The 131,086-nt window shown below is 41.5% G+C and overlaps 6 protein-coding genes across 9 annotated transcripts; 2 read left to right on the forward strand and 4 right to left on the reverse strand.

Annotated features, from left to right (window-relative positions):
- The first annotated feature begins 5,901 nt into the window (after positions 1 to 5,901).
- Positions 5,902 to 7,619, forward strand: LOC130210148 (uncharacterized). The gene is made up of 2 exons (XM_056440138.1): positions 5,902 to 7,393; positions 7,602 to 7,619. Exons 1-2 carry the CDS (start codon positions 5,930 to 5,932, stop codon positions 7,617 to 7,619), a joined length of 1,482 nt encoding a protein of 493 aa, XP_056296113.1. The 5' UTR covers positions 5,902 to 5,929.
- A 16,418-nt stretch (positions 7,620 to 24,037) lies between these two features.
- On the forward strand, positions 24,038 to 28,290 carry fgf16 (fibroblast growth factor 16). Its single transcript, XM_056439752.1, has 3 exons — positions 24,038 to 24,341; positions 25,849 to 25,952; positions 28,045 to 28,290. The coding sequence occupies exons 1-3, from the start codon at positions 24,038 to 24,040 to the stop codon at positions 28,288 to 28,290; spliced, it is 654 nt and encodes a 217-aa protein (XP_056295727.1).
- A 2,737-nt stretch (positions 28,291 to 31,027) lies between these two features.
- atrx (ATRX chromatin remodeler) lies at positions 31,028 to 68,670 on the reverse strand. 2 transcript variants are annotated; one of them, XM_056438712.1, is made up of 34 exons: positions 68,533 to 68,670; positions 67,050 to 67,111; positions 66,859 to 66,905; positions 66,623 to 66,744; positions 66,457 to 66,537; positions 66,156 to 66,262; positions 65,973 to 66,040; positions 62,796 to 65,086; positions 61,839 to 61,911; positions 61,274 to 61,431; positions 61,021 to 61,182; positions 60,793 to 60,913; positions 60,583 to 60,694; positions 60,153 to 60,323; positions 59,462 to 59,609; positions 58,985 to 59,094; positions 57,304 to 57,450; positions 57,013 to 57,190; positions 55,586 to 55,723; positions 55,319 to 55,494; positions 55,108 to 55,225; positions 53,322 to 53,452; positions 53,007 to 53,101; positions 52,735 to 52,874; positions 52,035 to 52,182; positions 51,775 to 51,878; positions 50,838 to 50,946; positions 50,548 to 50,725; positions 50,261 to 50,452; positions 41,032 to 41,181; positions 39,427 to 39,543; positions 34,600 to 34,695; positions 34,289 to 34,417; positions 31,028 to 32,646 (listed from the first exon to the last, which is right to left on the reverse strand). In XM_056438712.1, exons 2-34 carry the CDS (start codon positions 67,104 to 67,106, stop codon positions 32,422 to 32,424), a joined length of 6,399 nt encoding a protein of 2,132 aa, XP_056294687.1. In that variant the 5' UTR covers positions 67,107 to 67,111; positions 68,533 to 68,670; the 3' UTR covers positions 31,028 to 32,421. The 2 variants fall into 2 exon arrangements, with proteins under 2 accessions (XP_056294687.1, XP_056294686.1); XM_056438711.1 differs by having other exon boundaries at positions 66,156 to 66,265.
- Positions 68,671 to 72,569: 3,899 nt separating this feature from the next.
- On the reverse strand, positions 72,570 to 83,658 carry kif3a (kinesin family member 3A). The gene is made up of 17 exons (XM_056439833.1): positions 83,537 to 83,658; positions 82,750 to 83,032; positions 82,334 to 82,478; positions 81,782 to 81,866; positions 81,473 to 81,578; positions 80,924 to 81,063; positions 80,590 to 80,787; positions 80,239 to 80,413; positions 80,059 to 80,157; positions 76,603 to 76,759; positions 76,293 to 76,473; positions 75,549 to 75,659; positions 75,189 to 75,314; positions 74,619 to 74,672; positions 74,426 to 74,494; positions 74,182 to 74,312; positions 72,570 to 73,602 (listed from the first exon to the last, which is right to left on the reverse strand). Exons 1-17 carry the CDS (start codon positions 83,540 to 83,542, stop codon positions 73,554 to 73,556), a joined length of 2,115 nt encoding a protein of 704 aa, XP_056295808.1. The 5' UTR covers positions 83,543 to 83,658; the 3' UTR covers positions 72,570 to 73,553.
- Positions 83,659 to 84,833: 1,175 nt separating this feature from the next.
- sh3rf2 (SH3 domain containing ring finger 2) lies at positions 84,834 to 97,312 on the reverse strand. Of its 3 annotated transcripts, none has more exons than XM_056439637.1 (11): positions 96,990 to 97,312; positions 96,374 to 96,806; positions 94,426 to 94,719; positions 93,274 to 93,369; positions 91,829 to 92,233; positions 87,265 to 87,386; positions 86,921 to 87,091; positions 86,426 to 86,700; positions 86,050 to 86,330; positions 85,538 to 85,833; positions 84,834 to 85,403 (listed from the first exon to the last, which is right to left on the reverse strand). In XM_056439637.1, the coding sequence occupies exons 2-11, from the start codon at positions 96,803 to 96,805 to the stop codon at positions 85,223 to 85,225; spliced, it is 2,553 nt and encodes an 850-aa protein (XP_056295612.1). In that variant the 5' UTR covers position 96,806; positions 96,990 to 97,312; the 3' UTR covers positions 84,834 to 85,222. The 3 variants fall into 3 exon arrangements, with proteins under 3 accessions (XP_056295612.1, XP_056295611.1, XP_056295613.1); XM_056439636.1 differs by having other exon boundaries at positions 96,903 to 97,312; XM_056439638.1 differs by lacking the exons at positions 96,374 to 96,806; positions 96,990 to 97,312 and adding an exon at positions 96,017 to 96,036.
- A 20,127-nt stretch (positions 97,313 to 117,439) lies between these two features.
- On the reverse strand, positions 117,440 to 128,268 carry LOC130209798 (BTB/POZ domain-containing protein KCTD16-like). Its single transcript, XM_056439648.1, has 2 exons — positions 127,446 to 128,268; positions 117,440 to 118,583 (listed from the first exon to the last, which is right to left on the reverse strand). Exons 1-2 carry the CDS (start codon positions 128,263 to 128,265, stop codon positions 118,132 to 118,134), a joined length of 1,272 nt encoding a protein of 423 aa, XP_056295623.1. The 5' UTR covers positions 128,266 to 128,268; the 3' UTR covers positions 117,440 to 118,131.
- Between the last annotated feature and the right edge of the window lie 2,818 nt (positions 128,269 to 131,086).

Below are 131,086 nucleotides of genomic sequence, written 5' to 3' on the forward strand. Positions count from 1 at the left end.
TGTTCGTGTGCGTGTGTGGTCTCCATTACCCCTATACTGAATTTATCAGATACAAAAAATGTACTTATTACCAACAGGCCTATAATGTCTTCTCAGTTTTCCACAACATATTAAGGTCACCCACTATCAGTACTTCTCTTTATTGCTGCCCGTCTTTCCATTAATCTCCTCCCCCAAAAAGCGATTGTCAATCAAATCTTAGCAACTGTAGCTGGGCATGGCAGGGCTGTCAAGCTTTGGATTTCTCCACAATTGTTGGGGACAAGTCTGTAAAAAAAGCAATATCTGACATCTGAAGGCTAGTGTTCTTTTGTTAGTTTTTCAAAAAAACAAAAACACAAGAACAAAATGTTGCACATACAAGGAATTTGATGAGGTGGAAAGTGCATAACAATAAACATTTCTATAAATTGTAATACATTTTCGGGTGAATTGGAGTGTATTTGTCAATCGTTCTGCTTGCATTTGTAATTATTGAGACTAATCTGACCCCATATTCTTTCACCCTTCCACTATTCATGCTATCTATTTGGTTAGGGCACTGTTGCTGCATCCAAGGGCTTAGCGCCATTCCCAGAAGATTGTAATTCATGACACTTAATAATAATTTTTGGAGCCAGACTCTTTTCCAGAACTGACACAACACTATAAAGTTAGTTCTGGCTAAGCGAGACTAGCAAACCTACAGTAGCTTTGCCGAATGTTACTTCCAAGGCCAATGAGCACTTCCTTACTATGAACAACTATCAAAACTATGAACAAATTAAAAGTTAAAATGTTCCTGGATGCAGTGTTGCCAAAGCTTTTCCAGTGACTGTAGCTAGGTCAACATATGACGGCATACCATCTTTTGCATATTGGTGACATCATCGCACATCATTTGCATAAAGTTTAGAGCTAGAGTTAGGCTTGCAGTGCGGGAGAGTCTGCTTGTGCACGACACAAGAGGAGAGGGAAAGGCCCATCCTGCTGGCGGAAGAGCTTGGGAACTTGATTACTCTGAGTAGTATTCGTGGGAACAAATTCCAATATAATGCAGTTGTGTACATTTCTGTCTTTTTTACCTGATGGTCTGAATAAGTCGCTAGAGTTCTCGCTAGCCTCCTTTAAGAGATAAAGTCGTCTGAAAGTTGTTGAATCGAGCCAAGATGGCAACACCATGTGGATACTATCAGAATTTGAAATGATAAAATAATGAAAAAAAGTGATCTTAGTTTAATTACTGAGTGGTAAACCTGTCTTTGTTATCACTAAGTTTGACAGTAGTAGTGGTTATGGCATTAAATAGCACAGGGAAGTAACTGTTAGTGCCATTTTCCATATTGTAATTGAAATTGTAATTTAGACTCAGATTTAGATACTATATTATTTAGATTCATATTTAGATTTGTTCGTTATAGTGATTGCATAATTGTATGTTATAATTTGCATTGTTTAGAATAATCAGAGGTGAGTTGTGACGTATTGAGCTCGCGCATTGATATATCAACGGGCGGACTTGTTTCACGTGCTCCAAAATTCAGTAAAAGGAACGGAGCGAACTCACTGTTTTCTACCGTTGTTGAAACACATTACACGCGTAGACTCGTTCTTTCCGTCTAAGAGTGGTAAAACTAATGGAAATGTCAAGAAACATCTACTGATGACACGAAGGGAGTTTTAGCCGCTACATTAAGTAGAAAACAGTCGCCGAGGGCGAGAGAAGATCATCGTGTTGCCGACGAAGGAAGCTAACCAGCTAAAGGGCAGCTAGCGCCGATGACAAGGCGGTGCTGCGGACGACGGGAGCTAGCGAGCTGCGGCGGTGACAACGCCGTGCTGCTAACGAAGGAAGCTAACCAGCTACAGGATTAGCTATCGCCGTCTACAACGCTGTGCAGCAGACCGGATATGCGGTCGGCTTCTACGATGATGGATGAGTACACAAAGAACAACATTGAATGAACAAATAAGATGTGCTACGAGACATTGGCCACACAGGACATTTGAAAAAGTGCTATTGCTAGCTTGTCATACCTAGCCACGAAGAAGCTCGAGTTTATTCTGGAAATAAAGACAGCCCTGGAATCTTTTCTGGAAAGCATTCACATGTTTTGAGGTTAAAGGACTGTCGATCTGGATTTCAGAAGTTTGCAAGAGCTTGCTATAATAAGAGACTTGTCTAACAATAATAGCCAATTGAAATGTCTGATTTGGATGAAACCAGGATGGAAGGCAATGTCGAGCTAGACATTAAAAGAAGGATCAAGTTGACCACAAAGGCCCTAGAAAATGAACTTGATGAACAGATGAAGCTCAGGAAACGTGCATTAGCACGTCTGGTCTCCAAAGCGGAGGAAATAGAAATTCTCATGATAAATGATTCCAATGCTCTCATCGTGGAAAAGGATCATCTCAGTGATTACTCCAAATTTCTGAATCGATTTGCTGAAGTGAACAATGCAGTTAGTGAACTGTTATCTGACGATGAAAGGGAAGCTGACCAGCGGTATTGGAGTGAGCCAAACCTCATGAAGTATGAGAACTTTTTGACTAGTTTGGAGCAGTGGATAATAAAAGCAAGACGGCACGCCGGTGCCGATGGCGAACAGGCCGCTACTGAAAATGCGACCCCAAAGACTGGAGCGACGACACAGTAGGGTGAGTCCGACACTGAAGATGTAGATCCAGACGACAGTGCATCTGCTGTACAAGAAAATCATAGTTCAGTCACCGCACGAAGCATATGCAGCAGACACTCAAGGTCATCCAAAGCGTCATCTCACGCCGTCACTGCGTAGAAACGAGGAAGCTAACCGTGCAGCCCTACTCGCACGCGCAGCCGCACTTAAGAAGAAACAGGCATTGCAGTTGGAAGAGGCTCAAATGAACGCTGAGCAGATTCAGTTGGAGGCTCAAATGAAAGCTAAGCAGATTCAGTTGGAGGCTCAAAGGAAAGCTAAGCAGATTCAGTTGAAGGCTCAAATGGAGGAGCTAGATGTTGAGACTGCGATCGCAGAGTCCACAGCAAAGCTACAAGTGATGGAAGAGTATGATAACATGGACGACGATGGGATGAATTCCTACCTCATCAAGAACATGCCTACAGCAGCGACCATCGAACACTATGCTCCAGACGTCAGACCAAAGTTGACTAGCAGTCTTCGAGTTAGCCAACACAACAGTGCTTTTGACTGTCCACCTAGACACAAGTCTCATCATGTGCAAGTAAAGGATGAAAACAACAACACAAGTACAAATTCCAATGGAAGGCAGGCTGAACTCAGCGAAATGATATCGAACCAGAAGGATATCATAGATACGTTAGTCACACAACAAAGACTAGCTAACTTACCTCAACGAGAAGTCCCTATATTCAGTGGCGATCCTTTCGAGTTCCTGCCATTCCTGAAGGCTTTTGAGCACATCATCCACAGTCGTACAGACAACGATGAAGACCGCTTGTACTACCTAGAGCAATTCACCAGCAGTGAGCCAAAGGAACTTGTGAGAAGTTGCCAGCACATGAGCGCACAACAAGGCTACAATGAAGCAAGAAGGCTCTTGACCTATCACTATGGCAATGAGTATAAGATAGCTGTAGCCTATGTTGATAAGGCTCTCAAATGGCCTCAAGTCAAGCCAGAAGATGCAAAGTCACTTCACAGCTTCTCCATCTTTCTCACTGGATGTAACAATGTCATGAAGGACATGGAATATCTCGAGGAGATGAACAGCCCATGCAACCTGCGGATCGTCCTCTCAAAGTTGCCTTTCAGACTTCGTGAAAGATGGAGAGTCATAGCTTTCGACATACAAGAAAGGGAAGGAAGAAGAGCAAAGTTCTCTGATCTCACGACATACATCAACAGACAAGCTAGGATAGCTTCAGACCCACTCTTCGGTGATGTCAACGAGTACTCCGAAGCGAAAGAAAAAGGCAGGTCAAGCTTTAAATCTGCCCAGGGAGGCGGACCGAAAAGAACCACTGGCTGTGCTACGAGTGTCAAGCCAGACGAAGGGGGCGCCTCAGAACCAATAAAGAACAAGCAAACAAGCAACGCGTTTCAGGAGCCATGTCTGTACTGCAACAACAGACACACCCTGAGCGCATGTTACAAAATAAGAAGTCTGCCAAACAAAGAAAGAATTGAGTTCATTAAAGGAAAAGGACTTTGTTTCGGGTGTCTGACCCAAGGGCACATGGCAAAAGACTGTAAAAAGAGAGCCACTTGTGAAATCTGCAGCAAAAAACACCCAAGCCTGCTTCACAGCAAAAGGGACGAGAACACTGACCAAGAGTACAGCAAGCCTGAGAAAGGTCAAAGCTCTACCAGCGGACACTCAGCTCCACAAGAAGACGCGTCAGTCAAGAGGGAAGTCACGGCAGTCACCGGGGCCGGAGGAAATGACTGTGTCCTGTCTATCGTGGCCGTGCGCATCAAATCCAAGAGGAGCAACACGACAATAGAGACGTATGCGTTCATGGACTCGGGTAGTTCCGCTACGTTTTGCTCCGAAAGGCTGATGAGACAGCTCGGCGTCCATGGTAAGAAGACTCAAGTGCTACTCCGTACTATGGGCCAGGAGAAGCCTGTGTCCTGCTACGTGCTCTCAGATCTGGAAGTGTGCGGTCTGACAGAGAACAAGTACATAAGCCTGCCAGATGTCTACACCCACACAGACATACAGTACCTGTAATGAAGGACAATGTTCCTGTTGAGAAGGACTTGGAAAGATGGCCGTATCTGCGTAAAGAAGTACGGTTACCACAGATCGACGCAGATGTTGAGATACTGATTGGAATGAACGCTCACTCTGCGATGGAGCCGTGGAAGATAATCCACAGCCAAGGCGACGGGCCTTACGCAGTAAAGACGACTCTCGGGTGGGTCGTTAATGGCCCTCTCAAGAAACGTGACGATCACCACAAGTCAAGTCACTGCAGTCAAAGGGCTTCAGTCAACAGAATCTCAGTCAGTGGCGTGGACAGCATGCTGTTGCAGCAATACAACCACGACTTTCCGGAGCAAGCCTGCGAAGAGAAGTCAGAAATGTCACGAGAAGACGTTCAGTTCATGAAGTCTGTGACTGAGACAATCAAGAAAGTCAATGGGCACTACAGCATTGGGATGCCTCTCAGAAACAAATATGTGGTGATGCCAAACAACAGATGTGTTGCCGAGCAACGGGCATCAAACCTGAAAAGGAAACTCGCTAAGAACTCCAGCTTCCACGATGACTACAAGACCTTCATGTCAGACCTGCTGAACAAAGGCTACGCAGTGGAAGTTCCTGAAGACGAGCGCAATCGCAACGACGGCAGAGTGTGGTACGTTCCACATCACGGCATGATCCATCCACAAAAGGGAAAGCTGCGGGTTGTTTTCGATTGTGCCGCGTCGTTTCAGGGGAAGTCACTGAACGAGGAACTGTTACAGGGTCCGGACCTCACTAATGGTCTGGTTGGAGTCTTGACAAGGTTTCGACACGAACACGTCGCACTCATCGCCGACATTGAAGCGATGTATCATCAAGTAAGAGTTCGTGATGAGGACTCTGATCTTCTACGATTCCTTTGGTGGCCACAGGGGGATCTGAGCCAGCCTCCGCGTGAGTACAAGATGGTGGTCCACTTGTTCGGGGCCAAGTCGAGCCCGAGCTGCGCCAACTATGCCTTACGACGGACCGCAGAGGATGGAAAAGACAGGTCATCACCTGAAGCAGTAACTACAGTCTTAGAGCACTTCTACGTCGACGACTGCCTGGTCTCGACGTCCAACGAGAAGAAGGCCACCGCCTTGGCCAAGGACCTCATTGCACTGTGTGAGAGTGGAGGATTCCGCTTGACTAAGTGGTCAAGCAACAGCCGCGAAGTGCTGTCATCACTTCCGAACAAGAAAGAGCAAAGGAGATCAAGAATCTAGACCTGGACAAGGATGAACTACCTATGGAAAGGGCCCTTGGAGTGGACTGGTGCATAGAATCAGATTCCTTCAAGTTCCGGATCCATGTGAAGAACATGCCCATCACCAGACGGGGTATTCTCTCGGTCGTAAGCTCAATATACGACCCCCTTGGATTCCTGTCGCCGTTCATTCTTCTTGCGAAGACCATCGTTCAGGGTCTCTGTCGAATGAAACTTACCTGGGATGAAGAAATTCCAGAAGACATGGCAAACAGATGGCTCGCCTGGCTGTCCGATTTGAGCCAGTTCACCAGCTTTTCTGTCAGGAGGTGCATCAAGCCAGAGGGATTTGGTCCAGTGATGTCAGCACAGCTGCACCATTTCTCCGACGCTAGCGAGACGGGCTACGGCGTCGTCACGTACCTCCGCATCGAGAACAGCCACGGTCGAGTCCACTGCTCATTTCTTTTAGGGAAATCCAGAGTGACGCCGCTTAAACCTGTCACAATCCCACGCCTCGAGCTCACCGCGGCTACCATTGCAGTGAAAATGGATAAGCTCATGAAGGAAGAGCTTCGGATGGACCTCAAAGAGTCTGTGCTATGGACAGATAGCACCACCGTCCTCCGATACATCGACAACGACGACGCTCGTTTCAAAACATTCGTAGCAAATAGAGTATCGACAATCAGAGAGAACACAAGGCCAGCACAGTGGAAGTATGTCAACACGGCTTCTAACCCAGCTGACTACGCATCAAGAGGAATGAAGGCAGAGCACTTCATGAAGTGTCAGAGCTGGATTGAAGGTCCCGACTTCCTAAACAAGAGTGAGGCTCACTGGCCTGTCCTATCAGAGTTCTCAAGAGTGATAAGTGAAGAAGACGCTGAAGTGAAGCGTATGATCAGCGTGAACATCATCAAGACTGTAGATTCAAGCACAGACCCTCTCTTCAAGCTGATTCATCATTACTCTGACTGGCACAGCCTGAAGAAGGCTGTCGCCTGGATGTTGAGGCTGAAGGAACTGCTTCAAAGTCTGTGCGAAACAAGGAAGAAGTTTGGGTCTCAAGCCCAGTCTTCAGAAAGCCAAGACGCAAGAATTAAGACAGTTGAAAACCACATGCAGAAATGGAAATCTACCCTGAAAGGAACCCATTTGACTGTCAAGGACATCAGAAGGTCAGAAACTGCGATCATTCAGTTCCACCAAAGTCAAACCTTTCATGAGGAGCTTCACGCTCTGCAGAAAGGTGAAAAGATCAGGAGAAGCAGTTCTATCGTGAAGCTGGATCCCTTCCTTCAAGATGGGGTTCTCCGGGTTGGTGGAAGATTGCACCAGGCGGCCTTGCCAGAACACACAAAGCATCCAACTATCCTGGCCAAGGATCACCACATCACGACCCTGGTCATCAGGAACGCTCATAAGGAAATCGGACATGGAGGGAGAAACCATACCCTTGCTCGGCTGAGACAAAGGGTCTGGATATGCAAAGGAAATGCAGCGGTGAGAAATGTGCTTTCAAAGTGTGTGAAATGCCGCAAGAGTCAAGCTGCCGTGAGTGAACAGAAGATGGCGAATCTACCGCCTGATCGTCTATTGCTTGACCATCCACCATTCACTAACGTCGGTGTCGACTATTTCGGCCCCTTCGAAGCAAAGCGTGGACGCGTGCATGTAAAACGTTATGGAGTCCTGTTTACTTGCCTTACAGTCAGAGCAGTCCACATAGAAATCGCACACTCTCTCGACACCGACTCATGTATAAATGCATTGAGACGTTTCATAGCCAGAAGAGGACAAGTCGAGATTATGAGATCCGATAATGGAACGAACCTGGTAGCTACATAGAAATCGCACACTCTCTTGACACCGACTCATGTATAAATGCATTGAGACGTTTCATAGCCAGAAGAGGACAAGTCGAGATTATGAGATCCGATAATGGAACGAACCTGGTAGCTACAGAACACGAGATCCGCCGGGCGATGAAAGAATGGAACCAGTCCCAGATCTCTGAGACTCTACTGCAAAAAGGAGTCACTTGGATCTTCAACCCGCCTGCTGGGTCACACCACGGTGGTGTCTGGGAGCGACAGATAAGAACAGTCCGGAAGATACTCACCAACCTTCTGAAGCTACAGTCACTCGACGACGAATGTCTGCAAACTGTGATGTGTGAAGTTGAAGCAGTGATCAATAGCAGACCCCTAACTAAGTCATCTGATGACGTGGACGACCTTGAGCCACTAATGCCGAATCATCTTCTCCTTCTCAAGGGAAAACCAGCACTCCCTCCAGGTGTGTTTCAGAAGGAGGATCTATACACCAGACGACGATGGAGGCAAGTGCAGTACATCTCCGACATCTTCTGGAAGCGCTGGTCCAGAGAATACTTGCCCCTCCTACAAGAAAGGCAGAAGTGGCTGGAGAAGAAGAGGAATGTGAAAGAGGGAGACGTTGTACTCATCGTGGACCAGAGGGCTCCAAGAGGGTCCTGGTTGATGGGAAAGGTGGAGAAGACAATCCCCGACGCCAAAGGGTTCGTCCGTCAGGTCCTTGTCAAAACGAAGACCAACACCATAGTGAGACCCATAACTAAGTTGTGTCTCCTGCTCGAGATGGAAGAACCCCATGGACAATAAAGGACATTGTTATTTAGGACATTATTACTTCTACAGTTGTCATTTTTGTAGGCCTTAGAGAAATGTTTTAGAATATAGAAATGGATATGTTTAGTTAGGTAATTGTCATCCCCATGATGAGCAATTAGGGGCCGGAATGTTAGTGCCATTTTCCATATTGTAATTGTAATTGTAATTTAGACTCAGATTTAGATACTATATTATTTAGATTCATATTTAGATTTGTTCGTTATAGTGATTGCATAATTGTATGTTATAATTTGCATTGTTTAGAATAATCAGAGGTGAGTTGTGACGTATTGAGCTCGCGCATTGATATATCAACGGGCGGACTTGTTTCACGTGCTCCAAAATTCAGTAAAAGGAACGGAGCGAACTCACTGTTTTCTACCGTTGTTGAAACACATTACACGCGTAGACTCGTTCTTTCCGTCTAAGAGTGGTAAAACTAATGGAAATGTCAAGAAACATCTACTGATGACACAAAGGGAGTTTTAGCCGCTACAGTAACTAACTGCAGGACTATATTTGTCTTCCATTATTTAGATGGAACAGGAATTGTGGGAAGAAAGTGAAAATGGTGAACCAAAACTAACTGCAAGTCCTCGATGAAATGCAGCTGTTGCCTTTGCTCAAGCTCAGAGACTGTGAAAATGAATAACCTTGCTTGTGCCTCACACGCTTGCAAGCCGATAAGAGCATGTTTAAAGTCAAAATACAAACAATGTCACGACAAATAGTTCCATATTTCATCCATGAAGGAGAGAGGGCGAGTGCAATCACTGGCAGCGGCAACTCAGCGGCAACTTAGTGGCAAGTCAGTGGCAAGCGTCAGTTGTCGTCAGCTAGGAGCCTGTACAGCGACGACTCAGTGGCGTGTTTGCGACGAGTCGCCGGCAGCAACACTCAAGTGGCAGGACAGCAGCAAGCGAACGACACTCGCCGAGAGGCTGTGGATGGTACAACCATTGTTGTTACGACAGATCAGCTGCCGTTAAATCAGTTTTATGATCTCAGAATGGAGGAACTCCGTTTTCTTTTTATTTACACTTACACTTATTAACCATAATATGTATAATGTACCCGCCTTTTTAAAATAATAATTAAAACCATTTTTATTTTATTTTTTACCATGTCATGTCATAGGCCTACTGTTATACCGCCACTATGATACTCTACTCTGAGGAGATGCCACTGTTAGTCTACAGTTTATAAGTCTAATATATTACGAAGTGAAACGTAGTAGTAGCAAAACAATATTCAATATAGTACAGCAGTATTGTACAGCAATATCTTATTGCATATTGTAAGTAAGTCTACAAAAAGACTAATTATCTATCTATCCAACTGCAGTAGATCGCTAGAGATCCTGGCAAACTCAGCACTTTATTTTTCCCCTGTAGGCCTATATCGTATTAGTGTTTAGTTTTTAGTATTGTTATTGTGTTTTGTGTTTTATATTTATTTTCATTAATGCTCTGATGTGCACCGCTGCTGTGATTTTTGAAATGTCCCCACTGTGGGACAAATAATGAATATCAAATCAAATCTGTGTATCTATCTAGCTAGCGAGATAGCTAGCTATCTATTTTAGCTATCGATCTATCTAGCTAAACCGCAGCTCCTCCATTCTATGATCATAAAAGTGATTTATTCCGCTGTTAAGTGGAGCTTGCTACTGAGTCGTCGCAGACTCGTCACGTATGCGCAGACACGCCGCAGACGCGTCTGGCCCACGCCGACTACATGCCACAGACGTGCCTGGCCGACCCTCCGTCTGCTGACTAGCTGCGGCACCTGCTGGCGACTGCCACTGAGTGCCAGTGCCGCACGGGGGATTTCGCCCCGACTGCCATGAAGTTGCTCTTTTGGTCAGAGACAGCCAGCCGGAGTTTCCAATCTGGTGTGGCTGGCAGCAAGCTGGTGATAGGCTACTCAGATTTTGATTTGTTTTAACTTTGTAAAAACATCTCATGTGATCGATGAAATCAGACGATTGAAGAGGGATGCTGTCAGGATTTCTGCGCATAAAAAGGGCGAAGAGACAAAACCATTTGTGAATTGAAGTGTCCTTTTCAAGGTTGTAAAAACAAATATGCTGACCAAATCCCCAACATGCAAAAAGCAGAAAACATATTTGTGTAGTCTACCTCATCTCTTTGCCTTAAATTAGACTGGACTAGTTGTAAAAAGGAAATTCCTGCTGTCTTTGTCCACTTTTCCCACAATTTCGTACAAACAGCCAGCACCATAAGCAATCTGCGCAGCTGCACAAAAGCCCTTGCAGTGAAGAACCATTTAGCAACAACACTACTTGGTTAGAGTTAGGAAGAAAAGCATGGTTTAGTTGATAAGTCAACGTTGACTTCTGGTTTCACACAGGATATGAACTGCTAACTTCTGGGAGAAACTCTGATGCAGACTCAGTGGCTCTTCATACTACCTCACCTGTCAAGGTTACATGGATGACTTTCTGATTACAAGAGTTATATATGAATTGTGGTTGATTGTGTTTTTTACTATGAACAGTGTATGAAACCAGTTTGCAGAGTGAGGGTTTGATTCCAACTCTGCATTCATTGTAAAATAAACTAAAGATGGCACCAAAAGCCTTCAATCACAGGTGCTGTTTAAAACAGGCCCTTACTCCTCCTCTCTACCTCCATCTGCCTGATGGATCGTGGAGGTCTCCATCGTGGAATATGCCTACTATGAACTATTCATACACTCTGTCATATTCATTGAATGTATTTTAACTCTAAATCTGTCCTTCTGTACACATTACATCTATTGCACCTGTCCATCCTGGAGAGGGATCCTCCTCTGTTGCTCTCCTGAAGGTTTCTTCCCTTTTTTTCCCCTGAAGGGTTATTTGGGAGTTTTTCCTGGTCCGATGTGAGGTTTTGGGGCAGGGATGTCTATGTGTCCAGATTGTAAAGCACTCCGAGAAAAATTTGTAATTTGTGAAATTGGGCTATACAAATGAACTGAATTGAATTGAATTGAACTACTAACATAAATATTTGCGCAGTAGAATCACGCTTCTATGAGGTCAGTTTAATAATTTTAAATTTACAGAGACTAAAACAAAAATATATGATGAGTTTAGCTTAGCATAAAGACTAAAAACAGAGGCAAACAGCTCTCTCTCTCTGTCTAAAGGTAGCAAGTTCTGCTGGTTGCAAAATGTATTTACCATTTTCTGATCATAGAAATTATTCAGATGCAAAATCCCATCATCAGCAGAATATTAAACACTTAAATAAAGTATGTGTTCCTTCTGTACACATGACATCTATTGCTTCTGTGAATCTGGGGAGAGGGATCCTCCTCTATTGATCTCCTGAAGGTTTCTTCGCTTTTTTCCCCGTGAAAGGGTTTTTTGAGGTCCTGGGACAGGGATGTCGTATGTGTACAGATTGTAAAGCCCTCTGAGGCAAATTTTTAATTTGTGATGTTGGGCTGTATAAAATAAACTGAATTGAATTGAATAAAGAGCAGAGAAAGAGCTTTACATTATTCATGAATAAATGTTTTCAATTACATGCATTTGCATGATCTCAAAGTGATTTTCGATTGTCTTTGAAAATCAATTTAGGTTTTTTATTTATTTTATTTTATTTTACATTACATGCCATTTAGCAGACGCTTTTATCCGAAGTAACTTACAATAAATGCATTCAACCATGAGTACAAACTCAAAACAACAAGAATCAAGAAAGTTACATTTCTACAAGAAAGCCAAACTACAAAAACACCATAAATAAATACCATTTAAGTGCCACTGACGTGCTAATCTGTTTTTATTCAAGGTATAGTTGTAAAATATGGGTTTTATTTATATATTTTAATCTCATAATATCAGATGTTTTTTAATCAATTAATTTAGCCTATTAAGAGGGTGTTTATGTGTTGTTAGCTGTGCAAATATATAAACAAAATTAAACTTGTTCTCAGTTAAGCATGGCTTGATCCTGAATTCCCTGATAAATTGAACCTTCTTGAACTCTTAACTAAACCAATAGTGTAGCATAAAGACACTATTCAAAGCTAAATGGAAAACCAGAACAACTTGCAGGTAAATCAAAGAGCCTTTGTTCCACCACGGTGTGTCTAATAACTACTTTTGTCTTTGCCCAAATGTTTTCCCCCTTAATCCTCTGCACGTCGACTCAAACAAGGAAATAAAAAATCTCGTATTTGATTCCATAAATCCATTTGGCACATATACAAGGCCTTCTCTCAGTGTGTGATCCCAAAGGCAGCACCTCCTCAAATTACCACAGCTATTCATATGTGCCTCCCCTCTACAGGAAAGATTTAGGAGAACCCAATCCCATCTTTCCTCAACAATCTTCAGTCTCTCTTAATTGTCCACTGTTTCCCTACTGGATTAAATAGCATCAGTGGGAGTGAAATGAGGCTTTCAGGACGTAAACTAACTCATAAAAATGACTTCTCTTTGACAGACTTTAATCTTTTGTCTCAAACATTTTGTCTCTTTGTCTTCATACATTACCGTCCAATTCCCATAACTGTTGTTTTGCAGTTGTGCTGTATTAACTGGTTTACACCAGCCAGAGGGAGGCAAAATGTTTAATTATAGATTACTATCCAGGTTAGTGAGATAAATATTTGCGTATTGATACATATATGCAAAGTTTTTTTTTAAAGTTAAAAGATGCCACAAGCTGATGTCATTTTGTATTTAGTTTTAAACCAAACATTTTTAAATGTGGGTTAAATTTGTTGAACTTGCACATAAGATTGCATTAAAATGTCATCGTTGGCCTTCATGAGCTGGCAAAGCCTATTGCTGCTCCCCCTCGAGTAGAAACACACAATCACCAAATGTTGTCCACAGATAATCAATGAAATTACAGCACGTCATTTCTCATAACAAGTAAGAAGTAGCCATGAACCAAGCACCACGGTGTCTTTGCAATAGCAACAAGCAAACATCATCTCAGCTTGGCTTCGCTTGCTGACCACAAAATAAATTATCTGGAGTGTCACAAGGAAAAAATTCATCTCTGACAAATAGGGTGTCCATGCAGGTCCTTTCAGCATGAATCAAAATGCCGCCAATAGCTAAACATTTTTGAGGGGTTATCATTCTTCATTTTGACACGCTTGTTCAGGGTGGCCCATAGGGACGGAGCAGCCAGATAGTTTTGGAAGACTCCTTTTCTTTGGGAGTTGCACAAAGCTGCTGTGAGTTTGAGGACAGCTAGTGCATCCTGATGTTTGCTCAGAATATGTATTACCTTACCATGAGCGACCTTCAACTTAACACTGCATCGGTGTCTGATGTGTGCTGCATACCGATGGTGAATGGAAAATCACATCTTCTTCAAATAGTTTCACAATATTGTGAGGCCCGATGTTATATATTGTGTGTAATCAGTGCTTTGACATTGTTATCCAATCGCTGCAACTTGCCAAAAGCAAAACATGAGCATAAACAGTTTTTTAAAATCACATGAAACTTAACAAACTGGATGTAAGATGGCCACGTTTGTTTGGCTGCAAACACCTAGATTGATGAAGCCTTTGTATGAGAGCCGAACAACAGGTGTCTTTGTGCACACACGGCTGCAGCGGGCAGAGAGCAACCAGCGCTTAGGGTTTCACTCTTTGAAACTGATATGGGTGAGCTGCTTTTCTCAGGCCTAACCCCAAGTCTGCCGTTGATGGACAGACCACCCAACTCTCGGCTCTTATGGGCGCACAGTGGGGCCGCTCGCAGCAAAGGCAGCCCCCTGTCATTGTCCTTTGGGAAGGAAATGGATCAGCCGACTGTTTGTCAAGTACACTGTCAGGGTCTCCTTCGCAATCAAACAGCCAGATTTTCTAAACAACGGCATTACACTAATGGATACCTCTGGAATACATGCAGTGCTTTACAAACCTAAACCGTACATCAATCTTCAGACGGCCTAAAATGTGAAAGCAGCAGCACCAACAGAAAAAAAACAGTCAATGCCTCGGTCTTTGTTGAAACACAGAAAGGTATCTGGTAGGAAAAATAGGACAGTTTGATCAGTAAAAGTAGAATCCCAGGATGATAAATTACATTTTTATGGAGATCTGTCCCCATCGCCTCTCCAGTGAAGTCTCTGTTTCACTTTATTGTGGGACTTTATGGGAGGTTTCTGCCCTGTATTCTGATCAGAATAAAGATTCCCCCAGGACGTTGAAATGCCAGAGCCGAGGACGCCAGAGCCATTGGTCAGAGGCGGAGGCCAGGGGGTTAGCCTCACTAGGCTGCTCAACTGACAGAGCTTCGACGCCAAAAGATTCCCACCCATACTCTTCTCTCCAGAAGGATCCCTTCCTTCACTTCTGCCTGATCAGTCATGGGGTGAACAAAGCCACCAAGTACCCTTGCTTTTGGTTTTCTTTCCCTCAATGACAAGAAGAAAGACTCGAGAGCCGCCAAAGTTGAATCAAATCAGAAACGAGCTTCTCTACTTCTTGGCCTGGCACACCACACTATCTTCTTGGACACAAACCCTTCACCTATCTTTCTGCCAGATCTTTTCTCTGTCAGAAGACACGTTGCTACATACGTACTTGCATTGCGCGCCCAGTTTGTGAAAGCACACAAGTTGTGTTTGGCTGGTGAACGGGGCAACCCTGCTTGAGTCCAAATCCCAAACATACAGTATGTCGTCCCCCCCCCCCCCCCCACCCTGCTAGAGGAGATCTGAGATACTGATGATTACTTTCATGGGTTTTCTGGGGTGAGCTCTTGTGAAGGAACCCCATCCCAATTAAACTGGGGGCCCATGTGTCTTTCCAATCAATAAAATGGGAACTGGATCGAATATTTCAGTCAACAAACAACAATATGAAAGCCACACAAATTAAAAACCACCCTGGAAAGGGAAAAGACTTAATAACTGGCCTTATACTGGCTTTATTAATGCGTTATCAAAGTATATAATCCATGTGTTTATGAAAGCGTGAAAACAATTTTTTCAAATGGCTTGAATTGGTATATTTCCTATGGGCACTGTTCTGAAATAAATCAATCCATAATTCCATAAATCATACAGCATATTAAACAATGTGAGTTGAGAAGAAATTAAGCCCATGATTAATTTAGCTGCGGACATTTTTGTCAAAAAGCTTACTTCATCCTACACTTTGTTCATTACACATCTGGCTGACAGGTGTCTCGTCTGTTAAACGTTGAGTAATTTCATTCCAGCAAAGAGGAGCAAATGGAGAGGAGTGGAAGATAAGGTACTCTATATTCTATCTGTGATGACATCAGGGCTTTGAGAGCATGTTAGTGATGGAGAGTTAGAGCGGCGTTGCTCACTTTCTGCGGACGGTAATCCAGCCCACCGCTGTCAGTGCCCTTTCAAAGCACTGATTACTCCATTTCCAAGGGCCTAATCTCTGTAAACAATCTCTGTTTTCACTATCTTTTAAACTGATTAGCCCTATGAATATAACTTTCCAGCGCTGGACTCAGACAGAAAAAAAACCCTGCCATATTGATGCCAGCTGTAGCTGCATGACCTTACAAGAGAAATAAAGCCGTGATACAAACACAGATAGGGGAGTGGACAGGGGGAGGCATATTTGACTAGACATTGGATAAAAAAAGATTTCCTGAGGAAAAATCCTTAACCTGCTTGTGGTTTTGCACAATTTGCAGCTGGATATAGTCGAAACCTTGGAATAACAAAGTCTCACTCATTTTCTGTGAGACTAGCTTGACAGTTGTACAAGTGCATAAAGAGATTTTTGTGGTTGCTCTTATTGTATATAATATATTTCATTGCATTGCAAATAATAAGATACAATCTTGATTGATTTCCCTCTTATCACTCTCTTTCTCTGTATCTTGATGTCCTTCGTGCCATTGGAAATCGAAAATGGTTTTCCACCCATAATTTTCCTCTCCCCTCGTTCTGGACAACGTGAGGTAACGTTAGCCAGCACGCGTCTCCATCTGTTAACAAACACTTCCAATATGTTGAGAACAACATCTTGGCCCTCATTGTCAAGATGTGATGAACACCGTGCACCTGTCTCAGCATCCAGCCTGGTTTCTGGCAGCTGAGATACTGTCTCAAGCAAACAACTATACGCCCACATCACATCAGAGGAGAAGTTGAACTCTTCAGATGAAAACAGTTGGTTTCTGTGCTTTCTTTTCCATTTTAGCCTCCCAATACAAATCACAAGAATGAACTCCCTGCCCCCATTAGTTCTTTTGGGGTTTACTCATTTGCCAAAAATTACTTTAAGTCAATTAAAATGTTTCTGGTAGAGGACCTGTTCAATGTCAATGTGCACACGAAAGACATGCCTTCTGTTAATCCTATTTGGTAAACAAGTTTTAAGCATTCACATGCACAGGCCCACATCGTCACCCAAAACTGTAAATTACTCTAGACAGTAAATTACCTCCACTAATAAACCAGATCTGTGTGTTCACTTAAGTCAACTGAGGGGAGGATAACAGCAAAATTACGTCAGAAACTGAAGCGGCCTTGATTACAGAAACTGAGAAAGAATTCATCTAATCACGCCAAGAGAGTCAGCGAGTTGGACTCGGCCTTCATATCGTGACACGGAGGAATGTTTAGGAATGAATGCAACAAAAAATAAAAGAGTCAACCTGTGTCACCCTGCTCTGAACTCCCCACTGTAATTAACTAATACATCTCCATCTGTTATAGCGTGACATTGCATGATTCTGAGGCAATCTGAGATGTTGGCTGGGCTAAGGAGAAAACATCAGCACCCTCTACTGACGAGCCGGTCAGCTTCAGGGCCCCAGCGGACTTTCATTTCATTTCCTTGCTCACATGAAGGTCGTTTGTCGAATTATACTCTTATGATAATGCTTCCGCTGAGCTTCCTGCTAATGAGTACCACATCCATCCTCTGAGCTAGAAAGCTCAGTGCTGTTTTGCATAATTAAAATCAATGTTACTGTTATTAAACCCTAAGGATCAGGAAAATGACAATAAAGTCAACAAAAAGTGTCATAACCACACAACAACTACACATTTACGTGTTCTTAAGTCGGTGGATAAGTATAGTCTATTCACACTTCTTTCACTGTCTCAAACAACCACAATGTGGCTCCTGTTGTCGGGGGCTGTGTAAAATATTACAGTCAGGGATGGGGTCAGAACAAGGGGAGGTTAGTTTATATCATAATATATATAAAAGTGGATGTGGGAATATGATTCCTAATTCACATTTAGTAATCATTGATGAAAATAACCGTACCATTTTAGAACCGTTATATATTATTTTCAAGGGAGTTTGTTGTAATTGTTCCTCTTTCTCAAGAGAAAGGTCAAAAGAAAGATGTATAACAATGGGGACAGCCTTTGTTTTATATAAAGAGAAACATTCAGCCTTCACCCAGTCCGATCATTTCTTTACAGTTTCAATTCAATTCAGTTTATTTTGTATAGCCCAATATCACAAATTACAAATTTGCCTCAGAGGGCTTTACAATCTGTACACATACGACATCCCTGTCCCAGGACCTCACATCGGATCGGAAAAAAATCCCAAAAAATAGAAAAAAAACTTTCACAGGTAAAAAAAGGGAAGAAACCATGAAGTCCATGAAGTTCTCTGAACTTGATAGATGAGTGAAATAAAATTCAATAAATTACCTTTACAAATTACTTTCCTCCATCTATGCACACATCAAAGGCCTTTCTGGCTTTTATAGAAGTGCAAAGCATTTCATATCAACTCACAAGATTCGTGAGCAAGCACATATAAACTCCAGTTATGATTATAAATCCTTCCCTCCCACATCTGCTTGTACTAGAGGAGACAATAAGTCAGCATAGCAGGTAGACGTTTTTGGGATATATTTGGCTTTTCTATGAAAGGGAATGACTAAATATAAAGTGTGGGGTAAAGGTTTACGTCAGGTCCAAGATATTCTCAGGATCGAGACGCCTGGCCTTTTTCATCTCTGTGTAACTGAACCTGCATCAGTATGTCACTGTCTCCTCAGCTAAACAAATTAGTACATTTGATTGATCAAAGTTTACACGAGAGGGGGTATTTGATTTCAGAACAGTGAGGGGAGCAGAAAAGGGAAGAAAAGTGAGAGGGGGAATGTAAATGTAAAGACACAGGCAGAGTGAGAGGGCAAGGGAGGGGTGAAAGAAAGAGAGAGAAGACGAAAAGGAGACTGAGCAGCTGGATTGCCATGTAAATAGCTGTGCAGATAGGTAGGGTTGGGCTCCGTGCCAAAGACTCTACAAAGGGCTCCTAACATCTGTTTGAGGGTAGATTCCTGCTCTGTGTTGTTGTAAGAATAATAGTCTCGCTCTGAGGGCCTGTTCCCTCACCAGACAGGATCATGATCACACATATACACTCTCTGACTGCAGAGCTGAGAAACACAAGTCGGGCTGTTATTGATGTTATTACACCGCACCTCAGTCATCAGTGTGGATGGACAGGTGGAACATCGCTCAGACAATGAAGGCTCCCTTTAGCTGGTCGTTTATGAAGCAGGAGCAGACTAATGTGAGGCTGCAAATAATTAGACTCATTAGGCAGAACAATCTTCATGATGTAAAGGCATTTGACCTTTCGGTGTCTGTGACAATGATCCGAGGAATTAGCAATTCAGAAGTATTCAAACGTGACTTATCTCGTGGTTATGTTTACGTTTACACCATGAAATACTGCATTTAGTTTTCTAGCTTACATTTAGGTTAGCCGACAAATGAAAACAGCAAAACCACAAGTTTGAAGTATGGATAATAAACTGCTAAACCAAAATGTTGGAGACTAACTTAAAATATTCCAACCAATATTTTCCCATTGAGTAGAAAGAAAAAACATTTGTGGGACATCGCTGTTGGTGTGTCATGACGGGGATCCTTTTCCCTCTTCCAAGAACACATACAAGCAATTTGTACAACAAATCTTGGTTTTCGTGTTCCTTGCATACGAGTCGCTTCTCAAAACGTGCAGGGCTCCATTCGTTAGTGCTTGAAAGCAAAGCAAACAAATTAATTAGCACTATCCTCACATAGGGTGGCCAAGGAAAGCAAGCGCTGAAATGTTACACCATTACCTAAATTTGCATGCATCTGTCTGTGTCCACCCTCCTTTCTGCATACCCTCCCACCCCTGCCCCAGCGCACACAGCGCCCTTGAACAAGGCCGAAGGACCACCTGCGTGAAAGAGGAGACCCTCTCTGTTATGTCTCTGCGAGGGAATGAAATAACATGGAATCCAGCTCTGCAAATAACTCACAGTGAAGATCATTTTCCACATGCAGCTTGACAAAAGGTAAAATAAGAACAGATGATGTCCTCTCTTTCCTCCCGCTCGCTGCGCTGCAGCTACACTCAACGGTCCTCACACATTGTTATGCTGCTTTGCAGGGGTCTGACCCCTTTAGTCGCCTTGTTAACCGGGTGGTATGAGATACGAGGTCTCATTCCGAATAGCCGTTGACTTCACTTGGATGAGGTTAAGAGGGTTTGAGGAACCTGATCCCAGATCTGATGATTATGTGTGAGCAATCAGGTCAGGAGCAGCAGGAGGCCTTCTTAAACTGGGCATCCATCACAGGAGAGGGAGGCTGCAACTGTCTCCACCATAACCAGTATGAGATGAAGGGTCCCTCTGTTTCAAGACTTTCACATTCTTTATATGTCGAAGGTAACATGTTTTAGTATATGTTCTTGAGGAATTTGCATAAATAATATGCAACGACATCACTGGCGGACATTTTTGACATTTTGTGAAATACATGTATTTGCTTTCTTGCCAAATGTTAGACAAGTGGATTGATACCACTTTCATGAAGCTACAGCCAGCAGCAGGTCAACATAGCTTAGCTGGGAAAAGGGGGAAACAGCGAGCCCAGAAACAAAAAACACATCAACCAGCACCTCTGAAGATCGTCTGTACAAAAATGTAAAAGCACGTAGCAGAGGTATGACTTTCTAATCAGGGAGCTTTAGATGCTGGAGGATGTATTTTGTTACCTTTGGACTTAACCATGTGAGCCATCTCCAGTTTTTATGCAAAGGCTGCTGGCTGAAGCTTCATATTTGTATTGATCTTCTTATTAAACTCTCGGCATAAAAAACGGATTTTCCTCAAAACGACTCTGCCAAATACACATAAGCACCTCCAGCATGCTCCATAATCGAATTAAACACACCTCAGTCTATACAACGTACCGACCTTTGCTCAACCCTCTGAAGAGGACACATGAAGTTTATCTCATCCAAATAAACAGGTGAGGCACTTATTAGCCTCCAATTCCCACTGCAAGTGTAACTTCATTTTCAATTTTGACTCTGGCTGTGACTCGTGGGAGAGCAACTTCAAAGCTGCACTTGAGGTCATTATCTTTATTTCTATATCCTCTGCAGGTTCTCAGCATATGGGAACATTTTAACTCTGGATTTTTTTTGTCTGCAGCCATAAATCTGTCATGTCAACTATAAAATAAAGCTGACCAACAACAGATGTCGCTCTAATAGCTAGCAACAACAAAAAGAATCAAATCAAAATGTACCACTTCTAGATTGTATTTTTAACAATTAATAGCCTTTAAGATTGATTTCTGTTTTTAACACAAGAGATGGACAAGTGAGCAAAAATCCAAACATTCACATGAGCAGGGAAGAAAATGGGGGTTGGCTGTTTCATTTAAAATTTATATTACTCAAGTTCAATTCCTTTTCTCCGCTTCTCTCTTTTCTTTAATCCCTCTCCTTCCACTCTTTGTTGAGACGAATCCTCCTTTCATCCTCTTCTGCAACAAGGGTCCTGGTGTCTGTTCGCACAAAGCCTAACTGTCCCGGACTCCTCTTCAACCCCTTGCCCAATTCATCAAGCTGAGACGCATGAATTCATATCCCACAACAGCTAAAAGCCACTGTCCCTCCTCCAACTTCAATGCAGCCATGACACACCCGTAAGATTTATTCTGGCATAATTAGGAGCAGTGAAAAAGGGCCTGCATGCTTTGGAGGGTCAATAATACCGGATCTCAAAGAAAGTCACATCTGCTTCTAAATAGACCGACCATCACAAAAGTTGATGAATTAGCCAAAGATAAGACGCTGGGGAATTTATCAAAGCCTCACAGTGACATCAAAACAGTCATACAGACTTTGGGTAATGTTAACATACTATTTGTCACCATTGTTGGAAGAGAGACATCGTTAGAACTCCCATTGCTCGACAGGGAAGCTGCTGCTGCTTGTGATATGCGGAGAGAAGTCCCCCTCAAGATGGGGGTTTCTGAAACAGCTTGAAAGAGGTCTAAAATAACATGCCTAATAGTTAAGCAGTGTTGTTGATGTAATCATGCCCTCCCCTCCCACACGTCCTGCTGTCACTGATATCTCAAGAACAGTGAACTAATTAAAACACTCCTGGAGTTTGTTTTCATTTTGCTCTTCACACAGAAATAAAGTATTCAATAAACAGCTGCGTTTACTCAGGGAATGTGATGTATACGTTAGCCTACGGCTCAGGCTTCTTGTACTTTAAGAAACTATTACATGTTCATATTTAACATATTTATTAGTTAGTTTTTAAAAATTTTAGAGCATGGCTAATGCCTCTCATTGACTCTCAACATGGCTGACGCTGCTTACAGCGCTTCCAGGGCAAACAACAACAGCGCTGACAGCTAACAGTGTTTACCCGAGCAGGGACTGGAGGGGGGGCCACACTTCCTGCTATATGAGAGCAGTGTCTGAGGGCCAGTCACCTGCTCTGAGTACACTGAAGACGGCATCCTGGCAATTGAATTACGAATTCTGATCAGAGGAAGGAACAACCGATTGGCCAAAACGTGTTCCCTCGATTAATTGGATTGGTTAGGTTTAGGCATGTGGCGTGAGATTAGTTAGGGTCAGGGTAAGAATATCAGAGGATCAGAGCAGGGTTCACGCCTTTGCTGTCGTAGGATTCGCAATATCGCTGCCCGGCTATGTCAACAAAGTACAGGGAAACTCGAATTATTATAGGCAGAGGAAGAACAATGTTTTTCTCTACTCAAGCACTCCACTATATCTTTACATAACAAATAGTTGTTTGTTGTATTATGAGGCCTAATACTCTGAAAGTCCAGAGAGAAAGACATGTTTAAATTATCCGCATCAGAAACATGCTAGTAGCCGACGCATTAATCAGCTTGTTTGTATAATAAGGAGGCCCATTTTCTTCTACTTTAGTAAAATATCAAAAGCAGGACTTTAATTAGTATTCTTACAATGCACAATTGTTACTTTTACTCAAATAAAGGCTCTGAATATGTGCTCGACCACTTTTGCTAGTTCAGGGGGGGGGGGAACATGTGTTGCAGTAGTATTAAAGTAGTTATATATATATATACACACATGAATATATATATGTATACCGTGTATGGCGCTTTCTCTCCTGTGTGATCTAGTTAATTTTACCCAGTAGCATAACCTAAACAGCAGCTAATTTCTTGCTTTGCGTGCACCAAAGTAAGCAGGCTAGATCAACATTATGGAAGATAAATGTTTGTAAAATAATACATCTAAAATAACCTCAGGAGGTCTTTAAACGAAATGTCTCTGCAGCCGTCAGATTTAACACCACACGTCATCAACATTCGGATTTTCCTTTTTTCCCCCTTCCTTGCCAGTAGTACAAGTAGTTAAGCTGCTAGTTTGTTGGAGCACATTGCAAACGTTGTGCAGAGGGGCGAGGAAGCACCTGCTTCCAGCAAAGAGGTGGAGAAAATGCTCTCATGAAAACGTCCAGTGGTTGTCACTGTGCAGGAGGTTGGATTTGCTCTGAGAATATGCACAGGTTATTTTGATAATCGTGTGGGTTTAAACGTTAGTCTGACACTTTATGGGTTTCTTTTTCTTTTTTTTGCAGACCAAAAATCTGTCAGAGTAAATGATGTATTGCCTTTGTGGTGGGGTTGTAACAGATTACCAGACACGTAACATTTGTGTCAATCTTTCATTTGTGTAACATTTGCTTCTGCATCTGTGTCGCATTTTAATGCACCACAAACTGCTGCCAGAGTTCCCTGTGAGAGGATGGGCGATGTGGTTTTATCAGACAGCCTCGGAGCGCAGAAGCTATCCGAGAAGATACTGCTGGACGTGGATTTGCTATAGTCGGGAGATAGGTGCCGCTTTCTACGTGAGCGGCGACAAGATAGTCCAGACAGCCGCGTCATCAGTGGGAAAAGTTGGACTGAAAGTACACATTCAGTGAAGAAACTGAAGCGCGTAAGAAGGGATGCCAGCCAGGCGTGGCTTGTGTTTGAATATCCAATGTGAGAATGCGTGGGGAGTATGTATATAATAGAGTCTTTCCATCTGATAAACAGAGATATCAAACTGCTGATTATAGTAAAGGACGTCCAATAAACTGAAAGGACGTCTGCTTATTGTGGAGGAGCACGGCGCGCCGGGTACGCTTTGGACTTGTGTAGACTTTTCTCCCTGCTTGACTCACCGAACATTTTAAATGTTGTCGCTTAATGTGACAGCTGTGCACACAATGGCAGAGGTCGGGAATTTTCTGGGGACACTCAATTTGGATTTACAACGCTTTCCTGCGCTCGGGAATATCCCCCAACCGGAGGCTCCAGCGGGCTTGAATGAGCGGCTGGGGCAGATTGAAGGCAGGCTGCAGCGGGGGTCGCCGACGGATTTCGGGCACCTCAAAGGGATCCTGAGGCGACGGCAGCTCTACTGCAGGACCGGCTTCCAGCTGGAGATATTACCCAATGGGACTGTGCATGGGACTAGACAAGACCACAGCAGATTTGGTGAGGCTTAAGTATTTTACTTTCTAAATTCTAAGTATGGAAGATTGTCACATAATTGGACGGTCTCTGACATAATTTTTGTCATAAACTTACTATCAACGACTTAGTACACACAACTATTGTTAGAGCGCGGTATTGGCATCCCGTAATCTCGAGAAAACAATTATCAATTTACAAAATATGGCATTACACTTTGAAATACATCTTTAAGGCTAGAACACTTTGAGGGGGGGGGGGGGTAATTAAGAGGCTTTTTCCTGCCGTACATCCCCAGTGAATACGCATTCGTGCGTCACTGTCACCTGGCCCGCAGGAAAGCAGAGCCACACACCTTTTTTCTGACAATCCTCTTTGCGCGTGCAGGGGGCAGGTGTCTCTCCGAAGGCGCAAACGAGCAGCGCGTGCGTGTCTCGCGGTCACAGCAACAACTGGCAGCCCGCGCGCTCAGCTCTGAGGATTTGGAATTGGTATCATTAATGTAAATGGAGCGATGTGCAGCTCGCGAGAGAACGATAAACAAAACGAGGTCAGGGGGCAGATGCGCACATGTCTCGCGCCTCATATCCATGCAGTCATCTCGCAGGTGCAGGCCGGCTCGCTCGCTGCGGAAAGAGCCGAATAACCCTAAATTAAAGCATGACCATTGCGGAATTCAGGAAAGACTTAATGTTCAGACTTGAGCCAAAACAAGCCAGTGTACTGGGATGGGTGGTCTGCGTGTTTGTTTCTGGCTTCACTTAGTTTTCAAATGCAAGGTCTTTGTCAGAGCTGCAAGGAAGATATGGCTTTGATTAGAGGGATATGAAACACACTCTTCACCCCACAAATAAATTAGAGGGATCTTCTCTGTCATCTTCTGGCATCACATGAGGTCGTGGAGATGGGGACCAGGTGGCTGTAAACCGGTCTCTGCCAGCACAGCCAGCTGGATCCTCTGACTAACCTCTGCATCACAACAATCCAATAGCTTTTCATTTGACTGGTTGTTTCCCTGCCTTTGAAGTGCATGTTCACTTTGCTGTAACTTCCAGTGAGTCAGCAGCCCACTAAACAACTTACCCACATCTCCGCCACTGGGAAGTCCCATAGACAGGTTGCAGACATTTATAGGCACCACAACCAATGTTATGATTGCTTTATGTTCTGAAGACTAGACTTTAAAAAGCAAGCTAGAAAATCAAATAAATCTTTCTCTGATGCCTCCATCCAGTCCATGCTTGTGTCTTTTCTGCTGTAATTAATAACAACATAAGTTAGTGGTCTTAAAACAGCTATTTTCAATTGTAGAATGAAGATACAAGCGGTTCTTTTTTTACATTTAGGAATAAGAGCTCAAAAGCACATTGGAGTATATAATGTGACAAAGCAAAAATAAAGCTCCCAAAAGCAGTCAACTGATGCAGATGGTGACGGGTCTGCTTTCTCATAAATGGAGGCTACTTGTTGATGTGAAGAGGTGTCTGTTTGTGGGCTAACTGACTTTGGTATTGTGTGTGTTTGACCTCAGGTATCCTGGAGTTCATCAGTCTGGCAGTGGGTCTGGTCAGCATCAAAGGGGTGGACGTTGGACTTTACCTCGGGATGAATGAGAAAGGAGAGCTCTTTGGGTCGGTGAGTCAAAAGAACCTCCTCCTCTCATACAACCAACCCGCCCTCATCATGCAGCCCAGGGTCTCATTCACAACAAGTCTGGCACTCGACACATCAAAACTTTTTTTCTTACAATACACGTCAGTACTGAGCTATCAAAAATAAGTTTTCAGGAGCAATCTGAGAGTCTGTTTGTTATCAAGGTTCCCGTAGGAGGCAGATGGGGGAAACCGTGAGACAAAACAAGAATGTTTCTTTTATAGAGTCTCAGACTCTCCGTCACATACTTCCCTGTCCTGCGTTTTTTCTTCCCTACGAGGAAATTAATAAATAGAATCGATCCAATAAATAAGAACCAAAAACAACGGTTGGAAGAAGAAAAAAAGAAGAAATTTAATTCGCTTGTTTTTCATGCAAAGGGATTCAAGAAAATGTAGATTGTGCAGCTTTAGAGAGCAAACCAACCTCTTCATTTACTTTTGAGATATGCAGAAATATTTACATATTTCCCCAAAGTGGAGACAGGAATGTTTGGAGCCACTCTGGATGTGTGCGGTGGGGGAATCTAGTGGAGATTACCTCTCTGTGCACAGCTGGACTCAAGTTTGGACTACAGTGTTAAGTATAAAAGAATATCCTGTGCTTTTCCACAGAAAATGTATATCAGGAGAACATTGAGGTTCATGTCATCCTGGATGACTTTCTGTCACTCGTGGTTGGTATCTGGAGACGGGGAGAGAGGAAAGGGAAGAGATAAAGACAATAAAGGGGAAGTATGTGAGGGTTACCTGTATCAGGTGTCCCAGGGCAATACCTGAGGGCCTCTCAGGGCACAGACACCCCCTGGCTCTGAACATTTCAAACAGAGGCTACTTTAAAGCACGGCCATTATGTTGAAAGTGCAGATATTGTTACCGCGTGCTATCAGAGTCTGGCATCCTGGAGCTTTGACCCCGGGGGCAGGGGGGCCGGTTGATGGTGGGAGTCAGTGATTTGTGGGGGTGGGGGTAATTGCACACCTGACTGAGTCACCTGACAGACAGAGGGAGCTCCAGACACGTCTGTCTGGAGCTGAGAGGCCAGGAGGTGCAACAGGGAGGGGAACAGGTAGAAGGGTCTTCCGTCCCACAACCGCCAAGCTTTTGATCCAATGAGGATTGATTGTGTGTGTGTGTGTGTGAATATGAGGATGGAACTGGCCCAGTCATGTGCCCTCAGGGCTGTGTTTACAGACAACAGCTTCCCCACATAGCCGCAGCCAAGCAGAGCCTGACAGCTTCTCAACAAAATTGCTGCTGGAATAAAAAACGAGACTCTTGCACAAACACTCGAACTGAAACGTGTGCCATCAGAGGAGACTGATCATGAACATTATCTCGCGGTGTCGAGAAGCCACATCATGTTAACCAAAAGCATTTGTCCTCGTGTTGAGGAGGGAGCGAGTAAGATGGTGACACCCTTGAAAGGGGTTCACATGTGGCCTTCATTCCTGGGTGATACCCCTGACTCGACTGAGGTTCGACCCTCTTGCTGCATGACTGACTGGTCTTGGCAGGAGAGCAGCTCTAAGCACTGCTGTCTCTTATTGTTCTCACACACTCACTCAACCAGCACACTCTCAACTACTGAACCCACAGCCATAGCTCATGCAGCTCTGTCAGTGGAGACTGAGGCTTTGAAAGCTGCTGTGTGTGCCTGTGTGTGAGAGAGAGAAGGTTGTACGCCTGCTCACTGTTCTTGTTGCATCACGGGGAGGGGGAATCATTCTCCATGCACAATGAGAGGTTAACAGGTCTGAGGAATGAGTGTGGGGCGTAAAGTGGAAAGCAGCTCGTAATGACTTCCCCTCTTTTGTCCTAATCAGCACCTGCCTGAACGAGTTTCTACGGGTTCATTTCAGCTTTCAGGTGCAGTCCGCAACATGTAACGAAATGCACAAACAAGCTCATCAGGAAGAGCGGACTCTGCATGCACAGCAGCATCATCCAGTTCATTCTCAGCTGCATTTTGATGTCTAACAAAATCATGTGCAAATTGCCTTCTTTTCTCACTCTGTGGCATTGAGAGCAGGACTTCAGCAAATGACAGATTTGTTTTGTTTTCTCTCCCGCAGAAGAAGCTGTCAGCAGAATGCGTGTTCAGGGAGCAGTTTGAGGAGAACTGGTACAACACCTACGCTTCAACTCTGTACAAGCACACAGACACGGGACGCCTCTACTACCTGGCCCTAAACAAAGACGGCTCGCCCAGGGAGGGCAACAGGACTAAAAAACACCAGAAACTTACCCACTTCTTACCCAGGCCGGTGGAGATTGAAAAGATCCCTCTGGCGTACAGGGACCTATTCCAGGACAGGTGACCAGTGCCAACAGTTGGATAACTGGTTACATTCGGAGCAACAGACTTCTTTTTTTTTTAAAGGAGAGGGGGGTGGGGGGTGTTATGTATATTTTGGACGTGGTACCTAACTGTTTACCTTCAGCTCCCTGTGAGGTCACTCTGTTTGCGCCTCGGCTAACTGCCAAGCACTGACATAAACATTGTGCATGTTCCTGGATGTCGTGGGGGGGGGGGGGGGGAGATCTTGTAAAACCACTGCAAGGATGGAGGAGGCCCTGCCAATCAAAATCAGGTGCCATGTTTTCTAAATAACCACTTTTATGAGGTAAATGCGTAGATACTGAAGCGACATGCGATGACAAATGGGTTTGAGTAGCACTAAGCTGGTGGTGGTGGGGGGGGGGGGGGGGATAGCTGGCTGTGAGGACACAAAGAAGGACTTTTGAGACCAAAATGATAGGGGGGCGCTGCAGATTTCACATTGTGCATTTGTATGCACAGTACAGTTAATTGTAAGAAAGTGCACATTCCGCATACACAGATGGATAGAAGGGTCTATGTTTTACATGCATGTTAAATGGCAGGTCGGGACAGACCCGTACTGAAGAATAAGAATGTCTGAGTCAGAGAAAAACTCTTACAAGGCGACCTGGCGTTTTATTAAGTCGACTCCAAAATCAGGGATGAAAGTAGGGCATAACATCTCTAAGAAGAGTGTGTGAGAGATGAAGGGGCACTTACTGCTCATCTCCGGTCCCAGCTGTAGGCTCAGTTGGTCTCCCTTGTAATCATCAGAGTCCAACAATCTCATTAGTCACATTTAAATAAAAATATCAAGCGGCGTTGTGTAGAAATTGCAGAACAAGCGATTGAGCTCGGGACAAATGCACTTCTGAGTGTGGTTGTAAAGAAATGTGACCCGCTTTTAAAAAGGGTGGTGACTTGTAATGTTATCAGGAACATTACTAAAAATGCAAGCAGCTGAGGTGGACATATGGGCGATCCTATTTATGAGATGTACAATATATTTATTTTCTACGTATAAAGTATAAATATAAATCTATATTTATTTATTGCAAAGACTTTATTTTGTAATGAACTTGAAGTTATCTGGACTGTAGATTCTACTGAAATTAAACACACACAAATAAATGCAATGAACATGACAATAAAATTGTCCTGCTATTGAGAACTCATTGTGAGAGACTATTTTTGCTTGAATAAAAATCTGATGTACAAATTAAAACCAGACATTGAGTCTACGTGAATGTTGCACTTCTTTACTTTGATTTTCAGAATAGTTTGCGGGAGGGAGGACGATTTTGGCCAGTCGGGCTTTGGTCCCGACTAATATTTTAACAACGGTTGAATCAAATCAAATCATATACAGACCGCCCCCGGAGGACAAAGCTAAATGATAGTGGCGATCCTTTTACTTTTTCTCAAGCGTCATTTGTGGTTAACACCCAATAATGAAACCACCCAGTTTACTAGCTTTCCTTTGTCTGGACGAAAACTATTTAGGCGTTGCATTAGTGATACAATAAGTTGATGCAAGATGCTTTTAGTTATTAATATACCTCGAACATGTCTTAAAAAGCAATAACTGCATGGCATTTTGCCCTGCTGTCTGAAAGAAGGATGTAAAAAGTTACAGCAGATTTTTTTCTCCCCAGAGGAGAACACGATACAATCCCATGCCGATTTGCCCTCCCTCATAAACCCTTTAGCAAGTAGTGTGCACAGAACACGGCCCTCTCTGTCTCCACAAGGTCTCAGTCAGCCTACAGCCACCGTACAAAACCTGATTCCTTGTGCAACTGGACCCCGGCTCCTAATTGGCTTTACACATCAGCATGGATTTAGAGCAGTGATTGGTTGTGCATTGCAGGGGCCTCACACACTGCACCATAGTGACGTCCAGACTTTTCAATGGACAGAAACAGCTGCACAGAGAACCAGCAGTGATGTCCCGCAAACCTGGAGTGGTGGTAATCTGGGGCTGAGATCAACATTTCAACATCTGCAATAGTTGTAATGTTTCTCCACTGGCAGATATCTGTAAGCTGTGAGAGCAAGCTACCCTGGGGGGGTGGGGGGGGAGGGAATGGAAAAGTCAAAGACATGCAGGGGAAAACCCTGGCAGACTGAGAAATGAAAACAATACTAAGAGGGGGGGAAATAGAAAGCTTGACGGGAGAGTGGGACAAAAGGCACTTAGTGTTGTGGGAGGGTGTGAAATACAGGGACAATGCCTGCGGATGCATCAGCTATCTGCTTTCCAGCTATTAAAAAGGAAGAGCTCTACATTTTGAGGAATAGGCTTTGCTTTCTTGCAGGGAATTAGATGAAATAAATACTCATATCTGTGTACATATGAAGCTGGGGAGCCAGTCAGCTCAGACATTTCTATTTTACTGTCCAAACTTCCGACTCACAACACATCTTGGTCTCAATTTTAAAATGAAATTAATGGTAGCAAAATCAGAAACATGAATTGTGTGTCCATGTCTTGAGGGTTTAAAACTGACCGTAAACTACATCCCGGATAAAAATCTGGCTAGTTAACGTTGCACACCTTCATCCGTCAACAGTCTAATAAAAAGGCATAAAATGGAATCACACAGGTGTAATAAAACCGGTGTTGCTAACCAGAACAGCCAACATCCCCCGTAGCACAGTCAGTGTGAAGGATAGCACGGACAAACCTTGGTCAGTAGTTCTGTCCTTAAATACAAATAACACAGGAGTCGCTCATCGTTTTGGTCACTTTATTAAATGTTATATTAAATACATATCAAGATAATAGCAGATCAGATTCATGGCAAATCATGTTGGTGTATTTGCTGACACAAAAACATTCTTAGAGGGAAAAGAAGGTTTCTTTACATTTATGAAATACACCTTGTGCAAACACAGGAGCCAACTAGAGACAACATCTTTGTGAGAAATGTACATATTCCTCTCGATTAACCGCTACACCAGTTTAAGCATTTAGAAGCAAAAATGTGCCAAAATAGAATACAGATAGTCTGGGTGCATGCCTGCTGAGACTAGTGTCCAGAAGGCATTTCTCACAAAGCAAGACACAAATCAACCAGATATATTATAAGATTTCCTTCTTTACTCCATCAAATCCAGCCTGAAACTCATAAATCGGACTTTGACAGACAACGTAAAGGGAAAAGGTTTGGGCCCCGTGATATCTGGCTGAACTGGTTGTCCTTTGTGAGACCCAGTCACTCACCCAAACTTGGGATCAACACAAGTGGAACATAAACAATGAACAAGGACGCACAGTGCTATGCTAGACAACACGTGACAATGAGAATGATGTTACAAAAAGGTCATAGGAATCGGGCAGGCAGTTTTGAACAACACAAGCATTCCATTACCATGTTCAGTGACAACTAATGTAAACACTTAAAAGCAAAACAGAAAAGATTCTCAACAAATCTCAAATCTTTAGAGCATATTTTAGGAAATGATTATAAGGCCAGCTTTTTTTCTTCTGTTTTTGTTGACTTATCAATTTATTCTAAACCCTCAAAAGAGCAGGACTAAGCAGCACCATCAGCCGTCTGCTTTTTAGATATTTGTAAAGGAATCTACGGGGGCTAATAATCTCGTTGAGCTTTACATCAGAGAGTCCTGCCACCAACGACACTGGTCCCACTCGGGTTTACTTCGGCATTTAAAACAGTATAAAAAACTGAAGTTAAATCATAAGAACACCCTCTTTTAAGAGAAAAACAGTACAATGCTTACAAGCATTGGAGCTAAAATGTGTTCGTCTTTAAATACATGAACAATGAAGATATAGAACTTGAATAACATTGAGGCGGTATATACATTTTCTTCCTGTTGAAATGCCGAATTGACCCCTTTCACAGTCACGTATACACTATATTCCACCTTATCTCAGTGAACTACAGAATAAAGAACTGAGAATCTATCCCACTCAAGGCGCCAGTGGACAGCAGCCTAGTCTCAAAACTACTCTGCCCTCTGCGCAGTGCACCAGATTGCTTTGAGCAGTTTTGTCACAGTACGTTTGTCACAGAACTGGGCCTCTCTTGGACTGGCCCACCGGGAGGCAGCTAGCTGAGTGGGTGGGGTGGGGCTGTTGTTGAGGAAGAGTCCCTCTGACCTACAGGCCCTTGGAGGGCCCAGGATTCTTGCCCATGCCTTGATGAGAGCCCAGGCCGTGGAGCTGCTGGTAAAGCCCCACCAGATCCATCTGACTGAGCCCGCCACCTCCCATCATGCCGTTCTGCATTGCCAGCTGGTTCAGGTAGCTGGCTTGGTTAGCCATGGCCATCTGCTGCTCCTGCACCTTCCTGTTGGTGACCATCTTCTGGACGTACATCATAAGCTGGAAGACACAAAGTGGGACATTTAAAATTACTACGAACAGACAACTATAATTAAATGAATAGTGTGTGACCAATAAGCAGGGTTTTTCCTGCATGGAGAAAATTTGGGCGCGCGCCTAAGCCGTTTTCCCGAACGCCTATGACAAATCCCGAGCGCCTAAGGCAAAAAAAGTCCGCGATGGAAAAACAAAACAAAAAACCTGTGTTCATCACGTGCATGTCAGCGAATATGTTCTCAATAGTATGTTTCAAGTAGGCTACAGCCGAACCCTCGTTCTGTTTTGATTCATAGTAATCGAGGGGATCCTCACGCACCGAGCGGCGTCCCCGTCCCCCGAGTTGAATCTCTGGGTCAACTCAGCCGACACTTACATGTCTGCCCCCTATAGACTGATGTTGACGGTAAACGCATTCGATCGGGAGCGCGCGAGGGTTTTGATAAAGTTAGTGGAAGGATTTATGTGACAACATCCGGTTTTGCAAAGTTAGCGGAAAGAACCACGTGAAACATCCGTTTTTCAAAATAAGATGTCGACAAATCATACACTAACATATACAAGTAAACAATGAACTGATTTTGTATCTTTAGAGATCGTTTCTGAGATTTAGCTTAAAATATGCTAACATTAAAACATTTTTACTGTACCAAGGAAGAGTTTATAAAAATAAGTCAGACTTTTGTATGTTAAAAAAAGTCCTGTATATAGATTTCCCCAAGAGTTCCAGGAAATGAATAATGCAGACGTGTTCCATACATAACTGAAATCCCCTACAATAGCAATCAAACTATTTTAATGTATCAATTAGGACTTTTTCAAAGTAAAAGTCCTAAATGTTTAAAGAAATCAGTAATTTCTTTAATGTTTGAGGTGCTTTATATATGTATTTCCTCATATTCCTAGGCAATAATGCTACACAATAAATAGAATGCTTCAATCAACACCGTGATCGGTTTTATCGGATCGGCAGATACTGATTTCAGTGATCGGCACCAAAATACCTGATCGGTGCATCTCTAATTGTCAATCTATTAGCCTATCTATTTTAGCAAAATTATTTCCTCAAGCATTGCCTCCATTATTTATGGAAGAAAAGAAAAAACATACATGTCTGCTAATTATGGTGACATGGCAATATAGAGCGTGCGCGCGCCAACATTTTTTTGGGGGAGCACCGAAGACCCATTTTGACCCAGGAAAAACCCTGATAAGGATCTCTCAAATCCAAAGGACAAGCTTAGAGGCATGACCACAACTATATACACTAAAAGTTCCGCCAGATTTAGGTTTTAATATGCAAATACAATTGTTACCTTCTGGGTCCAACAGACTGCATTTAATTAAAGTTAAACAATGTTCTAAACTCTAAACTGTTCTTAAAGAGCAAATGAAGAAATGCTTCCATTGGCTTGGTCATGGTGTTCATGGAATTAACAATCATGTAATTACCTTTTCTAACATATACGCATCTCCTTTAAGCACCGTAAATTAAACATTGAATTAGAAAACATAAATACAAAACATAGCTAGTTCAACCTGCTGTCATTTAGTTTTCTTAACTAAATAAACTTTTTTTGCGAATGAAATGGTGACAACAGTCTTTTAGCCATCAGCTCCTACTCGGACACAGAGCAGGTCTTACCGTCTGCTGCCTGGTGAGAACGTCCCGGTACACGGATTCCCTGCGCTTGATCTCCGTCTCCAGAGTGACCTGATGAGCCAGAGCCATGGACTGGACCTGAGTCTCTGTGAGATCTGGGTTCTCCTTCCACTGTGGACACAGAGGAAAAGGTCACACATCTTAACCACCAACAGAACTATTAATCACCCCACTTGTCTCGTGTTGCAGAGCTGTGAGAAATGAGACTTCATTAAAAGCACTGTAAGGAAAAATAAAGATTACTCGACAGGTATGAAGTATATCTTCATTGACAGACTGATTTAGACACTCACCAGTCTGGCGATGGTATCTTCCAGTGACTCCCGTGCGACAGCCTTCAATGCATTTGTTGCTTCAATGACTTTCTGTCGTCCCTGGTTTATAAGGTCCTTTAGACAAATGAAGAAAAATTAAGGTCTCTCATTTTTAAAAACAATGCATACATAATTGTGGCTAATAAGAGACAATCATTTACTGGGGGTTGACAGATTATCAGCCAGGACAATTATCGGATTCAACATTTATTTAAAATAATCAGAATCAGTTTTTTCTTTTCAAATCCTATTGTGGTTCAAATTAATACATTTTCAAATGTGCCACTCTAGCTCTGGTGAAGCCACCACTCTGCTGTAGTCACCACTATGGTCCCACACAAATGTGAGATATCGGACGTTACAATAACCATCACAATCCTCCATGCTGAAGTTGCAGAAATAACCAGTGTTTACAGTTTAAAAAACATGTAATGCCACTTCAAACAATTACTTAATACCTGGCATTGCCGGGTACCAGTTTCAGGTAAGCAGCAGGGCTGAGTCATGAAAAATATGTCAGCCTAAATGAATCAACTCCTCCAAGTCATATCAATACTCAAATTCCTCGAGACAGCGGCCGAGGAGGTAGGGTAGCAGCCATTTTTGACTCAAGCCGTTTAATAAAATCGTAAACCTAAATTAAACTACAACTCATTTGAAAGCCTTGATCTTAGTCTTCACATCCAACCTGGAAAACATTACAGCCAATTCTATTTGCCATGGTGTAGCCAGCTCCGTATTCTGAGTGTAGTACTTGACACAGTTATTATTGTACAGAAACCCACTCACTGCTTTAAACACACCCTCAACCTTGTTTTTGCATATGGCATTAATATGTACCGTATTTTTTGCACTATAGGGCGCACTTAAAAGCCTTTAATTTTCTCAAAAAACGACAGTGCGCCTTATAATCCAAAGCGCCGTATATATGGATTAATTCTGGTTTTGCTTACTGACCTCTAAGCGATTTTGTGTGGTACAAGGCGCTCACGGCGCTAAGTTAAAATGGTTTAGTACGACTTTGGTAAACTACAAAGCCGCACCGCTTGCAGCATTACGGCTACCGTAGCCAGGAGCGTCGCGGAGTAATACAGTCTCTATTCGACTGAAGGCAACAGCGTTAGCACGGGACATGAATATCAATGACTTTCGAGGCGGTCCTTCTTGGTGCTTTCGTTTTATGAAAAGACGTAATCTCTCTATCCGCACACGAACTACCGTCTCGCAGCAACTGCCAAAAGATTACGAAGAAAAGTTGTTTTTTTCCGCTTAATGCGCCTTATAGTCCGGTGCGCTTTATATATGAAAAAAGATCGAAAATAGACCATTCATTGACAGTGCGCCTTATAATCTAGTGCGCCCTATAGTGCAAAAAATACGGTAATAGTCTTTCCACAGAACTCTCTTGTCAGACTATTACCTAATAACTTTTGAGTTCAGTCAAAAGTTTCTACACCAGATGTCTGACAGTGATGTATTTAAGTTTAAAGAAGCGATTCCTTCTGCATTTAATACCACGTCTCAATTTAACCGAGGACTTCTGTGCTAACTTGAGTCCGTCCCAGATTGATTATCTTGTGGATACTACTACAGGCTTACATTAGACTTGATAGTCCCTTTAAAAAGACGATAATAAAAAAAGGACTTTTGCTCTCTGGTATAATACTCAGACCCACAAATTAAAGAGAAAGAAAGAAATGTACACTTTTATTGATCCCCGTGGGGAAATTCTTCTCTGCATTTGACCCTTCCTTAGTTATTAAGGAGCAGTGGGCTGCAGTGAAGCGCCTGGGGAGAACTGGGAGTTCAGTGTCTTGTTAAAGGACACTTCGACATGCAACTATGGGGAGAGCGGGGATTGAACCGGGTACATTGTGGTTACGGGACGACATCATCCCCATGAGCTACAGCCGACCCCAAAAAACTAAGTAAACGTCACAAAAGCTTGAACGCATATGGCAGTCCACCAATGTACAAGATTCTCGGTTGGTTTGGCGAGAGTCTTAAAACATAAGCAAGCCCTCCGTAATGCCAGAGCAGCCTATTACTCACCAATAGAGAAAAATAAGAACAACCCCAGGTTTCTCTTGAGCACTGTGCCAGATCTGTGGAGCAGTCTATTCCTATAGATTCAGTAGTAATGACTTCATGACCTTTGTCAATGATGAGATTCTAACTATTCGAGGCAAGATTGATGATCTCCTGCCCTCAACCATTACTGATCTATCACCAAATAGAGTAGCATTAGACACAGCTGTACTTGATATATTTAGATGGTGTATCTCCTATTGACCATAAGCAATTAACTTCAACATCTAAACCTTCCATCTCTCTCTTCGACCCCATCCCGATGAGGCTACCTAAAGACGTTTTACCATTAATTAGCACCTCTTTACTAGACATGATCAATCTGTCTTTCCCAACAGGTCATACAATTCAATTTAGTTTATTTTGTATAGCCCAATATCACAAATTAGCCTCAGAGGGCTTTACAATCTGTACGCATACGACATCCATGTCCCAGGAACTCAATGTCATGTATTTCCAAGTAGCTGTAATTAAGAAGCCCACTCTAAAGATCGATCTCTAACCTTTCCTTCCTCTCCAAGATCCTTGAGAATGTCAGAAATCAGTTATTCGACTTTCTACATATAGTTTATTTGAGGACTGTCAAGATTTAGAAAACACCACAGGTGAAAATTACTAATGGCCTTCTAATAGCATCAAATAAAGGACTCATCTCTGTTCTTGTCTTGTTGGACCTTAGTGCTGCGTTCGACACCATTGACTATGACATCCTATTTGAGAGATTAAATAAGTCGATTGGCCTTTCAGGCAACAAACTAAGTTGGTTTGAATCCTATTTATCAGATTGATCTCAGTTTGTATTTGTAAACGATGACCACCAACATTAGTGATGGAGTTCCACAAGGTTCTGTGCTTGGACCAATTTTATTTACTTCTAATGCTTCCTTGAGGCAATATGATCAGAAAACACTCCAGAAACGTTTATTGTTATGCAGATGATACTCAACTATATCCATCGATCAAGCCAAACGAAACCAACCGGTTTGCTAAACTTCAAGCCGGTCTTGGAGACTTTCAAAAACTTTGATGACCCGCAACTTCCTGATGTTAAACTTCACAAAACTGAAGTTATTGTACCACTAGAGAGCGTATTAAATGTGGGGCTACTTGTGGTTCCTAGAGACATACAAAGTAGGATGGATGGGAGCCAGAGCCTTCAGTTATCAAGCTCCTGTTCTGCGGAACCAGCTTTCACTTTCAGTCTGGGGGGGGGCAGACAGTCGGCACATTTCAGACTTTCCTCTTTGATAGCACTTATAGCTTATGGCTGAGGTTTGCCCTGATCCATAGATATGCTCCTATAGTCCTAGACAGTTGGGGGACATCCTCCGATAGGCTGAGCTCCTCTATCCTGTTGTCAGAATTCATACCCCCTTAATGCACATCACTAACTCTACTTCTTCCCCAGTGTCTTTGTGCTTTCTTGCCCGACGGGTTTCCATGGATCGTGGTTGTGTCTGGAGCCGGTCCTGCTTCCTGCCAAGGCCCTGCTGACACCCACCTTTCTCCATCTCTTATGACTTCATTCACTACGATTGCACATTATTAACTTTACTCTTTTTTCAGAGTTTGTGCTTTCTATCCCCACAGGTTTCCATAGATCGTTGTTATATCTGGATCTTGGTCCTGCTATCATTATCATACCCACGACTTATATGAATCATTTATCTTATATGCATTGAATGTGTTGCAACTGTTATGTTGTTCATTCTGTACATATAATCCTCCTCTGTTGCACTCCCAAAGGTTTCTTTCTTTTCTCCCGGTTTCTTTATCCTGAACCGATGTGAGGTTCCGGGACAGGATGTTGTATGTTAGTTGAATAAATACATTTAATTACCAATTTTTGTTAATTTGCACTTTAACATAAAACTAGCTAGTCTATATTTTCCGCATTATTTAGTCTTACCACGTCAGAGCACGCCTAAAGGCAATGAATATCAAAGGCTGGAATTTATTAACTAACATTTTTTAACAAAGCTGGATGAGACCAAATCTAAGCTTGAAAAAAATAAAATAATCGATTTAAATCATCAGATGGCCAGAAACTCAATAATTTCTAATCGCGCTGTGTGCTCAATGGGGAAGTTAATATGGAGGTGGCCTTAGCTCTATCAGTATGTTTTATAATTTTAAGCTTGTAAAACGTTGGAGAAGTCTACTTCCAAAGATACAGCTGCAACAACATAATTGCTCGCATGACCACAAGAATTGAAGCCAGCATACAGTATTTCTTAAGTTTTTAAACTATCCTTTCCATTATTCAGATGCGCCATAATATATAAATAGTGGCTGCCGCAGACATGGGGTATTATGAACTATTGGTTGGAGCAGCGGGGCAGAGCGGGGAACCCCAGCTCTGAGACTTGTCACAATTTGGGGCCGGCTTTAGCTCAGTGGGGTAAGAGGGCCGTCCTGCAACCGCAGGGTTGTGGGTTCGATCCCCGCTCTCCCCATTAGTTGCAAGTCGAAGTGTCCTTGAGCAAGGCACTGAACCCCCAGTTGCTTCCCGGGCGCTTCACCGCAGCCCACTGCTCCTTAATAACTAAGGATGGGTTAAATGCAGAGAACTAATTTCCCCTTAGGGATTAATAAAAGTGTATATTCTTATTCTTAAAAATTAGCAGTAGGGACCGAAGAATTTGGGGCGCAATGTCGTGGGGGAAGGAGAGGGAGGAGTGCAAGGCAGGAGAGGGGCATGTGGAGCTCATTACTTACCTCCAGCTGCTGGTTGGTCATGGAGGCCAAAGCTGCCATGTTGAAGGAGAAGTAGTTGGAGTTGTTCGTGTCCATCTGGGGGTATGCTGTCTGGTAGTTGTCCCTCATGAACACACCCTTAGAGATGAAAGACAGACGGAGGAATCCAGGAGAAGAGCAGGATTAGTACATTTTAATTGGGCAGGTGTTAAGAACCACCAAGGAAGGAAATGATGGGAGAGAATGGATGCCACCACCGTGTTTGACTCAAAAAGACAGTTCACTTCACCCGTAAGTAAACATTCCCAGTAAAGGCCAGCAGGATGCCGATGTTTGTGTGTAATTGAGCCTCTGCTGCAGATGTTTTTCCTGTGCCCTGTAATCTGGCCATTTGGTATGTAGGTGTGCGTTGGATCTTTGGACCCGGTCAGATAGACCGGTGTGCAAGACTAAACAGTACAAAACAACCCCAAATGCATAATCCAACAAGACGCACACACTCACTCCCTTTTGGGTTTGCTATTAATAAGCAGCCACTCTTGGACCTCAGCTGTGTTTTCAGATGATCTGCAGACTTCATACATCAGACACAAAATCTAGACTAGACTCAATTTCCAAAAACAAAAATGACATGAGCCTCTCTAAGCTCTGGAGCGAGCTGAAGTCATCCGAGTGAGGATGAGGGCTCCCGGGTTCAGTTTAGTTTTGGGCACCTGATCATGTTCTCACAGTTTATCCCATTTCCTGAGTTGCAAATCTGATATTCATACACAGCTTTGCCTGGCCACTGTTGACCAACCCTTAAATTGTGAAGACATTAGCAGAAGCCGGCTTACTTTCCAGTTGTTTCTCATACAAGTATACACCGTGATACTAAACAGTCGCTCATGGATGAAAGTGGCTTCTTGTGCATCTTTAGAAAATATATAGATTGCAGTGATGCAAACGCACTTGAAATTCTCCTATTACACCTCAGCACCACGGTTTTTTTCATGGTGACTGGGAACCCTCTGTTCTCTTGAAAAGCAGAGTAGCTGAGGAAAAAGCTGCTTAAGGCACACAGAGAGCTGAGGAGGGAGAGTGTTTTGGAAAAATAATCATTAGGGTGAATTAGGATCTAGGATTACACAGAGGGGGAGAGGAGTCCTGCTCCTGGTCTTACATCAAGCCCCCTCACACCAATATACACTTCTCTAAATATACCTCACTAATTGCCGATAGATTTGTCCAACAAGAAAGCAGAGGGAGGAGAAGGGGACAATGGACTAGATGGAAGAAGAAAGGTATAGAAAAGTCTCAAATCCTCGGTGGACTTGCATACTTACAGTAGAATGGCCAACCTCTCAAGAATTTGTATAGCAGATCAAAAATGACAATCGTAGTAGTAGAGGCCCTGCCATCTGCTTACTCCACGTGATGAAAGGATTGTACAGATCCAAGACTAACACACACATCTTGACACATAACAGAGGGGCCTCGCTTAGCTCACCTTACACTTTGATGTCAATGATTTGGAGAATGATGGACACATGGGCTAAGTGCTGCATGTGTGTGCCTTTGATTTTGGAACTGGTGGTTATGTCTGGCTGTAGACTGCATGTCAGTCTGTTTTTTCTCCTTGCCTACCTTTTTCTCTGCTTCATACTCTGTCCAGGCAGCCTTGCGATCCTCCTCGCTCAGGGCTTCCTCCTCCTTGTGGTCTAGCAGGGAGTCGTGTTCATGGTAACACACAATCTGGTCCTTATTATTCTGCAGCATCTCGGCCAGGAAGGGATCCTATAGCAGGAAGGATGACAAAAAGATAGAAAGGGTCACCATGTGTATAAAGCATAATGTACGCAAGAAATCGACGTAGTCATCACTACGTTACCCAATCGTTTGTCGACTCCTGTTTTGAAGCCTCAAGTTTGGCAATTTCGTAGTCGCCATCTTGAATTACGGGCGCTGCCTTCTTCTTTTTATGCAACTGATTAATGTAATTACCATATTTAGAATGCGGAGGGGTGACATATCGACGCTGTATGGTGAGGGAAACATTTTTATTCTTGGATGCAGTGCAATTCTCTTGAAAGATTACGAATCGATGCAGAAAACTCAAAAATGTCAAACTAAATAATCAACGTTGCGTTCACCTGTAACCATTCTGACGTCGGGCTGTACATTCTTAACCACTGCCCCTGAACGCAACAGTACAAGAGCTGAATGCTTATTTGTTTGATGGGAAGTCTATATTATTTATTTGTGAATAAGAGCAGCTTTTTATGTCAAATAACTTAGAAAATGTGTTTTTGCTACGATGCTGCTGGTACAGGCCCAATTGCATTTATTTTCTTTGCAATGATCGAATAAGTAACCCCCCAGTTAACACAGCTCTTCTATTCATTACTAATATTAAACTAATAAAATATCATGAAAGTAAATTCATCTGCCATTTTAATTATGAATCATTACAAATATGCAGTCTTTTAAATAGCAGATAGTCAGAGAAATGAATGAATTATGTATAAAAAAGTGTTGCTGCATCAAGATAAATATCATAATCGCAATGTAGCCCTCTAAATTAAATTGTTAGGTGTCTTTCGATTGCCGCCCCTGGTATAAGGTTCTGGTAGTAGCAACAGGTCAATCACAATGAGCTAGCCCTAAAGTCCTCATAGGCAGGACGGGGAGGGATGCTCTTAAGGAGCTGAAGAAGGCCACAGTTGGCATCCGAGTAATGGAGATTACTGTATATTTTGCAATTTAAGGACAGGTTCTCCCCACTTACTTTCATTGAAAGAGCATTAGGAAGCGGTTTTTAAATGACCAGTATGAATGTTAGCGTAAGAAAAACCTGGTTAAATGACAACATTTCATGCATTGTTAAAACCACTTTGGGTAAAACAGTGCACAACAATGGCACTTTTTACATGGGACAAATACCACAAAGAACAACCATCACATCATTGTACATAGAAAAGCGCAAAAAAAACAAAAACATTTTGAAATTCGGAAACTGATCAGCTCCCTACACATTCCATTCACAGCCTTCCATTCCTCCAAAGCAAGGGCCAGTGCAAGTTATCCATCTACTGTGTGCCAACATTTTACTGCCCCAGATATTCTGCATCATAACAACCAGACTCAACCAATCCCCACCTGAGATGCTCACACATTTATGTGGAAAACAGATTTTAGCTTAATACATAGGTGGATTGAAACCCAACTTCTAGATGTGTGGCGCAATATTTCCTCTCAAGATTTTAAATTCATTTTTTAAATTAAATTTATATAAAAAAAGATCATTAAAAATAGAAAATTAGGAAAATGACATGCAACAAAAGATCCCCAAATCAAACTAAGGATGTTGCAATCAGTGTATACATAACTGGACCACCAAGACATACCTGAATGGTCTCTTTAGTGTAACGAGCACTAGCATTTAAATTAAAAACGGTCTGCTTGAACCACTGATACTAGACATTGCTTTGAGGCGCAAGATTTAAACTGGGTCTATTCTGCAAATAGCAGTTTCATGTTCATATTGGAAAAATTAGGCACCAGTCAACATGCGTACATCTGCATTGTCACTGTGGCAAACAATACAAATAGGTCAACAAGACCCGAATACACAAATCCAACCTCAGCTTATTTCTAATGTTTAAACCAAAGCAATGTCTAGTATCAGTGGTTCAAACAGTTTCTTTTGAAGAAAACAATAAATCCTGACTTCCCTGTAAGGAGGATTAGAAGGACCTGAAAAATCGACCACATAAAACTAAATAATCAAATGAAGTTTTTTAGGGCTCTGGTTTCCATGACTAATGTTATTGAAAAACAATAACAGAGTAAAATTAAGAGCTAGACCAGGCTCTGCTCACAATAACATGGTTTAAATTTCTCTCTGCAGCACGTTTGCTTTTCTTTGTCTTGACTTAGATTAAGCTAAAACTTTGCAATCGGGAAACAACGTCATACAGAAGTTGCATCATGACCCTCCACACGGGCCAATTCACAGAGGGCTTGTCCTTCTCTTCATCGCACTTTGAAAATTAGTGTGAAGTTGTTAACTAAATTAATCATAGATGTCTCTGGTATTAAGGAAGAAAAAAAAAAGAAAAAAAAATCGAAGCAGTGATTGCAGACCTCTATTGAATTAACTGAAAATAAACACCAGGCGGAGCGAAACTGGATCCCTAGAATTGGGGAGGGGGGGGGGGGGGCTTATCTGCACAAAATATATAACTTATAACTACAGTGTGACATAAGGTAGCTAAATCAAGGAGGAGCAGACAGGGCCACAGAGCTTCCCACCTACCAACCTCCAACACTTGAGCCCTGAAACCGATTATGCTCCTCATCGACACATGTTTACATTTCCCTGCCATCACACTCAATCAGGACAAAACCAGGCCACCCCTGAACAACCAGACATTTTGGAGAAGCATGGATGAAATTAAACTGCTGTTTTGCTCTCCAACTAGGGTATAAAAATCACACAAGAGCCTGTTGGCATCAATCGTGTTCTTTTCTGCCAGCATAGGTGAGAACAAGGTCAAACAAAAGCCACCGTAGATGCCAGCACAGGAAACGGCATGCATCGTTAGGATCACATCGGGTGACAAAACTAACTCAGGTGATAATAACGATTGTGCGGTGGCGACCCATAGGTTAAACTGTGAAGGAATAGTTGTCAGTTCTCCAAAAAAGATAACATATCTATACATTTTCACCTTTCGGCTTTGCCACCGGCCAGTTATCTGGTCTGAAGGAGGAGGCTTGGCAGGTACTTTTGACCGACATAAAAACAAATTCTGCATCACGGAATTTTACATTTCCATTGATAAACAATCACTGCAATATTTTGTACAGCTTACAGTTGATTCCCAATTAAATAGATTGAGCTGTATTATTATATTAATCGGTTACAACTACAGAAAGAGCTGGCAGCTTGTTGCTGCTATAAACAGATAATGTAATATTGTGGAAGACATCCCAGTTGCATAACTCATCTGAAAAAGCCATAGCCGAGGTCAGACTTGCTAAAGACCTGGGGGAAAACATGTTGTCGTAAATGCTGTAGTTTACTGTTAACTACTAAAGTGTAAACAATGTATGGAATGAAAGCTGCAATCTGTTGAGCCTGTAGAAAGTATGTATAGGTTTTATTCAAATGAATGAAAGAGGAACACTTTTGACTGTCAACCTGGTAACGGGTCAGTGGCGCTGCAGGTCAATTGACAGGACAGATGCTCCCATTGGAACAGTGCATTTTGGGATATCTCAGTAATTCCCACCAGCAATGGCTCTGGGGTGGACTGGTCCCTCTCCATTCCCAGTGCGCTAAATGTGTCCCGAGCCAGCACTAATGATTGTAGGTAAACTGACTCGGGCTATTGTCATCCTTATGGAGCTGCATGGTGAAGCCTATCCCTTTACTCCAAGGGAGGAGAGCAAGTCAAAGACGCCGAGTTGGCAGATGCTGACAGAAAGCGGTTATTACCCCACTCATCTGGACTCTGCTATACTTACCCCTCTAACAAAATTTTAAAAAATACGGTGCAGCCCGAGTATTTCTGGGGGGATATATTTGTGAAAGAATTTCGGTATTTGACATCACGGTGCGTGTGGTCGTTTGAATTTAATAATGGAGGATAAGCTCTAGATTTGCAGTTTATACAAAGAATTCCCAGTAGCTTCAGTCTCACCGATGGCTGATAATCTGCTGTCTTGCTGTCGTGAAATGAAATGCCTTTTATTCAACAAAGGCTGTCTGCAAATGTGCTATTAATGTAAAACAAGCTCTAAGTTACAATACTTGGCTTCAGCTGATTGCTAAAAAATAGAGCAGAGAATAAAAACGACTTATTAGTATACTAATCACACAAGGCTTGTACCATGACATTTACCACAGTATGAAATCCTTTACATTGAGAGAACAATGTATTCCCATCATTAGCCAATTATATACATTATAAAAATGGCTAAACTGACAGCAGTCCATAAATGAGGTACAGCCGTTTTCAAACTCTGCAGCTCTCGCATCAAAAATATAAAAAATTGGGAGTTGACAAAAGTGGAGCTCATGCAGACATTACAACTTGGCACCCGCAACGACGTGTACTCTACCAATAGACTTAGTTGATGCTCAACTGTAAAAAGGTCAGGATTTTTGGCCTCATCAGATATTTTATCACAACATTTTCATTTGTAATACCACAAGCATAGCATGTCAAAACTCTCTGCCCCAGCAGCACACAAATGATACACATACTCTACTGGCCTGCTCTTAACAGTTTCTCAGTTGAAAACACACTGAACTACAGGCTGCTATCAGGAGGCCCCCCCTAACCTAAGGACCCTGTGGTCTTTACACCCTGCAGGACCTGCACACAAGTCACTGGGTTCATCTAGCCGTCAGTCAATTAACAAAGAAACAAAATCATGCATGTCACAAAGGGCTAAACAAAGACAATAAACATAGCACATTCCTATAAAAACAAGCTTCAGCTAGCAGCAGTAGGGGGTGTATTTCTACAAGAGCTCGGACCAGCCAGATGGAGCTGGACGGGCAAGTCAGGAGGGATTCACAAAGAGGCCATTAGAACATAATGATGGGACTTTACTGGGGAGCAAAAAGAGAAAAAGAAAAAATGTAAATCGTTTTCTGAATAAATCTTAAGTGAGGAGCAGGCCGTGCACTAGTTGTGATCACAAAGTGTGTGAGTGGAGAGGTGGCGAGGTGTTGCATAATTCAAATTCGATATGAAGTGCTGTTCCCCATTGACTGGGCAGGCTTAGAGTTGCCAGGTTTAGCCGTTTCTCATGAGAAGTACTACAAACTAAAGGACTGAGATGCTTGAAATAAAGTGGTTCATAAAATGGGATTATTTGAAGGCGGGGTGAAAAGCCTGCTGTCAGAGAGGGGGAGATTTAATATTGCTTATATGTGGGGATAACACCATAGTTTCAGTCAGTCTTCTGGAGGGTATTCACAGAATTGCACATATGTAAAAGTTAAGTGAAAGAAATAGTTATGTCAAATGAAATCTGAGAGAAGTTCAAACCCTGGCTACTTTCTCACTCCCGCAAAACTGGCCAATTATTGTGCAAATAGGGTGTGAATGTCAGATCGTAGGTTTGAGAGGATACAGAAATCAGTCCGGAAAGGATCCCATATCTGAATGACAGAGCGGTGTGGGGATTTCAGAAGCCGTGCGATCATCAGACACAATTGTGAAGCAGTATCCTGCCGCCTTCATACCCAGATAAATGTAGGCATCTTTGTATGGCTCCAGCTCTACAACATTGTCTAAGAACAAACATTTTCTATTTTCTGTGCATTTCCTTGCTCATTTTATCAGCTGGTGATGCGTTTCACTTTTTTCTGCTCACTGAAAAATAACACCCTAGCTGGGCTGTTTTTGGGACTATTTTGGGACTGAAGCTACACTCTGGTACAGTGCATCGAATGGTGACATTTATGTTTTAACTGTACATGGTCCCTTTTAAATAAAGATAATAATAATAATAAATAAAATCAGCAACAAACAACTACCACTTCACATTATTATAGCTCAACAATATACAGATAGAAATTAAACGTATACAAGCCAGAGACAACAATTTTTCTACGGGCAGTTGTCCCAGACCAGCAAGCAGGAAATACAGGCCATGGCAAGCCGAGAGTGGGTACACCCGAAAAACTAAATTTATAAAACTTTCAGCACATAATAACCCCTAGATCCACTGAACATCAATGACTGGTGAAAAAAAAGCTTAAGAGTATTCAAGGGGGGATTTTCTTTTCAGGTCAAAGTGACTTCCTACCCTAACGAGAGAAGCATGTGTGGCTTATTGCGGCAGTCTGCTCCCGTCTATACCGTGGTTTGAGTGCAGCCTCCCCACAGCCACTCAGTGTACCTGACAGAGCCTAATGACCACTGCAGCCATCACCTGCTGAGAGCACATACACTGAAGGTACACCCACAGCCTGCCAGCTTGACTGACAAAATAGCAGAAGACCGCAAGATTTGCAAAGAATGTTGCAGAGTTGTTTCAAAATTGGCCCAAAACTTTACTCATCATTTTACAAGTGATCGCATGGTGGATGGAAGGGACAAGTGTGATTAACAAGAAACTGGTACGGAGGGCTCAGGACTGGTGGGGAGTCAAAAGTCTCATGTCTGGGCTGCAAGGGCCTTCTTTGTCATTAGAAGGAAGTGCTTCGCTTCCTTTGTCTCCAATTAGTATCTCTGAAGAGCGCAGAGACATCTTTAAGAGAGGGGTTTAAATAATGACCCTTCATCATGCAGGCTAGGCCAAAGGGGGAGAAAAGGAAAAAGAAGAACTTTACAGAGTTTGCTTTGAACATTCTGAGAGATACAGATGGCCGGGAAAAACACAGGGTGGTGTAATGGTGGACGAGGGAGTGAGAACATCAGTAAAGACTGTGGGTAGGAAAGTGGAGAGATGCACAGAAAGACCCATGGCTGGATATTGGCAGACTAAAGGAGGACTGAACAGAAGGTAGGTAGGAATTATAGAGAATCAGATTTCCTTTTCTTTACACAAGCAATATATCCCCAATTAGGGACCAATAATAAGCGCTTCTTATGACCAAAAATCCCAAACTGCCTCTGTGGCCTGTGTGACCCGAGCTTTAAAGTAATATGCCCCGACGTGCTGAGAAAAAAAAGAGTTTTGAAGAATAAGTACAAAACTCCTCTGCTGTGGCTCCAATCACTCTTGAGTGTAGAGCGTTGTTGGCTGAAAGTGATGGCGGGTGTCTGACTCATCTTCACATCATTCCAGACGGCAAATTCCTTCCGTAATACTACAGTCCTGCTGGCCAAAACAGGTCAGCTTGTAAAAGAACTTGTCAGCCTCTCCGTCTTTAATACTGTGTCACATAAATGTCACTGGCCTCATTAAAAGATCATACACATCTAAAAGGCTGTGGCTCAATGAACACATCTTTCCTCTTGAAGTCTCACACTGTGCTCCACTGCACAGCAAGTAGGCTACTCCTGGTTTAAAGGAAAATGGAAGGTGAGAGCAATGATATCTGCTGCCGGCTGAGTGGTTTCATGCAGCGCTCATACCCGTTAATGCCTAAGAAGGGAATAGCGGTAAAGATCTTTTGACAGTATAAATGCAAAACAGATTTTCCATAAAGGTGCACCGAAAGGCCTCTCGACTGTCCATTAAAAGAGCAAGCAAGTTTGATAGTTTCTTTTATCCTTTCTGTTTACAGATTTCTGCAGTTACCCGGGTCAAACCAAAACAAAGAGTCAAAACCACATGAGATGATCTGAATAAGGCCAGGGAATGAATAAAAAGGAAGAAGTGGGAAAGGATGAGAGTAATTCAAAGATCAACAAAGAAGTCAAATACAGCAGGGAATTAATGAAAAAAAGAGGAGTGCAAGTTCATAACGGGGCAGAAGCAGTGTTGCAATGAGAAGACTATTTAGTAAATAGCAGTAAACACACAAATCAGTGCAGCTGTGCAGGGTTGGATGGCCCATGTAAGGGCTGTGTGTTCTTATTAAACCCCAGGGGGCCCAAATAGTGACACAGCACCTGCATTAAGCAGAGGAAAGGTGAGCACTGGATTGTGAAAGGATTAGGGCTGTCAGCGTTAATCTATGCGATTAATTTGGCCGTGATTCACACACTAAAATATTTTAACGCAACTTTGTTTACTTCCGGTGTGCGTTGAAGTTTTTGCACTCCTGTGATTGTCAAACCGCGGCAGTCCGCCTCCTTCCTCCCATCTACTCCTCGATATTCACAGAGAAGCAGAGGGCGACATGTCGGTGCCGTGGGGCGGAAGGTGCAGGGGACTTTTTGTTGTTGCTCCGCTCGATGCGCGCGCAGACACGCCGGCATGGAGCTCTGCGGCACGCGAGACGGCGAGCGGAGAAGAGTGACCGACACGTGGAGACAGAATGACATGCTGCTGTAGAGACGACCAACAACAGACATTTAGTTTAATACAAGAACAAAGACGTCTTTAAGGAAAGAACCGTACATTACTTCTGCTGTAATCTGGCGCTGTAGAGAACATTACAGGGGGGCGGGGCCTCACCCTGATAGAATGATGGGGGAAACACTGGGATGTGTCATATGCAAAAGCCTTTAAAAGGTGAATTTACATGTTTTTGTAAAATCGAGAAAATGCCCCCAGACTCCAGAGGGTTAACGTGACACATTTGTCAGTTTACCAAGGCCACTGGGTCTGCTGCTGTTCAGTGTTAAAGATGACAGGACCAATGGGGTCTCTAATGCACCTTTTCTTACTAATCTGATGTTTCACTGAAGAAACAATTTATCATCCACGATATTAAATACCTCGCTGGCACATTATAGGTAGGAGCCTCTTTGAAACACAGCTCTGTGTGAAGTTTTGTCTTTAAAAAAAGAATACAATTAAACAAGTGTCTAAAATACACGCTGTCTGAAGGGATTACTCGTTCATTTAGAAGATTTAGTCTTTAGAAGAAAAAAAAACTTTTAATCGCGATTAATGAATTTCAAAATGTGCGATTAATTAGTTAATTTTTTTTAATCGATTGACAGCCCTAGAAAGGATACAATAGAAATATCCTGGAAAGGTCAAGTTGGATACAAGCTGGCATTGCGTTCATCCCTGAAGTGCTAAACTTCAAAAAGGAAAAACATACTATTTGGTGCAAGTAAGGAAAAACAAGCTTGGTATTTAAACTGGCAGTCTGTGCCATGTTTGTTGAAAGGAGAAGAAAAGAGACTATTTTACTACTGTTAATAAGTTTCAGTCTGCTCTTTGGTCCAACATAGAAGCGCATTTGAACAATCCAAGTGCATACATGGCATATATACGTGTACATGTTTACCTTGGGGAGCACGGGTGTAGCTTTCTTGCTCTTCTTTGTTGTAGGATCATCCAGCATTTCCGGCTCAAAGGTGTAGAGCTCTGCCAGCTCGACACCTGTAAAGTGCCTCTCAATCTGCTGCTGGTCCACCACACGGAATGCCAGAGACTGTTTGGTTACCTGCCGGTCATAGATCTTTGCCTCCATTGTACCCTGGAAGAAGAGGATGCGATGAGAAGACAGGAAAGAATAAATAATTACAGCTTTACATTTTTTAAGAAAATACCAAAACAGTTTGAGAAGCTCACCTGAGCCAGGAACCTGTACACAAAAACAGTCCTAATCTGGCCAAAACGGTAGACCCGGAAGATACTCTGGACGTCGTAGGAGGGGTTCCAGGAGGCGTCAAAGATGATTACCCTGTTGGCTGCCACCAGGTTGATACCAAGAGAGCCAGCTCGCGTTGAAATTAGGAACAAACGACCTCTGTGAAAAAGAAAGTTTAGAGTTAGTGCATTTAATTTAAAAATCACTGAAATTTCAGTCGTTTGGGAATTTGGTCTTATTGGGTGCGTCGTTTAAAATGAAAATAGAATACCTTATGTTACTGGTGTCATTAAACTCTTCAGCCCACTTCTTTCTGGTGGTTGCGTTTGTGGAGCCATCCAGACGATAGTAGTCAATATTCCTGAACCACTTGCCTTCACCTTCAAAGACATATTACAGTTAAGAAATCTGATATGACTTTTTAACATCTACACTCTACAAAACCACACTTCACCATCAACGTGGCCTTTTCCTTTTCAAAAAGATGTTGGGGTATTAGCAGACAGCAGATAGAGGGTTGTGTTGGTTAGAGGCCAGCCATGTTTAGCTTTCAAGATGGTCAACCCCCCCCTACCAGCCTTCATAATCAACATTTCAGTATGTTTCCAATTACCACACTGTGATCTTTTCATTACAAATTACAAACCCTTGAGCAAACATTTTTTTGTAGAATAAAAAGTCAAGGTCTAATCATTTTCAAAATGAAAGTAAAAACAGCTGCTGGAGTTTAATTAGGAACATGACCTTACACCAGCGGCGGTGTGTGCGTCTGTGTGTGTTTAACGGTAATAAGCACACCAGCGTGTATAAAAATACATGTTGCATGCGGTTTCTCTTACGAGTGTGAAACCTGCATCTCCATATGAAAATACTTTCTCTAAAGCAAATGTTAACAATTTTTGTATACCTCACACACAGTTGAGTCAGTTCAAAGACTTCAGGCTTAAAACCACAAAAGTGAACATTGAGACAACTGGGCTCCACAAACTCCATAAGTCAGTAGCTGGCTTATAATATAAAATATGTAGCTATGCTTTTAGCATATCATGAAATCAAAAGCAACCCTTCAAAATCATAATTTTAAAAGGGGAAGCTGATCATTGGCAACCATAAGATTTGATAGAGTATGGTTAACACATTGACAGGCATGTGAATAATGAGAACTTCTTGAATTAGAGGCCCCATCAGACAATCCCCAAGTAATTTACCTTTGTATGGAGAGACTATTTCATCATCATCTTTAGCTTTGGTAGCCAGCTCCAGGAAATCCTCGATCAGGTCCAGAGAGATGAGCGACTGACTGAACACCAGCCTGATGACGAAAGAGGACACAAGATGCACCAGTCACTTTACCAGACCTACAGGTCACTCTGATTAACAAACACATTCCAGTAACGCTGCAAACAAACTGTATAACATAAAAGTCCCAAAAATATCTGATTTAAGAGTAGACCACAGACACACTTACACTTTTTCGTCCACGTCCTCTGCCATGCGCAAGATCTCAAACAGGAGCATCAGCTTTCCAGAGTGCTCCAGGACCTCGCCGTCAGTATCACTGACAAACGTCTTGTGCCAGTCATGACCGGGATGACCTGGTGAGCTAGGGGCCTGAGCTGTTTGTGATGCACAGATTAGTTACAAGTTAAGTCTTCATGCAGTCAGTATAGTCTCACAACAAGATGTTTTTAGACATCAAGCCTACAATACAGAACATTACATGTTCCTCTGCTATGCTACAGCTGCAGTATGTGCAAATGTAACTCGGTGAAGTTCCTAACACTTGCCGTCTTCACTTTTGTGGACTTTCGGTGAACATATTTATGCATTATAAAATGACAAGTAATGACACACGGCAACTGTGACTATTAAAGCAGCACAAAGCCCGGTCAAATGTTTTCTTTTACCAGAGTGGTTTCTGTTTAGAACACATTCAATGGGCATCAAGTGCGTCATTAATGGAAGAGGACCAAAAATGCTTTACTGTTGACTGAATCCCCCTTAAACAGCCAGAGCCACATAAACTAAATACACATTAAAACATTACCGTTTTACGGAATATAAACTAGACACTGATGTCTGCATATTTCTGGCTGCATATGGTCTTTGTGTTTAAGTTTTTTGAGGCACATTCCTGTACAAGCAGTCCATATGTGTAACATACTTACGTTCTTCTACTAACTGGGGTCTGCTTCGACTTTCTCCATTTTTGCCCCGAGTGCAGGTGTTCCACTCCTTGATGACCTCCACTTCATCACTGTCTGAGTCATCAGAGCCTCTCTTTTTTCCCCTCCCAAGCTTCTTTTTCCTATTAGGATAGAGGAGCGGTAGAAGAGACGGGGTCAGTGGGAGTAACAGATGCAAAAGAAAAGGGCAGTTAAATGAGGGAATCAATATATTAATGTACAAAAGGGGAAATGGAAGTGAAATCTTATTTTACTTTTTGGCCTTCTCATCCTCAGAGGTCATACTCATGGACGATTCTTCCGTTTCTGAAGCGATGAACTCGTCCATACTGTCCTCGTCAAAGAAACCCTACAAGAGAGTCAGTGAGATATAGGTCAACCAAGCTTTCAAATTATGCATTAGGGATATTTTTTTTGCTGCAGTGGCAATAAGCGTGTCGTTCTACCCTGCTGCATGACCCGCCAGCACCGAGTTTCTATCGTTTTCCCACTGTGTCTGATTTGTTCTAATGTATTCCCATTTTCTGCATTAGTGTTGTGTGGTTTGGTCCCGTCTTCCCGAAACCTACCCTGTTTTCTTTACTGACGTAGTCCAGATGAAGGCACCAGGGATGGGTCCAGATTCTGCTGAGCACCTGGAAATCCTGGAAGAGTTTGGTCCCTCCGCGGCCCCGGCCCCCCTCCATAGCATTTCCAACACCTGCAGATAAGGGAAAGAGTGTGAGGTGGAAGACAGTTGCATGTAAGCATTATGAATTTAAGAGCGTGCCCTCAATCTATTTGAGCATCAAGTCATGTGTGGAAAATGTAACATCACAAAACATCCACACTGATGGCTGCCTAAACACCTAACTATGGACAAAATGGAGTAAAAATCTATATTTTACACATTCAAATCATAGTGAGTCAATATTTTGAACTACAACTAGATAGAACTCCAAACTGTCCAATATGATCTGTTGAATCAGCAGATTTCTCAATTTAACTGAGTGGCAGCTGCTGAAGTGTTCATGTTGTAACCACTGTGTGTGTTGGCCTGCGTTCACCCAGGGTGGTTTAAAAGATTATGGTAGATTTACATAAGCAGCAGCAAAAGGAGGGAACAATTGTGATTATTCCCCTGCTGTTGAGCGATTGGTGTTCTGGTTTCTAAAACCCCACTGTGGAGGTCCAGAGCCAGTCACAACGTTGGCACTTTGCCTTGTTGACAACCTGGCCTAATGAGTCACAGCACATACCACCAGCCCCCTCCCAAATCACTCCTCTTTCTAAATACCGGCTCTTCTGTTCTTTGTTTTTGCTTTTGGTGTAAAACCTCTGGCCCCTTCTCATTCTGAAACTCCTTTCTACCCCCACATTCCCAGAGCTCTTCATTAGGGAGACGTGGGAAACTGGGCTTAAACCCTGCCTGCGGCACTCTGCCAGCTGCGACACACACACACACACACACACGACCAGAAAGGCCTTCCATTTATCTAAAACTCTTCTAAGTAAAAGACAGCCAGTCAAGAGAATACTTTTAAGAGAAACAAGACTCCTGCAGATGGATTTAGCATTGTCTTGAACTACACATGTTTTCCAGTGGAATTTTCAATTTCATTTTGTTCTATTCTGAGACTGTTAAATTCCTGTCTGGGCAATCAGACATGACACTGTAAAGGCCCTGCTTCTCCCAACACCCAAAAAGATCAGAGTAGTTTGAACCAGGAAAGCAAAATGCACTTCTTTTCTCAACCCCTTTGTTTTTTCATCCTCGATTCCTTTCCTCACGTTCTCTTGTCGCATCTAAGTCCTACCTATGGGAGATGTGCGCAAAGGAGGCAAGTACTAGATGGCGGAGCAAAGAGGCTCACAAATAATGACAAGTTGAAAGGTCATTAAGGAATGCAGTTAGAACACTGCCTTAACAAAAGCACTGCATAAACTGAAGGGCAGAATAATAATCATTTATTTTATATAGCGCTTCTCTAGACACTCAGTCGCTTTACAGAGTCCAGTAGTCATACACACACACACAGTCATCCCGGTGGTGGTAAGCTACATCAGTAGCCACAGCTGCCCTGGGGCAGACTGACGGAAGCGTGGCAGCCAATCAGCGCCTACGGCCCCTCCCCTTTGAGATAATGCCAGCTGTGTCAAGACATTCAATTGCCGCAGGAGCACAATAATTCGACAAAGGATTGATTTTCCTCTCCTATGAGCAATCCTCCTCGAAAAGCATTTTAGGGAGTGTGACGTCTTTCAAAATGGAGATCGGAAATCAATTTTTAGCTCACAAGCCGTGCCAAAGAGAAAAAGAAATATCGGGAAATGAGAAAGGCCCTGTGATCCTGTTCATAAGAGTGTGGTTCTCACCTGTGAAGTGCTCCAGGTAGTACCGGTAGAGTTTACACTGAATCGGAGTCACTCTGACCGACAACACATACTCGTGTTTCGGTGGCAGGAACTTAGTCAGCGCAGAGTAATCTTTCCTCTGTGGGAAGCAGAAAAAATATCATTTTTAGGACAAAGAGGTCAATCAAAGTGAACAAGAGTCAATTCTTCTAGACACTTTTTTGGGTATTACCTGGACACAGCCGGCCAGCATCTCATAGAGGATGTGAGCCCTCTTCTTCATGATTCGGACATCTTGCAGGGTGGAGTCGGCACACTGACCGTTCTGAATGGGGTTAATGAAGCGATTCCTGAACTCCTTGACAGACCCAAGCAAGTTCTCCTTGATGAAGTTCACCATGCAGTGGTCTGGTAAAGAGACAACGATCACAAGTTTAAGCTACAACCCCACCACCATATGAAATGTTGGTCTAACATCTATATAACCAGGCAGTCTCACATTCAACAAGGTTATTTTGAAGAGGAGTTCCAGTCAGCACAATCCTCCTCCTCGTCCTGATAGAATTCATCGCTCTGGACACAGCAGACGCTTCGTTCTTCAAGATGTGACCTTCATCACAGATGACCATGTCTGGACCTTGAGGAAGTAGAGAACAAAAAGTTCAGGTGGAAGTGCAGCTTGAGACACATTTACTTATCTGGAGAATGTAACCATTGAGGTCTTGTTATCTTAGATTCAGATCTGAGCTTTACATCGAACATTACCACGGTGCCAAAAACTATTTTTCCACCCTAGATTGTGAAATGAGTTTCACCTCTAACCATGTTTTTTTCAATGGTCATACAGAGATGAAATATGACTTCTGCATTTAACCCATCCAAAACATTTAGAAGCAGCGGACTGCTGTAAATCACCAGGGGAGCAACAGTGGCTCACTAAGGACACTTTGACGCGAGGACAGTAGGATTGAACCACCAACCGTGTGGTTGAAGGACAACCTGCTCTACCCACTGAACATACGACTATTTAAATATCGAAACGGTGTAGAAGAACATATTATAAGGCGATTCGATTATAATAATGTACTTTTTATTGGCCTTGTGAAAAACAATACTTATTATAGTAATTAACCAGAACCAAGAGGGTACATTAGTTCAGTTTTAGCTGTTCCGCAATGGACTACTCTAAAACACAGCCCTGAATAAGCGAAGACCAATCTCCAACAGTCAAAAGAGAATTGTTGGTGCAGCCTGTCAATTATGGAATACACACAAATCAAAGATGCCAGCTCTCTTTATATGTTTTTTATATGACTTTGCTGCTACAGGCCTAAAACATTTAACCCATGAGTTACATTGCTGCAATTATTTTAAAGTTCTGCATTTGACACATTTTGTGAAATGATTTTTTGGGGATTATAAGTGGTTGTTAGATTTCAGACACAAAGAGGTTACACTGAAGGTTTATTAGATCTGAGGTGGCTGAAAATTTATTATTTTGGTGTAATCAAGGCATGTCGTGACTGTCTGGCAGTAAATTGATCTTCAAAGCGTTAAAAGATTTTTAGAGTTAATGCGGAGATGTTTCACAAATTCTAACGTACACAAATGATAAGTCTGAAAACTTCACATTCCTTAACTGACACATGCACCAACAACATTAGAGATAAACAATAAAGTATGCTGAACCAACAAGCAACGAACGATAATGAAAGTAATCTTGGTGCTTAAAGTTGCAATTAAAAAGGTCTGTTCAGACTGAGATGACTACGTTCCAGAACGGAGACAAGTGAAAATGTCACCCATCCGCAATTATTTGTTTATATATATATATTACTACATTTGTTTTCTGTTCACTAATTTAAAAAAAATAAAACGTATGTTTTAAACATATTACTTGATTGTGCAGTTTCAACAGCACTGTACCTGGATCTACCAGTGTCTTCTGAAAGATCTCTTTGAGTTTCTTGCTCTTGATGTTTCTGCCCTGCGTCAAGTTTCTGTACATCTCATAGCCAATGATTATTACGCCACCCGTATCTTGCCATCGCTGAAGAGCATATGCTCGCTCCTGTGGCCTCTTTACTGTGGCCAGCTCAACCACCTGGGAAACACAAAATAGACATACAAAACATAAATCAGGTGTAATGACCGCAGATAAACAGCACCGCTGTCAAATAGTAACTATTTGAGAAGGTCACCACGGCAACTCCATACCTCTAAACTCTCGTCATCCTTCAATCCTACTTGCCACTTCTCAAACTCGTTGAGCCAATTAAGGACAGTGTTCAGGGGACAAACCACCAGTGCTGTGGTGAAGTCGAGCTTCTCACAAAGCAGCAACGTGTGAAGTAACGTCACCACCTACAGGGAAAAAACAGAACTACGGTTAAATGTGGCCAACGGTGTTAAATCACACAGGTCTGCAAACAAAGATCTCTTCATCAGGGTTACACAGGCTTAGGTTTGTAGTTTACATAACAGATTTACTAAATGAACTCTTGCCAGTTTGTGAAACACAGAAGATGCATTAGGCTTCAAATGTGAGTTTTTAAAAGACGGGCTCTGCATGAAAGTAAAAGCAGCTAACCTGAGCCAAGTAACTGTACATTGGCAACCCTTTTAAAGCATTCGGTATACAGTATTTGAAGGAAGAAAAAAAAACATTCACAATTTTTGTTTTAACTAGTTTAGGAAAATCCTACACAGTGTTGTCGTTTTTTTGCACATCAAAGCGATTTGTTGGATTTTTAAAATGTTTTATTAGGGATGCACCAATCTGATCGGCGCCGATCCATATCGGCCGATATTCCCATTATCGGTTTTGATCGGCGTTCTCAAAACGGCCGATCACACTTGGCCGATCAGATGACATAAAATCTGCGAGAACTATCAGAGACGTTTTAATCGCAGCGCATCGCAACGGAGAAAATGCGCCCGGCGAGGGCCGGCAGAGGTCAGAGGTCCACGAGGGGATCCTCAAGCACCGAGCGGCGTCCCCCGAGTTGAATCACTGGGTCAACTCAGCCGACACTTACATGTCTGCCCCTATAGACTGATGCTCACGGTAAACGCATTCGATCGGGAGCGCGCGAGGGTTTTGATAAAGTTAGCGGAAGGATTTACGTGACAAAATCTGGTTTTGCAAAGTTAGCGGAAAGAACCACGTGAAACAACATCCGTTTATCAAAATAAGATGTCAACAAATCATACACTAGTGACTAGCATATAAAAGTAAACAATGAACTGATTTAGTATCTTTATAGATCGTTTCTGAGATTTAGCTTAAATTATGCTAACATTAAAACATTTTTACTGTACAAAGGAAGAGTTTATAAAAATAAGTCAGACTTTTGTATGTTAAAAAAAGTCCTGTATATAGATTTCTTCAAGAGTTCCAGGAAATGAATGATGCAGATGTGTTCCATACATATCTAAAATCCCCTACAATAGCAATCAAACAATTAGGACATTTTTCAAAGTAAAAGTCCTAAATGGTTAAAGAAATGAGGCGCTCTAGATATGTTTTCCCTCAGAGTCCTAGGCAACGACTGATGCAGATGTGTTCAGGACGTCCCTGACTTCCCCTAGCCTGGCAATCAAACATATTTACTATAGAGATTTTTCAAATGTAAAGTCCTAAATGTTTAAAGAAATCGGTAATTTCTTCAATGTTTAAAGAAATCGGTAATTTCTTTAATGTTTGAGGTGCTTTATATATGTATTTCCTCAGTCCTAGGCAATAATGCTACACAATAAATAGAATGCTTCAATCGACACCGTGATCGGTATTATCGGATCGGCAGATACTGATTTCAGTGATCGGCATCAAAAAACCTGATCGGTGCATCTCTAGTTTTTATATTGCACAGCTTTAGTGCATGTTGCTCTCAAATACCTGCAGAGTTTTCCCCAGACCCATGCAATGGGCGAGAATGCAACCGGAGCCAGAAGACTTTTTGATCTTTTTTAGAGATTCACAGCAACAGTCCCACATGAACTGCACCCCTGAAACAAAACACAAAAATAGAGGGGTCAACATTACGCCAGAGCATCTTGGTATTTCCCATGCAGGCTTATGTTGACTAATATAGGGCCCTATGATTTACTTGCTGCAGAAAACATGGACCAAATTGTCCATTAAATGAAATATCACAGCACTCATGTTTGGGTTACATTTACGGGCCTACTGCTTCTCTCCTGTGTTTCATCAAATTGTTGAATGTTTATTCCACCACATTAGTCATTTTTAGATGCCAAAATTTGCTTCAAGATTGTTAAACACAGAACTCAGAAAATTAAAACAGAACAAAGTGGGGGCGGGGAAATTAAACAGAAACTAGAATACAAAACGTTTGTTTTGTGATCACCTTACCGTCAACCTGATGAGGTTTGAGTTTTGTGACAAGGTTCCTGTGCACCTGCACTAGCGGCTCCTTGGTCTCTTCATGCTCATCAAGCACCAGTTTGGTGGTAATGGGACAGGGAGAGATGACATGGGGAGACTCCTTCAACAAAAGCACCTGAAGGATAAACAAGGACACACGTCAGTTTAATTTAAAAACTAAAGTAACTCAAACATTATCTGAACTTTTGTTTAGTCTTTTCCATATCTTGGTATATACACTATTATTATACAACTAATTCTTCAAGAGTCTCAAAACAGCACCTTTCACAATTCTAATACCAACATCAAGTACATCGTATATACTATTTGTATTAACATCCAATTTCCTTAGAGCTTGTTTTAGAAAGCAACAGGCCATTATTCTTTATATAATATTTTTCTATTTTTCAAACAAGGTTTTTTTTGGCCAAAACTAAATTGTTTTTGTGTGTGTGTAGCTGTGACATTAGTGTGTTCTGGTGTGTAGACATTAACATCATGCAGCACACGTGTAAAAGTGACCTTAAATTTAAAAAAATGAAATAAAAGACTGATTGGGCAATCCCCTGTCAAAACAAACGGTTTGGATCGTTTGGTGATTGATCAATGCAACTCTACTGGGAGGGTAACTGCTCTCTGAACACAAAGCCAGTGCTGTAGAATATCAGAACAGTATTACCTCTCGAAGTTTCTCCCGGAGTGCCTCTCTCTCAGCTATACGTTTTCTCCTATCCTCCTCCTCTTTCAGTGCATCTCTCGTCTCCGTCCGCAGCTTGTCGTCCTTCAGGATTTTGCGGATCTTTTTGCGTCCTTTGTTGTCTTCATCATCATCATCACCTTCCTTTCCACTCTGTGGAAATAACATTAAATTCAGCTCTCTGATCTTCAGCCCTTATGGAAAACAGCCACTGCCTATGATCAGGAGCCCAGCAATACCATGATTAATTTGTGACCTCAATATTCCTCACAACACACTCCAGGGGTAAGTTCAAATAACATATGTGACTAGAATATGTTATGTGGCTCCATTTCAGCCAAATCCTGCTGTCCAAAGAATTAAAATGTGGGGCAGTTCAAGACTACTACCCAGTACTCTGCATTTTAAACACCTCATTGCTGGAAGAGGAATCCTGAACTTTGATCCTGCGTCGCTTCTTCTTCTTCTGCTGCTGCTTCTTCTTGTAACTTCTCCGTTTTGCTTCATCCTTTTTCTTAGAAGCTCTACAGACACAAAATATAAGCAAGAGTAACAGGAGATCAATACAGGTCTGGTGGGCACAATAAATTACTATCCATTGGTTGAAGTTGTCGCATCTCACCTGGTCTTACGACTTTTTCCTTCGTTCTCCGATTCAGTAAGCTCTTCGCTTAGCCCCGACTCTTCACTGGACTCTGACTTCTCAAAGTCAGAGTCGGAGTCTGAAGAGGCATCACTGTGAACTGACAGACAAGACAAAGAAACAAAAGTCACTTGATGTCATCAGTTCAGAATATCTGTGCTAATGTAGTTGGACATGACACAGGGGGTAAATTAAACACTCAATTACCTTTCTTCCCCGACTTCTTCTTGCTCCCCTTTTTGCCTTTACTGGCAGCTTTCTCCTCTCCGGATTCAGCCTCACTCAGCGAGAGTTTATGACGAAGCAATTTGTGGCGTCCTCCGTGCTTCTTCACTTCAACTTCAGAACTGGAGTCTTCTGAATCCTCGTCTTCAGAGGGAGAAAGAAATAGCTTGAGATTATATCCAATAAAATGGCTTATTTATATAAAAAAAAGGTATGTCTAGTTCAGGTAAACTACCGTGTTGCTCTTCATCACCATCATCATCATCATCGCCGTCATCCTTTTTAACTTTCCTGGAGGACTTTCCATCCTCATCTTCTCCATTATCAGAGGAGCTCTCAGCTCCAGAAGAATAGTTGGACTTTATTTGAGCAAGAAGCATTTTCTTTGCAATTCTTTAGGAGAAAATAAAAGACAAACAGAAAAAATTAGGTTTGTCATCACATAAAATGGGCGTCTACATTCAAGGTTATTACTTTATTGAATCAAGTGACTTCTAAACAAATAATTCATTATCTTTGGTGGAAATATGACAAATGTTACATTTACTTACAGAGAATACACAAGTAAGGCTCTTCTGCACTTTTCAAACCGGAATATAAGAGGAAAGTGATACACTTTTCAGTGAAGTACAGGCTGTGAGCCCTCACACGGAGCTTGGCGAGTCAAGTATTGCAATAGGCTGTCAGAGCCGAGCTAAGATATACGGTAAGCTAAACAGCTCTACATGATACTTTTGAAATGCTTAAAATGTCCAACACCGTTTGCCTTTATCTTTACAATGTGTTGGTTTTGCAAGTACCTGTTTTCAGGATCATCGTCGTCATCATCTTCACAATCCTGAGATACTCCCGCATTATCATCCTCCTCGTCGCCTACACAACAAAATAGCAGACGTTCTGTTAATGGAAGTAATTTGACATTTTGAGAAAATGCAGATTTACTTTCATGGCAAGAGTTCTTTTATATTATTATTATAAATTCTTGATATTGTTTTTTGTATCCAGATTTAATTGTTTGCCTAATTTGGCCCTGTTCCCATGGTTAAACACACTGTTGTGGATCACTGCTCAGGTAAAACACGTCAGTGGAGTAGGTTGTCCCTCAATGTGACCCTGGACACATTCACATAAACCCGGCTAACGCATAGTTCCCACTACACGGTGAAAGCCCTGATTTTTTTTGTTCCAGGACAGCTTCTGTGCACAAGCATCAATGACAACAACAGGCATGGTATTACATCAGGAGTCACACCTCCAACTATCATCCCTTTGGTATTTTGACATTATGGTACTGTGTAAATACACTAACACATCTCAGAGTGTGGTTTCTCTTCCAAACAAATACTATACATACTGAGGATGGTTTGAATGTCCTGAGCATTTCACAGATGTTAACTTAGTTCAGCCCAAAACTTTTAGTGTCTGTTGTTTTCTGCAACCCTGTATATAATCGTGGCCATAAACTCCCTTTGGTGAGAGAGAAATCTACAGCTTTGTTGTATTTTTCTTATTCTACATTCCACTAGGAAGTTACTCCATACACTGCAGTTGTGTGCCTTCAACAAATTGGATGGTAAGAGTGATTTTGGAAATGCTGGTTACCTTTGGACAAAGCAAGCCTTTGCTAAGCTAACTGCCTGCTATATTTTACCTACAGAAATAAAAATGTTGCGAATCTTTTTGAAGCTCTTGGCAAGGAGAATGAGCGGTGTTCTCAAAATGTTTAACTTCACGTTGATGGCTTTAGAACCAATTACCTGAGGACTGATGGACCGGTCCACTTCCTCCAACCACGCCATCCTCCACAATAGGCTTGATTTTTTGCTCGTCGCTGTCCTCTGCGGAATCGCCTTCAGCGTGCTGCTCTTCCTCACTGGAGGAAGACGACTGCAGCTTGGAAGCTGATTTGAGACTCCTTCCCTTGCGCTTAGCTTCATAGGACCTTTTCCGCTTAGCAGCCTTCCTCTCAGGTGAGCTTTTTTCTTCTTCTTTGGCTTCATCTTGCTTCTTTACACGACTAGATCTCCTCTTCACTGTGGCCGCTTTACTCTTAGACTCCTTCTCTTGGTCAGAGTCAGAGTTAGTTGAGTCTGAGCCAGTCTGTTTCGTCTTCTTCTTGGACATCTTTTTACTTTTGATCCCCAAGTCTGAGTCGGAGCTTTCGGACTTCCTTTTACGTTTGGAAGCCTTGTCCGTGTCCTGTGTAGATGTGTTTTTTTGTTTGAATAAACACTTTTTAGCACTTGTGCTTTCCTGTTCCTCATCTGTGCTGCGGCCTGCTGCCGCTTTCTCCAGCAGTACGTTAGGAATTTCATCCGAGTCAGAATCCATCGTCTTCTTTTCTGAAACATTGGTCTCCTTCGCATTCTCTTTGTTTTCTTTACTGGATTTCTTGAAAGATTTAGACTTGCTCTTACGATCTTCATCTGACTCCGATGACTCTTCCTTGCCCTTATTCTCAGCCTGCTTTCTCAGGGGAGTGGTCTTCAATCTACTAGAGCGACGGCTGGGTGGTGGGCTGGCTGTCCCATCTCCTGCTGCTTTAGCAGCATCGTCTTTCTCCTTCTCACGGTCTTCTACACCCTTTTTTTTAGTCTCTCCAGCCTTTTCCCTATTTTTGGACACGGAGGACCTTGACCCACGTGTCGTCACGACTGGCACAGGAGTCAGTTTAACTATGAGGTTCTTCACCTTGGGCTGGGTAGGTTGAGAGTCTTTTGAGTTTCCACTTGACTTTTTAACAGCGTCTATGACCAAATTGGTGTCAGACTGTGAGAGCATAGTGGAATCTGCAAGACTTTCCACCATCTGAAAAAGCTCTTCGGGAACCGAAGGAGGCACAGACATAATATCTTGATCAAGAGACATTTCCCCAGCTGACACTAGCCCATCATCACATGCTTCAGCTTTAATTCTCTTTTTGGTTCGATTAGTTTCGGTTTGGTTGGCTTTCATTTTAGGATCATCAGACACTTCCTGTTCATTATGCTGCCCCACGTCTGACTCCTCCACTGCTGTGTGGCCAGCCTCACCAGCTGTTGCGGGGCCAGCCTTCTCATCTTCCTCTGCTTCTGGGTTATCAGGGTCCTTTGCTGCCATGTCATTGACCTCCTCTACACCTACATTGGTTTCCTTCATCGCTACGTCGGTTGCTGCCTCCTCAAGGTCTTTGTCGGCCTCCTCCTCTTCCAGGCCGTTGTTGGCTTCCTCCTCCGCTGGGTCGTCGTCAGCCTCGTCTGCCGCTAGGTCGTCGTCGTCATCTTCCTCCTCCACTAGGTCGCTAGCCTTTTCTGCTACGTCTTCAGCCTTCTCCTCCTCTGCTAGGTCTTCAGCCTTGACCTCTGTAAAGTCCTCCTCTTCTACTTGGTCATCACCAGCCTCCTCCTCTGCATCAGTCATATTATCCATGTCGTTTTCAACAGTGGACACAACACAAGTGCTCTTTCTTGCAATATGTTGCCCTTCGTCACCGTTCTGTAACTCCATGCTTTTGAATTCAGGCCCTAAAGCCGCCTCCAAAGCACTGTGGGCTTTTTTCAAATCAGCAAGCACGGCCCTGAAGGCTTTCAAATGCCGATACCTGATGGACTTATCTCCTTGCTCCTCAGCTGCCTGTTGGATGAACTGGATGAATGTATTGTTCAAACCAGTTGTAGTTTCAACAAGCTTTTTTGCTTTCTTTATAAGTTCTTTGGGCACCTGCAGTTTTTTGTAGGAGAATGTCATGGTCCCTGAGCCTTCGGTGTGTTCTTTCCCATTGACAATGGTTTTGTGCTCTCTGACTGTTTTGTTCTTGTGTCTCTTGCTCTCACATTCCTCGCTTTTGTCTGGTTTTCGATCCTTGAGTTCTTGTTTTTCCATGATGCTGTGGCATTTGGAGACCAGATCCTGGAGGGGCTCTGCCCTGCAGACATAGCAGTGCCATTTTGAGTTCTCATCAGTAATGACAGACAGCTCCTTTCTGCCCAAATTGCGCAGGATGCACTTCTTGCAGAAGGCATTGTTGCAATAGTCACAGCAGATGAGCTTTCCACCTTCAGCACACCACCTGGGTAGGAACAAGTCATCAAGCAATTCAAGTTTTCACATATATTATTGTTTCCAAAATGATTGGCACTTGGACAAGGACCAAGCTAAAACGTATGTTTAAAATGTCATACACATCGGATACAACTAAAGACCAACTTGTGTGAATTCTAGTGTTTGCCCTAACATTATAACAGGTTGGCGGCCCGCCCATCTGAAATAACCCCCCGCCCCCCTGTAATTTTCTCTCGCGTCAGATTACGACAGAAATAATTTAAGGTTCCCCGTTTCAAAAAGAGTTGTAGTGTAAAGCTCATTGTAGCGTTTACTAATAATAAAATGTGATTACTCAAATATCTATACTCGTTTTGCAAAGGTTGCACATTATTGTTGTTAAAAAAAATAAATGCAGTTTTTCAAAGGTTGCACTGTATTGTTATCTTGAAAAGATATTCAGTGCAAAACATGTTAATTGCAGCCACAATAAGCTAAATGTTGCGCAGATAGAACTGTATTTGTATTCTAATAAAGTGAGTGAATACGTGTATTTTGTTAACCCTAACCCTAATCTGTTGGGCTCCACCTATTTTGACAAGCTCAATAAGCTTCATTTGTACACGTTTACCACATTTCTTGTTTTGCCTCATGTGATCGCTAAATTGACAATGAATTAGATTTTTCTCGCATAAAATTAGTTAACGAATCCTTATACTGCATTTGATTATCGAGCGTCTTTAAATGTTAACTTTCCCAACACCAACTATATGTGTTTGTATCGGTCGGTCAGTTCCACCCCCCCTTTGAAGCAGTAAACCACAGGCTAGCCTACAATGTTGGTCTTCTCATATATATATATATATAGTGCTTCTTATTACTTTAGTTTACAATAAAAGTGTAAACTGCCTCACCTGCACTGCTCATCCATCCCATCAGAGTCCCTGTTGATGTCATCACTTGTGTAATACTTGTAGCATGACTAGAGGGAGAGAAAATAAATTGATCATACATCCAGAATAGAAAAAACGAAAATATCAGTGTGGACCTTATAATGGTTATAAAAATAGATGGAATGTACATTTGAACTTTCCTACCTTGCAAATGAGAACTTTGAGTGCAGGATGCTCGTACACAGAGTTGCGCTGAAACTGGTTTACTTGTTTACCACAGGCAGTGCAGTTTGCCTTCTTCTGCAGGGCATCTTCTATAATAAAAAGGAGAAAAACAGTTTTATCAATAATTGTCACTTTATTCCTTTCACTTTGATCTCACTCCCTAAATGAGTTATTACTTTCAGGATATCCAGTTAATGTACATTACAATCATGTGCATGTTCTATTGTGAACATCTACAAGCCAAAAATGAATAATTTACAAATAATTAAAATAAAGTCACCTGTATGTTTGTGTTTGAAATCTACTCTGAGCTTCATGGCACCTTTATTATCATTCCCAGCTGGCCTTATGACTAAAGTGCCTAAAGAGAAGCAAGAGCAGAAAAGTTTCAAATCAGCATCAACAACATCTTCATTAAGTACAATAAGTACCTCCATCGTTCATACCTTTCGATACACTGCTTGTATTATTATCTGAAGGATTGTCAGAAGAGGAATCTTCATTTTCACTCTCAGCTGAGGCGTCAGATTCTTTCGGTCCAGTGTGCTTAGATACAGTAGTGGGCTTCCTACAATGAATTGACACAGCTTTAATACCGCAAGCTGTGTCTAAATAATTCTTTTGAGAACGTGCAACTACAAACAAAACAATAACAGCCCAATTTAAGAATACGATTCCTCACCTCTTGTTGCGAGAAGAGGGCTTCATAGTTTCTGTTGAGCTTCCAGGCTGATGAGAATTCAAGACATAAATAGCTTGACAGTTAAGAACAAAAATACTAATCATCCGTCTTAAAGAATTCATTAATTTTTTTAGCGAAAAATATAGTGTTCAAAACACATTGTTTGACAACCCAAGAAGCTGCAGACTTACCTCCTCTGCCTTTTCTGACATTTGGTCTCTGTGCGATTCAGAAGAAGCCAGACTCATTTTACCTGGTGAGACATTTGTTTCCAGATGAACACAATGGTAAATTAAGATGTTTCACAATGTTGTCTGTGAATAACAGATTTTAGTTTCTAAACACTTTTTTATTTTTTTACAGTGACCAATACAAGCAAGCCGTGTAGTACTTGAGATCACAATTCTAAGTTGTCTGTATGAACATAGCTTTTGTTTAAGTTTCCACCATTTGTCATCATTAATTTAAAAGCAGCTGAACTTCTAAAAATACATGTGATAATTGTATTATTATCTCCAGGCTGCGTGACAAAGACTCAATTCTTCAAATAAAGAAGCAGGAATTATCACATCTTGTATAAGACAGAAAAGCAATGATACAATTGTAACAAGTCAGGATAAAAACAGCCATAGATGAAATTAACAAAAAACAAACCATTAAGAGTTTCACTACATAAAACACACGAGACAATTGCATTGACAAAACATAACAATGAGTATTTGAAATACACAGATGTTCAAAACAGTAGTAACAATAAATACTGTCCTACTGGACACGTTTACTCCAGACAATTTACACTGGTTAAATACAAGGTTGTTGTTTGTTTCTAGTATATTAGGAGGGAAAAAAACTAAAACTTTACTTGGCGACAACCCGATTACAGCGTGTGGGATTATGTATTAAAACAATTAAGTATGTGCATTACCTAACGTGAAATGCCTTTACGCGCGTGTATTTGGAGAAAGAGCCATCGCTTTTTTTTTGCCGTTTGGCGTCATCATAATGTGCTGATTCGATGGCGATCCGCTGTGCTGCCCTCACCGAGTCCTAAATGTATCCACAACGCAGTGTCAGTCGAAGAAAGAGTCCACTCGCCTTGCAAGCAGCGCGCTCTACTGCATTTAGTAGCTCGGTTCTGCTTCTTTATCCTCAACGCAGCCTCCATGTTTTGACAACACAGGAACTCTCGACTATCAACGCCAAGTTTATGCTCGCTATCGTTAGCAGGTTTTGTGTCCGCAGTTAAAACGCAACTACTCGTTTTCACGGCCCTACATTGCCCTAGATAAACTGCAACCGCCGCAGCAGATTACAAGACCAAATGCACGTGCATGTAAAAGGAAAACGCACGCGCAGGCCTCCTCCACCACGACACGAACCAGCGCGGTAATTGTAACCGAGGAGCCTCCAAAGTAGCCTAACACGAAGCTAACTGCGACACAAACCGAATAATTCCATTTTAAAATGTAGTTTACTTTTACCAATATTCTATAACACATATAACGTCACACATCGGAATCGGCGCGTGATCAAATTTAAACCTTGCCGGCTGCGTAGCTAATAGCTCCAACTCAGCTAGCGTAGCTAACGCAGGAGGCACCAACAGGCCGGTGTTCGCGGTTAATCGATGCACATATGACTGGTCTAAACAAACAGGCTAAACAGTGTTCCTACCTGCTTTTTACCGTCGTCATGTCTTGACTGATATAGACACGTTTCGGTGGTGGTACAGGAGGAAAGTTCAAACTAATTTGCAGACGTATGATGCTGCAGACGAAAGAATACCGAAACAACTCCGGTTAGGGTAGACAAAGCAAGGGGACCATCTTGCCGGATGGTTATGGACGCAGCAAAATGGCGCACTAACCTAAATCTTGTGCGGCTGCCTATTGGCTGACCACTTCTGGTTTTCTTGTGCTTTGATTGGTCCGCGCTCACCAGAGCTTATTGATTCGTTTAGCCGACGAGGGAATGATTTTCTGTGGGAAGTAAAATGCTGATGGCTGAATTCATTTGTTGATACAGTAAAAGGCGCGCTGTTTTATTTTTTTTGGAAATTCCAGCGAATCATTTCCATGTTGAAAGAAAGGGCACTTTGCAGAATTGCCCTTCTATTGTCCAATCTCTAAACATTATTCAAACTTAGATGTATGTTTCTTCAAGCATATGGTCAGTTGCCGTTTTAGTATAGTTTCTCAACATGATATTGCAATATTAATGATATAATACAAAATAGAAACATAAATAGCCGGAGATAAATGTTAAAATAAAGTACGGAAGGACAAGGAACACAGCAATAGGCCTACGATGTCATTTAGATGGATAAGAAAACACTGATCTATCAGTGTGTACGCACAGTGGATGAGACACATGTGAGGTGCTTGGACTTTACCTGAGTATTTCCATGTTATGCTACACTATATACTTCTACTCCACTGCCTTTCAGAGGCAGATATTGTACATTTCACTCCAAAATGTTAAAATGATACATTTGATACTATTGCAGATTCTAAATAATAATACAAAATACAATTAAGATATACATTATAATGTATTATTATGAATAAATATAAGACTTGACTGCAACCCAGCATCGTATATAATTGTCACTATTATAATCTGCTTTTTTTTGGAATACTTTCACTTTTTTGTATTTCTTATGCTAATACTTTTGTGCTTTTATTTTAGTAACATTTTTTATTCTGAGCTTTTATTTGTTACAGATTATTTTGTTGCATTGCTACTTTTACTTCTTCCACCACTGGTTAGCAGCATTTTACTCTTAGCTGGTTGAGGTTGAGTTACAGTACTTTCAATGGCTTTTGCACACTAGTGTGTTCTTCCAAAGGGTCCCACAACACATCTGATATGTCACGATGTGATTAATGGAATAAGACGAAAAGAGTTTTCTCTGTCTTTTCTTTCTTGGTAAAATGCAGGGTCACTTAAAGTCGTTGTGCCTCAACCCATTATTAAATTGAAAACAGAGAGTTTAGAGGGGAGCATGTCTCTTTTAATCTAAAACATGTCAGGGCAAAAATTAAATAACATGATTATTTGGAGCATTCCTAGCTTTGGATCCTTTTTAAACAAACCGCTTGTGTGATTGTGAACAGTTACAAATATCACCTGAAGATGGGGCTGCTCTACAAAGGCTTTTTATAATGTGTGGGAGAAAGCAAGAAGATTGACTCAAAATATTTCCTATTATATATTCCCCACACTCATTTTGACATTTCATCACAGAAAAATCCCACGTGTGCCTACAAATATTGACCTTTGATAATAAGATAAGATAAAATATTACTTCATTCATCCCTGCAGGGGGGAACTTCGTGAAGCAGCAGCAAACATGTTTACAAATATACAATACAATCAAATAAAATAGCAGGGCATATTACATTTTAGGAATTTAAATAATAAAATAAATGAAAATGTACAAATTAAATAAAAATTAAAGTGTATACAGTGTATCTAAAGTATAAAGTGACAGCGGTGCAAGGATTATTGATATTGTATTCGAGGAGGCTCTGGCCAGAGGTGATATATTGTACAGTCTTGCTGCGGGCAGGAATGTTCTCCTGTATCTGTCCTTGTGACAGCGGAGCTGAAGCAGTCTGGTGGAGAACGGGCTTCGCTGTCCCTGCAGTAAGTGGTGGAGAGGGTGGTCCGGTTGATCCAATATGGACAATCATTTCTTCAGTGTCCTCCTCTCCACCACCTGTTCCGGATAGTCCAGTTTGCAGCCAATGATGGAGCCTTCACCAGTTTAGTGAGTCTGTTGGTGTCTCCGGCTCCAATGCTGCTCCCCTAGCAGACTACGGAGAAGTACCACAACAGACTGGTTGAACATCTCCAACATCTTGCTGCACACATCGAAGGATCCAAGTTTCCTCAAGAAAAAGAGTTGACTCATCCCCTTCTTGAACACAGCGTTGATGTTGGCCTTCAGTCTGTTGTCGATGGAGACACCCAGGAACTTGTACTCCTCCACCATGACCACCTTCTCTCCCATAACTCTTAGCGGTTGTGAAGCCGTCGTCTTCCTCATAAAATCCACCACCATCTCTCTGGTCTTGGCCATGTTCAGCAGGTGATTTCTGCCGGCCCACTCCACAAAGTCAACCACAACTGCCCTGTACTCCACTTCCCGTCCATCCTTTATACACCTTTATAATGTCTGCCTTCCGGCTAACTGTCAACCACTTTAAATAAAATGTAAATGATATTCCACCCTTAGCCATTAGGAAAAACTTCAGAAAAAGTTGAGACAAGGTGATGACAAGCATGGTGAGTTTTTATGATGCACCCTGTGGAACATGACAGATACAAATCATCCTTTGGCCCATATTTGGTGACTTCCTCTGATGTGTATGTATACTGTGGTCTCAGAGTGTCAGGATGTCAATATATAAGTGGCACATCGAAGTGTGTAGTGTATTTAACTTCTCCGCTCAACCTCACAGCGCTGTCTCACGGTCTCTTTAAAAGACATGAAGAACATTCAAAGTCTTACACTGATGATGATTGTGGCAGTGGTCTACGCAATACCATTACACTACAATTCTACATTAGAAATGCTGCTGCAACAGATTCATGAAACGGCCAAGTCCATGAGGAGTGCGTCCATGAAAGTGGTAAGAAAACTACAAAAATACACATTGCTGGTTTGTGTGCTTTATAATATACTGATTTATATATCTTGTCATTGAAGGCGTCAGATGACTTTATCAAAAAGATATCAACAAGTGGAAGCGCAACATGTGTGGTATGTTCAAAACCATTTCTAATTATTGGTATTATTGTACACATGACGAAATAACAATAATAATAATAATATATTTCATTTTTATAGCGCTTTTCGAAGTACTCAAATACTTGTAAACTTGCATGAAACTTGTGAACGAGTTGAAGCTTCGCTGGTTTCTTTTGACTGATTCTGTGCCAACTCCAACGTGTAAAATGCCACTAGTGTACTAATTGTGCCTTTCTCTTCACAGCCATCATTCTTCTGTTTGGGTCTGAAGGTTATGGAGCAGAACGAGACTGCCGACTTGATTAAAAAAGTCAAGGGAACACCTCTCCTCCGTATGTTGAAATTGTACACGGTAAAGATGAACTCAATTTGATTGAACATGTGGTTTGCCAGAATTCTTGAATTCTATTTCAAATGGCATCTGTTCACTTTGGTTTTGTGTTCAGCTAGATCTTTGTGCACTTACAACTAAAATTGTCATAATGATTTTGTTTCAGGTTAACCAGAGTTGTGTCCTTGACTCAAAGGGATATCACAGCCCACCAGAGTTTTTTCAGGAAATTGTGGATTGTTCAAAAAAACATTTTAAAAGTATGTGATATTATTTCTATTTAAGGTGACACATACTATTTATTTTCCTACATATATTATTTTTTGTAGTATTTGTATTTATACATCAATAAACTATGATGGCACAGAGGTTTATTGTTAAAGTCAATATTTTTCACAGCATGTCTGCTTACAATGTTTTGAGCATCAGCGATCCATCCTCAGTATTCAAGTAAAACTCTCCGGTTTACCAGTGACAGCAGTTTTACGCTGAAGAACAACCTTTTGAACATTGGGCTACACTTTAAGGGTTACAGATTTTACAACATTTGGAAACCCTATAGAAGGACGTGGTGATTGCTGTTACGTGTACGTATAACCTTTTTAAAAAGACACAGTAAAAAAATAGGAATATGACCAATTTAATAGTGAAACTGACCAAGAACAACAAGAATGTGAAATAAAACGTGTAAAATAATTTAATAAATAAAATCTCCAGGGGTTTGGTGCATGTAAACATTTGAGATACATCATGATACAAAATAAAAGTCAGTTTGCATCTACAGAACATCATAAAATAAAGATCTCGACAAAAACCTCAGACTAGTGCATTAAACTAAGCAAACAGTATGTATGATGTATACCAATATAACACAAAGTGTTCCGACTTTTGAACATAAATAAAAAGATGACTTGCTTAGATTAACAAATGGCACTAACATTAGAGCTGGTTGGCATGCATGCCCCTATGCTTCTGACCTCAATAAAAATGCTATAATGTACTTTGCAGTTACATACTCAATACTACATACTCTGTGCAAGTGAATTCACACCCTGAATCAGAATACAATCATAATGTATTCCTATCAGCATGGGGCGTTTAATATGAATCTGTTTCTTACATAGCAGGAAATCTGTAATAAAGAAGTTACAACTTAAACAATGTGGTATTCGTTGCAACACACCACGCATTTCAAAAGGTATGTTTTCCGTTTTCATTAATGTCCACAACTCTGTTTGAAACATCTTCTTTCAGAGTGCTGGTCATTTTCTAAATGGGTTGCATCAGTTAAACATGGTTATTGTAAATTCCTCCTTGGTGTTATTTGAACAGAAGCTGCTGCCAAAAAAATGTGTTCGAAAGCTACATCAAAATGTTAGACAACCACAAAGCAGTCTTCCACTATAATACAGATAGTAGAGGATAATAAGAGGTCTTACTCCTCACAGGTGCAACTCCGTCACATTTCAAACCATATCGCCTATACAGTGTATTCAGATAATCTTTTAAATAACGTTCAACTATTAATTCTTCAGACTTGAATCATGACTTCTTTTCCTTAAGTAAGACAAAAGATACGGTGAAACAAGGCTCTCCGCTATGCTGTCTTCACTGCAGAAGAGATTCGATCACAGCTTCTGGCTTTGCAGATCTTTTCCTGTGTGGAGATAGTACATGATAAGTGTTATCAACTAATTTCAGAGCTTTCAGCTTTTTTATTTCGCAGAATAAAAGTTTATCACTATAACGGCAAATACCATCACCATTTACATTTTAAAGCTGTCCACATTCTATAATTGACTAATAACACACAGTGGACAAACATTCATAACCAATTACCCTTCAGTTCACTCATAGGAGTATTAGATGTTGTGAAACTCAAGTTCAACTAAAAACCTGAAAAAGTTGAAATTGTGGGAGCCTACAATTTTAGTATTAACTGAAGTTGCAGACAACCACAATTACCTGGTGCACAGACAGCACGGTCCAACAGAAGGCTTAAGTAGCATTTATTTGACCCCTGATCAGACACTAGATATGATCTGTATGCTCGAGGGAGCTGTGTCAATCTGTGAAGACTTGCTTAGAGCAAAGTTCAAGAGTTAAAAGCCAACGAATGATGACAAAAATAAGTCACGAAACACTACACAGTAGACTGGTATATGGGTACAGCTTAACAGGGTTTGAAGCTTCAGGTTGCCTCTGGTCTCAGTGGTCTGTGTAGAAAGCACATTACCTTCGGCCAGTCTTGGGTCGGCCACTCTTGCCACTTTTAGAGGTTCTGGGTCTCTCTAGTTTCATCAGTGACTGCCGCATGCTCTCCTCCGTATAGGCCAGATACACATGGGACAAATCCACCTCAAACGGCTGCAGGAGGCAGGCACATAAGAAGAGAGAGAGATCAACAATACATTGTCAAGGAGGGAAAAGAGAAACATATCGGGAACATCTGTCCTTACACAGAGAAAGAAATAACTCACATCTTTTTCTTTTTTGTCTGGAGCAGGGATTTGTTTTCTCATATTGTTGCCAGTGTATGCCACACATTTCTGAACGACAAAAAGGTACAGTTCAAAGACACACACGACAGAGGGAGTTCTTAAGAGTGTTCAACTTTAAATTGATGTCCATTTTGAACTGAAAACCACAGTGAGATATGCAAAGTAAGCCCACCAGCTGCCATTCTCCAATGTCTTCATTCCAGTGCACGTAATTTTCTATCATCTCCTACACACAAAAAACATAAGAAATATAAAAACTAGAGACAAGGAAAAAGTCACTGATGCAATGTCCCTTAAATCAGCTAACATATTTTTCAGTGTCACTGTTGGTCTTCTCTTCCTCTGGAGGAAGTCCACTAGTGCCTGTATAATGTGTGCAGCCTGCTACATATTCATGAGTTTAGTAGGTCTGTGAGTTTGTGAGCGATGTCCAAACTAGGCGCATATGTTTCTACACAAATCTGATAATACATCATTCATTTATAGTGATAGACTGCTTTAAGACCAAGAGCTTGTGTCGGGTTAATATACCCAGAATATAAAAAAATAGTGATATGGATGAAACTGAACTGTTCCAACACAACCTAAATCAAATTTAAAAGTATATAAGTAGCCAAGGCAGGTTTCTTATTTCTTTTCATTCCTCTTCTTTGTGTGTACTAATGCGAGGGAACAACACAAGTCATGGGTATTTCGCAAAGTCAGAGTAAAAAAATCTACGAATATAAGTAGACAATCACACCTGGTATTCCTGGGGAATAAAGTTGTCTATGATAAGCATTTGGAGTCGCAGCTCTCGGCTCAGCTGGCGGATGTTCTCCAGGAGGCCCTCGATCTCTCTGTGGTGCTCCTGCTGTAGATCTGCCATCTAGCAGACAAAAACACAACAACAACAGTGGATTACATTGTTTTATTCCCCTGATCAATCAAGACTATGTTCAACCATGGCTTTCAGAACTTATCAATTAAAGCATCGATTGAAAAAGTATTTCAGAACATTTCAATAGAAACTAGGTCACTTATAAGAATCTACACACCAGCACCCTGCTGCCCTGACGGGGCATGATTTCTCTCGGTGTTAGTCTTATAAAGTTATGCTTACTTCGGATTTGGCAGCCATCAGCATGGTCCATACTTTCTTCAGCTTCTTAGTCTTTCCTTGAGCCTCCTCCTGCAGACTAGTGTACTTCTCTTCTATGTCCAGACGTTCTTGCTGTTTTAAGAGGGAGAGGGATCAGTGATCATGCAGAAGAAAGCTGTAGTCTGCAGTCATGACTGAGAAGAATTTACATAGATGAGCGGAAGTCAAGATAATGTCTTGAAACTGTTATTTATGAAAATAAGAATTTCTTTTCAAATCCTGACATTTTGGATCATATAAAAACCGAAAGTACCAATGAGATTCTACTCATATTTTCCGACCACAAAGATGCAAGTATTTCAGTGAGAATCAGCTGGCGGTTAGATTGACAACTCATGACCACGGGAATATGTGGTATCTGATATCCTATCTTGGTTGTAGACAGCTGGTGTCAGCTGAAGATGGTACTATTCTAATTTTAGAAATAAACTCATTGATACCCAAACATCAATAACAACATTTTTATTAATTTGTGTCAAATTGTTCATTAAGTTGTTTTTTAGCAAATAAACAAATACAGCATCAAGCATTTTACTCCAGAAGGGCCAGTAGATAATATAATACTTACTACAGTTACAGCATGATAGTTGGTAATTAATGTACACATTCATGTCAACTTTTCAGAATGACAAAGTAAGGAAGTACGACAGCTGATTCACCTATTGAAGTATTTAGAGGGTTTGGTTCTTGGACATTTATTCATACCTCTTTCTCCTCCAGCTCCCTCCGCAGCTGTTCCGCCCTCGTGCGACGTTCTTCCAGTTCATTGTTGGACTCCTGCAAAAGCTTCTCCTGCTCCTCAGCCTTGGCCAAGAGGTCCACCCCACCCACAATTACCTTCTTCTCTAAGGCCGACAACTTATCTAGCAGAAGGTGATGCTCCTGCCTAAGAGGTAAGAGGAGGATCAGGTAGTAAATGACTGAATGCCATATCACCACATCCAGTAACAACTGAAGAAGACATTGTAGATTATTTGATTTGTATCATCATGGATAACAAAGTTCCCGGACTCACTGGGCTTTGAGAAGGTCCTTCTCCCTCTTCTCCAGCTCTGCTCTCGCCTTGTTCCTCTCTTCTTCCTCCATGTCCAGCTTGGCCTCCAAGGCCTTTCTTTCCTCTTCAATCTTTGCCTGCATCTCCACCATCTTGTCCGGGGAGACCTTCTTCCTCCCTTGAGAGATACAGAGGGAACCATGGTCACGTTAATATAGGGGTTGTTTTCACTGTATCTTCTTGTTCTATGTTACTTGCAGATTAAATATATATTTAATCATCATTAGTATTTTTTTTAATATATTGGGTTTAGATTATAAATAAAGAAATCAAATTAATGTTTGAAGATGCCAGTGAGAGCCAGCTGCTCAAAGTTCTGTCTTGCTAATGCACAATAATTTTTAGCGTAAGCAACATTTCAAAATAAGCGAAATTATATAAAGTGCAAGTTCTTTTAACGACATGGTGGCAATGAAGAGCAAGAGACACATGGGCGCTAGTCAAATATGGACGAACAGAAAAATCTTAAACAGCGATTTTATACAATAAATCTGTTATCCAGTTTGTCAGCGTTAGTGAAATAGCTACTGAAACACACGGCAGCCATCTTGATAAGTTGTGCAAAAAGAAAAACCATTGCGAGAGGACAACAGCACTATGTGGATTCTTACACCAACCTCTATCTTCTTGAATTAAGAGGTGTATAGCAGTGCGTAGCATTTACACCAAGAATAGGAGAGAGAGAGAGAGACAGACCAACACATTAAAGAGTGATCCTGAAAGTGGAACGACACATATGGGACAAGGAGTGGGAGAAAGACAAGTCAAACAGAAAACGAGAACTCTCCGTAATAATAACCAAATTACATAGTAGTAGTGACAGTGGACAAGGAGGCAAAAAATGGTATGAAACATCGCTTATGAAACATAAGGATGAATTACGTGTCCGTGGGACAGAAGTTACAGATTACGCAACAGATTACGTGGCAGAGGTGTAACCTGAAACTGGGGACATGATATCCTCACGCAGAACCAGTCTACACTGTGTTCATTTATGGCATGCTTGGAAATAAGTAGGAGAATTCGACATTAGATAGTACCAAATCCATTCAACTGTCTAATAGTCCCAGTGAAATTAATGGATATGTCCCAAGACATGCTTCGCAAAACCATGACAACCTTTGCAATCACGTAAAACATATTTTGGACATGGTCAGTAGGAGTGGGGGGGGGGGGGGTTCAGGCTGTGAGAAAACAGGAGTGGCACAGACACAGGGAACGTATTAAGCCCTTTTCTACACGTGCTGTAATCCATAAATGCGCAGAGAAAATTCCCTGTGGCAATTTGCTAACTCAGGACCTTTAACAGCTCAAGTGTCAATTAAATGGACACCATTAATATAAACAAAGTTTATATACAAACGGTGAATTCCTGACTCAATAATGAAATGCAAACTCAAAAGATGTCACATGCCCACTTCTATCTAGGCTGCAGAACCTTCTGTAGTATAATATTGTAATTCAAATATTTGATTTGATCGAAAATACGTGGGAATTTTAATTCACATTTGGATTTGAATCTAAATATACAAATAGTGGCAGACAATTATGGGATACATTAAATAGATCGAAAGGATGTAAGGAAATCCTTTAATAGGGGTCGTTCACATGAAAACGGCAGCCGTGCTGCTCTTATCCAAAGACTAGAGGAGAGAGAGCAGCGCGACTGAGACAAATCCATGAGTTATGGAGCATAAATTCTATTTAATATGTGCAGAGACACACATCCCAACACTAACAGCCACACATTACTTTGTATTTATTCATGGCAGGGCATGCCGCTTATCTCCTTCCATTTTCACCTCCCACGATGAAAACCAGTGTATCACTGCTGACCAGTGAAGACTGAAATTTACTCAGACTATTTCGCAAATCCACAAAATAGCTTACATTATGTACTTATCAAGGATCCACCAGCCTCAATGCTCTGGCACTTATTAAATGCTTGACAACAAAGATGTAATTGATGGCGTACCGAAAGTAGTAGTGTCCAAAAAGGGCATTTTGTCGATGAGGTCACAATATCGGCCTCTATATAGAACTACCTAGACAGTGACTATGGCTAGGAAGTAGTGAATGAGTGAAATAATCTAGCCTCAGTATACATTATGCACCAACTATACCAAAGCAAATGTATTATATGTGAAACCTTACTGAAATGAACAGCTAATGACAACAAATTCCATTCCATTTATAAGTAAAGCAGTCTGGGCATATTTCTTATGATGCAATTGATATGGAACATTTATCAAAGGAAGCTCCAGGTTGTTTTGACAATTATTAGGGACACGTAGGAAGTAGCAATCCCCTCAAAGCACTGCCTGTGCTCAGCAATCGAGTTAAGGAGATAAAAAAATACTCAGTTTCAAAATATACTTAAATCAGTTAAACAGCCTGCACGGCATGAGAACTGATTCATCTTAATTCTTGGTGTAATTTTTTTGCAACTGTATGTCCTCTGACAATAATTCAACCACGGTATGAACAAAAAATTAAATTAGTCAATACTGACCGACCAAAGATGGAATTTTACCATGAGGAGATCAGTGTTAGTGCTTTCAATCCTGCCATACATCTATCTTCAAAACAATAAATTTTACAGGATCCATGTGTGGAAAAAAGCTCACTCTGTGGACAGGTGGATTGGTAGAGCAGAGTGCTGCTGCTTCATCTCACTATGCTGAGGTTTATCCTCCACCAATGCCCACAGGGAGAAACCCGTAGAGGTAAAGAACCATTGGTTTGAAAACTTTAAGCAAAATCTTCATGCTATATGATGGCCCAAAAAATGAGGCAGTTTGCAGGTGCACACATGCAAATTGCAGATACAGCACCTTACTCACAGAAGCTGAATCACTTCCTTATTATTGATTAAAAAACCCTGATATTAGTGTTGGAAAGAATAATAATGACAACTGCACAATCTAGAGACATCTATATAAAGCGTTGTGGAACATGGCCTCACCGGATAATTGTGTCAGTATTGCAACATAAAGTAATGACCTAATTATGTCTGCTTATCTGTATTTAAAACATTATAGTTTCCACTTTAAAACAGAAAGATGTAGACGGTGAGAAAAGGGAAACTCCCAAATGAGAAGAGTGTTGTGTATATGGAAGCCTGTTAAGAGGATAAAGACTAACTGGTGGCCTAAAAGCAACTTTAGCTTAATAATCATGCTGAATCATCATGACTGAATGCTGACTCATTACAATTATAATGCTAACAAGATATTAAAAAAAGATATCTGCAAATGTTATAGATTTGTATCCAACCACTTACAAAAAACGGAAACAACTGAATAAAAAAAAACCTCTCCATGCAGGCTTATGAAGATTACATCAACAAATGTTCAGTAATTTGCTCTAAGGCACACTTCTATGACACATCTATGTGCATACATTACAAATGCTTACCTCTCTTTCTTCTGCGGCCTTCTCCTGCCACCCCTCCTTCATCATCACCTTCATCCATCTCATCTGATCCACTGCCCTCTGAGCCAGATATCTCTTCACCTAGAATCACACAAAACATGTAAGAAGACAGTCTTGGAAAAATAAATACTGTAATCCAAACGGCATGATTATATTTACGACCTTCCACCAGTTTCTTCTTTAGCTCCTCAATCTCTTTCTGAAACTGCCGCAATAGGGCATCCTTAGGATCCTCATTGATCCTGGCTTTGTTCTTGATGTTTTTAGCCCTATTAGCGTAGCGCAGGGTACTGATGGTTTCATCATAGTTATAGTCTGCAGGACCTATATTTGCACACTAGTGGAGAGAAGTATGTTATTTAAAGGAGAGTTGAAATTGTAGCGTCAATGTTGGGTATGGTAAAATGCTTTGAATTTACAAATGCTGAGAACATGTTGATCTGCACATGTATTGCTCTCTGAAATTATGTATTTGTTGCACACAACACTTTAGTTTTCAAACTTTCACTCTACCATCATGGTCTTTGAGTTTCCTCCTAATGAATCCTGCAACAGACGGGTTAGTTTAGAGTTCCTGTAGGGCACGTGAGTGCTCTTGCCATCCACCAGGGCAGAGATGACATTTCCCAGTGTGGAGAGAGAGAGATTGATCTTTGTCGCTTCCTTTAAACGCTGACCTGTGGCCCCAGTCTTGCCCTGTCTCTCCGAGCCCTGTCGGGGTAGGGTTGGTTATGGTCAGATGGGTTGGGAACGATAAGTCATTTATATCTTAAGTCACATCTGTATCATTTTATTTTCAAGGAAGTAGTTTAGTTTTACTCAAAAATGTCTGGCCACAGATACATACTGCAAGATCAACCAGATGAAGCTTTCCCATGCGGACATGCTGGTTTCCATCCACACCCTTCTCACTGCATTCAATGGTGATGGTGAAGATAGCATGAGAACGGGAGCTGTGTTCATTCATGTTTGTTGATCCGACAGACCCTTCACACAGTGAAATATCATTTGATTAAACAACATGAATACTTACTATAAAATCTGAGTTTTTCTCTGCATTTTCTGAAAATTTACAGTACAAGTATGTCTTTGCAAATAATCCCATTGTTTAACAGTTTGAACGCCTTGCAGTAGACATATATACATCAATTAGATACATTTACACAATATTGTAAACACATATACTGTTAGTGAATAAAGAAAGGTACTACGAAATGTCACAAAGGTCTGTGCTGTGCGCTTATATATATATATGTGTATATATACACATATATATTTACATACATACATATATATATATATATACACATACATACATACATAGATATATATATATAGAGAGAGACAGATGTTTGATTTTGTAGGTATCTTTTTCTGGGTCAGTTATTCTGCTTACGGTTTTTGTGGCCCATCGTCATAATCCTGTCCATGTCGTCGGCATTGTTTACGACGTAACCAGAGAGGTCTTTGATATACACACCAACATCTGGTCTTTCTTTTACCTGGTTTGAAAAATGTTAACTTCATCATGGGAAATTGTCATCAGCATTAAACGGTTAATACAAACAAATCTATTCAGCCATCTTCTGCAAGCTTCCTGTTTGGAAATAAGACTGTCGTGTCCTTTATGACAGATCCTCCAAGACAAGATTGATATGAATCACTGAACTCTATGTTTTAGTGTTGGTTTTAAACGTCATTTTACCTCTAGCCTCTGCAGTTGGTCCTTGCCCAACAAGTCTCGCACTTCCTCATTGTAAATCTCCAGGTAAGAAACACGAACCAAAAACCTGTGGAAGTTAATTTGTTATTCTTAAGTCAGATAACTGCTAAAATGCACAGGCTTTACTCTATCAATCATAGCACGTATGCCCCTTAACAGCAACTGTGTTTCTGTGGAGCCCTTTATTCTCCCAATACGACCAAAATCGGATTTTTTTTTATACTTGTAGAGCGATGATCAAAAGGCTTGCCTTTAATTCAGTAAGACTCATTCACATGAAAGTCTTGTTTCAGAACAAAACCAAGGCAGTTTACCAATAATAGTATCAAGCTCTGTCCAAAGATCCCTTTATTTAAAAGAGATTGCTTGTGGTGGGTGGAGTGTACATATTAAAAAACTACAAGACACCAAAGTTTTCACTTAAATTGACACTTGTTTACAAACTGGGATTCATCAGCAAGACTAATTATGTGCGTAGACAAAATATGTGTAGCTTATTTTACTGAACGTTTGCCTGACTGATTGCTTTCTTACCTTGTGTCACCCTCTGCTTTGGCAATGTGACCAAAAACATGAGCAAAGGAGTTTGGGATTATCCCTCTGAGTTCAGGCACTGCTCTCACACCCTCCATGGTGAATGTTTTTCCTGTGCCAGTTTGCCCGTATGCAAAAATAGTGCCTGAAATGGACAGCAGAGCATAAAATCACAGTTCCATTTCCAATATATATTATGAAGATTTGAGACAAACTTATTATTAGTATTTATTATATTGGTCAACAATGAAAGCACACATTTAAGGATTAGATTGAATAGAGGCAAAAGTGTATGTTTGAGTGTCTGTGTTGAAATGCCTCCAAAAGTTGATTTAACACTAGTCAATACTGATGATGCACATTTTACAGCAATAATTTATTTTTCAAAATAATAACTTATGTTACATGAAATGTACCATTGTATCCCTCTAATACTGAGTCAATGATGGGGCGGGCAGTGAGATTGTAGACGTCCAGCTGTTTGCTGTCTGGTCCAAACACAGTGTCGAATGTGAAGGTCTTCGGAGGCTCGTGGGGGGTCTCCAGTTTGTTCACTGTTATGGTCCCACGGATCTCGTCCACAATGACAGCCTGCTTGTGACTCATCATCTTCTCTTTCTGGTTGAAGGGACGACATCTTACCACCACCTTGACGTTATCGTTGACGTCCTGCCTGTCGGGTTTCTCAAGCTTATTGCTCTGAAAAAGAACGGGCCATAATGAGAGGCAGCACATGCCATACACCGTTAATGTACCAATGAACTAATGACCCTTCAATTCTAGTGAAACAACATGGACGTGACAGCAGCTGTCCGTTGGCAGCTGTCTTAAACGGTTCAGTCAAAACAAAGCTAGAAACGTTAGTGCCTCGCCGGGTTGCTGTGTGTTGGGTTGCTAGGCAGGCAAGCATAACTGACGTTGACGACAAGGCGAGTTACCTGCCGTTACCTGACGCTAGCTGACCAGCAAAAACATGGACAATGGCAAATACTGTTTTTTTATCAATCCACCACGTTGTCGACATGTATGCTAATTGATGTGTGGTTATTGGCAAACAAACTACCGGATTGTCTAATGTCCGTGTTGGAAACTGGTAAGCTAACGACGCTAACCGGTTAGCATCACATCAGTGCGGTCGGAGGAGGAAGGGAGGAGCCCCTCTGCAAACAAAACAAAAAAATGCAAACAAGCGCGTCGACTTACCGGCATAGTTAGAATGCAAAAGGGCAGCAATAGTGTATGTATAATGACAATAAAATGTTTGTAAGGCTTTTTTCATTTGTTATCCAAATAGTGTCCAGCGCAGTGCCCATATCGAAGGCTCACATCCGATAGCTCGTTGTCAGGTCTCTCCTACTGCGCATGCGTTCCAGGGTATGGCAGAAGGAGGGAGCGGGTCTTCAGTTTGGTGGTTACAGTAACTGCTGCATTGTACCTACGGTAACTAGCGTTAAATGGCATCGTTGTGTTCAGATATTTAATATACTGGGTCATACACAGACAAATGTTGGGAGTTTCAACATACATTTGCTGTCGCATTTAGGCCAACTGGAGGCGATTATTCGGTGCGAAACTCTAAAAATGAGTTGCTGGGTACATTGACCCCCCTTACTATTCCCACTCTCTTTGCATTCGTATGCTAGAATTGTGCCTGTCCCCAAGTTTAGAGTGTGTTAATTTGTTTATACACACACACACACACATTCATTTGGCACATACTCAATGTGCACAATACTGAAATATTGACGGTCTCGATACTAGATTTTATTTAGCATTAGGCTGATAAAAAAATAAAATGAGTCAGGCCAATATAGCTTATTGCAGCTGTATCAGTATGTTGGACCGCATGTCAGCAGATAAGGGGATATGAACAAATTGCAGGAAATAAATCTAAGAGAAATTTATTTCGGAAGTGTCTTCCTGAAAAAATCTTTAATTTTTCAACTGCAATATGTCCCACTAAGTACAACTTCTTTAATAACAACATTGTAGGGATCCTCATCATTTTCATGTGTTCATGTAAACTGTAGACTTTAAAAAATAGCCATAATCAATAATATTAATATTGATATTTAGCATTGAAATGCCTCTAATTTTGACAAAAGGACCCACTTTAAGACATTAGGTAAGACCCACCTTAACTATTGTTGTGCTTTAGAAAAACACTTTTTTAGTTCTTTACATTACCACAAACCAGTTGACAAACAGCGAACTAGTGTGGTCCCTCGGGTTGCAGGTAGTCCAGCCTTGCTGCCGCTCGCCAGGTGGCAGAAAACGTTCACTCCCAAAACATAACATGGAATGGTTAACTCAACTGCAATACTAAAATGGTTCTTGCACGAGTATTTTAACATGTTGCAAGAACAGGTAGGCCTACTTATGTTTTATATAGAAGGTGAAGTAAAGAATGCAGGACGATGTCAGCAATGGTTTTTCCGTTATGTTATTCTTGTTCTCTAAATGATTATAGCTTACATCTGAAGTAAGACACCAAACTACAATAGTTCTGCAAGTATAATTTATTACCACATATATTGTACTTCATTATTTCTCTAAATATAGTTTGTTTATTTTTGAGTTTTGAAAAAGACACTCACCAGTGTGTGTAACATGTGTTCTGAATAAGTAACAGTCATTAGATGTGATAAAAAAAAAAAAAATAGTACATGTGTAACAAATATGTACATAGGTTTAAGAACACACAATATATCTCTCGAAAACTGAATGACACTCATATGCACTCAGGACAAAAATAAACAGCTCCTTCAAAGGATTGTCACTGGCAGTATTTACCCTTGGACCTCAACCCGCACCTTGTTGCTCAGGTCAGTCAAGTCATTTGGCAGTTGAACGCATGAAATATGTACATATACATAACTACAGTACCAGTTAGCTGAGCCTCTCGAGGGCTTGAAACACAATGCTGTGGAACAAGCCAGTCTGCCCACTGCTCTCCTGAGTAACCAGAACTCGTCCATCAGGTCGAGGTCTGTGGACGAGGACGAGTTCTCCTTGAAGCAGACTGAGCTCTGAATCCATCTGGGCTAAATGCGTTGTGGTCACTCTGTATCTGGAAAAAAAAGCAAAAGTTGTAAGAGGTTTTTGTCCAGTACTTTAAATCGATGAAAAACGTTCAAGTCTACCTCGTCTGTCTGTTAATCAATACACTTTTTATTTTCAAGGACAAAGACAGATTCAACATACCTGCTAGGGCTGAACTGACCGGGCACGGCTGATAACAACGGCTGTGACAATACTGTTTTTTGTGGATTATAATTTAGATCCGAGATGGCATTTTCTATGCCTTTCCTAAGAATAGGAGCTTTTCCTTCTTTGAGAATGATCCCCGGTCCGTCTCTTCCCAGCGTGAGCGATGGGGCCCATACTTCTAGTGGTGGGCCACAGTTGGAGGGAACGTGATTTCCTGACGACCAAGAGGAAGTCCGACGTCTCGGAGGAGGGGAGTCTTCGTCTGTGAAGAACCGCACTGACTTTGCCGGCTAGGGGAGTAAAATATTTGCTGTAAGGCATATGCAGAACAGTGATCATCTATTTCCAACGGGTCAATAGTATAAGATCAATGCAAACAGAGTACTGAGGAACATTTATAATTTGTGACATTGGGCTAAAGAAGAAAAACTGAATTGAATTGAGTACTTATTGTCAGACAAATGCATGATCATGCTTCTCGCAAGAAATCATTAGATTGGCTTTACCTTGTCGACAGTATTCTTGTGTGAATTGGGTCTGACGAGAATGGAGTGAGGCCCATGGGGTCTGTCATGTGAAGAAGTAAAGTTCCTGTCCTTAAAGACTGCAGCAGCAGAGGGCGCTGTTGTCTCAGTCATCCAGCCCCGAGGTCTGCCAGAGTGAGACAGGAGGATGCTGCTTTTCTTCCTCTGCAGGGCAGGCGAGTAGCCGGACGCCTGAACTTGTGAAAAGTGCTGTGACTTGGATGGAACGTTCGGATTTGATGTATGGGAGAAATAGTTTGACCCTGAAAAAATATTGAATATACCTTCAGTGACAATCTGGCTAAATCTCTCATTTAATCAAGCAGTTGGAAAGTAGCTGTGGTTGTTTATCACTCACCTCGCTGAGGGTTAAAGACGCGCCTCACAGTGTCCCAACCCTCTGAACCCCCACCGAGAGACGGTTTTCCAGCACCAGTGGATGACGTTGCGCACTGGGCTCCATTTGGCACAGATGGGAGCTGTCCTGTTGAGTGTCCTGTTCCATCAGAGTTTACCCTATCAAAAGCAAGGACCACAGCAGGATTCTTGGCAGCAGTGGGTTTCTTTCCAGCTACTGTGTTGGACTGTGAGGATGCGTTCACTGCTTTGGTCTCCAGGAGTCTGGCCGAGGTTCTGCAGTGAGGCAATGAGACACTTAGTACATACTGAAGAACTCACTGAACATCAATTGATAAACTAGTTTCTTTGCACCAGGCTCAGTGTTTTTTTTCTTTTTCATGATTCATTCAAATGTGTGCATGATGACGTATCAGCCTGACCACAATAAATCACTGTCTGAATCCACATGTCGTTCAGCTCCCACTTTCAGCAGTCAGGGATCACAGTCTCTCACCTGAGCACAGTCGTGACGTAGTTGCCGGGCAGAATGCCCACTTTGCCCGTTTTGAGCGATAACCCACGCAGCCAGCCTTCTTTGAATTTTCCGTAAACTCCCACCATCTCTCCTTTCCTCAGCTCCAGCTCCTCAGGCCTTCGTGGTTTGTAGGAGTACAAGACGGCACACCTGAGGAGTCACACAGGGGGTTTATTATCTCTGTGACTACCACACTTTCTACAAGATGTTTATATTATGACACATTTTTACAGGTCATTGAGTGTTTCATATTTATCTTTACATTCATATCTTGCGATCTGACATTATCACATCATACTAGAATGTTTAAAACAGTGACTCACACACTGATGGAGAGATGCTGCGTGGAGGAGTTTTTGCTGTCCGCAGAGGTCGAGGACATTTGGGGGTTCACCAGCGCCATCGAGATGGCGGATGGAGTGTCACTGGTCATCTTCTTTTCGCTCTGTTAAGGAATAGATTCTGATTCATTATCAAATGGATTTCAAATGGTTTAGCTTGGCATATTATTAAACAGTGTCTTTTATTTCTGTTTACAAACTTGATTGTCCCAAATGGCCCCTGAAGGGACGAATAGAGTATTTTGAATTAAATGTAATAATTCGTGTGCCAACATGCTCACAGTTACAATGCTAACATGTTGATGTTTAACAGGTATAATGTTTACCAGGATTACATCAATGTGTGGGACATTACAAAAGTCTTTGACAATCCAACCAACAGTTGTCGTCGAGATGTCTCACAAAAAGCCCAAAGTGTCAAACTGCTGGGGGCGCTAGAGGAAAAGTCAGGGAATCAGCTAAGCCACTAGCATTCAGTGTCTCATAGTTATTGAGATATTTCAGAATGGATCAAAGTGGTGGACTGACCAGAGAAGTCTGTGCTACCAAGAGAGTAACTATCCACAAAATGCATCTCACTCAGTCTGCTGAAGCCTCATACAAATTGAAGATCAACTTTGGGATATATTGGAGGTATATTAGGAACAGGATTTCCTTATGGCAGAAGGAATGATCACGCAAGATTAAACTGCTTCAAGATGAATATATATGTATTGTTTTAATTCAGGAAGACACAAACCCATCTTTAACTATATTGGTGTTTTAATGATGGCAGCGGAGAAACTGTGTAACTCCCTTAGGTGTTCAATTTGGTTGAGATATGGTGACAGTGAAGGACACAAGTATGAACGACATGTTCTTGGTCATCAACTACTCAGTGACCGCCTGTGTTGGTTAGTTTAAGCTCCAACTTTATTAATACAGAAAACATGATATATACATATGAATTAAAATACAGTAAGAATATATATTATGGCCTTGTAGACCTCTTTTGCATTCTATTGTCATAGATCAGAGCTTCTCTTTTTAAAGCTGAAAAACTGACAGGTGTGAAGTCAGCAGTCTGTGAGTCAGACCGGACACAGTCAGCAGGGAGGAACACTGAGGTGTGTCTCACAACGGTTAACAACGCAGTCTGAAACTTAATCCCTTATGACTCTATTGTCAAACTGAAAGGGGCATTTAGTGACATCTTCATTATATGTTTTCCTCTGACTAATTTAAAATAACACATAATGTTACCATTACAAAAAGAAGTAGATAACTTTCCAAGTGCTATTATCTACCCAGTGACGTGTACAGAGGCTTGTTCTATTTACAGCACTACCACTCAACTACTGCTTGAAGCATTAATGCTGGCCTGTGGGCCTGGGGTTCCTTGTATAAAGCATGTGCCTGGATCATGCAGCTCTGCCACCATTGAGCTGCATTCACACTCGACCTCAAAGAAACACAAAAGAAGTCCGAATCAAGAGGCAGCCGTTGCTTTAAGCTCAGCCTCACTTATCAAAGCCAGTGCTGTGAGGCAGAAGTAAAGTGAGATAAACTTATGCTAGAATGTCCTCAAGACATACCAGATTTCCATCGTATACAGCAGAGTATATACTGTGAATTACTGTTGTCTAAAGTTGTTTTGTCTGAGACTTTTGTGACATATACACTTAAAGTAACCAGAAGAAAAGATAAATTCCTGTCTTTGTTGAACCAGCATGAAAACAGAAGACAGAAGACTGATGTTCCTTACCAGGAATTATTGTAAAACTACAATACTGCATGTGGATAAAACAAATTTCTCAAAGCTCATTTCTTTAACTTTGCCCCTTTAGAAAAAACATTTTAAACTCTAGTATGAGAAATCTCTAGCCACTATTTCATTTGTGTAACTAGTTTTATCACAACAAAACAGACAGCAATATTTTCGGTTGAAATTGGTGAAAGAAAAATATCCCAATCCCACCCAAAAAAAACCATAAGATTAAGATGTGTAAAGCTCAACGCTAGCTCACAAAGTGTAAATAAAGTAAATAAAATGTGGTTTTGGACACATGTAATAGACAAAACTGTTTCTGTGAGATGAAGTCAAAGTGAAAATGTATAATTAATTGGAATTAATTACGGACGTTATGGCCCTGCACAACCTCACGTTTTAATCGTGAATTAGGGAATGTCACCAAACTCCAGTAAGATTTTGCTTGTTCGAGATGAGCCAGGCCTCCATGGATCAACACACAACGTATGATCCCTTGGCATTGGAGGAAAAGCCTAATTGTTCCCTGGTCCAAGATCTCACTGGATCAGGTGACGTTATGTTGTGTAAAAAGTTTAAATATTCGGATTCTATATAAATTCTAGTCAAATGTTGTACTCTAAAAGTATTTTCTTTTGATTGATGATCCAAGAGAAGCGGAAGCTGAGTTATGAATGAGTTTGAGGTGGAAAGACTCAATGTATGAATATTTAATATAAGCCTAAAATGAGTTATTAAAGATTTAGGTTTCATGTCAGTATCACAGATATACTAAATCTTTTATTAAAATATTTTTGAATACAAGCTTTCTATTTGGGGTCAGGCTCTGATTTTGGGACAACTATTCATTTAATATATGCTCAAGTGGAAATTGTCTAATTTGCAATAGTTCAATTTTTTATTCATTTGACAATTATTGTCTGTCAGAGAAATTGTGAAAAATGAAGTGTGAAAATTAATTGTGAAAAACATTCATTCATGCTTTTATTTCATTCCATCTCAAATGTTATAACTCGCTCATGCTGCTGCAGAACCTTTGACCAGATTCTCTAAAATATCCCATGTGACACCGATCTCTCCATTTCTTTGCACTGGCTCCTAATCAAATTCAGAAGTATTGTGGTCATTGTGATTACTAGAGCTCTGCGTGGTCAGGCACCTGACTGTATTGGCCAGTCGGTCTTTAAGGTCCTCTGATCAGGGTGTGGTGGTTGTTATTTGCTCCAGGCTCTTAATTAACGAAGACCGATCTTCGTGAACATCTAACAGGCTTCAAAGGGAACTAATTACAAATAAGTGTTTGTTTCAATAATATCAGTGAAGTATTATGTTTATAACTTAACTTCTTTATGTTGCATTTGAAGATGTTTTAGCTTTAGTCTCATTTCCATCCGAAAGCTTGATCTTACATAATCGTGCCAATGTTCACACTAATACGCATCTTTTCATCCACAGTCTGTACGAAGAACATCTGTGAAACCGTGGAGCCAGAGGTGAGAGCTGATTGGATGCAGCTCCAAGAGGAGCACAACACACGCTGGTCAGTGGGGAGCTTAGTGAAGAAGTTTGAAGGCAGGGGATAGAGGAGTCTGTTATGTAACCAAGTTCACCAGTGGTGGTGGTGGTGGCGGCGCCTCCTCCTCCTCCTCCTCCTCCATTTTCTATCTCTCTTCCCAGCAGAGGCTTTTATTTTGGCACTGTACTCAGACATTCACAAGCTATGACTTAATGCAGTATTCACAGTATCTTATAAACATAAATGAATGGCAATGCACACAAAGAATGGTTTATTTGAAATATATCCATCAAAACCTTTAAGCTAAGGTGATCTGAACTAATATTCTCATTTCCACAGCAAGCTGTTTCACAGTGTTTCAATCATGTTGCTTCTGCTGGTCATCTCAGCATTACAAAAGAAAAATGAAAAGCCTACCAAATTATCTCATAGATGATGTCATCATCCTGCCATGCGATACTGGCTGTGTAAAATATGCAGGAGGTACCATGACGCAATTCATCGTAACAGCTTGAGATATGAAAGGAGTGAGGACTGGAGGTGAGTGGACCGAAACGCTGAAACGTTCTTTAATCAAGAGCTCTGGGACATAGGCCAGGGTTTCCCCTCATAGATGAATATCGGTTGAACAGGGTGTGTGTTATTTGTCTTTCTTCAGCTCAGGAATATAAAGTTCTTATAGGAAGTTGTCTTATTGTGTCTGAAAGCTCCTTTGACTTTACTGTTTCACATAATGATGAGTGTTTGAGTCTAAAACACAAACAAGCTCCATAAAAATACTTCTAATAACTTCAAAGAATAACAATACAGAACAGCGAAGCTTTCCTTGACTGCTATCGTGTCATCTGAATTACTCACAAGAAGAGTGCGTGAGAGAGACTCTATTGCTCTTGGAACTGACTGAGTATTTTCTTGTTTCTTGAGGCTCTTTCAGGGCCACCTTTGGCATCAATAAAACCTCTGATTTTAAGTTTAGAAAAATGTAAAACTCTCTGTGTTGTCTTAATCATATGGGCGATTTCTCTCCCTCATTCATTCCTGAAGCTTAGTGTCATGGCTCCCTCTTTGCATCCCTGAGGACAACTTTGGTGACTCAAATAAAAACATCTATTATCTCACAGAAAGCTGTGATGCCTTTTGCCAGCCACATGTGTTCTGTTAAAACCAATCACTGCAAACAAAACAAAGCCAAACACAGTTTAGCTCAAAGAGGAATCTGATGAAACGTTATTGAATCATCATCATAGCATATATAAAGGTAGATATGTTAGCACACGACTCACCTGTAGATATCTGTGTGTAGAGTCAGAGTGGCGTCTAATTCGCTGAGAGTTCACTCTGGAGGGATGGGAGGGGTCCCGGGTAGCGAGAGACGCAGAGAGTATGTGTGGTCGCCCCCGACGGCTAATGCTGTTGAAGGTGCTGATGTTGGTCGTCTCTCTTTTTAATCCAGTAGCCGAGTTAAATCGGATGCTGCTGGCTGCAGGCTGATTCCGCTGGTTGGAGAGGGGCAAAGCATTGACGATGGGTGACTTTGCTCGGAATTGAGGGACTCCGTGGTGGGTGATCCTATTGGATACGTCAGTGGCCTTGTCTTTGCCCCCACTCCCATGCCAATGGTGAAAGTCTGCTGAGTCACTCCATCTCCGATTCTTTCCTTCGAGCAGTTTGGCAGCCACTAAGTTTGGCTGAGAGATGAACACATGAAGAGAAACCCCAGCGTAAATCGGGATGAATCCTTACACAGCAAATAGTCTATCCTCAGTCAAGGAAATTCACTCTAACTTGCTCCTACCTGCGACCGGCGCCTGTCAACCTCGGCTTCTGCTGACCAGAGAAACTGCCGTCTAAATACAACCACTTATCTCTACTCCACTCACCCCTAAAACTTGTTGGACAGGCGGGCAGGCAGGAGCATATGTACCAGCTAATAAGCCAGGGAGGGATGACTGGTGCCGAGAGAGAAGCTGCACAGACAGGCAGGCAGGCAGACAGACAGGCATGGCAGGGTTAATGCTTTCACTCCCCACAGCGATGTGCTGTTATGCCACCCGAGCAAAGAAAGCTTTACTGTGTCTTCACGCCTGGTTGCACGACAGGGGGAGAGGCTCAGAAAGGAGATGGGAGAGGAGAAGAGGATGAAAGAATAGAATACAGAGGTAGAAGAAGACGAAGAGGACCTGAGGCGGGGCTTTAGCAGAAAACATGGGTGGACAGGTGACGAGGACGGCGTATGAGGAGGAGAAGAGTCAAAATAGTGAGGGAAGTAAATAAGAACTGATTAAAGCCACCACATTAACCCCACTGAAGCAACAATTACAATTTCCCCCAGTACGGATGAAGTTAATTCCTGGAGGCAGAAAGTACAGAGGAAAACAAATGACAGTCAGCGAGCTAAGCAAGCGCTGCCAACCTGAGTAAGCCACATAGTCACACACTAATAAACAGCTGCAGAGACAACACGGCGTCACAGATTATCTCTCTGCAGCGCAGGAGTGACATTTACGGATGAATGAAAGATTTGAATAAAAATCAAGGTAGCCTCCTGCCAGAGACCTGTAATTAATGACATCCAGCGACGACATCTATGGTTCAATCCATTACAAGAGCTATACCATCAGACCAAAGTGTCAAACGGCAGGTGTCACCTTTATCACGGGGAAAAGGCCATGACCCACATTCAAACAATAAAGAAAGGGATAAAAAGAGAGAACTAAGACAAACTCACCTCTATATACTGAAGAGGGCAAATTCCAACTTTCTCCCCAAACTTGGCTTCGATCCAGTGTTCATTCACCCGTCTAATGACAGTAAGGATGTCTCCCTGTAAATCAGAAGTAAGAGACACACACCTGGACTTAGAGGAAATAGTGAAAAGGTGAGAGCTAGAGAAACTGCTGGAATGAAAAATCTCAAACAAACAGGATGCCAGGTGCTTATAATAGAGTGTGCTCGCCCTGGAGACTGGGCACTCAGAAACACTGAGCATTACATCTCTCCTGCAGCATGTGACATCAACTGCCTTTGTGTCTGGTCCTTTCTGGGGCCAGCCTCGCTCTAAAAGACATTTGACCGTCTGCATTAAAGCGGAAAGAAAAAGAGCGCAAGTGTGCTTTAATGGAGAGCACACAAGTGCTGAGTCCTTATATAACTGCCTCCGAAATCCTTCAGGGTTAGTAACCACTGCGGCAAAGGTCTGAGCCTCCAGCTCCACAAGTCTCTCAAAGCAGCGTAAATAATGAAAAAACTAGGATATTAGCCCCCTCCCCCACCCAAATAAGCTAATTTTAGAATTTATGTAATTATAAAATATATATAATTTTTTAAAATATATTTCTAAAACTGCAAAGATAGTCTCCCACATGTAGATATTTTCAGATGTTCTTACTCTTCCATGATAGTAAATTAAATATCTGTTTGTCAGACAAAACTTTTTTAAAGATGTCAACTTTGACCCCTTTAAACCCAACGATTTATTATTGACCCAGCGATTAACTAACCAGTAGGTCAAAAAAGATTTTGTATTTGTTCTAAATACATGACTGAAATTGTCTATCAATTTACATCTTAGCACAAGTGTTTCCTCAGATAATGGTTCAGTAGAGGTGGATAGGATCCTGATGCATCTCTTCTTAATTCATACTAGTGAATACTCATACAGTATAATTAAGGTAAGATAGCAACTTAGCTAGTTTCCCCTCAAGGTTAATGCTTCATTATTTCTAGGAGGTTGAAGTTATGTGTAATAATTGTCTCTGTGCATTAATTAAATAGAAGGAAACCCTGTGGGTATTCTAAATGATCGAGTTATACAAGACTGAACCCTATGATAGTGAGTATGTTGTCCAGCTGTGTAAAGTCAGCAGTTTGAGAATCAGACCTTGAGGAAGCCGAGACCATATTTGCTGTCTTCCAGATTGCTCTCTTCGGGGTTAAAGCCATGCAGCGCCCTGCAGAGAGCCTGAGGTTGGGACTGCTGGAGGGGCTGCAGCATCAGGCTGGCGGCCTGAAGCGCGCCGGCAGTGACTGACGCGGCGCTGCTGTCACCACCGTTCTGGTGGTGCCAGCTCTCATCCACTTTGTGTTTCTGTGTGATATCGTTACCAGGCGCGAGGACGACCAGCTCTCCGGACGAATCACCTCGCTGGTTACGCATCAACGCTCTGAGAGCAAGCTGGAGAACGGACGAGAAAAATCACTAATCAGCTACAGATTGCTTCAATGAAATGGTGAATTCATGAAACATGATGTACTTTTCTAAATATGTTAAAATAAATGACCGAAAGTTTAAAGATGCTTCGGGTGTACAGTCTAGGCTCTTTTAAAGATTACAAAATATTTCTTTATGTCCTTCCAATGCAACTGCATTTTCAGGAGGTGAAATAATGATATTTATGTATTATTATACTTTGACAAACAGCGACTGGGGACTTTGCTTAGAATATCGTTTAAAGAGAGACACAATAGGCTAACATATCTGTAAAATGCTGCGGTTCAGACACACGTTAGAGGCTCTCAGTCGGTGGGATAGCCAGTCAAGTTGAGGCAGGGTGACAAACCTCTGCATGTTCTTAATAGATTTTGTGCTAAACAGCTGAATCTTTCTCAAGAGATATCACAAGCAGGTGGGTTTAATGACACATCCTTTTTCCCTGTGAGGTCACGTATTGACTCAAGCTTTACTGATAACGTCTTTTCACGTTTTCATTGACTGAGAGAAAACAGCGCAGGAATGCCCAAATATATTATTTTCTTCAACTATTATATACAGTATATAATATATTTTTAAAAATGTATCTGACTTTTCACAAAATGTATTATAATTTCATTTCTCCCCACATTTTCAGTCTTGCATGTGAACTGAAGATACAGGAAATCATAAGCTTTTTCAAAGAATTCTGCTTATTGCTTTTTATCAGGCTCCTCCTCATCAATGTATCTCCAGTCCACACATTTCTTCTAAAGTCAGTCCACTGATTAAATTAACCTTGTGATGCCTGTCCTCAGCGAAAGACTGATGGTGGAGATAATTACAATATACGGTTTTGCACTGGAGGGTTCTGAAGTACACATTTCTAATCACCTTGGAGAATAAAATATCAACATCAAAAACTGCGGAAAGATTTCATGACTGCGAATTACCTTTATGACCCTTAGATCTCCGTTGGGTTTGAATTAGGTGACTGTGCAAAATGAACAGATCTGCTTTATACAGATAGAGGATGCACCAAAAAAGTGCTATTCTATCATTATACATGCCGATAATATTGTACACGAGTTAAACAGTACTACTGAATAATAATAAGTGTTAGGTATGGTATAATTCAAATGATTACTGCTATGAGAAATACATTTAAATTTAGTCTGTGAGCTACAATTTTATAAGTCCCATATGTTTTCCCAGATTTGTTTTAGTCCTGTCCATCAGTAATTAACTTAATTTGACATATTTATCTTTTTATGTAACACACCAATTTCTCCCATCACATTTGCCCTGTTAAAAGTTATAACAGAGCTATCATCAGTTGGGTCGTGTCTGAGGAAGAAAACATCAGAAGTAAAGAGAATTAATGCATTAAACATTGAAAAATGTTGGGCAGTGGAAAATGTGCAGCCTTCAATGTTTAAATAACAAATGTTTAACACTTTTTTTACTTTCGTACAGTACACCAACAGGAAAATTACAGTATAGGCCATGGCCATCAAAACATTGTGTAATTTACTGTAATAGAAACTAAATCTCATCATATCATTTGACAGATAAAGTTGTCACCCAGAGTTGTTGTTTTATAGGTATGCAGACGGTTAGGCCGAGGTCGTTCACTGACCTCATTGTGGCCTTGCTTCTCTCTGTGTTGACCCTCAAGCTGATGCTGATCCTCACTGACTGTCAAGCCACCCCTGACCAAGGGCACCGTGTAGCGGGCTGTCTGTCTGTCCCTGCTGGGCCCCGGTGATCCCCGGAGCCCCTCCAGGATCCGCACCAGAAGGAAGTTTGCAGGAAGCTCCTCCACTGTTCGAGCTGAGACAGGAGCTTCACACTCTGGGCAGAGCAGCTGGGAGTTGGCTACCTCATGCCTCTGCAGGCAGGACATACAAAAAGTGTGCTGGCAGGGCAGGACCTTGGCTGACACATCCAGCGGCTCATAACATAAAGGACATTCCAGCAAGTCACTTAGTACCAACTCCTCCATTTTAAAAGGGCCCCCTCTCTTTGGGAGTCGAACTCCTGCTGCATCGGAAACACTGTAATCCACCATGCTGCCAGAGAGAATAATGACGATGACACAAGTTACAGTCAGAAGGTGCACAGGTGGACTGTATAAAAGGCAATAATCATGAAAGACAGTAGCCTACCATGACACGTTTGATAAAGTGGAAGCACTCAACACAGGGCGCTTCGTCGTAAACACTTTCGCTGCTCGCTTACAGGTGTTAGCTCACCTGGCAGCACAGGTAAGCCAGCATCAGGAAAAATCCGCAGAGAAAGAAATAGCGCCTCATTTGTCCCGGTAACACAGAGTAAAGAAACATCAAGTACTTATACGTGTGTCTGCTGACCGCCACAGCGATATTCCGCACACTCCGGTTATGAAATGCGTAACTTTTCCGCGGCTGTCACCATGACGCAGCGGGCTAAGGACCGGAGTTCGGTGAAGTTGGAAAGATATTCACATATTCGGACTTCCCGGCTCAATAACTCGGTGTTAAAACACAAACGACACCTCTATGTAACCGTAGTGATGTCGGCGATAAGTTACAACCTTAAACAACCTTAATTTTACCAAAAAGGGCCGGTCTCCGAGCTGGACCAATAACATTGATCTCAATGTGCAGCCGTGAGACCAGAGCGCAGGGACCGTCCATAAAGTGCAATCCTGAAAATACATAATACAAAAATCTTCAATAACTTCACTGTATTAAAGTGTTGGATAACAAAAATCATTTAATACATAAATGGGCTTCTCTTTGTTGTCCTACAGTAATTATTTTGAACAAATTGAATTTTAAATAGATTATAATGAATTATTTAAAATATTTTATGGAAATAATATTCAATAGCTTTACTGTAATAAAGTGTAGGCTGACAATATTCATTTAATACATCAATGAGCTACCCTTTGTCCTACTACAGCTGTAATTTTGAAGAAATTTGATTTTGAATCATTATTATGAATTATTTTGAATATTTTATGGAAACAATATTTAGCTTCACTGTCATAAAGTGTAGAATTATAAAAAATAATGTCATGCATCCATGGGCTCATCCCTGTTTTACTACAACAGCTATATTGATGACGTGCTTTTGCATAATGTTAAATAACTTAATTTTAATGCAGTGTAGCGCCATCAAATGATGTTCAACCACTTTGTTTGGAAGATCTCTCTTTAATTATCTCAGTTTTGTGTTTAGGACAAAGTGTATTGGCACCAATTCATTGTCAGTCAACAGGATATCTAATGATTATGCAAAACCACCTGGTTTTAAGATTGTTTGCTCAATGTATTAATTTTAAACTAAAAAGCACCATAAGGAGCAGCAACGACCAAGGTTCTGTTCAGTAACATTCTTTATTCCAGAACAGCAGACCGCACTACGGCGCCTCTGCTCACTCTACACTCTTTTACACCCCTCTCTCTATTGCTCCTTTATGAGAGCAGCATTGGCTACTGGCTGATTGATATCTGTGAAATGCATATCCTATTTTGTGAATCAGTAATAATGTACCTCTGTTGCAGGATTTTCTTGCGAGGTGATTACTGCTGCTCTTCTCATCTGTGCTCCTCGGAAGATCTTTACCAGTGGTCAGAGTTGACTTTGCTTTTTTTGGAACAGGAACAGTTGTTGGAGCATCGTAGTACTTGGACCTGGCAGTATGGGTCTTTCTTTACCCAACCCTCTTGAGATTGAATGGTGAGAAGCAACTGCTCAGAGATGTGTTCTCTGTAGAGAGCCATACATTTCTCTGACAAAGGCCCCTGGTCTCAGTCTTCTCTGCTTTCTCAGAGATTGGGTGTTTAATGATCCCAAACCATCTCTCCACGTGGCAGTTTGTGCACCCTGATTTTACTGGGAGCAAAGGTGTCTTCTGTGTCAAAGGTATACCTTCTCAAGTTCCCCAACAGCAGACCAGTCCAAAGGGGAAAAATTCCTATAGTTCTCAAAAAGGACATCGATAATGCCTTGGCAGAAGTATGGGATTTCGTCATCATGTGGGGTCTTGGCATTTTTTTTCTTCAAGTTCCCCTTTTACCTCCTGTGGCAACCCAGGGGACTTGGAGGTGAGATTCTGAATAAAAATCAGGCGATTCAGAGACATAGAGCAAAATAAAGTGGCTTTTAATGAAACGTATAGGAAAAGGGGGGGGGGGGGGATTGGCATATAACAGCAACAAAGGATTCTTCCCGGTCGTGGTCTTTGGTCTTCGGTCTCACACCTTCTGTGAGACGGTTTCTCTCTCCTGTGTGGGCTGGGCAGAGGAGAGGAGAGAGTTCAGTTGCCTCCGGTCGGTTGCGGCTCCTCTCCTGAGGTTCCACCGCTCCTTCTTGTGTCCTGTTCAGGCAGCTCTCCCCTGATGCCTTCCAGTGCAGGGAAGATATACTCTCTCTCTCTTTCATCAGCTGATGGGCTACAGGTGTGACCACTCCCATGTGCCAATTGGCTGCAGCACCTGCACTGGGAAGTACACTCCGTGGATCACTTCCCCCAACCTGAGCTTTGGGATCCGCCTCCTGTGCCCTGTCTGCTCTGCTTTTCCCCCTGGTCTGCCACACTCCTCTAAGACGTTCTTGAATTCATAAGTAAATTGTCTGCCAAAATTTGTGTGAGCATTTCTGCTTTTCCTCTTCATCTTCCTCAGGGGCTTTCCTGTAACGTTTCTGTATCTTCCATGTCGTGAATCTTGCATTTCTTTATTAAGTTCTGCATGGTCTTCAAATTATCATGACAGTATTGTTGTTGTGTTTAGCCATTAGGGCAGCGTACAGTGAGTGGAAGATTTTGAGTGCTGTGCTCATTGAGGTGTTTTGCAACCTGGCGAATCCAAATGTTGCTAAATCCTTTGAACCTTTGTGTGCAGTTTTTCTCATAATTGATTGAGTAACAGATTTGAGCATGTGTGCAGAGCTGATGTGTAATTCATTTAGTCAGCCTACACTTTATTACAGTGAAGTTATTGAATACTGTTTCCATAGAATCTTATCTTGTCTCTAAAAGATGCAGAAAAAACTGGTTCACGTGTTTGTTACTTCTAGACTGGATTACTGCAACTCCTTATTATCAGGCTGCTCTAATAAGTCTTTTAACTCCTTATTAGCAGGCTGCTCTAATAAGTCTCTTAGGTCCCTCCAGTTGATCCTGCAGCTCGTGTCCTCACTAAAACTAAGAAAATAGATCACATCACTCCTGCATTAGCTTCTCTTCACTGGCTCCCTGTAAAATCAAGAATCACTTTTAAAATTCTTCTCTTAACCTACAAAGCCTTGATTGGTGATGCACCATCATATCTTGTTAATTGTAAAGCACTCCGAGACAAATTTGTAATTTGTGAAATTGGGCTATACAAATAAACTGAATTGAATTGAATTGAAAAAAACTGAATCTTAAGGAGCTTGTAGTACCATATTGCCCCACTAGAGAGCTGCGCTCACTAAATGCGGGGCTACTTGTAGTTCCTAGAGTCTTAAAATTAGGATGGGAGCCAGAGCCTTCAGTTATCAAGCTCCTCTTTTATGGAACCAGCTTCCACCTTCAGTCCGGGAGACACAGTCACCTCATGTAAGAGTAGACTGAAGACTTATAGTTAGGGCTGAATCAGGTTTGCCCTGGTCCAGCCCCTTGATATGCTGCTATAGGCTTATAAACTGCGGGGGGAGGTTTAGGATACACTGAGCACCTCTCTCCTCTTGTCTCCCTCCTTATGGATGAATTTTTCCCCCTTTTTTTCCCCATGAAGGGTTGTTTGGGAGTTTTTCCTGATCCGATGTGAGGTTTTGGGACAGGGATGTCTATATGTACAGATTGTAAAGCACTCTGAGACAAATTAGTAATTTGTGAAAATGGGCTATACAAATAAACTGAATTGAATTGAATTTATGAATGAATTTTCATCTCTCCATTGCACATTATTAAATCTGCTTCCTCCCCGGAGTCCTTGTGACATGGTCCATGCCTACTACAACTATTCATACACTGTCATTCTCATTGAATGTGTTGTAACTAATGATTCCTTCTGTACGCATGACATCTATTGCTTCTGTCCATCTGAGGAGAGGGATCCTCCTCTGTTGCTCTCCTGAAGGTTTCTTCCCTTTTTTCCTTGTGAAAGATTTTTTTCTATTTCTTGGGAGTTTTTCCTGATCCGATGTGAGGTCCTGGTACAGGGATGTCGTATGTGTACAGATTGTAAAGCCCTCTGAGGCAAATCTGTAATTTGTGATATCGGGTTATACAAAATAAACTGAATTGAATATTCAAAGTAATTCATAATAATGATTCAAAATCAATATTTTTCAAGATAACAGCTGTAGTACAACAAATGGGAGCCCATTGAAGTATGAAATTAATTATTATAGCCTATGCTTTATTACAGTGAAGCTATTGAATATTGTTTCCATAAAATATTATAAGAAATTCATAATAATTATTCAAAATATATTTATTTCAAAATAACAGCTGTAGTACAACAAAGGGGAGCCTATGGATGTTTTAAATGCATTTTATCAGCCGACACTTTATTACAGTGAAGCTATTGCACTTTGCAAACGGTCCCTGCGCTTAGCCGGCTGCACATTAAGACAAATGCTATCTATCCGTCCAGCTTGGAGACTGGTCCGTTTTGATCAAATGAAGGTTGTTTAAGGTTACAGCTTATTGTCGACATCACTACGGTTACAGAGAGGTGTCGTTTGTGTTTTAACACAGTTTCGCGAAAGAGTTATTGAGTCCAACTTCACCGAACTCTCAGAGTTCAACAGCTCTTACATTTACATATTTTAGTTTGATAAACACTGTTGTAAAAATAGCAATAATCATCATTAAAATAATTATATAACTCGTATTTATCTCAAGACAAAGGTTTAGAAGTTGTTAAACTAGACCGTAAATAATGATGAATATAAAACGTTTTGAAGGGATGTTTTACATTAAGTAGGTCCAACCCCCTACATTATTCAGTCTTATAGGCAAGTATATGCGTATTTATACATCCTACTATTTCTATAATGTTATGTGAGTACCCTTTTTACTTTTTTAAATGTTCAGAAAACGGAAAATATAAGCGGAGAAGTATTTGCAGCACTGTCATGTGACATGGTCTCCCTCTGCTGGTGCATTTCCTGACCAGCTCTGCAACTTCACCTGCAATCGTCAGCACATCAAGTCTACTGCGGGAACTACTGAGCAAAAGAAAATAAACATGAATTTGACTTCATATTATTATTTGCTGGAGATGAAAAGCAGTCACTGTTATGGATTGTTTTCCTAATCACGGGGTGTATCCATTTGCTTTATTATTGTTTGGATTATAACTGGGCACGGTGCACACCCCACATTCCTTTTCTGGCATCCCAAGACTAAATAATTTATCCATATTGGCTATATGTACCGAAAGTTCAGGACATTTGTTTGAATGTTTTTAACAAGTATGAATCTTTCATCTCTTTCTTCACGTCAGCAGAACTCAGGGAATTCTAAAAATGTGCAGATAGATTTTACAGAGAGAGAGCGAGAGAGAGAGAGAGAGAGAGAGAGAGAGAGAGAGTGTGTGTGATGTGTGAGAGAGAGAGAGAGAGAGATTGGCCATGACTTATTTACATGTTCATATCAATGTTGATACAGGCCCTTCCTCTCAAGCCTCTCACAGTTTAATGGCCTTGGCAGAGAAAAGGAGCCTAAACCGGACCTGATTTTAGTTCTGTCTGAGTAATGTTTTTTATTTCTGGATTTAAAGTTAACTCCTTAATGACTGTAGCTCCCTTCTGCAAGTGATGGATCTTCTGTCATCCAATCAAAGATATGGAGGAGAGAGTGCACAGAGGAAGCCAGTGCTAAGAGTTTATCAGCTTCTTACAGCCTGGCGGTCAGTCTGGCTTCCAGTGAGGAGCCTCGGATGTTGTGGGATGAGGGCCTGTGTTTGATGGTTCTGAGACATAGTCTATCTGATGAGGAGGGAAGGGTCTCCCCAGGGATGCCTCTTAGCTTGTTGTGCTGTCTCTCAGAATATTATAGCTTGTCAAAAGTTGCAGGATCGAGAGGAGTGCCGTCTTCTTCAGCTTTCATGTTAAAATGCTGTCTTACTAAAAGAGGGCTGATAACTCATTTAATGTGATCCGTCTCAACATTTCTGTTCTCTGTTTTTTCTTTTTTCTCTCTATGTATAAGTGCAGATGTGCTTCAAAGTGTATATGGATGTGTTTCAGCAGTTTAATTTGACCAAGGTGTCAGTCAAGATGCATAATCCTTGTGCAGCAGTTTGATGAGGATTAATCAAAAACCACTTTAGTGTGCATCAAAGCCACGTAATTAACTTTTCTTTTTCAGGGGGAACTAATCCTCCACCCAAAACGTAGTCACTGTTTTAGTGGCAGCTGTTCCCAGGTGCTGATTAGGTCACTCATTGCTGTTGTTTCTCACTCTTGTCTGAAATGTGTGTTGAATAGCTTAAATAAATGCAAGCTTTCTCTGACAATGTAAACATACAAGGTGGGGCTGACTCTTAGGAGGGAATATACATCATTCCAGTCAAACTGGCTCAACCGGAATGTTTTTTTTGATAACCTCACACGTGTATATGCAGACACTTCACCGTTCAGGCAGGGGAGGTGTCCACTCCCAAAGGAGTGGTATGTTACTGAATCAGCCATGACTGGTTGAATGCCTGGTAATGTGACTTGAGACAGTGCAACATGTATTCACAGCAGCAGGTGGCCTCCACCAGACGCTGGCGTTAACATCCATCCATAAAGCAACTTTCAGATTCTTTCACCAGTTTGTTCTGCCCAGTCCTCCTCTGCTAGCAGATTGAAACCTATACATATTTCATTTTTGATAAATAAATGAAATAACCTCTTTTCTTACTTCTGGTTAACGCACTTAGGTGCTTCTCTACCTACGTATGCAGGCGCTTATTATCTCAGTTCTGAAATTGTTTCAGTCATTACTAAATCAGGTTTGGCTTCGGAACATTTTCCTTAATTTCTTCTTCTATGCATCAGATGCAACCAATACCACATTTATTTTCAAAAGGTATATGCTCTTGTTCAGTCTGGAGCCATTTATCAAGGTATATTTTAGGCCTTCCTGAAAAATTGCATGCAATATCTTTTTTTTGTACAGTGCCAAATTGTCTCAGTGTTTTTTCATGAAACAAATACATATGCTATTCTGTCTTTGGTCCAAAGCCTGCAAAATAAACAACATGCATTCATGCGTTTTCCAGAAGACACCACAGTGACATCTTAGCCTGCTCTCTCAGCTTGTTGGGTCCCATTACCCACAAGGGACCAATGCTATTTACAGCTGTCTTACCTGTCAGTCTGCAGGCGGTGTGCAAGAGCAGCACTCTGGGTCATGTGACGTTACGCCAGACCTCACATGTGTGATGGTGTGTAGAAGTAACTCGACATAACTAAAACACAACCAGAAAGAAGCGGTGCTGCAGGGCGGGCTCTTGGCTATGAGTTGAAACACCTGAGTCAGAATAGAGTTTAAGCTTTTCAGTTGCATTGAGGGCTTTTTTTGTCTCCAGTAGCGATGATGGTGCAGAAGTCTTTTGGTGTACAAATACTCCAGCAGCTGTTTGATTTGGAGATGTGCATGAGGGATACTAAAAATAGGATGCACACACCTCTAAACCAGCTGCCTCTTCGTTTCCTTTGGGACTACCATTGCATCTCCCCTCTCTTCTCTTTCAGGCCTTTTCTCTCCTCCCTCTCACAGAGTGGCTGTTGTTACCGCTCTTTTTATTTGCCTACTTTTCTTAGTGTCTGAATCAGGCTTTGTGTGTCTGAAACGGGACACCGCTCCTCTTCACTATGGTCCATTATACAATCTGGTGGGAAAAATAGAACACTGTGGCACATTACTGAGAATGTGAAGTTAGGGTCCCACCAGTTTTGAATCGAATTATTTGAGAAGAACACAAACGTCTATATCCATTCCAAATAAAGAAGATCTGGTGGTAAAAAGCATACGTTGTTGCTCTCCTGAAGGTGTCTTCCCTTTTTTTCCTGTGAAAGGGTTGTTTCTATTTTGGGGGATTTTTTCCTGATCCGATGTCAGGTCCTGGGACAGGGATGTCGAATGTGTACAGATTGTAAAGCCCTGAGTCAAATTTGTAATTGGTGATATTTGGCTATATAAAATAAACTGAATTGAATTTAATTGAATATAAATATTAATTAAGAAAGGATCATGGAAAACAAGTATGCCTTGATAGAGTTGGAGCTATATCCTTGTGTTCTTTTTTTCAGAATAAAAAAGCTTCATTGCAACTCAATAGACAGACTTTTTATCTGACCTCTGATGGTCATTTTTGGCATTGTCTATATATAATATTTTGGCAAAATAGTGTAATCGAAAGAGAGAGAGAGAGAGAGAGAGAGTGTGTGTGTATCTAAAGACTGAGTTTTTTCCTCTGTTGTCCAGAAACTACTCACTATTGTTGAATTGAATTGGTGACATGTTCCTACAATCACCAGACAAGAACATCAATGATGGAGGATTCTGCAAAAGCCACGATGTTATGCAATACTAACCTTTTTTTTAAATGTTTGCTGTTTGCAACATCTGTGCATGTTAAGAAAAGTTTGGTTTAATGTTAGGAAATGATTGGGTTATGGTGAATTAAATCTGGTTTATTGTATGGGTATTAATCCACAATAAATATATTACTTTGTTTTTTGTTTGACCAACATTTGATTAAAAACACTACAATAGTCGGCTGTTATAGGAAATCACGAAACCTTTTTTATAAATTAAACCATGTATTAATTACCCATTTAAAAATAAAAGATGAATGTAGGAACAAATGTTTGTCTCAATATGTATTGAGAGATACACTTTGTTTTTTGTTGGTTTTGTTTTTTAATTAGAGCAACACTTCAAAAGACTTTTGAAATTGTTATTCTGCAGAGCATCAATTCAAAGGTGGTTCAGCATTGCAGACAACAATTTGGCTCTTTTCCATGAAGGACACAAATCAAGCAGGCGCGATGTATGCTGCATGGCCTGTGAATAAGAAAGTGGCCTCTATTTATCGTCCCTCCAGACTCTGTGAACAATAAAATTATCTTTTACAAAGTAAACGGAGTAACATGATTATTATGGCCTGACGCATGTGTGCGGATGATGAAAGTAATTCACATCCGAAATGACTAGCCGACTTTCTTCCACTCATCTCCTGTGGAACGAACCCCCTAAATCACCATTTGATATGCTTTTAAGTGTCTATTTACCATTCAGTAGGCAGATACATGTGTCACACTCTTTGCTTTGTATACATTTTGGAGAAAGAACCAGAGCATTCAAAATAGGTTATGCAACCTTTTCCTTTCTCTCTCTGCCTCATCGTTATTCATGCACATCCATTAACAAAACACATCTGCGGTACAGTGCTCAAGCAAAATTATATTATTTTGGAAATTACCTGTTGGGCCAATGTACAAAGGATGATTGGAAAAATGAAGGTTGAAGATGCAAGAAAAGATGAATATATATATGTGAAATTTGAAGATGAAAATCTTAAAATACTAGTAAAGCTTTTCTGTCACTCAAGGGTCACTATACTGTGACATTTGACAGAGATTGGGCGTCGCAGCCATGGCAGCGATGAAAAGTGTGTCAGAAGTGATTAGGTGAATGCCATCAAGACGCCAGATCACGAGTCATGTTACACCGTGGACACAAACTGGATATAATCTGTATGGCTCACAAACCCAAGAAATGTCACCTGTCCCTTAGAGGGCTGTGCTCTGTGCTCAAGGCTCTCTCTCTCTCTCTCTCTCTCTGTCTCTCTCTATCACGCGCACATGCACACGCGCAAACAAACACGCACACGCACGCACACGAACACACGCACACGAACACACGCACATACGCCTTCAGCAGCAGTAACTAAATACTATTTTGTCATACTCACTTTCTGTCCTAGTTTGAGTGTCTTAGCAACATTTCTGCAAAGTAGCCTGGTAGAAGACTGACACACAGATGTCTAAACACCAGGTGTGTATTTTCCAAAAGAAGATCCCGCGAAGAGTTAGGTGTTCTCCATCCCGGATGTAAGTCCTGTCTCTATTTCATAGAGGATCTCGGCTCCTGCTTGGCCAGGTCCGGAGTCTCCTTTATCTTGAGTTAATCACTCAGCAGACCTATACCTGACTCATGGCTGCCACCCAAACTGTCAATTTATCACAGACACACACACACACACACACACAAACACAGACACAAACCCTCACACACAAACACACACACACACACACACAAACACACACATGGGCAGCTCATTATCACTCTGCGTCTGCACCAAGCCTTGACACACTTGACTTTACTCCTCTCTCACCTTGACTTCACTTACTTGAACATGACCTTTTATGACTTTGCAGATGTTTATATTTCAACCATTAAAATGAGACTTGACGCATTAAAACAAATGATAGGCAGAGCAGATTTAATCAGTATTACTTTTGAGGCTTTGGTTCAGCTGTGTAAGAAGTTTGTAGGTTAAAACCACACGAGTAAGCTCTTTGATTGTGTGATAGACTGAGGGTGACTAATCAACAGTGCCCTAATTTGGAAATCAGTCATTCTTTTGTGTGGAAGCAGGCCGTGATTTAATGCCACAATCAAAATCAAAACCAATCACCCAGGCTTTCAGGGTCTGTAGGATTATTTTTGAGTTCGTGCCATAGCAATCAAATCCATGCCATCGTGGTGTTTACAGCTTGCATGGAAAGGATTAGATGCTGAAGTCAGACATCTGTGTCAAATCCTTCTCAAGCTCATTTCAGCCAGTTGTCATGTTCTCAGATGACAGATGACAGCCTGACACTGGCAGTGGAAGTGAGCGTGCTGCAGCTCCATGATGAGTTTCAAACTCTTGTTTATACCCCACTTTCTTTTCCCATCTCTTGGCCTGCTGTCCCTCCCAGCCCCTGAGGTAATTTGGCTTTTGAAGCAAATACCATTTGTTTTGTGGCTTTCCTATGATGGCTGAATAATGACTTGAGGTATGTGGCTAAATGAAAGTCTGAGGTCGGGGATGGGAGTAATCTTGCCTTTCCTTCTAAGCGGTGACATAGGCCAATAGAGATTAATGAGGGCACTGGGGTCTTAACACATTCTATGCTATAACGGAAACCACGTCTGCTCGGCCTTGTGTTGTTTACCCTACCTTCACAAACAGCCATTTATATTTTTCACAATGAAAAAGAGTACAAATGATACTGTAGCCACAGCCACATTTCACTTTCACATGAGATGGACTGGCGGCCTGTCCAGGGTGTCCCCTGCCTTCGCCCTATGTCAGCTGGGATCGGCTCCAGCGCCCCCGCGACCCTAATGAGGATGAAGCGGTATTGATAATGGATGGATGGATGGATTTCACTTTCCTCTAGTATCAACATCAGGGCAACAGTTCATTGTTTCCAATACTTTAGTTTATGACTAAAATATTCCCATGTACTTTGCGTACAAGGGTATACGTACTTTGTTGTTTGATGCTATTTAGCTAATGTTGCTGATATTTAGTATGCTAACATCCTAAACTAAGATGGTGAAAATGATCCATCTCAACATTAGCACATTGCCATTGTGACCACAATGATATACTGCATGTTGTCACCACTGTCCAGTACAGCCTCACAGAGCCGATAGCATGGCTGTAGAGTCCTAGTCATGTTTCAGTTAAGTATTTCATGATATTTTAAATACACTTGACTTCCCTATTAGATCGTCTAGATGGTGTTTCCTTTCTAAACTGCATGGAATAAAATTCAGATGGGGAATACTGAATCCTTTTTTTGGTTGGCTTCAAATATAAATAGACACATATAGTGAAATCAGTATGTAAAATATAGTTTCAAGTTTCAAGTTTCAAGTTTTTATTGTCACATCCCCTTTTATACAAGTATAATCGGTTCGTGAAATTCTTATGTGCAAAACACCCGACAGCAGTAGCAGACTAAAAAAAGAATAAGAATGAGAATAAACTATACAATATCCACACAAAAAAAAGAAGAAAGTATTAACAATATATATATAAAACAATGTAATAGAATATACATCATGGCAATATATATATATAAAACAATGTAATAAAATATACACTTTTTTTGAGACTATATATATATATATGTATATACATACAATATATATATACAATATATATATATATAAACAATGTAATAAAATATACACCATGGCCATAGATATTCACAGAATATGTTCTGGTGTGTAGTGTTAATGAGGGTCTCAGTCCTTGTTCAGCAGCCTGATGGCCTGACTGAAGAAGCTGTCCCTCAGTCTGTTTGTGCGGCACTTGATACTGCGGTATCGCCTGCCTGACGGTAGAAGGGTGAACAGTTTGTGGCCGGGTGGTTATTGTCTTTCATCATCCGTTTGGCCCTGGCCACGCACCGCTTGGTGTATATGTCCAGGATGGAGGGAAGCTCACCTCCAACGATGTACTGTGCCGACCGCACCACCCTCTGTAGTGCCCTACGCTCCAGGGCGGTGCAGTTCCCGTACCAGACGGTGATGCAACCTGTCAGAACACTCTCGATGGTACTGGTGTAGAATGTTCTGAGGATGCGGGGGGCCATGTTGAATTTCCTCAGTCGCCTAAGGAAATACAGGCGTTGTTGGGCCCTTTTCACCACGTGAGTGGTGTGCGTGGTCCATGTGAGGTCCTCGGAGATGTGCACGCCGAGGAACTTGAAGCTGCTGACCCTCTCTACTGCAACTCCGTCTATGGAGATGGGGGTGTGCTCTCCTCTCCGCTTCCTGTAGTCCACGATCAGCTCCAAGTATAAGTGTAAGTGGCATTACCTCTAAAAAGCAATGGTTTGCAAGAGTCTAAGTTAATCTTCTTCTTTTTTCAAGGCAATGTTGCATGGGGACACCTACTTGAAACATTGCCTTGAAAAATGAAAAAGAAAAAGAAACTATTTATTTGAGTGCAGACCTCCCTGCAGTATTTCTGTATGCCTTGCGCCTGGTATTTTTGCCTGGCTGTGTGCAAACTTGCTCCCTACAAGAGTTGTATTTCTTTCTCTCCACAAGCTGTTTGTAGTTTAGGCACTATAACTTTATTTGACTGTGTTCATTGTTGTTTTTCCCATAAACTGACCTGATAACATAAATGTTTTATTTTAACCCACCACAGCGAACACTAAAATATTTACGTGCAGCTTTTATGCCCTGAATTTCATGTTTTAAGTCCTGATGTGCTTTTAGGTAATCTATGCAGATATGTTTAGTACACTTTTGATAATCACAGAGCAATGGTAGTAGGTCAGCTGATGTGGATGCAACATGCCGACCATCTGTGTGCTACATTTAATCTCTGGGAGGATTAATCTGATGCATCATGCGTAACATCAGGGTTTTTTAGATGCATAATGCACTCAGCTTTGTAAGGAAATATGATGTTACCCCTAGAAAACACATCCTGCAGTCCTGCAATGGAATGTAATAATGAGATCACTACTTCTCCAGAGAATATAATTGTATTTATTGAGTGTAGCCATGAAATAAATGTATTTGGCATTAATAAGCAGTTCTGTTGTGTAGTGCAGTACACCTCCTCCCTTACTGTCCTTTTAAAACAACCGATAACCACTGAAAATAGATTGGATTAGACTCAAAGAATTGTGACAGAGAGACACAACATTTCTCACTGTGTGCCGAGATGACTGAAACGCTCCAACACGGAACTCATTTCATTTACAGAAAAATCAGCAGACCAAATCTCCAAAAAAGATTTTTGTTCTTTAAGGTTATTTTACGCTCAGATTTGTTTTTTATTAAACCTGAAACCCCTCTTTCTCCTTGCAGTCAAATTAAATTCTCAAATACTGAGATTATTTACTAATACTGAGTAATAGCTCTGTAATGCATTTAGAATAGGGTTTCTCCCTAGGTCCTCGTTAAAAGCCATGAAATAAATTAACAGTCTTTATCTCGCTTTCATGGTAAAATGGGTTAATGCTCGTAAGCTATTTGAAGATGTTTTAAAAGCAACGACACCTCAAGGTATGATTCGGGCATGCAATTCTAATTGTGCAGTGCTTGGAAAATATTGGTAAGAATTAAGACAATGTTCCCCTTCTGATTATTTAATAGGGCGACAAATTAGCTGAGCAAAGCACATTTTGACCGTACAAAATCCGTCTCAATCGAAAAGCAAAATCTCCTGTATAGCAAACTCCATCAGAAAATTCAAAGTATAAAAAGCTCTTGCACATAATTTCAGCCCTCTAGCCGACAGAAAAAGTTGAGTGTAAGTCCTTATCCTGTCACGAATTCCCCACCTTCCTAGCTAAATTCATCCTCCTGTCATTCCAGATCCTGTCATATTCACCTGATTGTCCCTCATTCCCTTCACCTGGTCCTCACGCCCTTCTCACCTGCAGCCCATCCCCTCGTTAGTCCCTCACTATTTAGATCCCTCACTTCCACTTGTCCTCTGCCAGATTGTCTTGTGTGTCACCGCCAAACTTTCCAGCGAATTCCTAGTACTAGTTCTGATCTGCCTGTTACGACCCTGTTTGCCTGTTCACCCGACATGAGTTTTTTGCCTGCCCCTTTTTGGATTTGTTGCCCTGTTTGACGGACCACCCGGTTTTGACACTGCCTGAAACATTGAGTAAACTGCCTCCTCCTGCATTCCTGTGTTTGTCGTGCTTTTGGGTTCCAGTACCTGTAACCTTTACATATCCATTGTCCCATAACATCATAACGGTTTACCTGTCCCGCTGTATTCATTGTCTGATATCACAGTTCACAGACTATCAGTGATTATTTTACAGATTTCCGATAGTGTTTTACAGTATTTTATCCTCTGCTATATACTCTGTACTCTTCCTTTGATTTATATTGGCTGCTGCCCTGCTCAGTAGCACACACCGCTGAGCTCCTTTACGCTGTGTTATACCAGTTCTGATCAGTAGCCCTTGGAGGTGATTCATGAGCAATGGGGTTTCTGGTCAGAACAGCTTAATTGAGCCTGTATATTCTCCAGAGTAGTCCTTGAGAAAAGGGATAAGGTAATGAGGGGGAAAATGATGAGTGGAAGACACTTTGGCTGTAAATCAGCCTTCTTATAGCTGACAAGAGGAAATGCTTTTTTGAAAATACATTAAGTACACCTGCGCAAATGCTATGGAGCTGCAAGTTCACTTGACTGACCTCATGACAAGGCAGTGGCCTGGCCTCTCCATTGCATCCTCATTTCCCTCCCTTTCTTGACATAAAAGCTGGATGGATCCCAGATGAATGTGTAGAGCTGCACAGATAAGACAGTACGTATATCTAACTGCTGACAGCGGATGTCTACAGAGATACATGGTTGTGTGTTAGTTGTTGTGCCTCAGTGCTGGCGCCAGAGCAGTGAGCTGATAGCTAAGATATGGCGCCAAAGGAGTGCAGAAGGTCGACTCTCTGTGGATTCCATGACTGCTGAAGTCAGCACTATTGACTGACAGCTGTCTCTTGTTATTCTGAATAATCTACAAAACTGTCTGTCAACCGTTTTCAAGGGAAATATTTCTTTAGTAGAAAGTAGTTCCAAAGAAACGGGAGAAATCTTTTCCAGAGTAACTAGGGCACTGTTTGATGAAAGAGATGTTTTGTTGCATTTTTAAATTGCAGTGCTCTGAGCAAGACAAACAAAAGAGTATTCACCCATGTTGCACTGGGGTGGCAGAAGAAATCTTCGAGATGCATATCTTAAAATTGGGAGAACTCATGACTTGATATCACCAGGAGTAACACATTTTTTTGTAGTTTGGGTGAACCATCGTTTTCATTGTGTGTATGTTTTTCCTCAGAGTTTAAAGAGTTTAAAAGTTGACTATGGTAAAGGTACTTTGAAAATAAAGAAATTAAATTTAAGTTTTGTGTGTGTGATATGGTGCACATGCAAGATATCGCTCCAAATTTTCTGCAGTGTGACGTTCACTGTGATTTTCTCATTTATTCCCCTGGACTCATTTGTAATATGTTCCATGGGTATTTCCACACATCGGCCAGAGTAAGACCCCAAATGTACTCTAAGGCTGTAACATGGCTCCCATTTCTCTAACTACGGCCCTGCAGGCTCTTCATGAAAGAGCACAAAGTCAGTTTAGTAAAACCCACAGATCTGAGCACAATGTGTCTTAAATAGGAGAGATTGTCCCTGAACAGTCCAAAAAGTCTTAACAAAATGAAGGGCCAGAAAAATGAAAACCGGGCCACAGGATTGTGACACAAGAATGTCAATGTTTTGATGTGACTGTGCTGTCTTCCCATTTTTTTAAAAAGTGCCGTCTGGAAAAAAATTTGAGCCACTTTAAAATTTTCCGTCAGCCAAAAACATCTTAATTTCTTCCTTTTTAATTTAAATTGCGGCATGGGAATACCCTTGTTATGCCATCAGGGCAGACACGTATGCAAAAAACAAAGCTATTACCTCCGGGAGACAGATCGTGTCTGTTAGTCCACCACTTTTCCATTCACTTCCTGAAATGTCAGTAATCTGAATTTAGATGAGTGAGCAGAAAAACATGTTGGTCATTGATATTTGTTGAGACGCGCTGCAGGCAACGTGACCTCTCCCAGTAAGAGTATGTTTTTTGGAGCAAAAAGATACATTTCATGCTTTCTGTTCCAGATTCAAAGCGTAGCAGGAATTATCCTGTTCCTGCCATGACCTTGCAATTATAACACCTGTTATCACCTTGGATTAATAAGATTACAACAGAAGGGAATTAAGGTCCACTAAACCTCACGTAATACAGAGTCTAATCCTTCAATGTCTGAAAAATAAAATCCTGTTTGCTTGCTGTTTTACATCATGCCGCTATTATTCCATGTGTGAACTAGAATGGGCACTCGGTAGAGCGCATACCTTCGCATATCACAAGATTGGGCATTGAATTATGAACATTTTGGCATTAGTTGCATGCCAATTGGACAAAAATGTATCGTGCTATGGTAAAAAAAGAGTTTGACCTTTCCATGACCTTGACCTTGACCTTTGACCCGATTGATCCCAAAATCTAATCAAATGGTCCCCGGATAATAACCAATCATCCCACCAAATTTCATGCGATTCAAGAACATTTTGACCTTTCCATGACCTTGACCTTTGACCCGATCGATCCCAAAATCTAGTCAACTGGTCCCCGGATAATAAACAATCATCCCACCAAATTTCATGCGATTCGGTTCAATACTTTTTGAGTTCTGCGAAAGATTTTGACCTGTTCATGACCTTTGACCTTTGACCCGATCGATCCCAAAATCTAATCAACTGGTCCCCGGATAATAAACAATCATCCCACCAAATTTCATGCGATTCGGTTCAATACTTTTTGAGTTCTGCGAAAGATTTTGACCTGTTCATGACCTTTGACCTTTGACCTTTGACCCGATCGATCCCAAAATCTAATCAACTGGTCCCCGGATAATAAACAACCATCCCACCAAATTTCATGCGATTCGGTTCAATACTTTTTGAGTTTTGCGAATAACACGCACTTTAACACAATAAATCAATAAATAAATAAATAAATACACGGCGATCAAAACATAACCTTCCGGCATTTTCAATGCGAAGGTAATAACTGTCTTTTCTGGTCACCTAATATCTGATAAGCAGGGTAATTCTCCCATTCTCAGGCTTTGCAGTAATTTTCAAATACAAGGGCTGTAATCATGCTGTCAGACCTGTCTCATGCTAAACTAGAATGGGCACTCGGTAGAGCGCATACCTTCGCATATCACAAGATTGGGCATTGAATTATGAACATTTTGGCATTAGTTGCATGCCAATTGGACAAAAATGTATCGTGCTATGGTAAAAAAAGAGTTTGACCTTTCCATGACCTTGACCTTGACCTTTGACCCGATTGATCCCAAAATCTAATCAAATGGTCCCCGGATAATAACCAATCATCCCACCAAATTTCATGCGATTCAAGAACATTTTGACCTTTCCATGACCTTGACCTTTGACCCGATCGATCCCAAAATCTAGTCAACTGGTCCCCGGATAATAAACAATCATCCCACCAAATTTCATGCGATTCGGTTCAATACTATTTGAGTTCTGCGAAAGATTTTGACCTGTTCATGACCTTTGACCTTTGACCCGATCGATCCCAAAATCTAATCAACTGGTCCCCGGATAATAAACAATCATCCCACCAAATTTCATGCGATTCGGTTCAATACTTTTGAGTTCTGCGAAAGATTTTGACCTGTTCATGACCTTTGACCTTTGACCCGATCGATCCCAAAATCTAATCAACTGGTCCCCGGATAATAAACAATGATCCCACCAAATTTCATGCGATTCGGTTCAATACTTTTTGAGTTCTGCGAAAGATTTTGACCTGTTCATGACCTTTGACCTTTGACCCGATCGATCCCAAAATCTAATCAACTGGTCCCCGGATAATAAACAATCATCCCACCAAATTTCATGCGATTCGGTTCAATACTTTTTGAGATTTGCGAATAACACGCATACAAATAAATAAATAAATAAATAAACACACGGCAATCAAAACATAACCTTCCGGCATTTTCAATGCGAAGGTAACAAAGCAGTTGTGGGAAATGCATGGCCTGCAGGCAACCCTGCCAGGTAATTGAGGGTGGTTAGCGATGGCAGTGATGTTTTTTGATTGAAGATTTTATGTTACTTTGCATCCTAGAGGAGGAAGTTGCTTATCGACCGTCTATAAAGACTGCAAGGGCAGGATCTGAGGCTATTGATCTGTAAGGAAAGCAAAAAGTGTCAATGGCAGCGTTCAGGTGGTTCTGTGGGATAGGCCAGCAAGGTCACCTGTGTCAGGCCAGGTCAGGCTATGCCGTGATGTTCTGTGCATTTGATGTGCAAAAACAGATTCATCGATTTTCCATTGGGGTATTAGGATTCAGAATGAGCTAAGTGCTATACGAAGCAGATCTGGTTTTCAAAGACGGGGAAAGAGCATGGGCTTTCAAACTGAGAGATTCTATGCTGTGTTACTATTGAATGGAGGCTGAGAGGAAGATATATGGGTTTCGGTTGCAGAGTGGAGGAGAGGCCACGATCCCTGACTAATTCATTCTGTCACTTTCCCCTTCCAGGTTCTGCTCTTCTTTTCTCTGCTGGAGTATTAAGAATCTAATGCTGTTTTTTTTAATGACTTTCTGGAAGTCCATTCACATCCTAACCCATATCTCTTCTTTGTTAAATAGCAGCTAAATAGAGACTTTAATTAAACTTTGTTACTGTCTATTTTGTAACATATGCGTTGCTGTCTTTTTCTGACCAGGCGTATGTGTACAGATTGTAAAGCCCGCTGAGGCAAATTTGTAATTTGGGATATTGTGCTATATAAAATAAACTGAATTGAATTGAAGTCAATTATAGGTTTCAGTTTGCATTCAAAGCTAAACAGGCTTATGTCTCTGGTTACTGTCATGTGCATTTCTGCACATGGAGCAAAATATATCACAGACCCAAAACAAAGCTTTTTCCTTTGAACTTGTGTTGGAGGACACTCTGAGAGAAGCAGCTCTTCATCTTTCATCACACAGGCTGTTTTGGGGGTTGCAGCAATACGGTCCTGAAGCTTCGCTCCTTATGGATGCAATTTGGCCACACAGCAGAAATCTGTTGGCTAGAAATAGTGCTCTCTGAAAATGGTGGCTTCCTGTTTTCTTTGAGATTCTCCCAAAGGTATGAGGCACACATTGAAAAGTCAACAAAGAGGGATCTATTTCACTTCGTCAATGAAGCCAGTTTTGTGTGGGGTTGCTTGGCAAGTGGTGGTGATGATAAGCAAGACGCTTTTATTTTCAGCACAGTGCGAACATGAAAACTCCTTTCACCTCTGACCAGTGGAACATGTGAACATACTGCTGTAACCGTTTTCATAATTGTGGACATTTTGACTAATAGCCTACGTTATGCTAGGAGATTTGACAGATGGAACTGAAAAAACATGTATTTGTCAAATAAATTAAAATTTTCCAAACCAGACCAGTGCCAGTGAGCCAGTATGCACAATATTATCATTCTAATTTATCTATCACTCATTTTATTATCTATGTCATGAAACCAGAGGGCTACCTTGTGTTTTTTAGCGAGCAACCGTTTGCTAGCTAGCTGACTAATTAAGCTAACGTTTCAGTGGAATCTCCATTGGACTTTTTAAGGTTTTCAGCCAACACCCTCCTCTAATGTGACACATTTTGTGTTAAATGATTCAAAGCAGCTTGGCACCGAACGCTGAGTTACATTCGACAGTTTGAGCAGATAATCACAATTTAATCCATTCCTTACTTTCTTGATCTTCTCTTCTCTCTTGAGAGTGTTGCTCTAATTATAGCCCAGTGCAGACCACTTTAACATGTAGCAGGTTCAAGAAATCTATAGTTACAGCTTGTCAGGCCTTTTTGTTATGGCTGCTAAATGCTCTCACTGTCAGGGGGAGCGACTTGTTTATTGGACAATTATCAGAATAGGACCCAGCTTGAAAAAAACTGGAATTGTTGTTGTTGTAATTGTAGCCCACTGAAGATTAAAAAGTCTCCTAAGATTGCAGGTTTACTCAGAATAATTACCATTTTAACTCATTTATTAGCTTTTTTGCACACTTACAATCAAGTCAAATAACCATGAGCATTATTTACTCTACCTACACAACATCATCGATCCATCACATAATGACAACATTGGACAAAAACTTTTACAATGGCAAACATATCTAGGCAGTGCTTTCCTTTAAGTTAGCCCCAGTTGTAACACACCCTTTTTTACCCATCACACAAAACAGTGAATTTAAAGTTTGTTTGATATTGCATAATTATGCTAAGGGTGGAATGACATGCAGTGCCGATATCAAAGCCGACTATGAGTATATGTGTTATCAGTGGAGTATAGTGATATTCCATTGCTAACTCACAGCACCATATGGGTACATCCATTTTTTAAAATCAGCTACTGTGGTCAATTGCACATACAGTATATGATAGGTTGATGAATTGAAACGGTGTTGCCCCTGAGGTTGCTTTGTTGCTTGAGTAGTGATAAAGAAGCCGCTCTCTGGAGTGAGAACAGGTTTAGTGATGTAATCCCCCAGCAGGAGTAACCTGATTTACACATATGCATATCATACACAACACTGTGCATACTTAACAAATCAATGACCCCCACTGCTTTGTACTGTGTGTGCTCAGCTAGTCATGCTAGCGGGAAAGTGTTCATAGTTTTTTGTTTCTTTTCTATTACAGTATGTGCCTTAGAGAGTGCAGTCTATATGCAGTTAATACTCTTCATTGATGGTGACATGATGACGACCTTCTCCTTCATTTTAAAACTCATTTCAGAGGCGATACTTTCTCAGGAGATCTGATTGCCACATGTACTTCCTCTCCGGAAAGCGATCAGGGATCCTGATGCGCCGGAAGTCCTGGATGCATTTATCCAGCTCTTGCTCTGGAGTCATCTTCTCCTTGTTGGCTTTTCTCTTTGCAGCCTCCCGATCTCGGACCCCGAAGGTTCTCACATGCAACATATCAGTCTTGCGGCGCATCTCTGCCTGCTGCATCATGTGAACTGATCCTTTGGGCATGGGACGGTCCAGCGTCTGGATGTTGGCACGCCAGCTCACAGGGCCACAGATCACGGTTCCTTGAGGGGAGCTGGCCTCCGATTGGGTCTCAGAACAGGAAGTGGAGAGCTCATTGAAGGAAGTGCCGCTCTCTCCTTCCCGCTCGCTTTTGTGGCTCTTGCAGCAGCAATCACCGTGAGAGGACAACCACCTTGAGGGCCCACCTAGAAAACAAAACACAGAAACACATTTGTCTCTTGTTTTGACCACATGCAGTACAATTTCTTTTGCAACAAGATGCTCTTTCGTGCAGCAATGCATTGTAAAGTAATGTACTAGCTGTCTGTATGGTGACAGATTCAAGCTGTAATCAAAAGAAACAGTTACACTGATCAAGCCAATACTGAAAAATGCCTACACATCAGTTTCAATGGCATACAAATATATTTAAACAAACATCAGTGTATGTGTGTCTGTTTGGGGTGGGGGGGTATTTAGGGAGGTACGGACATAATAACATGCACGTTTTTGGCTTTGACATTTAATTTCAGAATCAGAAACATTTATGTGCTATGTGGGTTAGACACGCGAAGAATTTGACTTGGTGGCTGGTGTGTACACATTAGACAGACAACAAAACAACAACAATCAAAAACAATCAACAGTCAACATATAAGATAAAGTAAATCAAATAAATCTGTTCATGAGGGTCAGTGGGGGACCCGAGCTCTGTTCATGAGGGTCAGTGGGGGTCAGTGGGGGACCCGAGCTCTGTTCATGAGCCCGACTCCCGACGAGAAGAGAGCTTCGAAGAGCTTGTGGGCTGTGCATATTGCTTCCTCTGATAAGGAGAGTCTCCAGAGCTCAGTGTGTTTTAGTATGGCTCCCTTAAAAACCTTTCCCATTTTCCAAGGCAAAGCTTCTATCAGAGCCCAAACTATTTGCTTTGCCATCGCAGTTTCTTATGAGAACTGTTACCTGACTGCCCTGTTTTAAGAAGGTGGTCTATTCTTTCTGTGTTTTCAGATCACTCTGTCAAGTAACTCGAAAAGGTACTTTCTATCTTTATGGAGGCAGAAAAGTAGAAAAGGCATGTAAAAGTATTGTATCTGTAAAGTATATCATCTTAGGTCGTAACATAACTGGGTCAGATGTACCTGCAGGTATCCTGACCTCATGTCATGAAATTGTAGTAGAAACAGAAGATTCTTCTTGAATCGTCTCACATTCTCCTACATTGCCTGCTGGCTTTTGTGCTATAGAAGTAAAGTCGGAAAACACTGTATCGGTCTCTCATTTCCAGCAATATCCCTGAACTGTGGTCTCAATTCAATGTATTAACAGGTAGATATGTGTGCCGTTGAAAGCTGCTGTGCTCTACGCAATATGAACAACAGAATTTGAGGAATAAACGTGTGCACACATGCTTTTAATGCCTCTTAATGGCTTTTTCCAATATGATGCTATATACAGATTCAATGGCAATGATATCTCAGAGCGAGTAATAATTTGTCCATTACCTCCTTTCAGTCCTTGCACCAATTTATACTGAACAATTCAACGGGATTTTAACCTCTCTACGCCCACTGTAATAATTACCTTATCTCTAGTGAGATGATTGCATTGAGCTGATATTGAGAGAGTCACTAACCGTTTTTTAATGGCCAATCCATGAGTAAAGGGGTGAATCAGTGCACCAGTTTCCACCTGCAGAAAGTGAATCTGAAGCACCACCAGGCACATAGATTCAGGCATTTTAGTGTGGAGGATCAGGCTGAGCATTGTTTCTAAATGGATAGATATTGTATTCCAGAGGGGCAACCCATTTAGGAAACTAGCCAACACCCAATAATTGCATCATAAAATGTTTAGGCAATGCAGGAGAATGAATTGTATTAAAGCAACTGGTAAGAAGAACGTGGGCTGGCATTTTGTTTTATACATACATTTGTCTCAATGAAGCGTTGGCATAGACAAGTATATGATACAAAAACAAATCTGCGTGTGTCAGAACGAGACCACAATAAAAGTGGTGTTGTGTAAATCTTTGATGACTCCTTCAGACCTAAGACAGGAAATGACTTAGACCCTTGTCAGAAAACACAGTCATTCTCAGGTACTTTTAAACAAGTGGGTGTGTGCAATACCCTCTGGTATCTTTTCAGGGAAGCCATTGATTGTATGGTGTTTCTCAGATCTGTATAGCCTGTCTAAGATATCATATTCCAACCATATTAAAAGAGTGGGGCTGGTCCTCACTGCACTTATCATAAATAACACAGAGCCCTAAGAGGCTAAGAGGTATGCAGGCATGTCACAAGGGGTATCCTCAAACTCCTCTCCATCTCTCATGAAAGCAGAGATGTTTGTCTTTGTGTCTGTTGTAGGTCCGAGTTTTAGGGAAATTGAACTCCCTGCATATTGGATTCAAATTACACATTTTTATCTATTGAGAGGTTTTAAATGGTAGCAAAGTAGGACATGATGTGGCCTGAGGGCAGAGGGCTCTGACAAACTCAAATGCAAATGTCAGTGACATTAGTGAATTTGTTTTTATCTGTGCCTCTAAACAGACTCATCAAGGATGTGTGATGATTATTTCTCTGACGGTGGAGCAAATCTGTGCTTCAGTCATGTAAGCTGAGAAGCCAAAATTAAACAGTGAGGAACAAGAAAGATGCAATTACTCAGCAATTTCATGTTGTTATTGCACATGACCAGAAGGCCAGAATGCAATTTATTTCATATTTGCACTTGAGTGTCCCGAAGCTGTCTGCTTTTCAAATTTGAATCTCGGCAGTGACATGAACTGTGCTCTCAATCTAATCTGCAACATAAAGTTTGCTGATCCAGTACAAGTCAAGTTGCTATTCACAGTCGCTAATTGAAGGTCTGTTGCTGGAGCTGCTGTCCTTTCTCATCCCGGTGAAGTAGTCTCAAATGGGCAGGGAGTGAGTCGGAGAGGCCTCACTGCATTGTTGTGGCTGTTCCAATTGTGACAAACTGACCCGGAAGTACATTGACCTAATTCTCTTTTCTTTTAACCTAAATGAAAAAGGTATTGCGAGATCTTGCAAAAGCTTTTTTCATTTTCTCAACCGTAGATATCTAACCCCCTAGATGTCACTAGGGCTCCTTATGAAACACTCAGAATAGGGAGGGAGATTATCAGAGTATCCGCTCTGATGGTTTGGTGAAAATAAATAATATGTATACATATATATATATATATATATAGACTATTCTATTCTCCAGCTCTCACAAATATGTCTTACTCTGCACTGGCCTCAGGAGGAGTGTAGTTTATATGCTTGTTTGCTCACAAATAAGGCCATCGTGTCCTTGCAGCAATAACAAAAAAGGCTTGTCTTGCAAAGGCAGTGACCGTCCTTACAGGGTGAGGGAAATCCATTTCTCCAAGATAGCCCTATTTGCTGAAAAAGTATCACTTCAGCAGTTTGTGTCCAACCTAATTGATGGTTACAGCCATCCTCTTGCCCAGTATAATAATGTCTGAAATATCTGCAAACAATTGAATTTGTCAATATTAATTAGCTTCATCCAGCGAGCAGCAGTGATGAGATAAAGCTGGAGAGGAATAGTCCGGGTGACCAAACAAGCTTTACATGGTAATTCAAGGACACTCTTACTCTTGCATAGATCCATTACTGGCTTCATTGGCCGATTGTTAATGACAAGAGGGTGCTGTCCCCTCCAAGAGTCACAGGGTGGCAGCCCTGCTGAGTAGGTCCCTGACAGGGAGATGAACAAGCAACTTAGATATATTGAAATGTCTATAACAGCCTCTCCCTGTGGGCCTGTCCCTGACCCAGAGCCACACCCCTCCACTGCACAAACCCTGATGATACAAGATGAGACGGAGAGACAGCGAAGAAGGTGTCCTGAGTTTTCAGCGAGCTCTTGGCATCACCTAAATGAAGCCATAAGTTGCTGCAGGACAGACAAGATGTGATGCTGGTCCATTACCCTGTTAAGGAGATGATATATAGAGTGACAACTAAGGAAAGGGAACTCTAAGCTCAAGCGTCTGATCCTCTTCATAGTTCTCCATCACTGACTCAAAATATAGTGATTCTTTTGGACAAACTTCATCTCATTATGTACAGTCGGGCCCCAACGCCATAACAATCACTGCCTTACGACTTCGCACATGCCAACGCACGGGATCCCCTGTCTTCAGAAAACACTCAGCCCTGCCCACAATGTGAGCTCCACCATCCAAGTAGCCATTACATGTCTCCGGGGGGATCATTAAGGTGTTGAATGTCGGATGGTAAGAGCTGTATACCCATTTTCCAACAAGAGAGCACAGAAGTGGCAAATAAATATTCAAACGATGTCTAAAAAATGTAAATTAACTATGTACTAACTTTATCTATTATTTTAAGGGAGTGTACAGGAGTATTTTATATTTAGATTGATGCCTTACCTTTGCTTCCACTCTTCTAAATAGGGTAACTGCAAATTGCTTATTGTGGGTAATCCTCTCAAGTCTATGTTTAGTCTTTTTATTTGTCAAAATTGCATTATTATCACTTGAAATGGAATGAAGTTACTAGCAGGAACTATTTTGAAAACTCTGCTTGTTGATGCGTTCAAGGGCACTCCCAACATCTGGGAATTTGGAGACAGCAGTCATCATAGTTTATTATTGGAAAATACAGTTTGCATCAGTGTCCTCGACCGTGAAAAAAAGAAAAGTTGACCAAAAAAAGTTTAGAATGAAAGATTGCCTATCTTATATTCTACATCTCTGCAAGGCTATTTAAATACCATGAGATGTAAACTAACAGATGCATTGATTATATACATAATCAATATTAAATGTTTGTAGTCAGATTTAGAGAAATTGAGCAGTAATGGTAACTATTTTGGAGTCAGGGACCTATACCGTGAAAAAGCGCACGCATGGTCCTTCACTACAAAAGGCTTCAATAAACCATTGGTTTAAAAAAAATACATTTTGCCTTTGCATCTGCAGTTTTTCAATAAGCTCAGATTTACTCCCAAGGTGATCCAGCTGGTCTTGAGCTGATGTAGTGCACTAGGTGCTGCAACTATTGTCAGAAATAATGGCACAAGCACACCCGCTCCTTACTTCTGACCATGCTGCTCCCCGGTGCTCTTTAAGACGAATAGGAGTTATTCATGGGAGCACAATCCATCTCGTGGAGGCACTGCCAATCCATCCACAAGCCAACAGGCTCTCTGGGAGCTCGGGGACAGCCAATCTTTTCCTCCACGACACCCAAGTAATTAATTACTTTCCCTCCTACTTTCACCCAGCTGCCTTGTGGCCATTGTTCAGGAGCAATTATGGCCACACATCATCTCGTTCACAGCCCAAATGAAGACTGCACAGTTATATTAACAAAGCACACCTGGCATTCTCCATCTTTACTGTACATGTCTCCCATTAAGTCAAGGCACTTCTGTACAGCCCTTTTAGATGTGGAAAGATGGAAATGGTCTGATGTACTCGTCATACTGATGATTTGCTCTGCCCCTGTGATGTGGAAGAGGTAATGTCAAAGCAGGTTATGATGATATTGTGTCCATGACGACAAATCATTTTCATCTATATATTGAAATATGACTTGTGTTTCAAATTGCCTTAAAAATTTGTTATAATTTATCTTACTAAATTGCATCCCCATCCTGCATTGCTGGTGACACTGGAAATATGTTGGGATCACAGATTGCTTTTTAATTAGCCAACAAGCTCCTCTTTCCCCAGAGATGATAAGCAATAAGGAGACTCATCTCAAACGTCAACTGAGAGGTTAGAATTGTAAATCATTACAGAAATAATGACACTTCAATAGAAAAATAACTACATGTCTCTATCACGCTAATCAACCTGCATTTGTGCTAGACAAATAACCCGACCATATCTATCAGTTACAGAAAAAAAGTCAAAAGATAATCACAAGTTCAATACCTTTGGCTCTCATATCTTTGACCTTTCATCTTTATATCAAATTTCAATAATTACAATTGATTTTGACTTTTTATTTTGACCATTATTTTGTTCTATCTCTTTTCAGGCTTCCACACATATTCCTTCAGTAAATGCAACACCATGCAACATGCTGCAACCAGCTGGTTGAGCTAACCAGCTTCTACTCTCTGTCTCATACACTTTAATGTGTGCTGTTTAGATGTTTTTATTCAATGGGTGAACAAGTCATACACAGGAATTATTCATCATGGCAAGGATACAAAAACTCTTGTTCGTGATGAATTGTGGCCTCCTGCGAGGGGGGAATGCCCTTTTTCTGAAAGAATAATTCATGAAACATATGGCATACATCCAACTGAGCAGGAGGGGATGACAATAATTTAGACTATTGTCTCAACACTTTGAGGGAATGTGTCCCCTGACTTTGAATAAAAATGATACGACACAGTAAAATGATGAATATCTGTACTGTTTGAAAGTCCAAACAATTAGGGAGAGTCAGTTGAGCCTGTAGAAAAAAACTGACGCATTTAACAAGAAGAACAACATTGATGACGACAAGGAACTGACGAGCTGGAAGAAAATCTCTCAATTTATTTATTACGTTGGGTTGCTCATTTTAGTCTCTAAACCATCCTGACTCCCCATTTCCCTCCATGTGGGCATGTGATTGGTTAGGAGGAGGGGTAAAAGGAGAGCAGTTAAATGTTTTGCTGAAAACAACAATAAAGCACATCTGTTTACTGCCAAACTCAAAGGTGCATTTGTCTCCATGGATTTTAACTCCCTGCCCTAAGACAGCCAGTGCCCCACATTCAGAATCAGGTTTACAGTATTTGTCTTGAAAGTGAATGCGAGCTGTGCTGCTGTGAACCAAGGGCTCTCACACATGTCTGCCCCTGATACGTCTATCTATCATCCTGACTAGGCCTTTGTCTCCCAAGCTTGATATCTATGTTTTCCTTTCACCCTCACCTTGTCTTTTCTCTTTTAATGAAAGCCCATTCTCTTCCTCTTCTTCCGTGTCTTACCACAAAACACTTTTTCTCTCTCCGCTCTCTCAGACCCGGTCAACTTTCCTGTCGGATACTTACTTTAATCTATTTTTGCACCTCTCTTCTTTCTGCCTCACACTCAAAGAAATGACTCATTGGATGAACTCAATTAAATTGTTGGCAGGTTTTCCATCCAATAATTATATGCAACTCCAACTCAAATTTAGCACATCAGTGCAATAAAATGTAATTAAGTTAGTCCAACTCATTTGTATCAAATACATCTAAAATAAAATAACGATATTCATTAAATTAAATTAATTTGTGTTTGTCCAACTCAAAATATAAACTAACTAACTAACAAAATATGCAAACTCCACACAGAAGGAACGCCCTGACTGGGAATTGAACCCACCAACCTCTGGCTGTGAGGCGACAGTGCTAGCCACTACACCACTGTACAGCCAAGAAAATGTCTTCACCTCATGCAAACAACTGATTTTCAGCTGGCGCATGCGCAAAGGGTAGTCCTCAATGAAACACATTTATTTTGAGTTGATATGCACACCATCTAACCTAAATAAATCTAATAAATGAAAGTATTCATACATTTTGTGTTACACCCATGAAATATAAATATCTATTTTTGTAATTGATTTATTTAAATGTATCAAACAATATTTAAATGTGTCACCTCGAAGAAGGGCTTGAATCGTTTTTGTGAGTGTAACCTAAATAAATCTAATAAATTAAAGTATTCATACATTTTGTGTTACACCCATTCAATATAAATATCTTCGTTTTGTCATTGATTTATTTAAATGTTACAAACAATATTTAAATGTGTCACCTCTAAGAAGGGCTTGAATCATTTTTTTGAGTGCAGTTCTTTCTCCCCATGGCTAGGTCTCATGCAATTTTTACTCCCTCATCTGTCCTCCTCAGCCGCTATTTGCTCCATCTAGCCGCCTCTCTCTTCTTCATTTCCCTTCTGCCTGCTTCCTTAAATTTCCTCTTTTAGTTCCTGTGCTTTTCTTACTCTACATCTTCTTTACTTCCTTATTGCCATTTATCCCCTGTCCCTCACCTTCTTCTCCTCCTCTCACTGTTCCTGTCTTTGTCCTAGGATAATGCCCGTTAATGGGGAAGGGGATGAACACCTCCAATGTAAGCTTTGCTCAGAAAGTTGAATGACTCAGGAAAATCCATACTGGCCGGATGTTTGTGCAAGTCAAGGCAGAGCTCTCTGTTATAATTAGCCTGTATGAAGAGCACTATTGGCAAATCATTATAGCAAATCATATGTCATGTCTTCCTCAGCTCACTCTCCTGCACCTCCAACCTTGACCCATTAACTGAGTTTTCTTCAGCTCTTCCAAAGGGAGCCATTCAGAGTAATGAACAAAGTGCTTTTTAACTGGCCATATGGTCCAACTCCTTTTTCTGCAGAGTGGAATCAACCATATTTGCAGCTAATTAAGGCATTTGCTGATGAACAAACTTGTCGTCAAGTGAAAAGGAAAGCTGATTCAAGAGAATAGAGCTGCTTTAATGTGAATTGTGTACAGCCCACCGGTGCTATATTATTAATAACCCATCAGCAGCTGGGCTATAACCCATGTTTACGCATGAGGCATGCGCATGTGTACTTGAAGCAGCGATGTGACTCAACTTCCCTGAGGCCTGTGGGCAAGTTTGCCCTTTTATCTCGGTCCCAAAACAGATGTTTAAAGTCAGCCACTGCAAGGGATGTAAGTATTTTTAGAAGGATGAAACCTGACCATATCTCCTGGTGTGATCTAACAAGCACCAGTTTCTGCAAATCATCTCTATTTATAGATAATTGGAAACAAGTTGCAAGAGATTTTCATTTAGAAATATGTGTGGTTAAACTTTTTTACACCATTTAATTAATGGGAAATAATGCCCTTTCTGGTCACCATGCAATATATTGTTTCTGGATGTGGTTATGGGTGAGAGGGGAATATGGGTGTTGTTTGTGTTTAACTTGGTTGTTTGCATTTTATTTATGTTTGGAGGTCAAAGCCATGCACCAGTATATCTCCCATCACCTCTGAAACTAGAAGTAGGAACAAATCTTCACTCACGGTAGAAGATGTACTGTGCGTAATTGGACCAGACCTTGTCCTCCGCGTAATGACCGATGGAGGACGCAGTCAGGGACGAATTGCAGGCCACCATGTGAAAGCCGCTCTCTGACAGCATGTCAAAAGCTCTCTCCAGGTGCCTGAACTTGAGGTAAAACCTGCAGGTGTAACGGTCCGGTGGTCTGTCCGAGTCCCTGTTCTCATTCAGGGCGTCTCCAAATACCTCTTTCGCCAAGCCAATCCTACTGCTGATGAAGATCCTCGGTAACTTTTTTGCCTTATTATCAAGTTGACTTTCTCTGCCACCCCCCGCGCACGCGCCTTTAAACGCGACCGTGATGTAGCCATACCTCCCGTCCAAGGAATAAGAGGGGTAAAATAGCTGGTCGCTGCCCTGCGACGCATCATCCAAATCATTGTACAAGTCGTCTGACAATAGTTTTGATTCCTCGGACGACAAAAGTTTTGCCAAATCTGGCAGCTGGAAGTATTCCGCCTCGCGTTTCAACCTTCCTTTCTCGGGAAAGTGATCAGGGAGGACAACTCGCTTGTCTCTCAGATAATCTAATACATACCGAAACAGAAAGCCATCCCTGTCAACAAAATAACGTCCTCTGAAGTCCCGGGACAAGTCATTTGAAGACCCCTTCTTGTTAGAGAACAGCTTGCCAAGTAAGGAATTTGGAAAGCTTGTCAATGTGGCATGGCGAGTGTAATACACCTGTCCACCCACGTTTAGCTCAATGACATCCGATGGAGGATTCCCCACCGACCCTTGCTCTTTTGCAGTTTGCGTTTTGCAGTTTTCGCTTAGTGCCATTTTATCAGATTTTGCGCGGAATCTGAGTGTCGATCACGGAGCGCAAACGTTCCAGAAGTTCAGGGTGTGGGGTGTAGCTGCATGGTGTTGACGCCCTCAGACTTAAAGCAGAGTCTTGATTCAAGCTGCAGTTCTTGTATCCAGTGTCTCATGACAAATACTCCAAAGGTTTGCTTACAGTATATTATTTAACTCCATGCAGAAGTGTGTCTGCCCACAGTGCATCCTTTTTTAACTGAAGCGCATAGACAACATCCACTGCGATTTTAAAGAAGTGCAATTCTCACTTCACTCTGAAATATCCCAAAAAGTAAAATCCTGTTTTGTTGGGTTAAAAAAAAGTTTTCGCTGTCTTGCATCTGGCTTCTCCTTTAATCAGCCCAAAATCCTTTGAAGAATGTACGTGCATCCCATCGCTCTGCTACTTAGCGTCGCTCCTGACAACTGGGATGCTGAAACATGCTCCGAGGTTGCTCACAGAGAGGAGGGTGAAGGTGCGACTCCGGTGCGCACCCATCTCTCCAAACTGCTGAGTGCGGAAACGTTCGGTCGGGCAGAGGCGTAAAGACAACCTAATCTTGCTCCAAGCTGTGCACAGCAGAGAGAGAGGGGGGGGGGGGGGAGAGAGAGAGAGAGAGAGAGAGGGAGAGAGAGAGAGAGAGAGATGGGGGGGGGGGTCCCACGAAGTAATGTATTGCATCATCTTAAAGGAAAATGATATTTGCAGACGATCGATATAAAATGGACTGACGTGGATGTATTCGTGCAGTTTTTCATGAAATTTTGATCAAGCTAAGGGTGGCGTGCAGCTAGCGAAGATGATTCAGGTCTAATGCAGATTTGAACATCCAGCGTTGCGGATTTTAATCCCTTCTTCTGGGTCTTCACAGAAGCTTTCGCATTTACATTGAACGCTTTTAGCTGACAGGTTTATCCCGAGAGGCGGGTGAGGGGTTAGGTCCCCTCTAGCTCAGAGACTCATCGGCAGTGACAGACGTGAATAGAGCGGGTGATCTAGAGGCCATACTGTTTAACTCTTTGCTTGTCGAACTGAAGACAATGGCTCAAATATTGAAATAACCCCAAAACAATCTAAATCGCAGTTTCTCTTTTCTGCATCAGATTGAACCGTCAGTAGTATCACTACCAACACCGAGAACAATGTGACTGCATATGAAAATGGATCCCTTCCTCCATCGATTTGACCGAGTGAATTTCTATTTCAGGACCACGGACAGATCTCCAAGTCTCAGCCGCTTGATGCGCCGTAATCTCAAATAATTGAATATGGAAAACAGTTCATAGCTCATAATTGTACACACAAGTATGTGTTGATGCTATAGGTATCATAAAGTGCATGTTCAGTTTTCTTAGTAATGTTTGTCGAGGAAAAAACTCAGAAACATGAACCTTCATTACTGAGTCATTATTTCTGGGTTATAACAGGAGGACCTCAGCAATGACATACGTCCCAGTATATTATTGCTGAAGTCCTGCTCGGTGGATTTTTAGTGAAGCCATCGGGCGTTTGGATGAAGTGAGATGCAGGGCTGAATTTAAGGCTGAACAATGCTTGTCATCATATGCTATAGGGACACAAGCAAGTCTTGAATATAAGGTAGGATGCATGTGGACGTCTTGTTCACAATATGCATTCATAGGTGCATGATAACCTGAATCTGGGAGACTCTTGTTTGTTTTATATATGAAGTATAGGATCCCTCATGTTCAGCAGCTATACATCAGAGAAGCACTCTGTGACTATTGTGTTTGCTTTTCAGATTGTTTGTTGTTTCTTTCATGTTTTTGATGCCATGTTGTCTGTTGCCAGAGACTTTTATTGCTGCAGTGCACGAGAAAAGGCATTGATGATGAGAGCTCACCCTTGACTCTGATTTTGAGGAGGCAGCGGTCACACTTTACCCTGTTAATTCAGAGTATATTGTGCTGGAGAGGGGTTGCTAAGCAGCCACATGGGACTGAGTGGGATTCAAACAGTCAGGATTTAGAGCTACAGTGAGCATGCTGATCTCTGTTTCTGTGATATGAGGTAGTTCAACTGCCTACATCATAATATAGTAATGTTTTGTGGATTATGCGACCTTAACAGTGCAGTGTACACAGGGAAAACTATATCATTAAATGGGGGAAATATTGATTATTTTAGGAGGATTTATGTGCTGTGGATGTTTAATAAAGACATATACATACTGTAGATCTGAGTGTATAACATAAGTTCATTCCCTGTACCTTGCTTGGGGGTAATTATCTTCCCATATGGGCTATAACCCCTGTTTCTTATTCATCTCACTCATCCTCCCATGCATTTGAGCCAATTTTCCAACCTCCTGTCTTAACTTTATTTCCTGTTCATGTCCTACTCACTGGTATGGATTCTATCTTTTGGAAAGGGTTGAATTTCATGCAACCTCAGCATGTCTAATGTAAAATATTAGTCCCAGCTGAGCGTGAAAAATATATGCTGTAACATTAGATTGACAATTGTAGATTTAGCAAGCTCTTGCATTATATTCTGCAGTGTGTGTGACATGGTAAATGAAGACATTTGAGTTTTTCAGGTGGTCAGGTTGTGTTGCAGGTGCACAAATGAATCTGTTGAGAAATAAATGGTTTAAACACATACTTTTGAAATCTTAAGAAATTACATGATTTATGATGAAATGTTCATTGATAACTTTACACTCCTGTCATCCAAACATTGTTGTGGTCTTTATTTTATTTAGCAAACAAGCCAGTGAACTTGCTGTCTTTGTATATTCAATATTCAATGTACTGTTGTGCAGCCTTGAAAGCAACAGCG

Source organism: Pseudoliparis swirei, chromosome 19 (genome assembly GCF_029220125.1).
Source record: "Pseudoliparis swirei isolate HS2019 ecotype Mariana Trench chromosome 19, NWPU_hadal_v1, whole genome shotgun sequence".
Classification (NCBI taxonomy): Eukaryota; Metazoa; Chordata; class Actinopteri; order Perciformes; family Liparidae; genus Pseudoliparis; species Pseudoliparis swirei.

Coding starts and splice junctions, on each gene's coding strand:
- LOC130210148 (XM_056440138.1), top strand. CDS start 5,930: ATGGAAAGGGCCCTTGGAGTGGACTGGTGCATAGAATCAGATTCCTTC.
- fgf16 (XM_056439752.1), top strand. CDS start 24,038: ATGTTGTCGCTTAATGTGACAGCTGTGCACACAATGGCAGAGGTCGGG. Junction 24,342..25,848: donor ACAAGACCACAGCAGATTTG/GTGAGGCTTAAG, acceptor GTTTGACCTCAG/GTATCCTGGAGTTCATCAGT. Junction 25,953..28,044: donor AAGGAGAGCTCTTTGGGTCG/GTGAGTCAAAAG, acceptor TCTCTCCCGCAG/AAGAAGCTGTCAGCAGAATG.
- atrx (XM_056438711.1), bottom strand. CDS start 67,106: ATGAGTCTGGCTTCTTCTGAATCGCACAGAGACCAAATGTCAGAAAAG. Junction 66,041..66,155: donor TCAAAGTTCTCATTTGCAAG/GTAGGAAAGTTC, acceptor CTCTCCCTCTAG/TCATGCTACAAGTATTACAC. Junction 61,183..61,273: donor TGGTGATGAAGAGCAACACG/GTAGTTTACCTG, acceptor CTCCCTCTGAAG/ACGAGGATTCAGAAGACTCC.
- kif3a (XM_056439833.1), bottom strand. Junction 82,479..82,749: donor AGTATTAGAGGGATACAATG/GTACATTTCATG, acceptor TGTCCATTTCAG/GCACTATTTTTGCATACGGG. Junction 80,158..80,238: donor AAAGAAGAAACTGGTGGAAG/GTCGTAAATATA, acceptor GTGTGATTCTAG/GTGAAGAGATATCTGGCTCA.
- sh3rf2 (XM_056439637.1), bottom strand. CDS start 96,805: ATGGTGGATTACAGTGTTTCCGATGCAGCAGGAGTTCGACTCCCAAAG. Junction 94,720..96,373: donor AGAAGCAAGGCCACAATGAG/GTCAGTGAACGA, acceptor TCCGTTCTCCAG/CTTGCTCTCAGAGCGTTGAT. Junction 85,834..86,049: donor ACAAGAATACTGTCGACAAG/GTAAAGCCAATC, acceptor TTACTCCCCTAG/CCGGCAAAGTCAGTGCGGTT.
- LOC130209798 (XM_056439648.1), bottom strand. CDS start 128,265: ATGGCACTAAGCGAAAACTGCAAAACGCAAACTGCAAAAGAGCAAGGG. Junction 118,584..127,445: donor CGCACAGTACATCTTCTACC/GTGAGTGAAGAT, acceptor TTTGTTTTCTAG/GTGGGCCCTCAAGGTGGTTG.